Raw genomic sequence first — 140,285 nt, 5'->3', positions numbered from 1 at the left:
TTAGTAGTTGTGGTGTTCGTTCTGCCACACCATCCCTACCCACTAACATTTGGTCCCCATAATCTATACTATTACATCACCCCTCAATGACAATTATTCAATAACAAAAATCATAAAAATACAACTTGGACTAAATATGTGCTTAATTGACTTAGTTAGCTAGAAACTCAATTTGTTTTCCGCTGCAATGCACGAGCTCTTCCATAGTATTTCTAATTATTCTTTAAGTGCTAGGCAACATATCTATCAATAACAAGATATCTGCCGTGACTTGTCAATCTCAATATACGTCGAGCATGTTTGTACTGTGTCTCTAAAAAAGAAGATCAACATTTATAACTTTAGTTTAACCATTAAACTAACAACATACATTAGAATTCCTAGTAATGGTGGATAAAAAGTAATTAGTCAAATATGTGGTTTTATCAGTTTAACATATGAGTATTTATAGTAATGGTGGATAAAAAAAAGGTAATTTGGAACCATGCCATTATAATTTTTTAAAGTTTGAGATATGCCATCGGTATCACAATGACATGTAGGACCTACATGAGTCAATGACATGTGGGTCAGGATGGCATATATCAAATTTTGCAAAATTATAATGGCATAGTTACAATTTTCCCTAAAAAAATAATTAGCCAAATATGTGGTTTTATTGCAAGGGAAGGCTTCATCAATCTCAATATGTATCAGCTGCGTTCGTACTATGTTTTAAAGAAAGAAAATCAACATTTATAACTTTAGTTTAACAATTAAACTAACAACATACTCCCTCTATTCCCAATTGATAATCACATATATTTTTAGGTTATTGTCAAATGATCACCATATTAGTATTCGTTCTCTAAGTCTATTCGCATAGGAGTAATTAATGGATATTGGTGCATATATCCATGCACACAACCATTTATAACCAACATGCAATGTTTTGGTTTGTTATTGGCATAAGGTAAACAATATATGGCTGAGTAAGGGGACCCATCCCACATGACATTGTAAAAGAATGCAACATTTAATAGAAATGCAGGATATTTGTAAATTGGGTACAATATGATCAATTGTAATGCATGACTTTCCTTGCTCTTGCACTGATGAGACCACAGCAACGTCTTCAAGAAACCGCGGATCGACGAAACGGCCGAAATCTACGCGACAAACAGAGCACACAAGCAAAACACACTATAAGACTACTGAAACAGGAAACAAAACCATTTTTAATGGATTCTAGGGATTTTTATGAATTTACTGAGACTTGAATGGACTTAAACGGAGCTCGGATGAATTACTTATGAATTTTAGAAGATAAACTATGTTTTTACTAATAAAGAAAAGCCTTAATAACTTTTATTGCGTAATATTACCCAGGGCTGATGTCAGCCGGGGGGGCTCGGCAGGTGGGCCCCGCATGTCAGCGGCACAAGGGGAGAGGGAGGGGGTGCCGGCACGTGGGCCCCACGGGCAATGGCTAAAAGGGGGGGTGGTCCATCGGCTGGTGGGCCCCACCGGGGCAGCGGCACAAGGCGGGGGAGGGGGTGCCGGCTGCTGGCTCGGCACGGCTCAAGCTGGCCGGCCATGGCGTGGCGGCGACGGCGCACGACCGCCGGCAACGACAAGCGGCGGCGCGGGAGGCGGCGCGGACGGCGCGAAAGGTGGCGGCGTCGGCTGAATGCGACGGCGCACACGCGGAGGGTGGCGGCGCTCATGGGAGGGAGGAAAGGAAGAAGGAGAGGGGATCCCTCACCGAGGCGATGACGGCGATCGGCGCGGGAAGAGACGAGCGGCGGCGGCGGTTCGGAGAACGGTGGACAAGGTCAGGCACAACCTGGGAAAGGCGATGACCGGGTTAGGAGAAGGGAAGGATGACCACGGCGACTAGAACGGCCGGCCAGAGTTGGGCGGAAATGGAGAGCTCACCGGCGTGCGAGGGAGGCGGCGCTTTGGCGACGTTTGGCGGCAAGCGAGCGGCGGCCGAGGTGTGCCGTGGGGAGAGCGGCGGAGTGCACGGCGGAGGCCCTAGCGGCGACGGCGTGTGGCCGGAGATGGGCGGCGGCGGCGGAGCTCGGGTGTGCCGTGGGGAGAGCGGCGGAGTGCACGGGCAAGCGCGGCAAGAGCGAAAAAAGGTCGAGGGGGGCTCGAGGGAGTGATTTATAGGTACAGGAGGGGGCGGACGTGGCCTGGGAGGTGGCCGATTTGGCCGGCGACGTGGGGTGGAGAGAGAGAGTGCGGGGTGGGATTCAAAATGAATCTCGCCCATTTTTGGGCGCGTGCGAGGGCGGGAGGAGCGGGGGAGGGGCGGCGACGTGGGCGCAGGGCGCGGAGTGGGCACGGGGAGGCGGGAAAGGCGGCGGTGTGGGCGGTTGCCGCCGGGGTGCGGTCGGCTGGAGGAAGGGGACGACCCCGACAGGTGGGGTCCACCTGTCGGCGTCCCGGAGGGAGGGGGAAGGGGAAACGGGCCGGTCCAACAAGGAGAGGCCGAGCGCGGGGTAAGGCGAGGTGGACTGGGCCGATGGCCCAAGAAGAGGGAAGATGAGGAAAATAAAAGGGAAAAAAATGAATTCCCTGGGATTTAAAATTGCACTTTGGTGATTTTTAATTGGTAAAAATTATTTCCAAGGCTCTGAAAATTCCACTAAAAATCCTGTTAATATATTGCAACATGGGGAACTCAAGAAAAATTCCACCACGCCATTTCCGATTATTAATTGCATTGATTAATTAGGGATTCAACTCTAGGTTAATTAAACAATTTCTTCGAGCAATTTATTTAACTAATTTTTTTTAGCAAGAAAAGGGGGAAACTTCAGGGCGTGACAATGTCGCTCCCGCCATCGCTGTTTGGCGCTACCGCGCGAGCAGCCGCGCGAACTTCGCCGCCGCTCGGCCATGCGTCGCCGACAGCTCCTCTCGACGTTTTCCCCACTGTCGCTCTCCCAGAGACCCCTTCAACCCCCCTCCTTTGGCCGCCCCGCCTCTTTCCTCTAGCCGCCGGCCTCCCATCCCCTTCTATCGCCGCCGCTCTGCTTCCGCCGCTGCCGCGCACAACCGCGCGCCGTCGTCGGCCATTCCCCGTCGATTCCTCTCGCCTCCGCCCTCTTGGAGCTCCCGTGGCCCTCCCCGAACCGCCGCCTTGACCGCCGGCCTTCCTTCTCGTGCCCGCGCCGTGCCACCCATCCCGCCGCCGCACGGCTGTCGTCGCCGGCCGCCGTCGCGCCGCCTCCCCATCATCCGAGCCGGTGGATGGAACCGCCTCGACCCCCTCTCGCCTCCAGTGCCCGCATCCCCCTCCGATTTGCCGCCGCTCGCCGGAACCCGTCGGCTGCCGTGCACCGTCCGATCTCCGGGCGCGCTCCCCTCCCCTCTCGTCATGCCAGCGTGGACGCCACCTCAGCCCCCGGGCCCGCTTGACCGAGTCAAGCCGGCGCCCAGTCAGCCTCCCCCTTCATCCCTTTCCCCCGTGCGCGCGGTCCATGGCGAGCCCAATGGCTACGCGTGGGTCCGCCGCTATCCCGTCCAACCGGTGCACACCATGTGAGCCGCATCCACCGATTCAAGGCAACGCGTCCCGCGTGCGCCCATTCTTCCGTGGACCGTCTCACCGACAAGCGGGCCCCACTCGGGACCCCGCGAAGTGAACTTGGTCCACCGGACCGCCTCTCTCTCCCCACCCGGGCTCTAATGGGCCAATCTCCTTTGGGCCACACCAATGCCACCCGAAACAAGTCTAATATATATCCCTCCTTGATTTCCTTTCCACCCTTGTTCCATAAATCATTTTCCTATATTCCAAAATTCCATGAATCATTTTCCTTGGTCCCGCATGTCAATGACTGTCAATAATATTCTTGAGAATATTATTTCTATAAATTTCAAAAATCAATTTCCCCTTGTTCCACAAAATATCTTCCCTTGTCCAGAAATTCCAATTAATCTTCCAAAATTCATATCTCGCGTAATTCCGATTGACTCCGTTCCACTTCCAGTTTTTCTCTAAAATTGAGATCTATTTAATGGCACTATTAATTAGGCTAAATAGGATCTTTCTTTTGGGTCTTGTGTAGGTTTTTAATTGTTTGTGTATAGTTGCGGTTACCGGATTTTCGTCAATCGTGGGAATTCTCGAAGATACGTGAAGCTTCGTGAAGACCTTGAGCAAGGCAAGTCACCCTTTGACCAATTGCTCCTATAATTGGAAAATCATTATTATTTTGTTTCCAACTTGCATTATTAGAATCACACACTCAACTTGCTTGGCCTCAGTTTGCGTGCCAAACCGACGGACCTACCCAGTAGTCGCACTTATTCCTGTAGGCTGTACTACCCTGATTCCTTGTCGCCCCACCTTTGTGGTACCTCGGTATCTGTGCTCTCTGAGCGCGTATACCAAATATCCCACATACACCGTTGTTTGTAAAAACTTGGGAAATGGGTTTGAGAAGCCTTTAAAACCCGTCATGTGGTGTCGGCGTGTTTGAAAATAAAATAAAATGTGAAAACTTGCGATGCGGGGGTTGTGCCTATGTGGCACTGTCCCATATTTGCATATAAGGACCGATTACTGTGGGAAATTCATCCGAGCATATAACAAGTGCGACCACACGGGTGCAATGGGACACCCCTGGCTGAGTAATTAGCTAATTAGGGGAGCCTTGATGCCAAGAGAAGTGGATTCTCCAGGGTGGTGTCGGGTAGGACCCCTGGGCTTCCTGGCACAGTATGGTCTGGGACCAAACCTGTTGTTGGTCTGGGACCCCTCTCGTCGGCATATGGTAAACCTGTGTCGGCTCTCGAAATGCCTTGTCATGAAAGCCTTAAGGTCTCCCGACGTGGCTGATCTCACGGACTGGGTGATCCGGGTTAGTAATGTCGTGTGGGTAAAGTGTACCCCCTCTGCAGAGGTTAACTAACTGTTCGAACAGTCGTGCCCACGGTCATGGGTGGATGTGAGGTGTTTCCTGTAGCATAGATTTGTTTGCCTATGCTTTGTGAAAAGTTGTTGTGCTGTGGGAATCGTTACCAGAATCAGCCTATGTGGCAGATGGATGACCTGAGTGGTCAAGAAACGAATCTGTGTGATTCGGGATGTCTACGGGCATCATAGACTAGGCTTCCCGAGTGGAAGCGGATTGTTGTGCTGCTGGGCAGTTGGACTCTGGGAATCCGAGAAAATGAAAAGGCTCTGGGAGCCGACTAATCAAGTGAAATGGCTCTGGGAGCCGAGAAGTAATGATCTGACCCGGGAGGTCGGTACATTACCAATTGAGTTGTTGAAAAACATCTCTTAAAAGTCGAATCGAGACGCAAGTCTCTTTTCGGCCCAAACTTAGAAAGAAGTAAACCACTTAGTGATTTCAAAAATGATTTCAAAACAAAAGATTTACAAAACAACCTTGCCTCTCTTCCAAGCTTGCATTAAACACCTAAAATTCCCGTGACTTGCTGAGTACGAAAGTACTCACCCTTGCTCTATATAAATATATATAGTTCCTCCGCCTTAAAGAGAAGATGAAGTGGAGTGAAGAATATGGTTTCGTCCTGGTTCCCAGCCGTCGCCTGTGGTGTTGGGTGTTAGTCCGTTGGTTCCGCTACTGCTGCTGTTGTTGGTGTTTCCTCGTCCGTGTCGTCGGTTGCATTCTCGGGCTGTTCTGAGCTGCAACCTAAGTTAAGGTAAATAAGTCCTCTATTTATTTTAAGGATTGCAATGATTCATATTTGTCACCGTGGGTACCAACACTATGTCCTGGGACTGGTACTGTGATCGCGGTTTCGTAGGAAGCGGTTCGCGCCGTTTTTCCTACGACACGCTCCTGTCAGGTGCCGTTGTACGGCGGTGCCGGATTGGGAGTGACAAGAACCCAATACGAGATTAATCAAAATTCAAAATAAAAATAAAATAAAATCCAAAATAGAAAAAAAAAAGGAGAGTCCAAGTATAAATACAATTTAAAAATATTTAAAATTCGGAATTAAAAATAAGCAATATTGAAAGAAGTATACATTAATAACCCAATACGAGATTAATCAAAATTCGAAATAAAATAAAATAAAATCCAAAAAAATACAATTTAAAAATAGCTGAAATTTGGAGTTAAAAATAAGGAATATTAAAAGAGGAGTCCATATAAGAACCCAATACGAGATTAATTAAAATTTAGAATAAAAATAAAAATAAAATTCGAAATTAGCAAAACAAATAAAAGAAGAGTTCAAGTAGGAATACAATTTAAAATTAGCTGAAATTCGAAATTAAAAATAAGCAATATTGAAATAAGTATCCATATAAGAACCCAATACGAGATTAATTAAAATTTAGAAAAAAAAATAAAATAATATCCAAAATTAGAAAAATTAAAAGAGAGTTCAAGTAGGAATATAATTCTTAAACAACTAAAATTGAAAATAAAAAATAAAAATATTAAAAGAACACAATACGATATTAATTAAATTTGAAATAAAAATTCTGAAATTAGAAAAAAAATAAGATTTCAATTAGGAATACAATTTATAAATAACTAAAATTGGGATAAAAATAAAGACTATTGAAAGAAAATACCATCTAAAACACATGACGAGATAAATTAAGTAATAGACCTATAAAAGGAGTAAAGTGGTGGAGGTTGATACGACGTATAAAAACTGTTAATAAAACACCAAATAGAATCCTAATGACGATTAAAATGAGGGATGACAGGCAGACCATGAAGCAAACGAGCAAGGCAGTGCCGGGACTTCTAGAAAGTAAAAAAAACCATTGATAATTATATTCGATTTTTAAAATCTAAATAACAATAAAAAGGAGAAGCAGCGGACGGGGTGTATAGGAGTATAGTTATAGAGCCGCCAACGGTTGACGGGACTTCTAGACAAAAAAAAAATTCCAACGATAGTTATGTTCGATTTTTAGAATCACAATGACAATAAAGAGTAGACGGCGGACGGGCCATGAAGGAGCATAGTGGCATCGTTGGACGAGACTTCTAAAAATCATAAAAAATAAAACCCAAACAAGACAATAAACTTTAAAAACTATAGGGTCTAATTTTTAAAGGTTCGGAACTTCTAAAAGTAAAAAAAACAATGATAATCATGTTCAATTTTAAAATCTCAATGACAATAAAGAAGGGAGGCAGCAGGCGAGCCGTAGAGAAGTGCAATGGTAAAGCCGCTGACGGTTTGGCGGGACTTCTAGAATGTAAAAAATGAACCCAAACGATAATTATATTAGATTTTTAAAATCGCAATGTCAATAAAGAGAAGAGACAGTGGACGGGTCATAGAGGAATATAATGACAATGTTTGACGGGACATCTAGAAATTATAAAAACGAAACCCAACATAACGATAAACTATAAAACTTTAAGATCCAATTTTTAAAGGTTACAAGAAGAATGAAGAGAAATAGTGGTAGATCGACCAAGTAAATAAAGAAGGAGATGACATAAGGGGTAGCAACTGGTGTGACTTTAAAAAACTATATAATTAGAAACACGGGGATGATAAGATTTGGTCTTTCGAAGTCTTAAAGACAATGAGATAGCTATTTAATAAATTTTAAGTAAAAAAATCCTAAAAATATATATGATTTTGTTTGGATGCTAGCCGCACAATTGCGCGGGCCACCCAGCTAGATAACATCTATATGAATGTGGGTAATGCTAGAAAGTCTTATAACCTGAAACAAAGGTAGTATATGATAAAATAGTAAATTTAAAATTATGAGGGTGGTCCCCGAAAAAAAATATATGAAGGTGGAATAAATTTATATTAACGAGCCAGCTCGTAAGCTGAGTTAAGCTAGGCTTTAACTAATTAAGATTAATGAAACGAGTGTTAAAAAAACGATCTGAAACGTGTTGAGCCTTAACGAGCCGACTGGCTCGTTATCCACCCCTAGGTGAAATCAGCAACCACCGACGGAGTATGGTTTACACGGTTAAAGATATAAGGAAGCGTTAAGCTTCCTAGCTTCTAGTTGATGGCACCACGAGTCCGGTTCCTGTAGCTTCTTCTGAGGCAGTAGGAGTAGGCAGTTAGTCAGTTAGGCACCAGGCCGTGGCCTCCTCTCGATGCAGAGTCAGTACAGCTATCAATTAGCTATGTACTACTCGTACTCCGTATGCTCCAAACCTAGGAGTACAACCTTAAGGCACTGCTGGACAGCAGAATAGCACATGCTAGTAAATCTGAAATAACAACCAAACCGCAATAACTGCCCCCTCCATCCCAATAATATTAGACTAGGGTGTGTTTTTCACATCAAAATTAAAATTTTAATTGAAATTTGAATGATGTGATGGAAAAGTTAAAAGTTTGTGTGTGTAGGAATGTTTTGATATGATGGAAAAGTTAAAAATTTGAAGAAAAATTTTGAAACTAAACTCAGCCTAACAAAGAATGTGACATAACTAGTATAACAAATCTAAAGGGAGAATTATCTAGATTTATATTGTACTAGGTTGTGTCACATTCCCTCATAGATTATTTTTTTATAGGATAGAGGGAGTATATTGAACTTGAGAGTTACATCTTACGGAGTACATTCTTTTCACTACTATGAAGGTCATTCGTAACGAGTTGTAACACTCATTTGTAATAAATAGACGTCTGATCAAGGATGGGTGCCTCGTCATGAATGAGTCGTCAGTGATGTGAAAATCTCATATGGGTCAGGTCCCATTCCGTCACCAATTGTAGATAATGGGTGAAAAAAAGTTTATACAGTGACGGCGATGTAGATTACTCATCAAAGATGAGGGATCATCAGTGATGGGTTTGACCGTGAGACCCAATCTTCAATGGGGATTTTTTTTTCATGTCATATCTTAGTGCCTATGTACCAGGTCGTTAGCCGTTGTCACTGTTGAGCCATTCACGATTCCCGGTTCTATATCAGTGTGTATAGCAACCCAAAACCCATCGATCAATCCAAAGCTCCCCTATCTACCTTATGCAAATTAATATTTGTTAAAATTTAGGTCTGAAAGGACGTAAAGTGGTGGTTAATTGGTGATCACATAAAACAACTGTTGGGATCTCTAGATGAAATTAGGTTGCCATGTACAATACGGGTACTCGGCCGATTGTTGTTCCATCATCATGGACGACCACCACCATCTGGCCCGTCTACCATGCCGCCTCGAACGCGGAGACACTCGGTAGCTGGCAAGCAGAACGAGTTTGGGCAGCAGAGAGGCGGAAGGGGCTAGGTGGAGACTGGAGTAAGGGGCAGTGGCGCTGCTCATCAGAGGAAGGGGGTGGCGCTGCGAGCGAATTGTCGGTCTGCTGCCTTGAATCGTAAGGGTTCAAGTTTTTATGGTTGAAAATGCCCCTGGCTAATGGGGAATTGGATATTACTCTGTTGGAGAATGGCCAACGTATATATCCCTAAATGAAACCCAATTTTAAAATTAGGGTTTCTTTTGTGAAAAACTTGCTCCAACAGTTTCTCTAAAATTGTATCTAAAAATTAGAATTCCCTTATCCTCCTTTCTTGCTCTTCACAAGTTGGGAGACGCTTTCTCGCTCCCAATTTCTAGAAGGCGATACGTGAGGAGAGCTCACGCATGGGGAGGGATGGGGTAAAACAATTTATGTTCATGTATCAGTTGGTAGTTACGGCCAGTGGGTCCACCTTTTATTATTGGAAGTTGATTTAAAGTATCTCTTGAAGACAAAAATTTATTTACACCTTAAATTTTAATTAGGAATTTCAAAAACATAATTTTAGAATAGATTTTTGGGTATTTGTTGGCATGCTCTTAGTCCACTTTTATCCCACCATTGATGCGCTTTAATTTCTGTGCAGGTTTCTATTCGATGAGCATTGAAGCACTTCCCTTTATAGAACTATTTCAACATGATACTACATAGGGTTATGTATCACGTGCTAAAAGCCCTGTAATTTTATATAATTAACTTGGACCATAGTACATGTGGTTTTATAAAATTTACTCTTAAAAATACTTTCATATGAGTAGTTGCTAATAATATAGTACAAAAGAAATTAATACTTAAAGTATACGTTAAAGAGAGTGTTAAAATAAAATGCAGCTTAAATTTTGGGATAGAGAGAATACTGATTAGAATGAGTGTCTAGAACGGTAAAACATTCTTTAAAAAACATAAAAACTTATATTTGTTAATTTAAAAAATTAGAACTATTAGAACACGCATAAGGTGTTGTATACAGTCAATAACGCCTCAGTATGATGGGGTGGGGGTGGAAGGATTTTTACACCGTGTGTTGTGTTGTGTACTCGTGGGAAAAAGATTACTTTTTGCATGAATTAACGCACGTACTGTTCTAAAATTTAAAATTATAAAATTAATAATGCTGTAAATCTAAAAATATAAAACTAAAAATAAAAAAAATACTTATTACCCTAATACAACTTTTTGTTAATTACGAATGCATGTGTTACCAACAAGTAATGCGTAGTACGGTAACGAATTCGTAGTGTATATATATGATTCTATCCACCAAAGATTTACAGTAAATTTTAGTGCACATAAGCATATACATGGTGCACTGTCAATATATGATTTTAGTGCATCCCTTCTCTATAGGTGTACATATTCAGGGGTGCATGTAGTGGCTTGTGCATATATGCGTACGCCCTCCTCCGTGTGTGATCGCAAAAGAGAAAAGAAAAAGGAACTATTATATATAAACAGCATATATATAAACTATATATTTCGATTATATATAGCTCCTCCCTCTGGAAGAACGGCGGGTTGCAGAAGAGTGAACTTGGATAGTTGGCAGCTAGAGCAGCCAGCTAGCTAGCTGGAGTCCTTCTTGCATTGGTGGGCAGACTGGAAAGAGTAAGCTAGCGTTAATTTTCCCTTTGTTTTTCTCCGTCTATATGCATGGGTTATCTTAAATTGCAGGTTATTTCTTTAATTTGTCCATTCCAGTACCTTCAGCAGCTTGTTCTTGTTCTTCGTGATCAACAAGAGATCGAACAGCAAGCTAGCATAGCAGTCTACCAGCTAACTTACAGGCTATCTCGCGGTCTCGCCATGTTTTGTAGATCAGCTTTAGTGCAAAACTACAGATTATAAGGTACTTGATTAATTAATTACATGTAGAGCTTACCGCTAGCCTAAGCTAGCTAGCTAGCTATACGAAACAATTAGGGATAACCATATACTACGCTTGATATATATGACTGTAACTTGTGAATTAATTCGTAACCTCCTTCATTCTACGCTTCTTTTGCTTGTACGTACTGACAGTGGCAGAGCCAAAATTTACTGAAGGTTAGAGCTAAACTATATCTCAATTGATGGGTTGTTAGATTTTATCTAAAATTTACATTATGATTTAAAGAGATATAAACTTAATTTTAGAGATAAGACTACTTTAGACCTGCATAAGCCCCTGCGTACATGACAGTATCATCACCATATGTTTGTCATCTTCTTTCCTTATTTTGCACATACATACGCCCATCTCACAAACGAAAAATAATTTGTGAATAAATTTTTATATACGTATTCTTAGCCTAAAAGCAAAGGCTGAAAAATAAACTTCGATATGAAAAATCCTGAAATTAACTCTAAATTTAAGGTTGAAAATTCAAATTTTAATTGATAAGTATATGTATAAACACTTATTTTGGGACAGATGCATTATATACAGGACATTAAACAGCTACTATAAGTTTCTACTTCTAGTGTGGTGATGGCTGTGCCCTAGGCCTGCATTCGCCCCTCCGTACTGATGACAGTGTCATTACCATATGCTTGTCAGCTTTATCTGCTTGTCTGATTCTTTCCTTGATTTTGCGCACACCTATGCAGGAAATTAAACAGCTAGATAGGTTTCTAGACTTGTGTGGTGATGGCATCTGCTCCTCCAGTTCAGGAAGAACCCCTACAGCCAGGGACGAACCACTTCAGGAGCCTGCTTGCTGCTGCTGTGAGGAGCATCAGTTGGAGTTATGCGATCTTTTGGTCCATTTCAACCAGTTGCCCAGGGTAATAATTAGTTCAATACGAATGCAGTTGCTTGGTGATATTGTTCACAAATATAAAAGATTATGGTATTTTAATTTATCCATAAATATAAAAGATTTGTTATCCTGAGACATAATTTTGTACTATTTTATTTCATACCTATCAACTTTTGTACTAATTTGTTCCTCACCTACCATAGTTTATATGTACTCCCTCAATCCCAATTTAATCATTCCCTAAGCAAAAAGCACCAAAACTAAGGACATCAAAATATGCATCATTCTCAAATTAATCATTACAGTTAATTACAGTTAAGGTGTTTCATCGCTTCATGTCCCGTGGATTCCCATGTTTTAAATATTACATGTCATTGCACCAATATAAATTAATCTTGGTTGGTTGCATACAACACATTTAATGATGTGCATTTACTGTTTGCATAAGTTCATTTCATAAAAAACTATTTGCATAAATAAACGAAAAGACACTTGTTAGATGATGATCATTTTGGGAAGACCTCAAAAATTTTAAGCTGGGATGGAAGGAGTACTACTTTATTCTCCCGTATACCACTATGACGTGACATTTTGTTATTTCCTTAATTCTTTACTTAAAAATATTATAATCCCTTATATTTATGAAGGAAGGTAGTAACTAGTTGTAGACCAGTGGCGCAGGTAAGGAGAAAAAAAGTACGGACCATAGACAAGTGCTAGAGTGATTACTCAAGAAGAACAAAGAGAAAAACAACATATTCTCAATTGCATGATATTATTGGAACACAAGAAGGTCAAAATTCGACAGGGCAACAACCACGATTCATTGGCAAAAGCACATAAAAGTACGAATGAAAAAATAATTCAACAAAACAGGAAGCAATGACGAATGTTGATCAATTATTCAATTTGATGCTAAATCGACAAAATTCCCAATGTCCTTGAGCCTTTCCCTTTCCTCTTCTATCAGCTTCTCAGTTATCAAATCTCGAAATAAAAAACGGCAAAGGATCACAAATTCACAATTACAAATGAGAGAAGTGTAGGATCGAATCACAACAACTAAGCCAACCAGAGGGGGGTGAATGATTGGTATACCCAAAAACCGAAAACCGATCGGTCTGACCGGAGTAGACTAGCCAGTCTGACCGAAGCGTAGCCGCCGGTCTGACCAGTGTTGATATTCCGGTCTAACCGCCAAAACTTGTCGCTGCCTCCTGTTGCCGACGCTGGTTTGACCGTCGTGTGCCCACCGGTATGACCGCCGCGATGCCGCCGATCTGACCGCCGTGTTTTTGATTTTACAAGAAGCACCCAACCTTCAACTGAAGTCCGCCTGCCTCCGATGGTCCAATCTACAACCTGCATGCCTTGTCAGCACTTTGCCTCCCTGGCTGGCACTGCCCAACAGGGGACCCTAATCGGTGACTAGGCATGCGCCCCTCCCCTTGCGTGACGCTCCCCCCTCTAGTCCATTACTGTTCCTTCATTTGTTTACTGCTAGCTAAATGGCCAAATGTTCCTTGTAATAAATGGGTGGTGCTAGAGCCTTAACACCCAGAGCCTTGCATGCTAATGTATGGAAGTGGATGCTCATTCTAAAGCAACATAACAACAATACCTTATCATAGGCATCTGTCTTCACAATGGACTCATGAAAGAAATCTGGCAATCCTAGAATTGGTGCTTGTACCAAAGCCAACTTAACGTAATTAAAAGTTTGTTGCAATGATTCAATCCATTTATACTTAACATCTTTTTTGACCAACTCTGTCAAGGGTTTGATGACCACTCCGTAGTTTTTCATGAACTTTATGTAGTAAGCAACCAACCCTTAGAATCCACTTAGTTGTTTGAGGTTGTTGGCACTGACGAATTTTGCACAACCTTGATTTTCTATGGATCTATAGCCACTGCATTGACACCAATTATATGCCTTGTTAAACAGTTTGTACTGCTATAAGATAGCAAAAACTTCCTTTAGGTGTTGCACGTGCTCCTCAAGGTTTTCGCTGTAATTGAATATGTCATCCACAAATAGATAGAAGCACACATTTTCCTATTAGGGTAGTAAAGATAGTATTCATGAGGCCCTGCAAAGTGGTTGAAGCATTAGTCAGGCCAAATGGCTTCACCCTAAATTCATAAAGGCCTTGGCGTCTTTTAAAAGTTGTTTTGTGCTCATCTTGGTTTAACAACCTGATCTGGTGATAACCATACCTGGGATCAAGCTTAGTAAACCATTGTGCACTAGCCAGCTCATCAAGGACTTAATCTATTACCTATATGGGGAAATATCCAATGAAAACCATCAAATAAATAAAAACCGATAAAAACTGGACCTATGAGCTTTCTAAATTCATCTAAAAAAATAGAGACGGATGTAGGCATGAACTATATTAATTGCCACTGAATTTTTAAGTAATTTGTTTTATGAATTTAGAAAACTTTTAATCCGATTTTTACCCTTTTTTCACTTATTTGATTTTATTTACCTGATATTCCCTTACTTACATAATATACGTTCCGTTAGATATTATCTCCCAGTATTTATATACTAAATTATATAATACCTAAAAAATATTACCTGTAGAGTTTTGACTTGGAATGATGGGTTCTACAACGGCGTGGTAAAGACGAGGAAGATATCCAACTCAGCAGACCTCACGGCTGGTCAGCTCGTCGTGCAGAGAAGCGAGCAACTGAGGGAGCTTTACTACTCTCTCCTGTCCGGCGAGTGCGACCACCGGGCGAGGAGGCCCATTGCCGCGCTATCGCCGGAAGATCTCGCAGACACAGAATGGTACTACGTCGTCTGCATGACCTACTCCTTCCAACCCGGCCAAGGGTGAGTATTTCATCTGCTAGCTTGATGCCAATACACACATACGAGATGATCTGTTGATCGATCTGTGCCTATACACATGACTGATCAAACTTGTCGGTTGATCTGCTAGCTTGATAGCAACTCCAATAATAGGAGAAAACAAAAGCTGGGTAAACCAGCCTGGAAATGTCTCTCATGACATCTTAATAACAAGATATACATTGCTGTACTGTAGTGTTGTTATTGATCTGCTGGGGTACATTCTGTCTGCAGGCTGCCAGGCAAAAGCTATGCAAGCAATGCATCTGTTTGGCTGCGCAATGCTCAGTCTGCAGATAGCAAAACATTTCTACGCTCGCTATTAGCTAAGGTACCTATATATTTCCATGCTGTGCTGCTCGATCATGGCATGTCAACCATGATGCCTTCAAACAAAGATAATGTTCATGCATTATATATCCTCCATATAATCATCATATTTAATTATTTACTCCATATATAATGTCATGATCTGACTCGATCGCACGCTCTCCATGCATGCACCAATATAATGTCGTCGAATGCTGCAGAGCGCGTCTATTCAGGTATATATGTAGGTAGAGTTGTACATAGTACTCCCTCCTTCCAAAAGTCTAAGTCATATTTCATTCTTTGGTTTTTTTTAAAAGTCTAAGTTCTATTTGTAGTCACTATGTGCTATATTAATTTTTTTATCGAAACCCAAAAAATCATTTTAGTACTTATTGGTTGCATATTTATTAGTTTTATCACATAGTGAAAGAGTTAACTATACATTAGTCTTAATGAAAAAGAAATAGGATTTAAACTTTTAGAAGGAGGAAGTATTTTAGCTTTCAAATTGATATGTACGTGTACGTCGATCGATATCTCTGACTCCATCTAAATATCTATACATCTTACAGACAATCATCTGCATCCCCTTCACGAGTGGCGTGCTTGAGCTGGGGACCACTGATCCGGTAAGCTCATCGATTGTTCAGCACGAACAACTATGCATGGAGCTATAGCTAGCTCAATCGTCCAGTGATATAGAACAACATAATTCCTCCATCTAAAAAACACTTTTGAGAATGAATCTTAACACATTTTAAAAATATATATAATATATATATCTTAACAAACACTTATCCATATTCATCCTTAGAATTCATCCTTAGAAGGGCATTTTTTCTGGAATGCGTTTACGATATTTTTTCTAGGATAGAGGAAGTATGTATTACTCCATTTGATTATTCATCTTATAAAAAAATTATATAACGATTATTTATTTTTGCTATAACATGTTTAATCATTAAAGAATTTTTAAGTATGATATATACTTTAAGCATATTTACATTAATCTTTTAAATAAGATAAATGATCAAATATTATTTTAAAAATCAACAATATCCTATATATTAATAAACTAAGGTGTATATATGAGAGAATATCACGTGCTCAATATGTTATAGCATGTCCGGGGTTCGTTTTGCTCAACTGGCAAGGAGCGACAAAGCCATTGGGCGGCAGGGTGTGATTCTTCGTACTCACCAAGTCACCATTTCCTAAAATTATAAATATGATATAGTTGCGTCTTTCCTAAATATTATTGATGCTAAGCTTCTTTTTATATCCCACATTCTTTTTATGTTATTACCATCTCACATTTTGAGTCTAGCACAGTAAAGCACTATTCCGTAACACCCGAGATTCCATGGAAAATGCTTCAAATCAGCCGTCCGGGCGGAAGGCAAAAATCGGACGTTCACATCACTTGGGATAGGTGCATACAGTCAGATTTAGGAAAACTATTCATAATGATTGAGAATTCAAACGTTTTTTTTCCTCCAACTATTTATCCAAACTATGAATAAATTATATAATTTGATTCATTATAATTAAATCTTCGGAACAAGATCTCACATCATTGTATTCCGATGACTTTTTTTCTGACTCTTTTTAGTGTTGCACAGTGTTAATGGAATGTTTCAATAAATATTGGTTGATGTTTCACATAGTTATTTGTAATGTTGCACTTGGTGTTTTTCCATGTTCTAGCAAGATCACTGTAATAAGATCTCATATGATTATATTTCTAATGAAAAAATATATATGTGTGTTTTTCATTAGGTGTAAATGGATTTTTCATGTGTGAGAAATAGTGTTTCAACTGGAATTTCACTTTGTAATAAATTTTAAGTTTACTGTTGCAACAAAATGTTGCTCATAGTATTATTTAGATGTTTTAATAGATATTTTCTTATGTTTACTATTTCTTTATGACAGTTGCACATAATAATATACTTGATGAAACATTCAAATAATATGATGTGCAACATTCACAAATAAGTAATGAAACATCATAATATATTTATTGATCCCGTGTACAACGGTAAAACATCATTCGGATAAAAAGCTTAAAATGTGCAACATAATCAAATTATATATGAAACATTTATTTCTAACACGTGAAACATTAAATCTTAATGATTGAAACATATATAATTTTTCAATCAAAATATAACCGTATGAGATCTTGTTGTAAAGGTTTAATTATAAGGAATACAACCATATGATCAAAATGACAATAAGATAAATGGTTTGGAAAATAAATCATCTCAAAGGTTACTAATATATGTTAATCAATACATGCATATAGTATCATCAGGTAGCAGTTATGTGGTCAGCTTGCTGATATAGTACTCTGATAGCGTCCGATATTTTGCGTTGCATCGGACGTCCGAGCGGTAGTCTCTCGGTATGTTACATCATGTTTTAGACTTTCATTATAGCATATGCCTGCCACAACATGGAACAGGTAGGAAAGACAATTTATAATGCAAGTGCATATACAGATATACCCTTATTATCATATTTGTTTTTCACAATTTGTTTATAACTATTTCAATAACATGTAAGAAAGCGCAGCTATTAGGGCTGAAGGGGTCCTGGCCTTTCTCAATGAATGATTTTACAATTTTTAAAAAGGTACTGGAGGTCCATATTTTGTAGTGTAAAATTTGGTACTCTCAGTATTAGGAGGTATGAAAATTTGCACTAGAATTTTTTAGCCTTTTAAGGACTGTAAAATTTCTCTTTTCCAATAGCCCAATAACAACAAACCACCCCCCCCCCTCCCCCGCGTTCTCTCCCTGAAATGTTACAATTAGGTAGGTAGCTAACATAATTTACCTCTCCATTTTAATTTATATTCCTAAAATATTAGCTAATTAATACTTGCAGAAGATAATAGTTTGTTGCTTATTTTGCTAAGATATAGGTTTTTTTCCCGTATTGTTTGCCTGGTAATTTACAGTTTTAGCTCTATGATATTACCACCGCTTATGATGCCTTTCTTTTTCTACTATATGTGATTTTTTAAGTTCATACGATAAATTACCTGTGGGAAATGTTGAAATTTGTGTATATTTGTTACACTGTATTTTTTATGATTGACATCACTTGTCAGGTTGGTCTCCATAATAATTAGATACTTGCTTTACCACTACATGTAAGACAAGAGAACATACCTTTAATGAACAGAATAACATTTTGCAAACTATTGAGCTACAGGAGGGGATTCTAAATTCTCGAGGGGACATCCTCTTGTTATTTGCATGTCATCAAAATGGTTATGAGATTTTTTTAAAAAAAACAACAAGATATATTAATATGTCATAGATCACTCCATAAACATGTAAACTAATTCAATTTCTGTGAGTTGCAAAAAGAACAAATTAAACTATGGCTAGTTAACGTATATTCACTGTTAAATTTGTTTTTCTCATTGCAACATGTAGAAGTTGTATTTAACATTACATGTTTATGAAGTGATTTATCACATATTAATCTATTTTTAAAATTTTTAATTTTTTCTATAACCATTTTAATAATATGAAAATAATGAGAGGATGTCCCCTCGATAGTTTAGAATAGTTTCTCATTTGAGCTACAAGCAAAGGTAGACATATTCCACTAAATGTTATGTTTATGAAAACTAGAGGGTGCAACATTCGAAGATGTAGTTTTTGCTGTTCCACTCAGTATAAGTCAGCTCTTCACAACTAATTATATGTGGAGTGCTATTGAATTCCCAGGTTTTGGAGGACCCAAAGTTGGTAAACCGAATCGTTGCATATTTCCAGGAGCTTCAGTTTCCGATATGCTTAGAGGTACTAATGAGCACTAGCCCTTCTCCGAACGAAACGGAAGATGCCGACATCGTGTCCGAAGGCCTCATCACTCACAACGCCATCGAAGAGGGGCAGATGGTTGTCTCTGATGAGTGCGTGTCCAACGCCAACCGCGATCCAATCACCATGGAGATCGACGAGCTCTACAGCATCTACGAGGACCTGGACCTGGACATGGACCTGGACCTGGACACCGTGCGCTTTCTCGAGGATAATGGCTGGCCTGTGAACCCCAGCTCTTTTCAACTGGTCCCGGCGTCGTCAACGGAGGCGGTGGCGGCGGCGGCGGCGGCTAATGATGTCGACGGTGTTGCGAATTCTCAAGTGTCGTGCTTCATGGCTTGGAAGAGCGCGAAGTCAAACGAGATGGCTGTGCCGGTCGTCACCGGTATAGAGTCACAGAAGTTGCTGAAGAAAGTTGTGGACTGTGGTGCACGGATGAGCACTGGTCGTGGTAGTAGAGCAGCGCTAACTCAAGAGAGTGGCATCAAGAACCATGTCATATCAGAGAGAAGGCGCCGAGAGAAGCTCAATGAGATGTTCCTGATTCTGAAGTCAATAGTCCCCTCCATCCACAAGGTTAATTAATTAATCTAGTGTTCCAACGGTTCTATATTATACTGAAAGTTATATGAATTATTCATCGAGATGATTTGTCACTACAGGTGGACAAAGCATCCATCCTTGAAGAAACGATTGCCTACCTCAAAGTGTTGGAGAAAAGGGTGAAAGAGTTGGAGTCCAGCAGCGAGCCATCACATCAGCGCGCAACCGAAACAGGACAGCAAAGGCGCTGTGAGATCACCGGGAAGGAGCTGGTCTCTGAGATCGGTGTCAGCGGCGGCGGCGATGCAGGGAGAGAACACCACCACGTGAATGTCACCGTCACGGACAAGGTGGTTCTCCTGGAGGTGCAGTGCCGATGGAAGGAGTTGGTGATGACACGAGTGTTCGACGCGATCAAGAGCCTCTGTCTTGACGTTCTCTCCGTGCAGGCGTCGGCACCGGATGGTCTTCTTGGACTGAAGATACAAGCTAAGGTAAGGTCTATCGCGCCGTAGAATTGCAGTACTGAACGATGCTTATATGTTTTTTTGCCGTATGGAGTTATGGTGATCTGTTCGTATGTTGTTGCAGTTTGCTTGTTCTGGTTCAGTGGCACCTGGGATGATCAGCGAAGCTCTCCAGAAAGCTATCGGTGGCTAGCGTCGAGAGCGGCACACGTACGTTAGATGAATTTGAAATGCAAGAAGCAGAAGCAGAAGTGCAGAACTACAATACGATCCTCGTGAAATTTTATTTATTATATGCTCGCTGGTCCAGAAAAATATTTGTTTCGGAAGATAGCTTCAATCACATCCTCATGTTCATGCATACTACTCCCTCCGTATTTTAATGTATGACGCCGTTGACTTTTCGACCAACGTTTGACCATTCGTTTTATTCAAATTTTTTATACAAATATAAAAATATTTATGTCATGCTTAAAGAACATTTGACGATAAATCAAGTTACAGTAAAATAAATAATAATTACATAAATTTTTTGAATAAGACGAAGGGTCAAATGTTGGAAAAAAGTCAACGGTGTTATACATTAAAATATGAAGGTGTTAGTTCTTAGTATACTGTACGGTGTTGATGAGGTACCGTACGTATGATATCTGTATCGCTTTCATTTGGATCAGGATATTGTGCAGTGGTTGTTATATATTAGAACTGCAACTTAAGCAGTTATATATGTGCATCTTGATCTAGAATAAAATAAAGGCTAGGGTACATAGCGGTATTATAACAAAAATACTGTAACAGAGATTTACTATTATATTGGTACTGTAGCACTCACTCTAACTGTTGGATAAAAAACAGATAGCCTAAACTTATGTGCAGTTGCTATTAGACAGTTACAATAGCAAACTGCATTTGATTTTAATCCTTTTCATTACCACTATGTGGTCTAACTGTATTGAAGACGTATATAATGGCATGGTTAAAATTTTACATAATCTATATATAAACCGTCCACACGCACCTGTACACCCGGGGCAGCGCACTGCAGTGCACACGTCCCTCGGCCATCGCGTTTGTGGCCGCGCGCTCACGCAGCCGTGCTTGACGACGGCTTGACGCGCTCGCAGTCGTTGGCACACGTACGTCTCTACTACTTATATAATAAAAAATAAAAATAAGAGATGATGGTCCATCGTCCGTAAAAAAACCGTGGGAAAAAAACCGTGCAAAAAAAACTATGTCCGATAAAAAAACGGACGGAAAAAAAAATCCGCGGACGAAAAAAACCGTGTAAAAAAAAACAAAGTCCGATCAAACGGGCGAAAAAAGGGGAAAAAAACAGGAAAAAAAGAAAAAAATAAGTCCGATCCAAAAAAGTAGGGGCGAAATAAAGAAAAAAAAGAAACTAATCTGACTCGGTCTACACGGTAAAAAAGGGCGAAAAAAGGAAAAAAAATTAAACGAATCCGACTCTGTCGACGCGGTAAAGAAAAGGGCAAAAAGAAAAAAAGTATATGTCCGATTCCAAAGAAAATCGAATCCTATTATATGTGACACGGCGTGGTAAAAAAAAACAAATCGAATCCGATTCCATCGACGCGGTAAAAAACAAGCGTAAAATTTTTTTCTGTCCGATTCCAAAAAAAAAAAGTTGCGAAAAAAGTTTTCCGTTTCTCTTTCTCTATCTCTATCTCTATGTCTACTACTTAAAAATTAAAAAGTGTTTCCGTCGTCCATCCGCAAAAAAAAGCGTAAAAAAGAAATCGGCGAAAAAAATCGAATCTGATTATATGTGACGTGGTAAAAAAAATTAAAGATGTTTCTGACATCCGTAGTAATGAAAAAATGGCGAAAAAAAGAAAAAAAAGGAAAGTCCGATTCAATATCTATATATACCTAATTAAGAAAATTTGTATGGCTTATGGGTTATAGAAATGCCATCGCACGTGCGATCGATCCCGCTTTAATACCCCTCCGATGGCAAAAGATAAAAAAAGAAAGGAAAGAAAAAAAATGAGAGACCGCATCAAATTTGGACCTAAATTCTAAAGAAAACACTACTACAAGAATACTAGATAAGATTCAAGAACACTAAGAAAACGCCGACGCCGGAAGGGGAGGGTGTCGCCGTCGCTTCTGAACCGCCACCGCCGTCGCAGGGATGTCGGTATGTCGGGCCGCTGCCACATTGTTTTGAGAGAGAGGGGAGGAGGGGAAATGATTTTAGGGTTAGGGTTTGGGCTGTTGAACTTTTATATAAGTCGGAATGACCGTCTATCAGATCGGACGGCTCTGGCTTCTCCCGCGTCAGGCCGAACGCCATTTCCAGGCCGCCCACACGGAATAAGTTCACTTTAGGTCGCTTAAGTTGTTCCTCCCCGATTCTATTCCTAGGCCGCCCACGCTATTGGGCCGCCTTATTGACCATGTGTACCCTCCGTACGGAACAAGTTCACTTTATGTCACTTCAGCTGAACTTTTTTATTTCATTATAAATATATTTTCTTAAAGAGCTCATAACATGTAAAACTAAACCTTAATCATATAATATTTTTATATTTGTTATAATTTTAATTACCCGTCGCAACGCACGGGTATTTTTTCTATGTCAAAAAAAGACCACGACATATAAGTGAGAGATATATACCCCACACACACCCACAGGCTCATGTTTAACTGAACTGACAACAGATTTTCAATTACAGGTCTAATTGTTTTATTTAGGTGATTAAATTTGTTTTCATTTATATAATTAGTTTGCTCTATTTAAGCTTTTTGAAAATTGCTAAAATTTGAGAATAACTTTCCTACTTCGTATTATATTATTTTTAGCTAATGGAATTAATGGAAAATTAATTATATATTTTTATCTTTTTGATTGACCAAAGGTCACTGCAATTTTATTTCATTATTATTATTATTATTATTATTATTATTATTATTATTATTATTATTATTATTATTATTATTATTATTATTATTATTATTATTATTATTATTATTATTATTATTATTATTCCTTTATATTTTTTTCCCACCAGTATACATGATTAAAACTACCTTTACTCGTTGCAACGCATGGACATCATTGCTAGTAGAGAAAAAAATTGAAAATATACAATTTTTTTACCGAAATTGCAAGAATATACTAAATAGGGGAAGATTTGCGAAAATATACCGTCGTCGCACTTTGATTAAGCGAGAGCGCGATATCGCATCATGGATTAGCGAAGGCGCCAACGCTATTGCTAATTGAAACCGCGGGAGCGCTAATGCATCAGTCTCGCATTCCAAAAGCTCGAGAACGACTCGGTCTCGCACGATCGTAGAGCAATTTCGCGGCCGTCTGACGCGAACCCAGACCGGCAGGGCCCCAAGCAGTCTCTTTGACAGCGCGAGAGCGCGTCCCACCTGCTAATGGAATGCATGAGCCATACACGTACTGGCATATGTCCATCTATATGTGTGTTCAGCCATATATACATGCATGCTTGGCTAATGTATATGCGTATACATGCATGAGCCAACAAGAAGATGATCTTTGAGGGCTATATATATGTGTATGCATATTCGTATATACGGCATGTTCACTTGTGGCCTGCATGGACACGATTCAGCGGCCGTATTCACTAACGATATGCACGTATTCGCCGGTATAGCCGGTATCGATTTTTGATTGAGCGATAACAAAGCGCTCTCTCGCTTTGCTAGAGCGATACCGCGTGTCGGTCTCGTGCATTGGGACAGCGAGACCGATATCTTTGCGTGTGCGAGACCGGCGGTCCACTCGTGCCCGGTCGTTTCGCCAATGTGGGTCCCACGACGTGCTCGGTCTCGCGCGTTGGGATTACGAGACCGATTTCGCTCTCGCGCTTGCACACCACGATACCGACGCAACAACGGGTCGGTTCCTTCATGTGGCGGTCTCGTTGTTTCTACAAGTGACACCGCCAGCTCAAATGCACCCTCACGAGTTGATAGTGGCGGTATCGCATTTGTTGTCGCGAAACTCGGTATCGCTCTTTCAAGCCACGATACTGATAGTATATTTGTGCAAATCATTCTTCATCCGGTATATTTTTACAAAACAAATCCACAAACAGTATATTTTTGTAAATCCGGCTAGTTGTGTGTGGTTTTGCCTGGTTGGCTCCGTCGCCGCCGGTTGTCCCGCTTGCGGCGCGGAGAGGAGACACGGGGTGGTTCATCCGTTTATTTGTTGGTTTCCTCCAGCGCAGAAGCTGGAGGGTGTGACCGTGACCGATCCCCGATCACCGATTCCCCGACCCTTCGTTGGTTGACTACCGCAGTGGATTGCTATCAGTTTTTTTTTTTAGCCACATCCGTGTCAGCGATAAATTGAAGCCTCTCTGATCAGTGGCGATAAATGGCGACGACATTGACATGCTTCTGTGTAACTCTGTCAGATCACGGCAGTGTCTAGTTCCCTTCCAACTTTCAAAAATTCCGTCATATCTACATACATACGTAGAGTATTAAATGTGGACAAAAAAAAACCAATTATACAGTTTGTATGTGAATTACGAGACAAATCTTTTAAACCTAATTACATCATGATTTGACAATATGGTGCTACAGCAAACATTTGTTAATGATGAATTAATTAGACTTAATAGATTCGTCTTGTAGTTTACAGGCAAAATCTATAATTTGTTTTGTTAGCAAAATTGGTTATATAGCATCGAAAGTTCACGTTTTTGGTTTTATAGCACCGAATACTACCGGTTCACTTTAGTAGCACTCAAAGTTCACCATGTTTCCATTTTTAACACTTCCGTCAATTCTCGATTGTTTTCCGTCCGTCTTGATCCAGCCACACACACGATATGACGTTTCTACCCCTCACAAGTACAAGTATAATGCATGTCAATGAGGGGTAGAAATATCATATCATGTGTGTGGCTGGATCAATAACGATCAAGACATACGGAAAAATTGACGGAAGTGCTAAAAATAGGAACAGGGTGAACTTTGGATGCTATTAAAGTGAACCGGTAACTTTCGGTGCTATAAAACCAAAAACGTGAACTTTCGATGCTATATAACCAATTTTGCTTTTGTTTTGTTATTAGTCTACGTTTAATACTTTAAATATGTATCCGTATATGTCAAAAAAAATTAGGTAAACAACTAAACACTTCGTTGGCCTGCAGTAGAGTAGAGTCGTAGACCATACTATATGTGTCGACCATTGGGCCTTGGCACGGGGTGGCACTGTCGCTAGTGTCTTCGCCAAGCTAGTTTCGCAGGAGGACCGCAACGCTAGCTATACTAATGGTCCAACGAAATACTTTATGTGCTATGTATGTACTACCATGTTGATGTTAATATAAACCTTTCGCTCCAACGATCCACCGTGCTATAGTATTTATTTTTTTTTAATTCGGTTAAAAACAGTCAGAAGGTCGTTGATGATAATATTTATTTAAACAACTGGTTAATTATTACCCGTGCACTATTATGGAACAACAAAATAGATCAAGTAAACATATAATTTATTTTCCTATCTTTTTTATTTTTTTTTGAAAATTATATTAGCTATACATAAGATTGGTTGAGTGGTTCTGGCCTTTTTTTCAGCTTGTCATTAGGGGTGGGCGTTCGCTTTATTCGGGGTTCCCAGTTCGGTTTGTACGGTTTTGTGGATGTTCGTTTTTTGAAAAATACCAACCGATTTCATCAGAAAATTTTTTTAAAAAATGAGCCCAGATAAATCGAATAACTTCGGTACTGTCAGGGTTACGGATAAGGCATACCCTCTATCATATGACTTATGGAATATACCGATAAGGTATACATTCACGTATACGGGTTGTTTCCGTATACGCTTTAGGAATTTATCTCAAGTTATGGAAAATATATCTATAAGTTTAGGAATTTCCGAAGTCCTACTCGGAAAGGGTAAAATCTCTAGTATATCGTGTCGGTTTACATATCTCCAAGTTTTACTTGGGGGTTAAGGTATTCCACGGTATAAAAGGGACCCCTAGGGAGAGGCAAAGGGCATCGCATCTCATCACCAACACACTCACCAAAGTTTACGAAGCCAGAGTCCACGGGAACCAACTCGCCGGGAGATCTCGTCGAATCCCTCGACTACGATCTCATCGGTATCACTTGTTTCAGTTACTCTCTTTGTAATCTGTTCTCATCATCATCAATCACATATAAACTGGACTAGGGTTATTACTTGATAAGGGGCCTGAACCAGTATAATTCTTGTCTTTTGTCTGTTTTGATGTCGTACTACGTAGACCCCTGCTCCAACGTACCTTAATACTCTATTCATCCAGTCCGCGAGTATCACTCGTTGACAAGTACGGTGTCGGTTTCTACCGATCAAGCCAACCAAGCGCTCTGTCTCTACCCATGGAGGTGCAGTCGTACTAGTGGTCTGGTTGGGCCATTGTTTGCTCAGACCCCACAAGAACATTATGTACACAATGGGCCTATGAGGGCTTATGCATCCTTCAAATGGAGCAACATTTCCCAGAACTCACGACGGGACGGGATATAGTGCGCGCTCCAGCCGCTGAGGACGACTACTTCGGTTTTATTGGGAGTTCGGTTCATGCGTGATAAAACTGATCTCTAAACCGAGGACCGAAGCAGCGCAAAGTAAAAATTGAGCCTTCTCCCGAAAACTGGAGAAACCACTAGTTCGGCTCGATTCGATTCGGTGTTCGGTCCACGGTTTATTTCTGCCCACCCCTACTTGTTATTCAGTTTTGTTACAGGAGAGGAGAAGTATATGCCATGCAAGCTATGGAGGTAGGAAAGGCGAACGGATGAAACTCCTCTTTTATAGTAGCTGATAAGTAATAAGTGTTGGAGTAGAGATCCCCATCAATTACCCCATCCGCTAAAGAAAGCCACCAAGGATACAAGGGACCATATTGGTGGTTTATTGAAGACCATTGGATTTCTGCATATCAAATACGATGGCCTAAAGTCGAGTCCTCAAAGGATCGAAAACTCTTCAATAATACACTTGAGGGATAAAGCGCGCGAAGCTCTCAAGTAATTCGAAGAGCATACAATTGCCAAAGGAAATTCAAGCTAAAACTTAGACAACGCTCTTCACGAAGGAAAGAATAATCCCAATATTCCTAGAAGATGCTCAGGGACCACTAGCCATGGAACCGGGAATCCTAGTGCTTAGCTTGGCCCATGGGCCTAAACCCTAGTCGAAATACATTTCTAACGCTCATTGACTTGTGTATTGCACACAAGTTCAATTATCTCTCGAACGAGATTGAGTGAATAGTAACATAGAGAGAACATTGCTGCATCACAAAGTGGTCTGCTGTGGCTGCAACTAGGTATTTGTTGCCCATATCTATATTGTTTTGGGAGGTTATGAGTAAAGATGAATCATCCATTTAAGTTTTGGGTATAGAGATAATAATACCCACTTTACCCATATTCATAAGGTACTAGAAAAGAAACGCAACAAAGCAGCGTAATAGGCCAACCATTAGGAAATATCAATGGTCCAGCCTGTATAATGTTTTAATGGGCAAGTTTTATAAATGTTTTTTAAACAAGTTATATAAACGGAGAAGATGTGTTTTCATTAGCATCCAGGATCAATTCCTTCTCGGCTCTTCTCTTGCTTGACCCGATCATCACTGTTGGCATCACTATCCACTTCTATTTCCCCACCCCTATCCTCTCCCTTGACATCATCCGCTGCCTCTCCCAGTCCCAGGTCCTTCTTCTCCATAGGAAAAGAAGCTTGAGTCATCATTATCGCTAGTTTAAATAGGATGGTTGTTTTGGCTCTGCACCATAGCTATTCTTCTAGCCCAACCGGCAAAAACTCAAGAAAATAATTAGCCCTTTTCCACGATTAAATCAACGATTGTCGACTTAAATAGAAAAGATTTATACTTGACGCTCACCCAGATATCACTCCTCCACTGGAACATTGGATTTCCAGAAGGGCTGTAATATGATCTTGGGATGTCAATTTCTATTCCTATTAGTTGATTTCTAATGAAGGAGGGCGGCGGCAGCAGGGGGACCGGTGAGATGACGCAGACGAAGGAGGAGGCAAAAGGTGGAGGAGGAAGCAAGAAACCGGGTCAGATCAAGGTAGGAGATGTGGTTGTCTCGGTAAATTCAGAAGTCAAGAAAGGAAAGAATTATGTTTCTGAGTTTGATGATGATGAAGATGATTTGTTGGAATTCGATAAGGAGCCGCGGGTGATTAGCGACAAGAAAGGGGATGATCAAAAGGGTGGTGCACGGGTGAAAGTTTGCTCTAGGTGCACTCAAAAGGGACATGGTGTTGCTGATTGTAAGGTGGATGTTTATTGCGATATCTGCGACTGTAGCGAGCATGTCAACCACAAATGTCCAGTCCTAAAGCTTCCAAAGCCGGTGGTGCAGGCGGTTGGGTATGCGGTTGAAGGCCTAGGGTTTCAGCACATCCCACATCAACCGCTTCAAAGGAACAAGAAAAACACGAAGAAGGCTCTTGTGCGTGTGGTTGGTGGTGCTCTTTCGGTGGAAAGGTTGGTCACTCTTCTCCACAAGTTGTGTCCAACTAAATGGAAGTGGGAGCCGGTGCCGCACGGGAAGGACGCTTTTGTTGTTCTTTTCCCTTCAAAGGGCGAATTGCAATGGGCCATCAACTTTGGGGGTGCAGATGTGAAGGAAGGAGGGGTAGCCATGGGAGTGAGGGTGGAGTTTGAAGAGTGGTTTGTGGAAGAAGAGGGTTTTCTTCTACCTAAGGTATGGGTTAAGGTTTTTGGACTAAGGAAGAAACTAAGGGAATATTTAACTTTATGGGCAGTAGGCTCTCTTTTAGGGGCAACATAATTGGTTGATATGAAAACTACTAAAAAGAATGTTTTTGGGATATTGTTTGTGGCTATCCTTAACCCAAAATTGATTCCTAAGGTGCTTGATGTGGTAATTGGGGATCATTATTTTGAGTTAAAATTTGAGGTGGAGAAGAAAGGAGTCGATGAGAATGGGGAAGAAGTGGAGTTTAATTTGGAGGATTGGGATGGAGATGAGGAGGATGGTAATGTAGAGGGAGAGGAAAGTGGAGAAGACAATGAAGGAAGGGAGAAGGGACCAAAAATGTCAAAGGTTGATGATATGGTAACCGATGACAATCATGATAGGGGTGAAGGGAGTAAAGAGGCACAGGAAGGTGCTGATTTAGCGAAAGAAATGGATTTTTCTATGATGGCTGAAAATATCTTGGATGTGGCTGTCCAAGATGTGTTGGAAGAGGTGTATGAAAGGGTAGAGAGGGAGGAATTGGAGGAAAATGAGGCAGGGGTGCAGCAGGAAAAGATTGTTCAGCTGGCTAATGTTGGAGAGGTGTCGATGACACCAAAAAGGGCTAGCGAGAGGTTGATGGGCAGCAGCGGGAGACATTCACTTGAAAAGGCTAAGTCCAGGAAGGCGTGGATGAATCTCGACCCTCTCTCAGGTAATTTTCAAAGCAACTCAGTTGTCAAGGCTTCGGTCTTTGCTTCTTAAGGAAGACGAAGTCATTGAAGTAATCGCGAAGTCCAAGCTTTTAGAGAAGCGTATGATGGAGCTCTTCTCTACTTTTAGGTGGAACTTTAGAAGAAGGATTGAAGCTTAGCTTTTAATTCCTCTTACTTGTTATCCATCTTTAAAACTTATTTATGTTTTACCCATGTAACGGGAGAGTCTTATGTACTCGTGTTTGTGACTTTTAGGCTGTGTACACCCTCACAAGGTGTAGAGGCCGGGTTTTTTATAATCCATTATCTAAAAAAAATTAGTTGATTTCTATTCCTATGTATTAGTTACTGTGTATGGTGTATACACGTGAAAACTTGCGTGTACAAGATACATTTCCCAAATTATGCAGTTCAACATCCAAATAGGCATATCAACTGAAGACAAAGGTATCAGATCCAAGGCAAAATATCATAGACACGCTTAGCATGTTAATAACAAAGTGCAAACCAGGGGCTATCGACAAGTTTCAACACTTGGTTTTTCTGAAACCCGTCCTTCTACTGGGGAGACTCTGATGTCTGATGTGTTTCCAGTTAGCAATGAAGTTTGACGTTTTTCTTTTAAAAAAAAGGAAAGAAAAAAAAAGAAACAAGTCCAAACATTTTACACAGTTGACTATTGTGAGTTTAATTATTATGACAGTACATATGTGAAACAAAATCAGCACGGCTGTCAAATCTGTAGTAGATTGTTTGCATCTTATTTCATCGTTTGTGCAGATACAAAAGAACAAGAAACGCTTACTGTCTCACATGAGAATTCAATGTTCCAAAAAAGTATCAAATCGGTAATCAGTTTTGTGCGGTCACCCACCTATAATGTTTATGCGATATAATCGGTCACTTAAAGTGTAAGCAGTTTTATGCGGTCATCACCCCACCTTATAGCGATTATGCGATATGATCAGTCACTTAAAGTGTACAGGAATGTGGCACCTATTCATTGTATGCGGCCTTGTCGACATTTTTTTTAAGCACTGCATGACGGCATGAGATCTGCTGAAATGTGATTCTGAGAAAAGCTCTACACGTGAACTTGGGCACTGCATTGCCTCCACCATATGCTTTCTCTGAATTTATTCGTACAAAGGTACTCTCTACAAACTAATTGGTTTGTATGCATACAAGCAATCCCACATACTTACTTCTTCTTCGGAAGTTCTTCCGTTTGTCATGAGTGGCAGTTGGCGTAAATGTGAGTAAAGTTGATCATGGATGATGTGTGTTAAAAATAAACATTATATTAGTAAGCTCAGCATGTTCTGAAGTTTGTTGAGTTTTGCTCAACCTGATTGCTAAGGAAAAATAAACGTTATAGAAACTCAGAATTATAGATGCTGGTGGGAAGGAAGAAAATAGAGGAATACCACATGTAACTTTGCTTAAGATAATCCTGCACAACAATGAATGGTGACCTAATGTTTTGTGATCCTGCAAAGACTAGTTTTACAGAATTAGAAATTATTGTTTTTATTCTAAGGAAACATTGAAGTCGCAAATACAACAGCTGAACTCTTTTCAGTTATCTAGAGTTTTTTTAGATAGAAAATTATTTAGAGCTTACCAGTATTGCTCTTAGATCTTCTCCATTCATTTCTGCACAAAAGTTGGAGTGGAACAAAATACAAGGCATAATAATCTATATAAATTATATATTACATTGGTAAAAGAGATACAGATTGGGAGTTTTTCTTAGCTTCCAATTCTTCTAGAGATCGAAAGCATCTAGGCTACAAAAGTTCCATTTCTGCATTACAAGAAACCAAGCAGTTAACAAGCTAACGGCCAATGTTAATCAGCTTGATCTGTTAACAAAATGTAATGCATTACCTAGGTTGCAATTGGAGCTATATACATAGGGCAATATTAGCACACCATACATATAGAAAAATCACTCCTCGATCACAATCTCCATGTCCATGTCCATGTCAGATCTTCTGCCCCTGAGCCCAAGAATCTCGCCATTGGCAATCCTTTGCAGGTCAGCGACAGATAGCTGATCAAGCCATCTTACAACATGGTTTGCTGCTTGGAGCTCATAGGCAGGGTATCGGCTTGCAACCGCAACACACCTCATCCCAGCAGTATGCGCAGATTCTATTGTCGAATTTGAGTTACCCAGCACAAGACAAACATCAGGCTCAAGACCAAGTTGCCCTGCTGTGACCTCAAACATCTCCCCCTCGGGTTTCCCTCGGCAGAAATCCTCTGCTGCCACTATAGCATCAAAGTAGCCTTGAAGACCAACAGCTTTTATCCCTTCTTCTAGGCTCAACCGTGGGCGAGGAGTTGTGATTGCTATTGGAATGTCAAAATCCACAAGGGTGTTCAGGAAATCAAGAACACCTGGTCGCAGTTGGTAGAATCTACCACGTAATGTTTTATATATTACCTCCTTGCGTGCTGCCAGCCTTTGTACTTCTTGTGGATCTTCTGACCAATGTAAGACTTCTAAAATAGCCTGATCAGTCCTCATCCCCTCAATTTCCTTCAGCACTGCATCTGGAGGAAAAGACTTTGCCTCTTCAAGTGATAACACGTACCAAACTCGAGGCTCCAAATCTGGATCATCATCTTCCACAACAACTCCTTCCCACTCCAAGATCACACCAAATTGATTACTACTTACCATTTCTTCCTTCTTTAGTTTCTTCTTTGAGGGTGGTCTTCTAGCCATTTCTGGTGACGCCAACAGCCAGCTGAGGTTTTCAGGGAGCCTATAAACCAATTTGTAGAACACATTATCCTCATGGGCCTGGGGGCGATTCTTCAGGTCAGTGGCATGAGGCTTGACACGTATCCTCTTCATTCTCATACTTTGACCCACAGTTTTTGCAAGTGAAAGCACATTCAGTGTAGAATGTGAGTTACTTGACCAGCATTTCCTGTAAAGTTTGTGAATGGACTGGTGGGAACTACCAAATAAGCTGACTGAAAATATCATCTCGTCCCGAACCCCTAGATTATCAAATCCTTCGTGGCAAGTCTGGTTCTGCTCCTATAAAGAACAAAGAGAACAAGAGAAGAATCAAACTTGACCTGTCTTAAAAACAAAGAAATCAGTACAAGTACAAAAATGCGCAACTATATTAGAGGGAACAGAAGGCCCTATAAATCATCAATCTTAAGTTAAGTCACTCAAAGTTTTTGTGGGAGGTTGGGGGTTCTCCTGGACAATGCAAGTTCCGCAAAACGTGCAACTTATATTTGGGGAGCTTAAGTTCTCCCAAAAAACTTGCATAGCGGCAAAAGTTGTCAATATACTAGATTGCCATATGCATTTGATTTGCAACTTACTTCACACTATTGCGGTATACGATTGCTACTTGTAGGACGCACTCTTCCAAACTGCTAATTTGAGTTCGAGAAAGAAAAGAATGCCGAGCCCCAATAATGTTTGCCAGCATCTGACAGCAATAATACTACATGAAGCAAAGTGCCTTTTACTAAAGAGATCCTTTTGCATCTGAGACAAGGTTATTGTAGGTACCAGGAGAGGAAAAAATAAAAGTTCAGCTTAGTACAAAAGGTTGCACGAACTGAAGCACAATTGCTGAGCTTAAGCAGGTAGTGACATTGCAAAGTTCTAGCCAATGACACATATATACAGCTCCAACAAAATGCCAAACAATGGGGCATGCTCACACACACACACGAACTACCCCCTTTTCAGTATTTTCTCCCACGCAGACGAACTAGGAGCATGCGCAAAACAAGAATAGCCAAATGCTTCAACTACCAAATCCCAGACAATCCAAGTGAAACCGGATGAATCTTGCTGACCTGAGGAGGAGGAGGAGGATGAGCAGCCGAAGAGTGAGTGCTTCGGCAGGAGGAGCGAGCGGGGGGCCGAAGCAGACCAGACGAGGAGGCGCTCTTGTCCTCTGCGCTTGCGCTCCCCTTGGGTGGTGGTGGCCAATGGCCATGGCTTCCCCACCCGGATAAGCCGACAGACGTGTGGCCGTGTGGGCGGCTGCCTCTCCAGTTCGTCCCGGACACGGTCTCCGCACGACAATGGCAGGTGGGGCCTGCTGCGGTGTGGGCCACTTTGTCAGTGAGAGCAGAACGGAAACGAAACGGCGGGGAGGCCCAGGGGAAGTTGAGGCGCTCGCGGTTCTCGATGGGCCATGGGAAGTTGTATCGGCATGTGTGAGCGGTGCGCCCAGAGGCCCATGAAAAGTTGTGTCGAACCAGTTCCGGTTATTTTGCCATAGTCAGCTGTCCAACGATTATTTTGCGCCATACAGTTAAAGAGCTGTGAGATTTTTTTTTTCTTGATGCATTTATTAATTCAACATCTTTCCTTTGTCTCAAACAAGTCTATACGGAAAATTTCTAGAGGAATGCAAACCTCTTAAATTCTTTCAATAATATGTTGTTCCAAAAAAAGCCTCAAAGCAGATTTTAAATATAAGCTTCTGCGGTAAGAAATATGAATAAGTGATTGCTTGTTTATATGCATAACTAAAAAGTGTTATATTTTAGGATTTTATATTATTCAAAAATAATTTAGAATTATTATTTATTTTATTTGTGACTGGCTTTATTATCCAAAGTACTTTAAACGCAACTTTTCATTTTTTATATTTGCATAATTTTTTTTAATAAGACGAGTGGTCAAACAGTACAAGTAAAAGGTCATAATCCTTTATATTATGGAACGGAGGGAGTATAGCAGTATCTACAATGTGGGAATAAGAGTAATCACAGCATCAGCAATGTATATAGCAAAAAGTGATTAATATATATGGGACTCACATACATGGACTTTAAATATAGTAATATACACGAGATAACATTAGGAGAGATAGATAATAGGAGTATTGTTTATTTTATATGGGTAGTCCATATGCATATAGGGTTTGTTTGGCTACTAGATTTATGGTTGCGCTGTAGCTGCACCAACAATGCCGCACACACGCAGCGGTAGCATAGCCACAGCCGATGTTGTCCGCTTGCCGAATAGCCCAATGGATATCTTTCATTATTTTCTTCGTATTGATTTATTGTACAATGTTACTGTATGACTGATGTAATATTATATTATCTATGAACCATGTTATTGGGATATCCTAAGGGAATCTTATCAGTATATTGTAAATGTAGATCTTAAGCACCAAATGGAGCAAATGGGCTCTTTGCTTAGACCTGATATCTCAAATAAAAAATTGATATTTTTTACAAACATCCACCTTAACACTTATTGGACTTGGGCTCTATAGAGTTACATGCATCCTATATATTGTATAAAAATCATCAGACGAATCTCTATGTTTTCTTATCCATATTATTTAAATTTTATTTAATATTAATGGTGTTCTATATATCTATATACCGCTAATGCTCTGACACTCCTCTTGAGATAGAGGGGATAAAAATTCCTTTGTTCCAAAGTAGGCAGGGAAGGTTGCAGAAAAACCCCACGCTCCGCCGCTACCGCGATGGTCGCTCCGACGACCACCACCCCGCCTCCTCCTCCGCCGCCGCCGTCAGAGTCCACGCCTACCAGCGACCCAAAGCCCCCGCCTCCGCCGCCGACGTCTTCGACCGCGGCACCGAAGAAGCGGAAGCTGGAGGAGGTGGGGTTTCATCACTCACCCTACTACAACATCAGAGCAGCCGTCGCCAACCTCCGCGGCCGCTTCATTCAGGTCTCCCCCACCTCGAACCCTAAGATATTTGTTGAGTGGCATTTCTCTGCTCTGCCATGGCAGCAGCAGCAGCAGCAGCACAATCAACTGAACAGGTCATGTTCCCGTGTTCTAGCGCAACGTGTATGGGATGATTTTGCTTGACGTGGATAAGTGTGATCAATGGTTCGAGTTCGAGAGCTCGAAGCTATTTGCTCCGTGCTGTGCTTGCTGGTGAAACTCTGGGAGAATTTAAATTAAAGTTGAAGTTGAATTTTGGGCCAAGTCTCAATACAATTAGGCGCGTAATCTCTTTCTAGCTGAAATTTATGGTGTGATGATTCTGAACTGAGTTGTTAATGCCACCATTGTCCTACTATGCAAATGAACATTTTCATGGCTGATGTGTGGCTTTGGGAGGTATTGAGAGTTTTACCCCATATTGTTAATCAAGAGGTATACCTCGCTCTCAGTAGAGACTATACTTCCCGATTAACACTAAAAATACCTCTCTACCTCCCAAGGACCAGAGAAAAATCATATTATTGTATCATAACTTACACCAAATTGATATCCCTGCTTGCTGTTGGTTTGACAATTGTAAATGCAGTTTGTTCTGGGAAGAACATGAATCCGCTCTAAAATGTTTACTTTTTCCTTGTTGTTTTGAAGTTATGCAAAGGCACTGATACCCAAAAGAAAGATGCCGCTCTTGAGATCCTGAAAGGTAAATCCTAATTTATATTGTTTTTGAACAGACATGCGGAACGTCCTGATTACATTTTGAGTTTTTGACTATTTTTTATCATCATGCTCGCAAGTACAGAAATCAGTATGGTATAGGAGATTATGTTGATCACTCGAACAATTTTACTTTCACCTTCTTTCATAAAAGCACACTTCTCTCTTGATATTTTGCACACTAAGATTACCTCAGGTGATTTGACAGTCATTGCCTCTCTGTAGATGTAGTCCATAGTCACTTCGTGCTGTTAAGATATCTAAAACCCTTGTGATTGGACACTTGCAATTTTTCATCAGTTGTTACATTTCTATAACTTGTAAACATGTTGTTTATAGTCATTATACACTTTTACAAATTCCTACTTATATTGTCACATGATGTATTGTATTAGGCTTCTTAATGCAAGCATAACTATCGGTTACATACTCCAATAATAAGATGCCTAGTACCCTACATTAGTAAGTAAGTGAAATATAGTGCATTAGTCGGTCATTCTGTTAGTGTAAAAAAGGCTACTGATGTACTTATTCATAATATCCTGCATTAGCCCAATCATAATTAGCAATTTGAAAATGTACATGTTATCTGTAAAGTTAAAAGGTCAACCAAAGTGGATCCCTGTTGTTTGGCCTACAAAATCTGTTGAGCACCTGGAGCTTAATGTTATATCTGGATGTGTTTATTGATGATAAGTTTAAGCAATCTTCCCTTGGTTCACACTATGCAGAGATAAAAGTTCTCATGGAATTATCCAAGGAAATGCGACTTGATCTCCCAACTGCAGCTGGGCCTGTAAAACTGATGGATGAGCCTACATCAAGAGATGCCAGAAATATGCCTGCAGGGAAAATCCCACCCGGAGAGAAGAATCAAGTTCGTCCAGCAGACCAGGCTGCATCCTTTATGCATAGTTCTGGTGAGAAGGTACCACTCAATCCTGTGGACATTAAGCATGATGCCAAACCGAGTGTAACAGATTCTACAAAGAAATCAGGACAATGTTTGCAAGGATCTTATATTGTCGGTGGATCTCCCATTGGCTGGAATTTCCTTATGTGGCCTGGAAGTAGCACAAGGTACTGTGGTTTAACCAGATCAGAGTGGTTGGCACGTCAATCTGCAAAATGAAATGCCATGATCCTACCCCCCAGCAATCTAACAAGTAAAGGCAGTCAAACTAATACCGTACTTTCAGATATTCCTGGGACAATAGCACAATTATTTGCTGGTAGCCGATCCGATATTATTGAGCAGCGGATGACACCTCAGAATGATATATATGACATGGTAAGGCATGGTAGTATCAATAGAAAGCAACTTTTGAATGCTTTTGATCGCTCCCTACAGGATCAATCACCACTAGATATCATGTTTTTCTTGTAGTAAACTGTATGAGCCAAGCGCTCTTGCTATGTTTTTCTGTTCAGAAATGGAAAAATCAAGTAATGTAAGCGCATGGCAACGCTGATATAGTGATGTATGCTCTTGCTTAACAAGTTAGAAGTGTCCGACTACTTTTCCTTCCTTTGTTTTTTGTTTTTTTTTTGGCAACTTACAAGGAAGTATCTGATTTCATATTGTCGCTTATATTTGTCAATCTTGCTCAAACCCTGGCAGTGGACGGCGTCCGAAGTGCTCTTCAGTGTGTGCTGCTGAAAACTCCAATGTATGGTCCTTCCAGACGATTATCAGTTGCAGGAAAACAGAAATCACCCTAAATAAGGGATTGCTTACAAGCTTTCAAGATTCAACTCAAGTTTTGGAAAAAATAATTTCAAACTAGGCCCAAGGTACCACAATATTGTACATGAAATTCTCCTCATGCAGGTGCAGCTGATTTGTTTTGTTAGTCAGGTCCTAAAGATGCCAGAGTCAACTGTCGCTTCTCCCTGTTTAAATTCATTTTTTCATACACCGGTGTAGTAATCAACAATGTTTTAGACAATTAATGAAATGGCTGATTGAATTGGCTGGTGGAATGTGGAAGCGATCTGTGGCCGGAATTTATGATATTTATCCCTACCGTTTTCACCCCTGCATATATAATGATACAGTACTCCCTATGCCATGTCTCAAATTATAACGCGTGGTTTGACTTGGCATAGTATTCAGAATCAAACTTTAATTATTATCCATAGTAAATCCAATGCCATAAAAGTACATATATGCTGAGGTTCTTAAAACTATTATATAAACTAGAAAAAATGCCCACTATTATATAACTAGAAAAATATCCGTGCGTTGCAACGGGTAGAAATATTTTTGGATCGCTATACATTTTACTCTTTGATTTTGTACCAAAAGTTCATTTCATTCCTTCCTTGTCAACTGGAGTTGTAGGTCCAGCTCGCAGAGCCGACTGTTGTCTTCAACCTCCGTAAGACAATGTCGTGTTCGTACATGCCAAAACCGATCCTCCCCATCAAATCCGATCAAATCCTCCCCATCAAATCCGGTTGAATCTTTCTCGATCTTCCAAAATTGATTGAGGGTTTTTGATACACTCAATCCCCTCGTTTTTATTAAAATCGGAGCTACAAAACTCGGGAGATATCCTCTTTCCGTTTTTATTAAAATCGAAGCGACAAAACTCGGGATAAAAAGGGTGAATTTTAAATGGAGATTAAATTCAGTGAATTAAAGCGGAGTTAAAAGGGGAAATCATAGTAAAATGGTTAGGGAGTAGCGGGGAATTGATTTTTGGCAATCAATTGGAGGAGGGAACGCATGGGAAGGCAGATCGACGAGGTGGTGGCGCTAGTGTTTAGCCGGGTGTTGACGAAAAAATTGAACACACCGGCCTGGGAGATCTGCTTAGCTCCTGTGCAGGTCCAAATCTTGATGAGATGCAGCCATGCCAGTCAGTTTGATCCTGCAACTGACAAGATATGCAAACAGTAGATCAAACAGCCAATCGGCTGACAAGCCGATGGAGTAGTTCCAGCCGATAGCCGATAATAGCCGATGCCGATACCAGCCGATAGCGATAGGGTTTAAGCGATCGGCTATATGTCCAATGTAGATAATGATATAAAGGCAATCGGCTGATGATGATGAAATAAAATAACAATATAATCCAGTATAAACCAATCGGCAAATAATGATATGATAAATAAGCATCGATCCGAAGGTTAGAGCACACATCGGCTGGAGGTCTGATGTCATGAAATCCACAAGATTAGATTAAACAGTGAAACCTTTGTTGTCATCGGCTAAATCCAGCTTATATGTATATACAATCCTTATGAGCTGATGCAACATCCAGATAACTCATTGGCTGAAACCTCGATGAAACCCTTATTGGCAATCAAGAAGCAGCCTAGAGATTATGGTTCTAAACACGACTTAGTAGATCAAACTTAATTGATGCAGCACTAAGTATGAAAAGAAACATAATATCTAGGCAATCAAGCCGTTGACTGAGTTTTCAGGGTGGAGGGTGGTAGATGTCTAAGCTAATCTAATCTAACAACGCGATTTAGCCGATACCGGCAGAAACCCTAAAAAGAGAAGCAGTCGATAGAGCTAAATTGATATGCTAAGACTAGATTAACATAGACATATGATAAATAGGTAGGCAAATATATCATCCAAACCAGAGCAATCAAAGAGGTCGAATGTACTGATGCAGCCTTGAACGACGCCGACGTAAATGATACAATTGCCCGGGCCAGCGAAACATTGGACTTACCCCTTAGCCGGAGATCGAACACCGATGCAGCCCCGCGTCAGGTGCCAAGTTCCGCCGGACGATAAAATAAAGTAGAAAAGGTAAAAGGTGGCGATGCGCCGAATTGTATTGATCGTGAAGATAGATTACATAGACCCCGGGTGTACATATTTATACCCATGTGTTGATACAAGTTCTTGCCGGACAAGAAAGAAACTTTCCTAAAGATAAAAGGAAACTAACAAATTATTTCTAATTAATAGATAACTTGCCATGCCGCATTCTCTTTGAACTCGGTCTTTTCTGGATAAGCTTCATTTAGTAGATCAATCTCCTTAACCGAATATAGCAAGAATCCGACAACTGACGACTTGACAACTCTCATCGGCTAATCTCAGAACTTCAAAGCCGATGACTACTCCGGACTTACCAAATTTCACTGTTAACACCGGGCGACAAAAAAAATATGGCACGTAAAAAAATCCTTACCGCATGCGAAAAAATGCAACTAAAAAAACATAAACAAAGAAAAAAAGTATGAAAAAAAACCCAGTAAAAAGGCCTAGAAAAAAGTAAAAAAACTGTGGATGAAAAAAAGAGAAAAAAGGTGAAGAAAAAAAGGCGGACGAAAAAAACAATGGATGGAAAAAAACAGAAAAAAAATAAAAAAAATAAAAAGGTTCAGAAGGACGGAAATAAAGAAAAAAAGGACGGATAAAAAAGAAAAAAAAAGAAGCGGACAGAAAGAAAAAAAAGGACGGAGAAAAAAAGGAAATGATAAAAGAAAAAGAAAAAAGGTGAAAAATAAAAAAAATTACGGAAACCTTGCGTATTTTTTTAATTATAGGTATAAATATAGATATGCTCATGTTCTTACCGTTTCCTTACCGATTTGAATTGGAATTGAATTGGAATCAAACCCGTCTTGTTCCGGACTCCAGCTGCTCCTGCCATCCATAGAGTTTGAGTTCATCTCAAATTGCAAACTTAACGTCGGGTGATTATAAAAATTTATTTGAGCCATTATCCAGGCAACCTCGATTGGGCAGGTTGAATAGCCGATATGGCAGAAGGAGAGGAGAAGAGGGGCACCGGTGGCAGAGGAGACAAGAAGGAGAAGGTCCCCCTCGGGTTCCGGTTCGAGCCGAAGGAGGAGCTCGTCGAGCACCCCTCGCCGCAGCCCGGGCCCCAAGCAATCGCCAGCATCGCCTCTTCCGATGGAGAATTCTCCTCGCCGCAGCCCGGGCCGGCAATGGGAACCAGCGAAGAGGCGTCGGGCAATAAGAGGCCTGCGGAGGAGCACGCCGCCGTGGCGCAGAGGCCGCATCAGCAGCGGAAGCTGACCATGGGAGGAGCGCCGCCGCCACCGCCCGCGTCGTACATCGGCGGCGCCGGCGGCATGCAAATGCCGCTGAGAACGGCCGTGCACGACAATCGAGCCGGGCACCCGATGGCACGTCCGGCCGGCCACGCAACGGCGCCTCCTCCTCGGCAGCACGCGACGGTCAATGGCCCGATGCGAATGCCGAACGGGCAGGTGGTATACGGCGACCAGATGATGATGCGACGGCAAATGGCGACGGCCGCAAACAACAGACGGCAAATGATGTTTCTGCAACAGCTGGCGGCACGCAATGGCCAGCAGGGGATGGTGGTGGCAGACAACGGGCAGGCCTCGTCCTCGCAACGGCCGCCGCCGGCGTGCAACGGCCAGCAGGCGCTTGTTGTTCAGGGATCGCAGGTGGCAAGCAACGGACAGATGTCGCCGGTACAACGACAGCGGGCGGCAATGGCAGCGGCGTACAACAACTACCAGTATCACCAGATGCTTCTGCAACAGCAGCAGCAGCAGCAGGCGGCAATGGCGTACAACCTCCAGGCGCAGCATCTACAGGGGAGAGAGGTGGTGGCACACACGACGTCGGCACAACAGCCGCAAGCGATGATGCCAGCGCAGGGGGCGGAGGTGGAACAAAACGGAGAGACGAAGTCGTCGGCGCAACGGGCGCCGGCGGCATGCAACTGCCCGGCGCATGTGCAGCGGCCGCAGGCGCGGCCATTCAACAACGTCCCTCCGACGCCATTGCGTCCTCGCCCGGCAACGGCAGCGCCTACTAACTCCGGCAACTCCTTTGATCGGACACTGGTGATGCGACGACCGCCGTCGCCGTCCGTCGTCCAGCCACGGCCCGCGCAGGAGACGCCCGAGATGCACGCGAGGCGTGTGCTTTGGCAGCTCGTGAAGGAGCTCTTCCGCCAACGACGTATCGATCAGGCTCAAGCCGCTGCTGCAGCTGAGCAAGAACGGCTGATGATGACGCCGCCGGCGCAGGCGCCGCAGCAGCCGTGCTCCGACGCAGTACGGTGCAACGATGATGGCGAGAAGCGTTCCGCGGAGGTGGCAACTACGGAGGTGGCGCCGGATGGGAGCGCGTCCGCAGAAGGCAACGATCGTCAACGTGAGTCACGTGACTCACCGGTCGCTCCACGGACCGAGTGATTTAGGGCCCCGTTCACATAGATGCCAATTTAAAGCATACCATTATTGATAAAATTAATAAATATATGGATGTTTCTAAACCATATCATTATTCATTTTGGCAGTGATTTGAACATGCCTTTAGTTGTTGCTAAAATTGAAGTTGGGATGGTATATCTTTCTTGGAATTTGTGATAATGCTTTTTTTTTTGCAAGAATATGATATACTAGCTTATATATTCCATCTCTTTGGCAAAGGAGGTGGAGGCTGCGGCGGCGGTGATGGTGAAGGGGACGGATCCAGTGGCGGCGGTGCTCGATGGTGACTTCAAGGATAACAATGGTTGCCACCACCACGACGGCGGCGGCGGCTGCGGCGGCCACGATGGCCGGGCTTAACTTTTCTATGTTACTCATGTCTGAACTGGTTGTGATGTTTTTTCTAGCCAGATCCTACATCTGTCACTTTGTTGCAGCGATATGTTTCTTTTAGGGCATGAGCAACGTATCTTGCCAGACTCAGTAGTAACGTGGGCCCAAGATACAGGTGATAGTAGTATATGAAGTTACCCACAATGCTTATTTGTGTGAGTGAGAAGTAAGGTAGGATCAGGGGCGAAGCCAGGATTTGAGATTAGGGGGTGTGGGATAAAGATAAACCGTGAGACCAAATAACTAATATTGATAGTAAAGGAGATCAAATAGTCACCGTCAATAACAAGCAATATGTAAACTAGTTCTTTAAGAAAAACTTGAATTTTAGCTCTTTAATAATATCATTGGAAGTTTAAAACTAGTCTTTATTGCTAAATTCTTTTAATGTAAACTATAAAATAATCTCACAAATAAGTATCATCTATTTTACTTTGAAAAATATGAGAAATCACAAACTAGTTTTGTAAATCATGTTTCTTGCTAATATTTTTAGACTTGCTAACTAACTAAACTGATAATACTTTCAAGCTACACAAAATAAACTAGATAGATACTTATCTTAGCTAACTTAATATAGAGTAAAAACATAGGGGTATAGTGGTGGTAGTGTTTGGATAGGGGGGTGTTGGCACCCTTTGGCACTCCCCTTACCTGCGCTACTGGTAGGATCCACTTAAAAGTTGATTCCTGTGAACGGTGCGAAACAATGACTCCATGGTTTCTTCTACTAATATTTTACTTGCATGTGCCAGATTTACTTCTACTACTCATTTACTGTACAAATGATGATATTTATTTCTTATGTACCGGTAGTAGCTCTATGATAAGGTATTAGTTGCTTATGACTTTTACAATGGTTGCCACCTGGTAGCAAGAGTGCATTCAATGCTTAATACCTAGTTTTTCATCACATTATGGACCCTTAAGGGTAGATCTGTTTTGAAGGAATTATGACACATAGAAAAAAGAAAAATGAAGGAATATGAATGCATACACATTTCTATCCATATGAACTTTTCCATGAGTTCTGAGTGGATGAAAAATTCACTATACCTTCTCTTTACAACTTGTAGGAAAGGAAAATTTCTTTGTTTTTTCTATAGCTACATTCCTATGAACTAAATAGCGTTCAGAGGAATTAATCCTCAAGAATCTGAATCATTTGAAATTCTTCAAAAACGAATAGGCCTTAAGCTTTGTTTGCACGGCGCCACCACGGCACTATGCTCAGGGTGGGGTTCCTATTACCTGCCGTGCTACTGTGCACAACATTCCTCAGAACTGTTTTGGAGGTTACTATCAAAAAAAAAAAGTGTCCAAGAAAGAGTTATGATCCTTAATCCTACTCATAGCCTGAGAAATCTAGAAAGAAAGGAATCAAAAGATCTTCGAGCAAAAGAAAACGGCAGTCTCCAACCTTATGGCAAAAATAAAGGAAGAGGCAAGAACCTGGATAATGGTAAGCGCAAGGCGACTTGAAGAATTCATCCCAACTTAACTACGGCGCTTATGTAATTTTGTACAGCTCTTTTTTACTTCTAGGGGAAGTTTTTTTTTACGTCTATATCTAATGAAATAATGAAATAGTACAATCTCATGTTGATTCCTTAAAAAAAAAAGATGTACGAAACCATGCACAAGCAATTTTAGTGATCTCCTACAGGCCAAAAGCACCACGTGCGGAAAAATTGCAGCGATCTTCTCAGAAGAAGAAGAAGAAAATAATAATAATTTTCAATGATCACTTTCACTTATATTATTCAAACGTTTGTGGCTCCATCAGGAAAGAAAATTATTCAACGTCCGTAGCTCCACGAGGGAAATAAGGTGTATAAAAGATAACTTTTCTAGTGGACTATTATTTAGTCTTTTGTGGCTCCTTCTGGAATGGGAAACAAATTTAGCCACAATGAAAATAAAGTTTAGAAAATATAGTTTCTCTAGTGGGCTATTATTCAATTGTTTGTAGCATCATCGGGACAAAAATGTAGGAAAAAATGTTTGCCGCTTCATCAGAACATCAGCAAAGAGATTGTTGGTAAAATTCCATGGAGCTCTCCTTTTGCAGCTCAAATAGGCCAGGGCAGCAACAAAATCACCTCCCTAACTGGGCTTATGTGGAAAAAAAAAAGCTTCACCGTCAAATGTAAATCGTTTGCGGCTTCATCAGAACATCAACAAAGAGATTGTAGGGAAAATTCCATGGATATCTCCTTTTGGAGCTCAAATAGGCCAGGGCAGCAACAAAATCACTGTGGAAAAAAAACTCCATGGATCTCTCCTTTTGGAGCTCAAATAGGCCAGGGCAGCAACAAAATCACTGTGGAAAAAAAAAACTTCACCGTCAAACATAGGCCAGGGCAGCAACAAAATCACTGTGGAAAAAAAAAAACTTCACCGTCAAAAGTAAAAATGTGAAATTGTTAAATAGGGCCCAACCGGGTTCGAACCGGTGACCTCTTGATCTGCAGTCAAATGCTCTACCACTGAGCTATGGACCCAATGATGCTGATGTGCAGGACATAATTGATACATTTATTTAAATCTCTCCATCAGAAACGTAACTCCAGCCAATAAATAGCAGTTGTGGATCGATTGAGATGGGGTGAATGCCACACTCTTCCAATCAATCAAACGGTGCAGCCTGCAGCAAGCTACTTCCGTTTATCCACAACTGCAAGGTCTACAAAATAAATGTCGAAATCTCCCGGCAGTGTCATATATCCGGCCGGTATCACCTCCCTGTCCGGCTATCTCCATCTCATCCAGCCGCTACCGTCCTAAACTCCCAAATTAAACCAGCGAGCAACAGTCAGCCAATACTACAAGATCCAGCCACTCAGCCTCTCTTTCGTGGCACCCGATTTGGAGAACGACGCAGAGCCAAGGGTCCGGCGACCATGCAGAAAGTTAAACGCGGCGTGGTGACTCTTCGCCTTTCGCGGTTCATGCACGCAGGGAGGAAGAAACCACGGTGAGAATGAGAAAGTTAAACGCGGCGTGGTGACTCTTCGCCTTTGCACCATTCATGCGCGCAGGGAGAAAGAAACCACGGTGAGAACTGAGAACGGCTACTGTTGTACTCCCTCAGTAGCATAAAAAACCAAACTATAATGTTAGATATGACACATTCTAACACTACGAATATATACATACATATATTCATATTTGTGATACAAGAATATGTCACATCTGGTATAAGAATATGCTACTTAAAAATTAAGTTTGAAAATTTAAATTTTGACTTTTGCTTATTGATTTTTAGTTCTACCGATGGGGCTCTTATACTCCAACTCTTGCCCTGTTTAGATTCTAATATTTTTTATTGGGTGAATAGGCAAAGTGGTCCTCCAAATTTCATCTGAGGCTCAGTTTAGTCCTTGATATTTCAATCTATCCATATTAGTCCTTCAAGTTTTCATTTTAGTTCAAACTTATCCTTAACCAACAACTCTCTTCATAAATGATACTTATACCCCTCATCATTCACATATATAAGAGAGAAATTGCATGCTTGAATTTTTTTTATAGATAATACATAGTATATTATGTAAAACGAAAAAAAAATATGTATTAGCAAGTGTATACGATAGCAATTGCTTAAGTTTCATGTGCACATGTTGAAATAATGGGAAGTAGATCTGTAATGTTGTTTATTTATGTTGGCTTTCTCTTTTCTAGTATATAGATGTATATAAATTGGGGGCAAAAAGGACATTTTCTAATAGAAATATTGACTAGAAATAGCCATATGGCATATTAAGTGGATCCAAGGATGATTTCAAGCCAAAACAAATATTTGAAGTATCTATGTGGACAAAATAATAGGTGAAGGATCAAATTGAGCCTTCGCTGAAACTTGAGGGGCTAAATTAACTATTCACCTATTTTTCTTCAAATTTCTAACTTTTTCGTCACATCGAACTTTCCTACACACACAAACTTTTAACTTTTCCGTCACATCGTTTTAATTTCTTTAAACTTTTAATTTTAGCGTGGAACTAAACACAGCCTCATTATTGTGTGCCTATATAAAGCCTGCAAGTCTAGAGGCTACTGGGCACTAGAATTCTGGAAGGTAGACAAGCATAAACAACCATATATCAGTGACGACATAAGCGCTCAATGGCGATTGGCTCGGTGGAATCCGTGGCCGTTGTCGCGGTGCCCTTCCCGGCGCAGGGCCACCTGAACCAGCTCATGCACCTGTCCCTGCTGCTCGCGTCGCGTGGGCTGGACGTGCACTACGCGGCGCCGCCGGCGCACCTCCGGCAGGCGCGGTCGCGCCTGCACGGCTGGGACCCCGACGCGCTCCGCTCCATCCGCTTCCACGACCTCGACGTCCCCGCCTACGAGTCCCCGCCGCCCGACCCGACCGCCCCGCCGTTCCCGTCCCACATGATGCCCATGATCCAGAGCTTCGCCGTCGCGGCGCGCGCCCCGTTCGCCGCGCTGCTCGAGAGGATCTCGGCCAGCTATAGCCGCGTGGTTGTCGTGTACGACCGGTTGAACTCCTTCGCCGCCGCCCAGGCGGCGCGTCTGCCGAACGGCGAGGCGTTCGGGCTGCAGTGCGTGGCCATGTCGTACAACATCGGGTGGTTGGACCCCGAGAACCGGCTCGTACGCGAGCACGGCCTCAAGTTCCACCCCGTGGAGGCCTGCATGCCAAAGGAATTCGTGGAGTTCATCAGCCGGGAAGAGCAGGACGAAGAGAACGCGACCAGCTCCGGCATGCTCATGAACACGTCCCGGGCGATCGAGGCCGAGTTCATCGACGAGATCGCCGCGCACCCGATGTTCAAAGAGATGAAGCTTTTCGCGGTCGGTCCACTGAACCCACTGCTCGACGCGACCGCCCGGACGCCAGGCCAGACGCGGCACGAGTGCATGGACTGGCTCGACAAGCAGCCGGCGGCGTCCGTCCTCTACGTGTCATTCGGCACAACGTCGTCCCTCCGTGGCGATCAAGTCGCGGAGCTCGCCGCGGCGCTGAAGGGCAGCAAGCAGAGGTTCATCTGGGTGCTTCGCGACGCCGACCGCGCCGACATATTCGCCGACTCCGGCGAGAGCCGGCACGCGGAGCTGCTGTCCCGGTTCACCGCAGAAACCGAGGGAGTGGGGCTGGTGATCACCGGGTGGGCGCCGCAGCTGGAGATCCTCGCGCACGGCGCCACTGCGGCGTTCATGAGCCACTGTGGCTGGAACTCGACGATGGAGAGCCTGAGCCATGGGAAGCCGATTCTTGCGTGGCCCATGCACTCCGACCAGCCATGGGACGCAGAGCTGGTGTGCAAATACCTCAAGGCTGGTCTGCTCGTGAGACCATTGGAGAAGCACAGCGAGGTGGTCCCGGCGGAGGCCATCCAAGAGGTCATCGAAGAGGCGATGCTGCCTGAGAAAGGGATGGCAATACGGCGGCGGGCAATGGAGCTCGGCGAAGTCGTCCGCGCGTCCGTGGCAGACGGCGGGTCCTCGCGGAAAGACCTGGATGACTTCGTTGGCTACATCACAAGATGAAGCAGGAATATCCTGTGATTCTTCGAGTGGTCGGATATGCTATAAATATTAATCTTACGTCGAAACATATCAAATTTTAAAAAATGGCCTAAGTAGGAAAATATGTGTACCACTCCCTCCATTCTCAAATAAGCATTTCCCGGATTCAAATTCTGTATGCAGTAGCCATTTCTGAAATACTGATTCCATTGTATGGAAATTCAAATCATCTTCAGACAATCAAGTGCTATGAGGGGATTTTAACAATTTAAAATTTGATATAAGGTGATTGAAACGAAATATTTGGTCTTATCTTTTTCTTTTTCTAAACAAAAACCTACAGGTGCTTAGATGTATGCCGGACGGGCCAACAGGCCCAGCATATTCTAATGGGCTCACATTGCTCTACCATGGTGAAAAGAAAAAGTTCACTCGAGGTCTCTCGCTTTGTCGTTGAGTTTCAAAATCGTCCATGAATCATGCAAACGAGGCCCCCAACTTTCAAAATCATTCAAACAAGGTCCCTCGATGCATGGTAAGTCCGCAGTGGCTGATGTGGCATTAGGAGCAAAACTAGAAACTAAAAAATTAAAACAAAATATGCGGGCCCACATGTCATCCTCACCTGCCACCCTGTCCAGCGTCTACCATGCCAAGATTTTCGTCAATCTCTACATCTACCCCGTTCCCTCCTCCCTTCGCATGGAGCTCAAGGCGGTGGCAGAGCTCGGACGGGCTCACCGGACACCTCCCCCTCTCTCCCAGAACCGTTGAACCACCTCTCCCCCCTTTGCCACCGACGGCCTCCCAGGCTCGCTGAAGAAGATAAGAGAGAGTAGAAAAGAAAAGAGAAAAGAGAAAAAATAAGAGATGTGGACCCTACATTTTCTTCTTCTCTCTTACATATGGGTCCTATAATTTTTTTTTTTGTTACTAGGATGCCACGTAAGTGAAACTAGAGATCAGTACTGCTATAAGATATAAATTGCACGGTTTTATATAGTTTAGGAGTGAAAATTTCTAGTATTAAGGATTAGGGATGTTATACAAACTCGACATAAAGCTTAAGGGACGGCTGGTGAACTTATTCCTTTCCTCCCCTCCACACGTGGCCCGTGTACAGGCCGACAGACAAGTTTTCCGGGGGGGGGCTAATGCGCGACTGGTCGCGCAGGGTGTGGGCACATGAACAGTTCGCTCCTACTACTACTACTAGTCTACTAGTACTACTACTAGAGTACCAGTCTACTACTTCCTCTGTAAGACTTTCTAGCATTACCCATATTCATATAGATGTTAATAAATCTAGACACATAACTTCTAAATGAATATAAACAATGCTTGAAAGTCTTACAACATGAAGAGATTACTACTGTTATTACTAGCGCCTACTAGCGCTTCTGCTGCTACTAGTGGGCCCCACGCGCAGCTAGAACTACTAGCATTGCTGTTGCTGCTGCTAGGTGGTGGTGGTAGTAGTACTACTACTATACTACAAATAGCACTACTAATACACACACATACATACATACATGTATATAAACTTACATTTCATATTTTTAAAACTTTCAACTCAAATTTTTAAAACTTTCAACTCAAAATTTGAACTTTCAAGTCAAATTTTGAAAATTTTTGACTCAAAATTTAAACTTTCGAGTTAAGATTTAAAAACTTTCAACTCAAGATTTATTTAAGTTTTGAATTTTAAGTTGAAAGTTTTAAATAGAATGTTTTGAAAGTTGAGATAAAATATCTAAATTGTAAAATACATTAAAAATAAAAAAACACTCGCTAAAGATTAAAAGATCGAGAAAAGGAAAACGCGCCAGCAAATGGGGAGAGCGCAAAAAAAAAATCGAAAAAACATATAGCAACCCCCATAAAATAGTACAGCATTTGTTACATTTTGTAAGGTTGAGTTCGTTTCAACATCTCTGTTTTGACTTTTCCTTATTTTCAATTAACATTCTTAATGAACGGTTAAACAATAGGTATATTTATATATTTTTTTATAATTTATAATAGTTTATATTTAATTAATCATCCATTAATAACTTATCTCATTTTACGTACCAGTAATAATCTTCAGTTAGAAAATGAATTGAACCCTAATCATCCGTTAATAACTTATCTCGTTTTTCGTTTTATATAATCGTTTTACCCCTACTGCTATAACGACATACATTTTGTAGGATAGGAGTAAGTACAATAAATGCAAGTTGGCAAGTGCAGCAGTCGAGCAACTTGCCTGCCGGCGCTCGACCTACAATTGGCAAGTGGTGATCAGCCAGTTGGGCCTTTTTTTCGTGGCACCCAATTTGGACAACGACGCAGAGGCAAGGGTCCGCAGCAAGGACGGCGACGACCATGCAGAAAATTAAACGCGGTGCGGACCGTGCGGTAGATTCTTCGCGTTTGCTGCATGCGCGCGAGGGAGGAAGAAACAAACCACACGGTGAGAACGGCTATGTAGTAATCTCTGGGACTCTGCCGACTGCCGGACGATGGCATCTTCGCGTAACGTACGTAACGAAGAAGGAGGCCGGTCTGGTCCAAGAGCCTCATCGCACGGGAGTAGTACTGTAGTATCCAATCAGCCTGATGTGCGATGTGCGACGCCCTGGTCGTCGATCCACAGTTCCACACATGAATTTGCTGCAAGTTTAACTAATGCACCAAAAGTGCATATACTATTAGTGAACTAAAACATCACATGACAACAGTGCATTAGTCGTAGTACAATTTAAACAGTAAGATTCCCTGGAACCAACCAACAACTTCTCTGCCTCGAGAATCGAGATACAGAGCACATGCCAAAATGGTATACAAAACGATATCATCGCAGAGCCGCAACAGGGCGGTACGTACCGTTTTGGAGAGGCCGCGATACAAGCGATCGGCCCGCCGACGCCGTCGTTAGTCGTCACTGATGACGAGCGCGCCACGCTCCTGCAGTCTCTGACAATGATTGAGCCAGCGGCTGGAAGCGCCGTTGTTGCTGACGAGCATTCTAGGAAGGGCGGATGAGCGCGAGGGGGCGGGAACAGATGTGCGTCCGTGTCAGCCCTCGAATCTCTGATGCTCTGGATCTGCGCGATATCAGCAATGGGAATTGGAAGCTACTGATGTAACTTTTTCCCCACATATTTGTCTTCGACTGTTCGTGCGTGTGTGCCTATAACTCTATATATAACCTGTAAAAGTGTATAGGCTACGGGGCATTAAAAATCCTAGAAATAGACAAGCATAAACAAGCAACCAGTGACAAGAGCACTCGATGGCGATTGGCACGGTGGAATCGGTGGCCGTCGTCGCGGTGCCCTTCCCGGCGCAGGGCCACCTGAACCAGCTCATGCACCTGTCTCTGCTGCTCGCGTCGCGGGGGCTGGACGTGCACTACGCGGCGCCGCCGGCGCACCTCCGGCAGGCGCGGTTGCGCCTGCACGGCTGGGACCCCGACGCGCTCCGCTCCATCCGCTTCCACGACCTCGACGTCCCCGCCTACGAGTCCCCGCCCCCCGACCCGACCGCCCCGCCCTTCCCGTCCCACCTGATGCCCATGCTGGAGAGCTTCGCCGTCGCGGCGCGCGTCCCTCTCGCCGCGCTGCTCGAGAGGCTGTCGGCCAGCTACCGACGCGTGGTCGTCGTGTACGACCGGTTGAACTCCTTCGCCGCCGCCCAGGCGGCGCGTCTGCCGAACGGCGAGGCGTTCGGGCTGCAGTGCGTGGCCATGTCGTACAACATCGGGTGGTTGGACCCCGAGCACCGGCTCGTGCGCGAGCACGGCCTCCAGTTCCACCCCGTGGAGGCCTGCATGACAAAGGAATTCGTGGAGCTCATCAGCCGGGCAGAGCAGGACGAAGAGAACGCGGCCAGCTCCGGCATACTCATGAACACGTCCCGGGCGCTCGAGGCCGAGTTCATCGACGAGATCGCGACGCACCCGATGTTCAAAGAGCTGAAGCTTTTCGCGGCCGGTCCACTGAACCCACTGCTCGACGCGACCGCCCGGACGCCAGGCCAGACGCGGCACGAGTGCATGGACTGGCTCGACAAGCAGCCGCTGGCGTCCGTCCTCTACGTGTCATTCGGCACAACGTCGTCCCTCCGTGGCGATCAAGTCGCGGAGCTCGCCGCGGCGCTGAAGGGCAGCAAGCAGAGGTTCATCTGGGTGCTTCGCGATGCCGACCGCGCCAACATATTCGCCGACTCCGGCGAGAGCCGGCACGCGGAGCTGCTGTCCCGGTTCACCGCAGAAACCGAGGGAGTGGGGTTGGTGATCACCGGGTGGGCGCCGCAGCTGGAGATCCTCGCGCACGGCGCCACGGCGGCGTTCATGAGCCACTGCGGCTGGAACTCGACCATGGAGAGCCTGAGTTACGGGAAGCCGATTCTTGCGTGGCCCATGCACTCCGACCAGCCATGGGACGCAGAGCTGGTGTGCAAATACCTCAAGGCTGGCCTCCTCGTGAGGCCATGGGAGAAGCACAGCGAGGTGGTCCCGGCGGAGGCCATCCAGGAGGTCATTGAGGAGGCGATGCTGCCTGAGAAAGGGATGACAATACGGCGGCGGGCAAAGGAGCTCGGCGAGGCCGTCCGCGCGTCTGTGGCAGACGGCGGGTCCTCGCGGAAAGGCTTGGATGACTTCGTTGGCTACATCACAAGATGAAGCAGGAATGTCTCTAATTCTTCGAGCGGTCGGATATACTATACTCCGTCCTATTAAAAACAAATCTAGAACATGATGTAACATATTATAGCACTATAAATCTAGACATGTATATCCGGATTCGTAGTACTAGGATGTATCACATCTGGACGGAGGGAGTAGATTTGAATCATTCGTCAAAATATATTAAATTTGAAAAATGCTCACAGTAGGAAAATATATGTACTACTCTCTCTGTTATCAAATATAAGTATTTGTAGAATTCAAATTATGTCAGCAATATAAGCATTTCTGAAATACTGATCTCAATTTACGGGGATTCAAATTATTTTCAGACTATGAGGATCCTACCAGGGGGATACTAACAATTCCAAATTTAAAATTTGATCAATCACTGAAAACTAATATTTTCTCTTATCTTCAAATTTCGCTAAACAACCTAAAGTGATTATATTTATGAACGGTGGTATGATATATATTTTTTCAAGGGAACTGCCTGACTACCTGTGTCTCGCTCCAGCCCCATCAGATGGCGACCAAGCGCCCGCGTCGCCCGCCACCTCCCTCCTCTTCTCCGCATCGCCGCTGCTTGAGCAGGCCACCGACAAGCCAGCTGACCGCAAGGATCACAACGGCGGAGCTCCCTTCCTTCCCCCGAGGACACTACAGCGGGCAGGTGCACCGAGGCAGCGGAGAAGGTGCCGTCCAGATCCGGGGTGACAGACCAGCGGCAAGGTCGGCGGGCAGCGGGGAAGAGGGTGGTGAGTCAGAGTCTTTGTTTTTTTCTGAACAATCTTACTCAGATATAGAAACACGTTATTATTTATTTACGAACATATACCCCCGGCACTCGAAAAAATTGGAAATAACAATTAGGAAATGTGAAGGTCCAAATGGCGGATCTTAATAGAGTTTAGTGGAGCTCAAAAATTCACCGTTAGCCTCCACATCTTCAAAATCAAAATATATTAATTAGAAAGAAATACTCACGAATGTGTATAGAATAATAGAAAGATGTACTAGAAGATAGGCGCGCTTGTTGGCGTGATCGCTAATTAAGCATGTGTCTTATCTTATTTGTTGGAGATTATATATATGCTATTTAAATCTTTTTTGGAATTTACATTTTTATAGCAGTTAGTTACATACTCATAAAATTTCTTATAAACACCATACTTTTAAAGGTATGTTTTAGTGTGTTCTTAGTTTCATGTTTGTAGAATTATGAAGAGAAAAAAATGAAAGTATGATAGTAATATATGCTTAAAAAGCATTCAAGGTGGTAGTTAGTTTAATGTAGAAAACTGTATTTTTGGAATCTTTTGCCACTTTTGTGAATTGAAAGTATTTACATATAATCTGTTTGAATTTGGGGAATTATAAGAAAATACATATACTAGTACTGATTGTTTTGCATTCTCTGGTTCTTTTTTTTTTCATTCTCTACGAATATAGATATAGGATAACATCATTGTTAACTTGCTTGTTAGGAATTTCAGTTTCACCCATTGTATTTCTTGGAGTTGTTTATATCCACACTTCCCTAAACAGTAAAACTCGTAGAGTTAGCATTAAATGTTTTTACAATTTACAATTTATATTTTATTTGTTATTTGAAGGAAGGATAAAAGCTTTGCTACTTTATGGTTTGTATGTTAATATTACTTTGATAATACAGGATGCTAAGGGCAACAACAATGTATATGGCAAAAGTAGTCTATAGAGATGAGACCCATATATATGAACTTTAACTATTGTAACCTTCACAAACTATATGGATAGCAAATAGTATTAGTAGGAGAGAAGAGATAGAGACAAATAATATATTTTATTCTCTATGGGCAACCCATATGCTTATGGGTAGCTTTTGTTATTTTTTTTTATGGACTAATTCCACAATGTTGCTAGGTAGCTGAATAAATATTATATTGCTTATGGACTACTTAATTTTGAAGTACATTGTGGATGCCCTAACAGCTTGGTTTGGCACCTACATCTTTAATCTTCAATTTTCAAAATACCACACTTCTTTATTATTATTTTAGGATTTGATACTGCAACATGTTTATACTGTCCACAAGGCTTGGCGTTCAGCCCGTAGCAATGTTTGTGCACCAACATGGCTAAGCCACATCCCACGTGCGTGGGAGGCTGGGCAGCTCAGCACGACTGCACGAGGTTGGCTCAGCCCGCACTGTCCACGCATAGTGATGGGCCAACATGGCTCCTGGCTACGCTCATGGGCTGATCAAGCCCATCCACGAGAGAGATTGACAAGGACGTGACTCTCCGCGCGAGACCAAACACCCGAAATTACCGCTGTGGAGTTTTTTACCATTCGTAATTTCTCGTATTTATCTCAACTTTTAACGGTGCCACGTGGTCCAATCTGCAGCCGGCAAAACCGCATGCTTGAGAGGATGGATGGATGGATGTGTATGGTGGTGTCTGCACGTAAGCATATACGTAGTACTACGTACAACATTGTCTTTGGGAAAAAATAACCTCATATATAGGCCGCCGAACGAGGCGCAGAAAAATGGGAAACTGTTTAACAGCTCGAGTGGACGTTCACCCGTTTATTGTATGTTATCTAAATAGTTATAAAAAAATAAAAAAAATATGAATAAGATAGATCAATATGTAATATATCAATACATAAACATAGAAGTTAAAATTTAACTTCTACAAGTTGTAACAAACAAAACTCAAATTACTATATGTATATTTACAATTAAATTTGTTATTTTTGTTACAACCTGTAGAAGTTGAATTTGAACTTGCATGTTTGTGGAGTGATATATTACATATTGATATATCTTGTCAATTTTTTTAAAAATTTTTCATAACCATCTAGTTCATATGCAATAAACGGGTGGACATCCACTCGAGTTATTAGAATCCTCTCCCGCAGAAAAATGGTGGTATGACACACAATGGAGCCGGGTGGACTGTGGAATATTATTTGCTAGTCGGCTGTGCATCGGAGCAATTCTAGCCGTTAGCGGTGCAGCGGAAGCTTCCGGTGCAACCCATTTCCACACGGATGCCAAGTTGCCTTTTGATTCACCACTGGCTGAGCTCACTCTGACCCGCAAACGCCAGTGCCCGCAGCCTACATATAGCCGCATCTGCCCATCAAGGTTGAGCACAGTCATCGAGCCTACAATGGAGCCGGTGGCCGTCGTGGCGGTGCCGTTCCCGGCGCAGGGCCACCTCAACCAGCTCCTGCACCTGTCGCTGCAGCTCGCCTCGCGCGGCGGGGTGGACGTGCACTACGCGGCGCCCGCGGCTCACGTCCGCCAGGCCCGCGAGCGGGTGCAGGGCGGGGACGACGCGGCGCTCCGCTCCGTCCGGTTCCACGACCTCGGCATCTCCACGTACGCCTCACCGCCTCCCGACCCCGCCGCCGCCTCGCCCTTCCCCTCCCACCTCATGCCCCTCTGGGAAGCCTACACCGCCGGCGCGCCCGCCCCGCTCGCGGCTCTCCTCGACAAGCTCTCCGCCTCCTACCGCCGCGTCGTCGTCGTGTACGACCGCATCAACGACTTCGCCGCACAGGAGGCGGCGCGGCTGCGCAACGGCGAGGCGTTCGTCATGTACTGCTTGGCCGTGTCGATGCTCGCTAGGAGGATTGCTCCCCAGGAGCACCAACGGATCCTGCGCGAGAACGGCCTCACCAACATCACCGTGGAAGACTGTGCAACGGAGGAGTTCGTGGATTACATCAGACGGACGAGGGCGACCAAGGAGATGTCGCCTCCCAGAGGTATCCTGACCAACACGTGTCGCGCGCTCGAGGGCGAGTTCATCGACGTCGTCGCGGGGAACCTGGCCGCCGACGGCAAGAAGGTTTTCGCCGTCGGACCGTTGAACCCACTGCTGCACGGGAACGCGTCGAAGCAGGGCGACCAGCGGCAGCGCCACGAGTGCCTGGACTGGCTCGACAAGCAGCCCCCTGCGTCGGTGCTGTACGTCTCCTTCGGCACGACATCGTCGCTGCGAGCGGAGCAAATCGAAGAGCTCGCATCGGCGCTGCGCGGCAGCAATCAGCGGTTCATCTGGGTGTTGCGGGACGCCGACCGCGGAGACATATTCGCGGAGGACTCCGGCGAGATCATCAGCCGCCACGCGAAGCTGCTGCGCGAGTTCACGCAGCACAACGAAGGGAGTACGGGGCTGGTGATCACCGGGTGGGCGCCGCAGCTGGAGATCCTGGCGCACGACGCCACGGCGGCGTTCATGAGCCACTGCGGCTGGAACTCCACCATGGAGAGCCTGAGCCACGGGTAGCTGATTCTTGCCTGGCCCATGCACTGCGACCAGCCATGGGACGCCGAGCTCCTCTGCAAGTACCTCAAGGCCGGCGTCCTCGTGCGGCCATGGGAGAAGCACAACGAGGTCACGCCGGCGAAGGACATCCAGGAAGCCATCGAGGAGGCCATGCTTTCTAACGGAGGAGTAGCCATGCGACAACGTGCACGGGAGCTCGGAGATGCCATCCGCGCCTCCGTGGCCGCCGCCGGCTCGTCGGTCGTCGCGCAAAGACCTGGATGACTTCGTTGCTTACATCACGAGGTAATCACGTACCGAGATTGCCACGTTGGAATTGATGATTCTGTTCTGGTAATCCAATTGGCTTTGCCATTGGGCCAGGCCACCATCTTATATCTCAAGGCCCATCTGGCCACGTCGCCATTCCGGCCATAGGAGCAGCAGCAGGCTTCCATGTCAGCCACTGCTCGATCAATTTAGTGGCCCTGTTTAGTTGGGGGCAGATCATGAAGTAAACTTACTGAGGCCTTGTTTAGTTGGGGAAAATTTTTGGGTTTGTTTGTCACATCGGATATACGGTATATATTTAAAGTATTAAACGTAATCTAGTAACAAAACAAATTACATATTCCGTAAGGAAACTGCGAGACAAATTTATTAAGCCTAATTAATAGGGGTGAAAACGAAACGGATATTATCCGCTCCGAATCCGTCCGAAGTGAGGATATGGTAAGGGTTTTTAGATATCCGGCCGGATGCGGATGCGGATGCGGATATGGTATCGGTTATATCCGGCGGATATGGATTATCCGCTATTTTAAGCGGATTATCCGATAAACGTTTTGGCGGATAATCCGAATTTCACAGCCCATATAACCTCTCAATTTGGCCCATTTGACACGAGCATTTTCATCGTGTAAACATTCAGCCCATCCACGTCCACCTTATCCATCAATCTATCTAGGAGTTCAGTCCGTGACTCCGTCGGCGTCGTGTCAACCAATTTTTTCATCGAGACTTCTCTTCTTCCATTCCTCCCACGCCGCCGCCTGACTTCTCCACCCAGCGCCACCGCCGCCACCTGCCTTCTCCACCCCGGCGCCGCGGCCTACCTTCTCCACCCCAAAGTCACCTGGTTGTCTCCGTCTCGGCGCCGGCGACGCCTCCTGCCATCTCCAGCACCAACTCTGTCGTATGTGTTATTATCAGAATTGAAGTCTACTTCTCTAGATCATCTCCTTCTGACCTTAGCTGCATATGTGTTATTATGTCATATGCAATATGCAACTTATTAGTAGTACTGTATGAGAATTGGACATCATTTGTGGACCTCCAATGTTCTATCACCCATGTCATGTGATATTGTTTTTTCTAATATTTGTGGAATTTCTATGTCTTACGTGTTATGTGAATGCGATATATCATGATGTCAATACTATATGTGTCGATTACATGGACAGAAGACAAGTCAATCGTTAACAACTTGACATTATATTATGATGTGATCGGTGCTTTCATGAGTCATGTGAATTGTGAGTCATTGTTGCTCATTGTACAGATGATCAGATGTTGTATCGATTGTATATACATGCCACATCCGATTATTTTTATCCGTTTCCGAGCCGAGTCCGCACCGACTCCGCACCATTTCCGACATCCAAAATAATCCGCTCCGCATCCGCATCCGCACATTATCCGCACCGCCTCCGAATCCGATTAAAAAATATGGTATAGGATATGGTATGACTACTATCCACCCGAATCCGATCCGTTTTCACCCCTACTAATTAATCCATCATTAGCAAATGTTTATTGTAGCAGCACATTGTCAAATCATGGCGCAATTAGGCTTAAAAGATTCGTCTCGCAATTTACACGTAATCTATGTAATTGTTAATACTCCATGTATGTGTCCAAATATTCAATTTGTCAGTGTAAAAAATTTTCTTTTGGGAACTACACAGAGCCTGAGTTGAAAGGATCAAGCTATCCTGTTAATGCAGTGTCTGATGTGCCCTTTTCACTTCTGCCTCAAGTTCTGGCATTGAAGGTTTGGATGCGGCTTCCTGTTCCCAATTTGCTGTTCGCTTCCCTGTTCCTTTCAGGTGTCACAAGACGATTGTTAGAACTTCTGATGGACCTCAGCACAGTGTGTGCTCCTCATACAAACAACATGTCTTGTATTAGTAGTAAATTAATTGGAAATAACGTGATTTAAGCCACTTATTATAATAGTTAGGTACTAAAAAAAGATCCGATCGGGAAAAAAAAGATCCGATGGGGAAAAAATTAACTATGGTGTCATATATCTCTCTATATATTTGCATGCACCTCGAAGGAACAGGGAAGGGAACAGCAAATTGGGAACAGGGAAGCCGCATCCATAAAGCTTAGGCATTGCGGCATTGACATGCCAAAGTGAAAATACAATCTGATCATGGAAACGGAAAGAGCCACGCCATGTGGTGCATGATGACTGTGATTGAAAAGCAGATAAAAACAACACTAGAATGAATCGTAACCGTACGATGAAGGATATGTGGAAATTATATGGTCTCTCCTGAAGTCTCGGGAAGGACAGTGCACTCCGATGATCAGTGAAAATATTTGCAAAAGTACCCATTCATTCTCACATATTTACATTCAACACCTTGAAAAGTTTGATTTCTCAATCTATGGCATTATTCTCTCCCCAATCATCATTTATAATTGTACCATGTAACCAATAAATAGAGAAGAAAACTTGCGTGCTTATTTTTAGGGCAAAATTCTAAACTATATATTTAAATAAGATTAAATTTAATTTATAGCTTTATTTATCTCATTAAATTTTAGCATACATGGCTATTATAATTGATATACATTACAACGTTTCCCGTAAAAAGCCAGATAATAGTCACAATTATTTATGTTACTTCTTTTAAACTGTCCACAAGATAAACATGTTTCTTAAAACAACATAACTTCTTTTAAAACTTATTATTGATAGCACATTATAGGATGGTTAGAATCGCACATGAGACATAAGCTAGTTGACCTGACCAAAGGTTAGCGCACTACTCCTTCCGTTCATAAAAAAAAAACCAAACTAGGAAACGTCACATCTCATTCTAGGTTAGTATTTTATGGGACGGAGGGAGTACATATGGAGATAGCTTTACACTGATAAATTTTGTAGAGGGAATGGTACCTGCGGAGTGGGCATTGTTTTACACATGAAAAGTAATACTACCTCCGTTTTTTAATAGATGACGCCGTTGACTTTCTCGCATGTTTGACTATTCGTCTTATTCAAAAATTTACGTAATTATAATTTATTTTTTTATGAGTTGTTTTATCACTCATAGTACTTTAAGTGTGATTTATATCTTATACATTTGCATAAAATTTTTGAATAAGACGAGTTGTCAAACATGTGAGAAAAAGTCAACGGCGTCATCTATTAAAAAACGAAGGGAGTACTAAACTAATAATGTCAGAAAAAAATGGATCACTTACACATAGTAAGCTTATTCAGAAGCATGTCCAGGAAATTTGTATGGAGTCATATTTAAGACAAACACAGGATTATGAAATGCATCTAACAAATCAAATTTTTTCTGAGCATCCTTGTGGCATTGATGACATTGATCAAGGTAATACCATTTGACAGGAGGAAAAAGTTAGGGAAAGATTGTGTTCATCAATGCCATTAGTATGCTCTGATTCATCTTAAACTGTTGGAACGCATGACCAAGGCATCCCCCCATGCAACTTCTTGTGCTTGCCATGGTTGGGACAGCTCAAATGCATACTTGCATGTTTATTTGGCCGAATCTATCTTAATAAACGAACAATACAGTGCACGCCGACAAAGGATCCAATGAGATGCATACACACAGATACAGCAAGGAAATTTATTGACATGAAAACTATACAGGTACAGAGTACAATAAAGATTCAGGATGCAAGGAGTATAGTGCAAATGCAACCTGTGAAGTACATGTCACCAATTTATTAATACAACTCTCAGTGCTGAATACAGTGCATAAGTGCAGGTTGCTCTACAGATCCCGACCTTTAGGTTTAAGAGCTCCCAAGCAGCTTCTTGATATCCTTCTGCAGAGATAGTATGGAAATGTTATAATGAGAGCCTAACAATTCAGCCTGTAGAAAGAGATTGCAAGTGGTAGTGCAGGACATTACCTCAATACTAAGAGGGGAGGTGGTGGGCGCATAGCGATCCACCACGCGACCCTCCTTGTCAACCAAGAATTTGGAGAAGTTCCACTTGATGCTATCACCGAAAAGCCCACCTTTGTTAGACTTCAGATACTTGTACAGGGGTGCAGCATTGTTACCGTTGACATCAACCTGACAGATAAAAAAAAAAGAGACTCAATGCTACTCCACAGAAACACCTCTTCGATAGATAAAACATGTGACTTATATCATTTTGCTTCACACTGATAATTACTCTGATTGAGTTAAAAGTATTGCGTTAACTTACCTTGTCAAAAATGGGATACTCAGCCTTGAAGCGAGTGCAAGCAAACTGGACAATCTCCTCATTGGAGCCGGGTTCCTGCCCTCCAAACTGATTGCACGGGAAAGCCAATATCTCAAAGCCTACAAATCACACATTGGTAATATTCCTTAGCGGTTTGAACCACAACAACCGGAATTGTTTAAAGTGAAGAACTACTAGCACATATAATAACTAAAGCTTAATGATCCATGTGACCATGAACTAGATAATTATTCCAACTTCCATGGTGAAGGAGTACAATATGCAAAGGCAATTACAATATACAAAGATATACAAAGGCAACGGGTCAAAGACACACCTTGGACCTTGTACTTCTCATACAGCTGGCTCAGCTCAGTGTAGTTGGAGTTAGTTAAGCCACTGAAATAATTGGTCGAAGAAAATGCTTAGCGGTGTAAGGTGAAATGGTTCCATATAGATAAAAAAATATATATAGAGCTGCCTACGTCAGATAAGGACAATTATGCAGAAAACGGTTCCATAAAATAAGCAGCAGTGGACCTATTGATTTGGACCATCTTTGCAGTAGACCAAACAAAGACAGTATCGCAGTTCACAATACGAGTTAATGAGTTAATGAGCTGTGCTTGTATCATGATATTTGCATGATTCATATGGGACCGGTTCAGTTCAACTGCTCAACAGGGCTGGGGATGCTCTGAATCTGCTAGTGATATTCTGTTTTGCAGCAGTTTATTATTCTCTTTGGCAAAAGACAACAAATCTGAAAGTTTTGGGGGAAAAAAAAACTTGCGGAAGTTTTCTAGCTAGCCATTCCGCTAAAACAATCCTACATCAACCTGTTGATGTGTAGACGGTGTAGTAGTAAAATTCCATCATAAAATGGGGGGCGTAATGAAGTGAATTAAGTACCATTGGGATGCGACGTTAACGATGAGGAGAACCTTCCCCTTGTAGGTGCTCAGGTTCACGTCTTTTCCGCTTGCATCCTGCACGCCCTCGCACCAAGCAAAACAAGCTAAGAAATTCGGTGAAACACCCAATTACTACTGCTCAACAAATTCACGTCAAGCACCACCCCGGATTACAGGCACCCCCCCCCCCACCCACCCCCCAAAGTACGCACGGCTCGACTGCTCGAGCGGGTTCGGGTTTTGGAAAGCCCATCCCAATCACTGCAGGACAGATCCCTTCGAGAAGGGAGCGCCGCCGACCGAGAGGAGGAACTGACCTTGACGGTGAAGTCGTGGACGGAGGTGGCGGACGGCGCGGCGGCCATGCTGGAGCGAGCGGCGGCCGAGCGGTCTCCGGAGGAGGAAGCGGGTGGTTGCGAAACGGTAGCGTGGAGACGAGGACGAACGATGGAAGCGGTGGGCCGAGAGACAGAGACGAGACGTGATCACCTTGGGGAAGGGGGGGAGTATAAAAAAGGCCAGGCCGAAGGTGTGAACGCTTGTAAACGCAGCGTGTGGCCCACGCGGAGGAGGATGCTCGTTGCCGCCGCGTTCTAGGGAACGGCGGCTCGTGGAGACGGGTCCCGCCGCGTGTTGGGAGGAGGAACCAACCGTACGTGGCGCGGCCGGTCAACTCGCTGTGCCTGCGTCACTGCGTCGCGCATCGGTTGGGTTGGGTTGTTCACTCGTGCACGGACACGGATATGAGGGGAGCGGGGCGCACACATTATCGCCACGCGGCCCACGCCCATCGCGTTTGGGGGGCCTGCTCAACTGTCGATGGTTGCAAAGGCTTGCAGCACGATGGGTCGGGCTGGGGTAACTGATGGTCTATGGCCTCATGGGCCGCAACACGAATATCGTATGTGGAGGGAAAAAGTACACCCAAGGTCCCTCAACTTGTTATCGAATTACAAAATCGTCCCCCAACTGCAAAACTGGATACAACGCATCCCCAACTTACAAAACCATTGCAAAATCCCTCGGTGGTTTTGACCACGGTTTTGTCCGATGTGGTGGCTGAGTCAATGTGGGACCCATGTGGACCCCACATGTCAGGATGCCACGTCAACACCCTTTCTCTTCTCCCTCCCCTCCGTTACTCCTCTCTCTCTCTCTCTCCCATTTCTCCCCTTGAGCATCGGCAGAGGCACGGCGGAGGCCAGCGAACGAGCGAGAGTGGAGGCACGGCGGAGGCGCGGAGAGGCCGGTGAGCTCCTCCCAAGTCCAAATCGTTCATCGCCGGCGAGCTCCACCGCGTGGAAAGAGAGGAGGCGGGGTGGCCGCGGTCGTCGGCGATGAGTTCGAAGGCGAGGGCCCAGAGGAGGCGCGGGGAGGCCGGCGAGCTCCTCCCAAGTCCAAATCAGTCGTCGGCGAGCTCCACCGCGTGGAATGGAGGAGGTGGGGTGGCCACGGTCGTTGGCGATGAACTCGAAGGCGGGGGTCCAGAGGAGGCGAGGGGAGAGCTCCTTAGGGATGGAGCGGACGGCGACGAGGAGCAGGGCGGCGGAGTGGAGGAAGCGGCAAACGGCGCATGAGGAGTCCTCCAGCGCCGCGCGCCATCTTGTCGTCCTCCTCCAGCTCGGTCAACGCCTCCCCGCGCTCGCCGCCGGCGTCGGTGTCGGCTTGGCGGTGGCGGCAGCACAAGAACGGCCGGCATATGGTGGTGCCGATGACCGTGCATTGCGCCGCCTGTGGAAGGGCCGCTGGGTCTCCATCGCCACCAGGGGGAGGGACGCCGCCGCCCTCCACCGCTTCATCGCCGCCACCCTCCTCCGCTCGCTTCTCCCCCACCCGGATGTTGCGCCGCCTTCGTCCGCCATGCCGAATGCCGTTTCGCCGCAGACCGGGGGGACAAGCGCCCGTCTTGGAGAACCTCGTCGTCAGAGCCTGGTGCTTGCGCCCGTTGCCGACCAGCATGCCGGCCACTGGCCTCGATGACCAGGAGGACGAGCACCCGCCGCCCGGCCGCTCCCCGCGCCGTCGCCTGCCCGCTCCGCCGGCCGGACGGCCGCTCCCCACGCCGTTGCCGATCTGCTTGGAAGGGAGGGGATAGAAAGAAGTGTGGGAAAATAGACTAATGTTTCAATGACATGTGGGTCCCACATGGGTCTCACGCTGACTCAGCCACCACTTCGGACAAAACCAGGGTTAAAACCGCCGAGTGATCTAGTCTACAATGGTTTTGTAAGTTGATGGATGCCTTGTGTGCGGTTTTGCGGTTGGGGGACGATTTTGTAATTAGATGACAAGTTGAGGGACCTTGGGTGTACTTTCTCCTATGTGGAGCTAGGCTGTGCTGGGCCGAAAATCCTTTGTTTGGGCTTTATTAGGCTTCGGACACGATGAACGATCAACGTAGGTGGTCTGGTCTGGTCTAGCCGTGTGCCTTTTAACAGGGGATAACGTCCAATTGTAGGTCCTTTGTCTAGGAGTCGAGTTTTGAATCGTATCCCTCAATTGTAAAACCAGCTATAATGCGTAGCCCAACTAGCAAAACCTATACAAATCAAGTCTCTTGATCTTTTTAGATGGTTGTTTTGTCCTACATAACACGTTGACTTAGTCTTTGTTTGACGTGGAGTTTATGTGTGACACCATCTGAAAAAAATAATAAAAATAAATATATAATGGGACCTATATGTTAGTAATAATGGTACATTAAAACTTTTAAAAATATAAGATCCACATGTCATTCACATTATAAAAAAAAAGCCTAAACTCCCTCGCCCTCTCTCTTCCCAACAGCGTATAGCACACCTACCCTGAGCTGCAGCGACTTTGAAGAGAGGGGATATCCTAGCTCGGTGTCACCGCCGTTAGGAATTCCTGCTCGATCTCTCACTGAGGGATTAAATTTGTATTGGCTTTAATAGTTAGGGTTATTTTATATCTAGATTTGTGGTTGAGAGACCTTTATTTAAGGATCTAAAGTAACCTTTTGCTTTAACAGGCTATGGAGCCCATAAAAACTCACTACAGGTCCCAATGTTTATGATGGGTTACTGTTGTTCATGGGGCGGATCAAGCAACAAATTCAATAATGCAACCGATAGCCATCGAGCATGTTTTCCAGAGTCGTATGATCGTATACTATCATCAAGTGCAATGAGGTCAGTGGATCAGGTAGAAGCCTTAATTCGGTGGCTGGGTTATGGCCCTTGACAATGATCGGCCACAAGAGCGAAGGTGTATAGGTAGCTAAGCTGAAGACTGAACCAGTTGTGTTTGCCTGCTCTCGGCAAGATAGCTCCACTGCCCTAGTCGGAGCACTATCTTTCAGCTCAGAATGCAAGTGGCCAAATTATCCCAAATTCCCATGCAAAGTTTCAGCTCAGATACCAAATGTTCCCACTGCGAGCCACGTAGGTAGTAGTAGTAAAGTTCAGGGCATCTTTTGGTTCGAAGTGTGCTCAATTGCGCGTTGCGTGCTAAACTGCTTAGTTAGGTTACTATGATGCCACCCAGAAAAAGAGTTAGGTAACTACCAACGTCGATTAGCCAAGTTGCACGGGAAACCCGGGCATCATCACGAAGCATTAGCATTTCTGCTTTTGAGATTGACGACCTGTCCCCTCCATTGTTAGGAAGTGCCAAGATTAGATGGATTGCACTACAACGTATCACCTGCTAGTGTTGGCAAAGTGCTCCATATTTAACACTTGTAAACACACGGTGCATATATACGTAGGTAATGTACACATTTCAGGTGCCACACAACACACACTAGCACATTTCTTTTAGAACCACATTAGCACATTGTCAACAGATATCTACACCTCTTATTCTAAGCAAATGCTATGCGTGTGTACTGCATGATCAACGGCCCAGTTTTGGGCTCTTGTAGTACCTCAACAGCAGGGACCAGCAGACGACGCTAACGGAGGAAGCAGCCATCGCAGCGCCGGCGACCCATGGCGGCAAGCGGAACCGGGTCGACGGGAAGAGCACCCCGGCAGCGATCGGTATGCCGATGATGTTGTAGCCGAGCGCCCAGACGTAGTTCATCCGTATGCGGAAGAAGGTTTTTCTGGACAGATCGATGGCGGTGATCACGTCTTCCAGGTTGCTCTTCATGAGGACGATGTCGGCCGCTTCAATGGCGACGTCAGTGCCTGCGCCAATCGCCAGGCCAACGTCGGCTGATACAAGCGCTGGAGAATCGTTGATTCCATCACCAACCATTGCCACGGTCCTTCCGGCCGACTGCAAGAGTAAAAAAAAATCGGAGGGTGTGAATAACCAAATAACGGTACGGCAAAAAAAACCAGGAGACATGCAAAAGATTTTATGATAGCTCACCTGAAGTTCTTTCACCTTCTCAGCTTTCTGCTCTGGTTTCGCTTCTGCAACTGTGTTCTCAATGCCAACCTCTTTGCTAATGGCATTGGCAGTCCCCCAGTTGTCCCCAGTCACCATTATACTCTCCACCTTCATAGATTTGAGATACGAAATCACTTCGCGGGCATTTGGTTTTATTGGATCAGATACAGAGATAATGCCCACGACTTCTTGATCCATAGCCACAATGATCGCTGTTTGGGCCTTCTCCTCTTCTTCCGTTAGGATTTCCAAAGCTTCCACCGGGATATCAATGCCTGAAGTCAACATAAAGCTCTTGTTTCCCACCATAACAGCCCTGCCACTTATTTTTGCCTTGACACCGTGCCCTGTCACTGAAATGAAATCCCTTGCTTCAGTCCAGACATGGCTCTCTTCCGAATGGAACTTCTTGGCATGCTCCACGACTGCCTTACCCAGTGGGTGCTCACTGTTGACCTGAAGACCAGAACCGATAAAATTTGAGCAATGTTTCTTTTTACAAATCACAACAAAAGAACCTTAACCAACCTAGGAGGAACTAGGTGACATTTTTAATTAATTAAGAAGAAATAGGCATCCGAATTCGCCTCGATGAGGACTTGAACTTGGGTGGGTCTAGGCATACATCTATGCCCTCAACCAACCTTTTCATATATCACAAAGGAATGATATTTTGCTACAAGTAATAAAGGCATTGAATCAAAAAGATCTAGCAAGCTTGAAAGCATACCTCTGCTGCTGCAACGTAAGCATAGAATTCACGCAAGACCATGTTTTTTAACAGTCTTGTGTTGACCACAACAGGCTTCCCAATGGTTAGTGTCCCTGTCTTGTCGAAAACGATGCAGTCGACCTATAAATGCCATAAAAAATTTGTCAATAATTTGATGTTTGCAAACATGTGCATCTAAAAGTACAATGTTTTTTTATGGACCTTCTGTGCACTCTCCAGAGCTTGCCCACCCTTGATAAGAACTCCTTGTGAGGCACCAACTCCAGTAGCAACCATCACAGCTGTTGGAGTTGCAAGCCCTAAGGCGCAAGGGCATGCAATAACCATAACTGATATCCCGAATTGGAGAGCTAGTTGAAAGCTATCCATGGAAGATGGTATCCATGAGTTAGGGTAACCATGAAGCCTCCCAGCTAAGAACCAAGCAAGCCAAGTAAGCAAAGAAAGAATGATGACCTGAAAGGATGAAGAAGACTATTTAGAATTGATAAGAAATGATATCCGTTGAATTACCACGATGAAACTGAACTTACCAGGGGAACAAAGACTCTAGATATCTGATCAGCAAACTTTTGTACAGGAGCTTTTGCCATTTGCGCTGACTCTACTAGCCGTACAATCTGTGCAAGGGCACTCTCTGATCCAACAAATGTTGCACGGACATGAAGCACACCATTCTCATTCACCGTCCCTCCTATGACAGTGTCACCCTTCCTCTTTGCCACAGGTCGTGATTCTCCGGTGATCATGCTTTCATTCACATGGCTCTGTCCCCATATAACAAAGCCATCAGAAGCAACTTTCCCACCTGGGACTACTTTGATCACATCATTTTTCTGAATCAACCTACTGTCAATTTCCTTCTCGCCCACAACATTCCCTTCATGATCATATATCAACATAGTTGCAGTTTCTGGTGCAAGATCCATAAGCTTGGCAATAGCCTCAGAGGTCTTCCCTTTTGCCAAGATCTCAAGGTACTTTCCAAGAAGGATAAACGATATGAGCATTGAACTAGTTTCAAAAAAATCAGTTGCCATGTAATTATGTGAGGAGGCAGCTCGGAGGATGGAGTAAACTGAGTAGAAGTAAGCTGTGTTGGTCCCAAGAGCAATGAGTACATCCATGTTTGATGAGCCGTGGGATAACGCTTTATAAGCACCAGTATAAAATCTGCGGCCAATTACAAATTGAACTGGCGTTGACAAAATCCACCGCAAGAGCTCACCAATGCTCATCATGTTAATAACCTTCTTTTCGAGCCCATCCTTCAGCCCTGGGATGTACATGAACACCATGGAGGTGAGGAATACCGGGATGGTGAATACTAAACTCCACAAGAAAGACTGCCTGTATCGCTTGATCTCCCCATGTCTATGCTGCTGCCTTCCATCTGCTTCTGGGTATATCGATACAGTAAGATCACCAGAGGCAGCTGACTCAATGACTTCAATGAGGTCTCGAGGACCTGTCTGGTCAGGTTTGTATGAGATGGTGATCTTGTGGAGCTCAGGATCAACTTTTATGTCTTCCACACCAGGAAGAGCTTGGACAGAGCTTTTCACTATCATGATTGATCTCTCGTTGAGTGTGCCATCCACTTTGAGGTCTATCCTGCTCTGATCATCTCCAGTGGTGATCAGTATTGCTTCAAAACCCGTCTCTTCAACTGCATGGGTTAGTTGACTGGCAGTAACGATTCTACGGTCATAACGGATTTCTGCCTCTTCAGTAGCCAATGCGACAGAAGCTCTCTGAACACCAGGAACAACTTGCAAGATGGATTCCACTGTGCTCGCACAAGATGTGCAGGTCATTCCTTTTATGTGCAGCCTGCATACTAGAATGTTTTTTTCCTTGACTTCCTCATCAATCAGCTTAGCTTCAAAGCCCACATCCTGGATGGTTTCCCTAATTTTTTCCTCCTGTCAAATGGCATTGATGAGCACAATTTCCAAACATATAAGAAAGGAAGAAAAATTGGATTGAAACATGTGGACATGTGTAATGTAAAAACATGAAGTAAAACTATTGAAAAAATGGAAAAAGGGTACCACTATGAAAATGTTCTGTTAGATGTTGATCAAATACAGAAAACAACAAAGTTATCCAAAATGCAATGGAACTAATATATGTTTTCTAGAAATTCAACAGATCCAAAACACAAATAGTCTTTCTTTTTAATTCCCAATCAATATAAAGCGCTACGAAGAAAGAGGCACTATCCAATGGGACGGTGACAAAGACAGGCTTCAGCTCATAGTGGGATCCTGACAGAGATAACTGAAATACTGTTTGTGTTATACAGGCCACCCAACTCAAAAGATTGTAAACAAAACTTCAATCCTTACATCAAAGATTATTTCTCGAATTGTAATATCAGTCCTTTGCAATGTACTTTATCCATAAGTGTGCCAGCATCTTCTAACTATTACTGACCAAAAGTTACTAGATGCAGAGAGAGTTGACACAAATAAGGAAATGCATGACCAAGCAACCACTATGTTGAAATATCTTTGGTTTGTTTCATGTCCTACAATGGGGATCAAATGAAATTATCTTTAACAGTGAACTTACAGCCTTGCACAGTGGGAAAATGACATCCAATAATAGAAAAGGCACCCCCTTTCGTTCTAATAAATTTCAAGATACTGATTAAAAGCGACACATCTTGATCAAATAAAATATTAGTTTTTCCGAAAATATATTCAGGATAATAATGATGGGGAATAAGATTACAATTTTGCATCCCCAAATGCGCCACTGATCAGAGAGCGTAATTATGAGATGATAAACGTGAGTAACAAATTGTTCCTGAATAAGAAAATATATTCCAACTTGTAGTATTAGTAGTAACTAATCAGGCATATGCCTGCATCTAGTGGAAGGAACACCAAATGAACAATTTGGAACTTTGCAACAGAATGAAGAGTGCAACAGTGTAAAAGTCGCCAAGCAAAACAGGTAAGTACAAAGTTTACGTGGTACAGAAAATTAGTTAGTTAAATCTGAAATTCTGATTTCAGTAAAAAGAACTTGAAACAGTCGTTTTGGGAATATCAGGTAAATTAGAATTACATGGCACATGCACATTAGATTGTTCTTCCTTTCTACTTTCTGTCCAGAAGCAGAGGTTGTCTGCTACAAACAATAAGCAGGACGTCCATTTTTTTATCAAATACGTCTTCATATTGAAACTACAGGTCTGTGCAAATCTTAATACTTGCAGCTGAAGGAGTTGGTGGGATCCAACAGGCCAATCCATGTTTCAAGGGATCCCCAAAAGCAGCTAGCAGTTCAACGTCACAAGCAAAGATGTCTACTTGTAACCTTCTAAACCGCAAAGAGAACTTTTCACGAACCCACCTCACATTTCAAGTATTTCTGAACTTGTGGAGCATCAATTAAAGCTCACTCAAATCCTTTTTCGTGATACTATGCGTATGGACATTTCTAATAACATGTTCATAAAAACATGCTTTAATCAGTGTGTCTGATATGCTACCTGTCTATCTACTGCTAATGTTACACAGCTATGTATTTGTCTCTACGCGCTAAATAGCTGGGAGCCCGGAGCCTGGGAGCCTGGAATTTAATAAAGTTCCCGTGTACCTACTTCCAAGATCAAACCACTTTGCGTATAAGCACCCGCAACTAACGGTATGGAGTATGAACCGAAAAATGTCGCACACAAAGCATCATTCATTTTTTTCCCCTTATTAAATTTACCTAGCTATCCACAGGCTGATCAATCTGGTCGTGCGGGAAGCAAGCAGCCCGTAAGAAACGCGGCATGCTTTAAAAAAAATATATGGAAAAATCGGAGCGACGGAGCCTTCGATACTCACCGAGACGAACGCCGGGTAGAAGACGACCTGCGCGCGGCCCCCGAGGACGTCGACGGCGGCGTCGTGGATGCCCTGGAGCCGCTTGACGGCCTTCTCCACCGAGCCCGCGCACGCGGCGCACGTCATCCCGGACACCTCGAACACCGCCACCTTCTCCTCCTCCTCCGCCCCCACGGCCGCCGCCTCCAGATCGCCGTCGCCTCCTCCTCCTCCTCCTTCCCCTCCCTCTCCGGCGACCGCGGCCGACCTCGGTCGCCGCGGCATGGACGGGTACCGCGGCCGCAGCACGAGGCGGCGGCTCACCTCGGAAGTGCCGCCGCCGCCGCCGCTTCCGTGGAAGCAGGAGAGGAAGAGGGCTCGAGTGCTCGCCGCCATTGGCAGCGTGTTCGCGTGACCCCCTCGAGTTTGGGGAAGAGGGCTTCTGTTTTTATTTTCCTTTCTTACAATTTGATCGTTTGATTTGCTGCTGGTTTGTGGTGAAATGGTTTAAACATGGCCGAATTTATAGGGTCGGGGAGGGCGGCGTGAGGGGCGCCGGGGTGGTGGGGTGGATCGTCGTGCTCGCTCAAAAACTAAAAAGAGGGTAAAAAATGAAAAAAGAAAGAAAAAAGAGAGCGCGACCGCTCTAGCGCATGGTTACGTATTGGAAAACCGCAACACGAAAGTGCTCGCGAACGCAGCATTGGAGTAGGAAAAATTATGGGTGCACCTCATAAATGCTAGCGCAACGGCGCAAACGCTGCAACATGTAGCGTGAGGTGAAAAGAAAGTTGGGACGTCGACCGATGACCGCTCTCTCAGCCTGGTTGGGGTACACGTCAGGCGCCATTGCATTTCGAGCATATGCTTGTGACATGGTTAAGTGCACCACTTGAAACTGGTGTTTTTTTTTTTCAGATTGCAATGCATTATTATTTAGACTGTACTCCTATTTAAGATCTTTATAATGGGAAGTTATTTAACAGGTATGGTATGTTACAAATAGATGTGATGTGGTTACATTGTCATCAGGTAATCAATTCTAGTTCCCATACGAAAACGTGGTTTCAACAAATAAATGGGTCAATGGGAGAGGAGGTTTTCAAGCTTTAAACACAAACCAAAGTGTGAGAAGATTTATCACACCCCCCCAACCCCCACAAAAAATACAACTCGATGGTTACTTAATATTCAAAACGTGAATGGTATAAGTTTAGGGCTTGTTAAGTTTCTAGGATATTCAAAATGTAATAATAGAAAAAAATGTAGAAATAGTATGGGAATACTTGTGCAAACTTTTAAGAATTGAAAAACATAGGAAAATTTCTTATGGTTGTGTAGCAAACGATCCAAAGGATTGAAGTGGAGGCATAGGAATTTTTCTTTGGTGCAATCTTTTAAAATAAATGATAATGTAGTGTCCATTTCAAAGGAGAAGTGAATAAGCCTTTAACATACAGATAAAATGAGGTGCTTCGAGTAATACCAAATCTTGTTTGACACTTTAGCGTTATTATTTTTCATATAGCTGGAATATGAACGCCTATTAAATTTTATGCATCCTAGGCATTTTTCACTGATTAAACACTAGCAGTGATGCGCTGATGCGCGTTCCGGTGTTATGGACGTGTGTGCGTATAGTAGATTCTTTTCCACAATCAAACTTGGGCTTGGGCCTCAAGAATACGTGGGCTGGATCACTACCGTTTGCTGACATTTTCAGGGCCTTTCTTTTTGTTTTGAGCGGGCTGGAAGGCTCTGGAAGACGGTAACATGCAGCCTTTTAATAACTCTATTCGTTTCAAAAATAGATTAACCTAGTATAATACAACGAATTTTGACATAACGAATCTGGACATTTAGGTATGTCCAGATTCATAAACGGAGGGTATAGGTCATTTTGAAAATGCATCTGTCCACGTCTTTCGGGCTAAGACATTCATACACAAAAGACAAAGATGCCGTTTACAATTTGAAATCACGCCTCCCGTTTAAACGTTCCACACGTCAAGTACTCCCCGAATAAATATTTAAACGCCTGGATGACCGGAGCGCTTTGGATAGAAAAAGTTTTAAATTCAAATTTGACCTGGATTTGCTTCGTTCGCTTGTGGTGCCAGCATACTTGCGTCTGCAATCGTTCGCATCAAATTTTGAATTATAGAATATGTGGGAACAGCCGAACAAGGTTGGGCATGCTGCCAGGAAATCCTCTTGAAACAACGAATCAAATTCAACTCAGATTAATTTGTTTTCAAGCACAGACGTGTAAGCGAACCGGCCGGCGTTTCAAAAACAATCGAAGTCAAATCAGGTTTGGGTTATTTTTAACTGGAGTAGTAACAAAAACAGGTGACGGTTCTCCCTGGATAACAGCTAATCTCTCGAACCACGCAGAGATTTCTTGCTCTGATGGTATCTTTAAGCGTTGTTTAGAGAAGAGCCATCTGGCATCTTCGTTTAAAATCGCGCGAAAAATTCAAACTCGGACGATTTAACGCAAAGTTGGCATCCAAAAGTCAAACACATGGGAGCTAATCCGATCGAGTTGCGTGATAGTTAATCAAGGCGCTGTTTTTTGTTTTACTGCATCGTGGCGTCATCCGATAGGCGATAGCTTAACCTGACAGTCAATCAGTTGAGCTGGCTGCTTAATTTCTAGTTAAACAACTGGTTTGTTTAAGACTAGCTGTTCAGCTCGTTTAGGGGAAGGTTGTTCCTGAGTGGGTTCTTAGTACATGAATCCTGAAGAACTGCAGGTAGAGGCAGGTGTCACTACTGACATCGATTGTAGCAGTAGCCTACGGAATCACTGAAGAAAAGCCAAGCAGTATCCGACATTCCAAGTGGCAAGTCATCGTCCAGCTAAGCTGTATCTATCCGTAGTTAATTTAGTGCCCAGGCAAAATGTGAATGTCAACTCTGGAATCAGCCCGCATAGAGCGATCTCCACCCTTAGCAGGAGCCAATCATCAATATGGTCTCTTATTCTCTTTTAGCAGATGATAACTGTCAAATTTTTTCATGCAACAGCATTAGCAGATGACATTTTTGTCAAAATTAATATGACAGTGATTTCCTTAATGTGTGCATTTTTTAGTCAAGCGCGACAAATGCTTGTAAAAAATAGAGGCAATACACTATGCCGTGCCCCATTGAGCAGATTTCATGACCTCCCTGGGGAACACTGACAGTGATGAGCGTTTCCCTGTGATCCTTTCCTTACGTATGGTGATCTGCGAATGACTCACACTCAGTGATCGATTACTCCCTAAAGGCAAAACTAGAATACTTTCTGTATCTACCGCCATTACGTGATCACAGATTGATCAAGAAATGCTTGACGAGTATAATTATTATCGGCTTAATAGCTATTACTTGTCGCAGCTCGATGCTCTGGGAATCTAGTATTCCAGGGAGCAAACGTAAAAGCAGAAATGCGAAAGATTCAGGTGAAGACTTTCTTGCTCAGAATCGGTAGGGTTAATACCCGATATGGGCTGAGCAGATGCAAATTGCTTTAAATGGGCTCGGAAACACGATCTCGTAGATATCAACAATGGAGGCCCATTAGATAAGTTTAGCCCAAACAAGACAGTGGCCTGCAGGCTGCACGGCTGCCCCTCAAGTCGTCAATCACCACAACGCCATCTTCTTCTCGTTAGGTTCTTGGATTTCATCGCTCAAATAGGAAAAAAAAAAAACTTCCAAATCTCCGCCCGGACTGTCACTCAAGGTTAGGCGATTTCTCCTTGCTTCGGATTCCTCTCCGCGCAAGATTTCTGCACCTGCTCCTCCAAATCCTCGGTTAGTTTCTTGAGTCACCTTGCCTGCTCGAATCATATAGTTCTTGATATTTTTCTCTGTTGATTGCCTTCCTGGTGATGCAGTTACTACTCCACTGATGTAGTCCCCATTTGCGTTTGCCCTCCCCTCAATGTAATGGGATAGATTTTATTTTTTGTGCAGTTCTTTTGATGGAATACTAGTTACTATCTTGCGCGCAGTATTTCAGTCACTGAATTTGAAGCCCATATCACTGAGCTAAGGACAATATTGAGAATTGATGTGGTGCTAGCTAACACGAGTACTTACTAGGGCCTGATGGGGAGCAGAGGTGGAAGTGGCGGCGATGGCGCAGAAAGCCATGGCTATGCCGCGGACATCCACTCCATCAGGGAGGCGCAGGCTCGCATCGCACCATACGTGCACAAGACGCCCGTTCTGTCATCAACATCGATCGATGCCATAGTGGGGAAGCAGCTGTTCTTCAAGTGCGAGTGCTTCCAGAAGGCGTGAGAGTCACTGCCCCCCCCCCCCCCCCCGCGTGTTGTTTGGCATATCTGCCATGCTAATTTCTACCTGCTGCTAATTGCTTGTGTGGGGATATGAATATATGATGTAGAGGGGCGTTCAAGATCCGAGGCGCTTCCAATTCGATATTTGCGCTTGATGATGATGAGGCATCCAAGGGCGTTGTGACGCATAGCAGGTTAGTGCTAGCTTCATAGTTATTGCAATGTTACCTGGCATCCTAATCCTAAGAAGCATCACAGTGAACTGAACTGATTGAAATGGTTTCTTCTCAGTGGGAACCATGCTGCTGCAGTGGCTCTTGCTGCAAAGCTACGCGGAATACCTGCTTACATTGTCATTCCAAGAAATGCACCGGCATGTAAGGTTGACAATGTTAAGCGGTACGGTGGCCATATTATCTGGAGTGATGTCTCCATTGAATCAAGAGAATCTGTTGCTAAAAGAGTTCAGGAGGAAACTGGTGCTATTCTTGTTCACCCATTCAATAATAAAAACACTATCAGGTATGATTTCTCTGTTCTAAGTTCTTTTTTATTGAGTTGCTCTGTTGCTATGCGGAAAGTTTGTTCATATCTCAAATCATGAACACATTGTACAGAGACTAAAAGCTGTTTGCTTTAACATATCATACCCCTAGATACTGGTGCTGCTAAAGTCTAAGTGGATTGAACATGTCACTAGTACTCTATTGTTTATCTGGTAGTCCCAATTCCTGAGCTTACTACTTTGATGCAAAAGAAGTCCATTTGGGATTTGAAATGGACAGAGCGGGGTGAACTTTGATAGGCTCTTCTTCTTACGAGTATATGAAATTACTTGATAGTAGCCTTGGTTCACTATCAATTCATGAAATCAGCACTTAATTCAAACTGTATATGATATCATTACTCTTAAATCATATTTCATCCAGGTTTCATGATTTTTTTTATATACCAGCCTAGACTAAAAAGGGCAATATCTACTTGACATATTTCATACAGCTTGTGTTTAACAACCTTAGTTTCTTTCCATGTCTTGCCACTTTAAAATGTGTACTCTTAGCTTATTGAATAGCAAACATGAACTTTTCAGTGAATCATGCAAATTCTGATATGATGTTTTCTTTCAGTGGTCAAGGTACAGTGTCTCTCGAACTTTTGGAGGAAGTCCCTGAAATTGACACAATAATTGTTCCAATCAGTGGTCTGTACTCTACTGTATTAACTTCTTCTGTAACACAAGTCTTTCTTTTCTATTTTGACGCATGCATATACTTTTGGCTACACTACAGGTGGTGGTTTAATTTCTGGTGTGGCACTGGCTGCCAAGGCCATAAACCCTTCAATACGTATTCTGGCAGCAGAACCAAAGGGTGCTGATGATTCTGCCCAGTCCAAGGCTGCTGGAAAGATCATAACATTGCCTTCAACCAACACCATTGCTGATGGACTTCGAGCTTTTCTTGGTGACCTGACATGGTAAAGCATTATACATTGAACCGATTCTCAGCATCAATCTTCTCCAAATGCATTCCCCACACTAATTACAACCATAGTAAAATGTTAACCTGTTGTCAGCATCAATCTTTTCCAAATGCATTTGCAAATATTTATGCGGTTTTATTTGAAATATCTATTGACCCAGCAGGCAGTCATGCTTCAAGAAAACTTCTTAGATTTGATCTCTGCATTTTAGGCCGGTGGTGCGCGACTTGGTGGATGATATCATTGTTGTGGATGACAATGCCATTGTGGACGCCATGAAAATGTGCTACGAGATGCTGAAGGTGGCTGTTGAGCCGAGTGGAGCAATAGGCCTCGCAGCCGCCCTCTCTGACGAGTTTAAGCAAAGCTCTGCTTGGCATGAGAGCAGTAAGATAGGGATCATTGTTTCTGGAGGCAATGTTGACCTCGGTGTCCTCTGGGAGTCTCTCTATAAACGTTGATTGGACAGTCCAGTTTGTACCACTGATGAAATCTGTACCTGAATTTGAATAGACGGGGCTAGTAGCTGTAAAACCTGTAAATCCATTGGTTCCTTACAGGAAATTGCCTTGGCTGCTGAATTACTCGATGCAGGAAATTGCATTGCCATTGACTTCAATACTTCAGTCTAGAGTGCTGATTGCTGAACTGCTGGACATCTGGACCATTTTTGCGTTAGATTTCTCCCCTTACATTTTTTATCTTTACCTTTTTCTTATTAAACTTATGGTTGTACTTCCTCTGTTTCACAATATAAGTCATTTTAGCATTTCCCACATTCATATTGATGCATGTCTTAGATTCATTAGCATCAATATGAATGTGAAAAATGTATATATGTCTTAGATTCATTAGCATCAATATGAATGTGGGGAATGCTAGAATGATTTACATTGTGTAATGAATCTAAGACATATATATGTCTTGGATTCATTAGCATCGATACGAATGTGGGAAATGCTAGAATGATTTACATTGTGAAACGGAGGAAGTATGTCTTATGGCAGAATCGATGTAATCCATTTTTTTTTTTTTTTTTGAATTATCTAAAAAGATCGCTTGACGCGAATTTTACAAAAAGATCCCTGATTTGCCTTTTTCAGAAATACCCCTCGTTTAGCCGTTATTTCGCGGAGTGGCTCCCACTGCTTCTAGATGCGTGGACGGTGGATCAAGGCGTGAGCCCGAATCTCAAAGCGTCAGCGCCTCCCAAAACGAAGCCCTCCTTGCTCGGCTGTTCCCTTGCTCCCCTCCCGACTCCCGTCCCCCGCCGCCGCGCGCCGCCGCCCAGAGAGAGAGAGAGAGAGAGTGAGATACCAAGCTCGAGGACAGCACCACGCGCGACGGCGAGAGAGCGTCCGTAGCCCAAGGCGATGGCGAACAAGCGGCAGCGGGAAGCGCGGAAGCGCTTCCGCGAGGCGAACCCGGGCCTCTTCCCCGCCAACCCGACCCCTCCCGCCGACGGCACCAAGAAGAAGAAGAACAACAAGAAGAGCATGTTCAAGAAGACGAGTAAGGCGGGTGGGGGAGGCGCGGGGAGGTCGAAGCACCCGCTCCGGGTCCCCGGGATGCGGCCCGGGGAGCGGTGCTTCATCTGCAAGGCCGCGGACCACGTCGCCAAGGTCTGCCCCGAGAAGTCCCTCTGGGAGAAGAACAAGGTATCTGCCTACCACCATTCGTCTCAAAATCCCTGCCTTTTGCAAGCTCTTGGGGATAATTTTTGCTCGGCCCAATGTCTTTTGCTATAGAAGCCATGGACCTAAGAACGTCAATTAAGGTGACCTTAGGTTTAGATCAGCATTTGTACTTTCTGACTTTCTGTTATTATTGGGGGTTAAAACCAACGAAATCAGTATGGGTTTTCTGTTTATTGTTCTGTTTATGCCTTGTTCTGTTTAATGTTGCGGGGTGTTATTTACGTTATGCAATACCTAGCAGTGGGCACTGGGCAGTGCGTGTATTGGTTGTTCTGTATTTTTTTGTTTTATCACACGTTGTATCTATCTCTAGGTGAATGGCAAAACGGTGACTTCTGGAGGCCATCCTGATAAGTGTTTTACTGCTTCCATTCCAACCTTTAATCAGTGGATTCTGGCTGTCACAGTTATATATTTTCAGTCAGTAGTATTTTTTTTTTCAGTACTTAGTTGCCTCAAAGTCTGACCAGTTCATTTGTGGTTTTCAAGCTAAAATTTAATATTTATATTTTCTTCTTTCAGATTTGCTTGCTCTGCAGGCAACGAGGTCATAGCCTGAAGAATTGCCCTGACAAAAATGATGAAAATTTGAAGAAATTCTGTTATAATTGTGGTGAATCTGGGCACTCACTTTCCAAGTGCCCCAAACCCATTGAAAATGGTAAATAATACATCCTTTCATCTCATACAGTTGCCAGTTTCCATACTCGATACCTGCAAATAGTTACCCTCAGCCATATGATTTCCTCGCACATTTAGCATGATTTTTGCATACAGGGGGTACAAAGTTCGCAAGCTGTTTTGTCTGCAAACAGCAGGGACATTTGAGCAAGAATTGTCCTGAAAACAAACACGGCATTTATCCAAAGGTATTATCAGATACTCTGTTGTCCCTTATCACCACAAGATCTTGGACTGAGATAACATTCTGCATTTAGGGGCTCAAAATGTCCACTTTGAAGGATGTTCTGCTTGCATTATCTTTCCTTTATTTAGTTGCATGTCTCCATTACGTGTGGATTCTAACTCTATACATTTGTTAGGGAGGTTGCTGTAAGATATGTGGTGAAGTTACACACCTGGCCAAGCATTGTCCAAACAGAGGGAGGCAAGACTTGATATCTTCTGGGGATGATGGTAAACACAAACCTCAACTGTAACATTTTGTGGGAACTGTCTTAACATTCCTCCACGGTATCATGTGTATTGTACTTTTGCTGATTCATTTTAAAAAATTTGGAACTTTCACTAACTTCTTGTAGCTGATCTTTGTATCCACTTGTTATTAATACTGTTTACATTTAGTAAATAACCATTGAAGTGTTTTCATGGATGTATAGACCATACGCTTGTTTTGACAATACATTGGAGAAAGAAGAACAGATTATGTTTACCTTTTCTATCCATGTGAGAATTAAGGATTAATACTTAGATGTAAGCATTTGGCTAACCTTATGAGGAGAAAATGACTAGCCTGCCAGGCGTGCCTCTTTTGTTTTGTTAAAGAAACATAACATGATGCTATACTGTAACATAGAATCTGTGCCGATGGGTAATTGGGTGAATACGCCTTTAGTAGTAGCAGTCTGGCTAAGGCGCCAAGCAGATGCCATCATGCTAATGTGTGAGATAAGTTATGATTTCTTATATGTTTGAGATGGTCTATAATTTTGTCCGATGGTGCTATCAAACATCTGGTAACTTTTTTCCGTACAGTTATTAGTAGCCGCTCATTTATTTGGTCTTCTGCTTATTTCTAGCTTTCAATACGGAGGAGCATCACCTGGAAGACAATGCTGTTCTCCGGGGTGGAGATGACCTTGATGACGATTTTATTGAAGAAGAAGAAACAAGACACACCAAGGCAAAGAAGGCTAAACAATCTAGTTCAAAATCTACCACAGAGACAGGCGATGGTGACAAGAATACCAACACTAAGGCAAAAGTAAAACAAGCTCCGAAAGTTGTAAAATTCTTTGGTTAAACTATGTAACCTTTGTAGCTTACCAGTAATGATACAGAAGAAGATCCTTCCGAACAATTTTGTCTATTGGGGGATCACGGTTTTGTAACGTACAACGGGAATTTAATATGATCTACTGTTCAATGTTTTGAGAAGTGATGTTCTTGGGTGTCAACATTGCGTTTGTGTTGATTCAAGGAGCTCTGCCAGTCTGTTAACGCCTCTTCTCTGCCAGTCTCTAGTTGTTTTGTTACCATCATAGTCATCAATAATTCGTTTAAATACCAGTTGAAGAATCTAGTGCGCTTGACGACTCAAATAAACCGCGTTATAGATTTCTGGAGCAGTATTTGCTGCCCCAAAGATGAACTTCTGAAGCAATTGCGCATTCTCTGAACTTCTGAAGCATTCAGCCGCTGCAGACAAGAAGATGAGTTTGTGACTCGCCGTGCCATGCCTGTCCGTTGTCTCGCAATCACGGCGATGGGTGGATGGGTGGTGGAGCGCATGTTGGTCTGGGTCTCGCGCACGTATAGTAGTGAAGGCCCTGAAGGGGGATCGTTGGTCAAACGCGCGGCCCGGCTCCTCCTCCTAACGTGGCGGCATGGCGCCATGCAAAGCTGCTTATCTATATTTTGCCTGCTTCCCCCCTCTTTCAGGCCTTGGAGATCGATCTCTTTGCCATTCGCCATCGCCATTGCCCACCACCTCCTCCTCCACGCCGATCCGTCTCTCCTCGTCACCGCCGTGCAGAGATCGAAACCTATCAACCATGGTGAGTATACGATCGACCAATTACATATGCCAATACGATCGACGTCTAACTGCTGCTGTTGCTGTTGCTGCTTGATCTGGGCATGCAGGCGAACTCAGCGTCGGGGATGGCCGTGGGCGACGAGTGCAAGCTCAAGTTCCAGGAGCTCAAGTCGAAGAGGAGCTTCCGCTTCATCACGTTCAAGATCGACGAGCGGACGCAGCAGGTGGTCGTGGACAGGCTGGGCCAGCCGGGCGACACCTACGACGACTTCACCGCCTCCATGCCCGCCAGCGAGTGCCGCTACGCCGTCTTCGACTTCGACTTCGTCACCGACGAGAACTGCCAGAAGAGCAAGATCTTCTTCATCTCCTGGTAAAATATATGAATTTAACCAGCGCCTTTTAATTAATTTTTGCCTTCACATTGAATTGCATGCCTCGACTAATCTTGGATCTCTGAATCTGCGGTGTGATCACTTGGTTTCCAGGTCGCCGGACACGTCGAAGGTGAGGAGCAAGATGCTGTACGCGAGCTCCAAGGACCGGTTCAAGAGGGAGCTGGACGGGATCCAGGTGGAGCTGCAGGCGACCGATCCCAGCGAGATGAGCATGGACATCGTCAAAGCGAGAGCCCTCTGAATTAACCAAGATGTTCCCAAGCCTCCCTTAATCAATCGTTCGCGCGTGCTAGCTGATCAAGCGATCAGGCATATATATATGCATGCATGCTCTCATGCTCCAGCAGGAACAGAACAATGCTTGTTTTTGCATCGGGTTCCTGCATATATGCAGGCTTTCAGTGTTTGATCCTACCTGTCGATCAGAGTACTGTCAATTCATTAATTAGTACTCCTGTAAACTAGATGATCTTTTATCTTCTCCGATCTGGCCCATTCTAGACCCGTTATTCCAATATCGATTTTTCCTGTTATTGCTGAGGTACATATATGTATTGATGTGCCATATGAATTCCTGCGTGGCTGTGTATGTGAGCGACTGGAATCCAGAATCAGGCCAACAGGCCGTGCGTGCCGCATGGTATTTGAATCGAAGAGGAAAATACGGCAAGGATGTGATGTTCGCCTCTGCGGCTCTGCCTGAGCGCTTCATTCTGGTTCATTTCGAGCAAACGGGTGGCTGAAACCTGGTGGGTTTCGATCAGTTTCAAGGTTCCTCTGCGGCTCTGCTAGCTTTCAGCCTCATCTTTTCGCTTATGCTTATACTTATCAGCTAAAATTTGAATTTTCAATTTTTAGAGTTGATTTTATGTTTTTTTTCATCTAAGTTTATTTTTGACCTTTGATTTTAAATTGTTAAGAACACGTACATAAAAAAAATTATTTATAAATTACTTTTTATCTGTAAATACTTCATTTCACTTATTTCTCGAATAAGTGAAGCAATAGGATTTACATCGTTTCACTTATTTCTCGAATAAGTGAAGCAATAGGGTTGTTTTTTTTTACTGGAAATGCTACAGGACAATGGGGCCGTTTGTTGTCGGTCGACGCTTGGGATTGGGGCCTTGGCCCTTGGGTTGGGGGAAGCTGAGGTAAACAAATGCTAATGCACAGAGTAATCAATTAAGCGCCGTTACCTATGTCTATTGTCCATCTGTGATTTGAATGATCTTTGGGGTGCTAGCTGCTTCCACTATTCCAGCGAGTGTTGTTTTTTGAAATATCAACAGGGGGAGAGCTAATTAGAGGAAAGAGATACATAGCAAATTGTTCAAATTACAGATTACAAATTAACGGAGAGAAAGGAGGAAAGCAACTCCTTCCAAGCTTAAATAGTCGGTCTATCATCCAAGTGGAGAGGCTCAAATAATCGGTCTATCATCCAAGCGGAGAGGCTCCGCCTGAAGTGAGGCATCTTCAGGGCGTTCACAGTGCATCGCCGATTTTTGCTGTTCCTCGTATGCCACGTAGACGAAGAACCTTATAAGCTTCATACTCCACAGTGCAAGTACTAGTAGGGGGTCCCACCAGTGACAAACTTTTTACTTTTCATCTCTCTCCTTTTTCTTCCCATCCAAATGAGTACTAGTACTCTTAGCTTTTATCCACCCAAACGAGTAGTTTCTCTCCAAGAACCCGGTGGTAAACTTTGGACACAAGAACTTTATTTTGGTGGGTCTGGAAGAAAACGTGGCATGTGACTTTCTCCTTTGCAGACATGGGAGGACGATGCTGAACGCTACACAAGTCCACTGTGAACTCCCTCAGTACATTTTGGTCATAAGTCATGGTAGCGATTTAGGTAGTCTACGGAAATCCGAAAAAGATTTCCCTTGGGGTACTTGTACTTGTACTCGTACTACGCCCTCCGAATCACTTTGCATACGACCCATGTACGACTATGACTAAGCTGTGAAAGACTTGAGCATGAAAAGAATCCGAGCAAACTGATTAGTCTCATAAGGTGAGTCGCACGCTAGTCATATGCATGAGTTGTATGCATAGCAGTGCTCCTACACCCTGCAAAACTAACACACACATCCCGTTTAAGATAATTGAAATTGATTAAATTATGCATAATCTGGTTTTTATGTAGTTGTCTGAGGATATAAATGAATGAGTTAAACTAATATGAAGTTGGAAAGTTTCTTTAAAAATGTTTCAGGAATTTTGTATAATATTTGTTTTCTTTGCACGAAATGCACGGAGAGCTTGGAAAGCATGCAAATGGAAATTCAAAATCCAGAATAAGAAAAGACAATAACCACAGTTCCAGCAAGATTGCAAAAGTCAGCCTGCACAATTCAGGCAAGCATTTAGCTGTGTATGGCATTGCCTCAAGCCAGAAGGGATACAAGTTCATCGCGTCCGGCTTCTGCAGCACTGCGTGACTGAAAGTCTAAAACACTAACTAGATGCTTGGCTGTGTAGCGTGTCTTCAAAGTTGCACCGACTCAACGAGTATAATGCTGCACTGCTGCTTTCAACTTTGCACATGACCTCGCGAAGATCTGGACTAATCAATCTTTCTGAGTCGTGTCAGACTGTCAGGCGAGCTCACCTACTAATCACTTTTTGAACGTCACAGTAGTTCGCGGAGAGAATTAACTGAGATTTTTTAATCAGTCCATGTGGTACTCGTCAAAGTTCTTTGTAATTAAATTGTAATCACTTGCACATATAGGTCACTAATCGAGCATTGCGAGATTGGAATAACTAGCAGTAATAGTACATGGACGAGAAAATGCCCCTTTCTGCTATTCAGTTCATGCATGTATACTGTCTTAAACGTGTTTACGTCCATGGGAGTAGGCCGCATCCTACTTCGATCGTAAGTACTCCGTAACATTCAGTTTGCAAATCGCAATCGTGTGAACGACCATCGGTTGTGCCATACCTTTCCTTTGTCTGCAAGCATTGAAGCAATAGGAGTAGTACGTTGCTCCTTTTTATTGTTGGTCCTGCATCGATGCAGCTCAGCAGCTCCTCCATCATGCCTGGCCCTGCATGTGCTGTTGATCTTGAATGAGTTGAACTTCTCTTGAAATGAAATCATGTTGGATTCAACTTCCATCTAGGGGTTGTGCTTAGATCAAAACTCCAAAACTGTATTTGCCAGATTCATAAAAAAATTTCATCACGTACAACAAGTGTATATTCCTGCTCGTTGAATTGGTGTTCGTTGTCTGTCTCTGTCACATGGGCCACCAGGCCCAACTTGTTAGTCAGCTTCCTTAACGGGCGCAATGCGCCGCGAAGGCCCAAACCGCGGCACCAAAGTCCAAACGCCTGCGACTGGGTGCGAGGCTGCGACACTGGAAAGCGGCCGCGACCCGTGACCGTGAACCCGCCGGCCGCGCCACGTCGTCTACTACCTCTCCCCCTTCCTGCTCTTCTTCTCGTCCAGTTCGTCCATCTGATATCCCCACCCATCCTCTCCGCCTCGCGGATCTCGCCATGCACCGCCGCTGATCCCCAACCTCTCCGCCGCTGCGCCGCAAGGCCAATCCCACCCCCGAACGCCACCAGATCTGCGCGCCTCCGCATTGCGCGCTGCTCACCTGCCCCCTTCCACTCCACCCCCGCTCTCTCTCTCGAATCGCTCGCGGTTTTCACTGTCGTTGACCGATTCCGCCCGCATTTTTATTCCCGAGACCTTGTTCGGTGTTTGGTGTTGATGTCGTAAAGCCCTAGCAATGGCGGAGGAACCCCGCGAGTCGTTGGATTCCTCGCCGGAGCCGCCGCCCCCGGGGCAGGACTCCGACGAGCAGTTCTCGGCGGTCCCGCTCGCCGACGAGGTGCGTGCAGAGGGGAGCGAGCTGGATCCGGATACGAGCGCGGGCACGTCGGTGGCGGTCACGCCGGCGCGGTCGGAGCCGTCGCCGCCGCCGCCGAGGAGGAGAAGGCCTCGGCCGCTGGGCGTGCCGCCGGACGCCCCGCAGGAGGTTGTGCGGGCGGTCGACGACGCGATCATGGTCGGAGGCGGGGCCGCGGCGGCGGCCGGGGTGAACCGCCTCCACGAGATGGTCTCCGAGGAACAGGGCGAGTTGCCGCACACCGTCGTGGACGTGCTGCTTGGCACCATGGGCGGCGCCGATGGCCTCGACGAGGTAGAAGACAAGACCGGCACCGGCGCTCCCCCAAGCATCATGTTCAACTCGAGAGCCGCCGTTGTTGCCGCGGAGCTCCTGCCTTACCTCCCCTGCGGCGATGAGCCATCTCCGCGCACTCGTATGGCCGTGGGCATTCACGCCACGCTCCGCGCCTGCACACGCAATCGTGCCATGTGCTCTTCATCGGGCCTTCTACCCGTCCTCCTCGATTCTGCTGAGAAGCTACTCATTGGAATGGGTCGGGCAAGTAGCTGGGACGGAACACCACTGCTCCATTGCATCCAGCTATTGGGTGGGCACTCGCTTAGCGTGAAGGACTTGCATTCGTGGCTTGGTTTGGTTAAGAAGGCGCTTGGTACAAGCTGGGCAACACCACTGATGCTGGCACTTGAGAAAGCCATGGGGAGTGAGGAAGCAAGAGGTCCTGCTGCGACATTTGAGTTTGACGGGGAGAGCTCTGGCTTGCTTGGCCCTGGTGACAGCAGGTGGCCCTTCTCTAATGGCTACGGGTTTGCTACTTGGATTTACATAGAATCATTCTCAGATACACTTAGTACAGCAACAGCTGCAGCTGCCATTGCTGCTGCAGCCGCAGCAACATCTGGAAAATCATCAGCAATGTCAGCAGCTGCTGCAGCCAGCGCTCTTGCAGGAGAAGGAACAACACACATGCCTAGACTTTTTAGCTTTCTCTCTTCAGATAATCAGGGTGTGGAGGCTTACTTCCATGGACAGTTCTTGGTGGTGGAAAGTGGGGGTGGGAGGGGTAAGAAGGCTTCTCTGCACTTCACTTATGCGTTTAAACCTCAGCGATGGTACTTCGTTGGGTTGGAGCACACAAACAAGCATGGTTTGCTTGGAAAGGGCGACAGTGAATTGCGGTTGTACGTTGATGGAAGCTTGCATGAGAGTCGTCCTTTTGAGTTCCCACGCATCTCAAAACCACTAGCATTTTGCTGCATTGGAACGAATCCTCCACCAACTATTGCAGGCCTGCAGAGGCGGAGGCGACAATGTCCATTGTTTGCAGAAATGGGACCTATATACATTTTTAGGGAGCCAATTGGGCCAGAAAGGATGGGTCGTCTGGCATCCCGTGGAGGAGATGTACTCCCTAGTTTTGGAAATGGTGCAGGTTTGCCTTGGAGAGCAACCAATGACCATGTTAAGAACATGGCCGAAGAGAGTTTTACATTGAACCAACAGATAGGAGGATGCTTACATCTTCTTTATCATCCTAGTCTTCTGAATGGACGATTATGTCCAGATGCTTCCCCTTCTGGCTCAGCAGGTTTGTCCCCCCCCCCTTTTGTTGACGGAGTAGTTTACCCCTTTTCCCACATTAACATCAACTTATATGTTTTAGGTCCAATTTACACATCCTTGTTGGTTCCAGTTTTAGTGAAATAGGTATAGATACAGAAATGTTATGTTACTCAAACTCCTGAACACATTATTTAAATTCTTGCTCTGGACAAAACAAATTGTTATGCTCAAAGTCATATAACTAATGTGCCTTTGACCAATAAAAAAAGGGCTCTGATTTCTCTTAGGACCTTTAACTTTTCAATGGCCCGCTTTGGTTCAGAAACTTTCATTTAATGGTCTGTAAATAGTATCTTTAAAAAGTTTTGGTTGTCCAGCAATTTTCTCAATTTGTTTCCATAATAGCATCCTTGAAAAAAAATTCAGTCTGAACACAAACTGTATCCTAAAGTCGAATGACCAAAATAGGGCTTTTCCCATAGCAAAACATAAGAGTTCTCAAAAATGAGGTGGGAGCTCTTGAGAGCAAGCTGCTAACTGTAGTTTCTACCAAGAAATTGTATTTACTCACAGGTGAATCATATCTTCAATGCCAGTAGTTTCTGTCAATTGTTGATAAATCTTTGTGATGACACTCTCTTGAGTCATCTATACCCTTTTCAGTGTGCAAAGTAATTGATATATCATGTTCCTTGTTGCTGAAATGATGTCAGATTATTGATTTTTGATATGTACTGGGCTAACCGAATGTCAAAAAATTCCCAAGCTTCCTCATAGTGGCACTTTGACACGTTCGGTCATGTACATGATTTTATTGATAGTATCTTCTTTTGAACTGTAGGCACTCACCGAAGGCCTGCAGAAGTTCTTGGGTTGGTTCATGTTTCATCTCGTGTGCGGCCTGCGGAGTCTTTATGGGCCTTAGCCTATGGGGGTCCAATGGCTTTACTTCCGTTGACTATAAGCAATGTGCAGATGGATAGTCTTGAACCTATGCTTGGTGAATTGTCGATTGCCACTGCTTCTCTTTCTGCCCCAATTTTCAGGATTATTTCCCTGGCTATTCAGCATCCTGGAAATAATGAAGAATTATGTCGGACATGTTCACCGGAGATTTTGTCACGTGTTTTACATTACCAATTACAAGCATTTCCAAAGATGGAAGGTGGAGAGGGGGAGGCAGTGACTGATGAGGAGCTAGTTGATGCAATTGTATCCTTGTGCCAATCTCAAAGAAACAACCATGAGCTTAAAGTGCAGCTTTTCAGTACTTTGCTGTTGGACCTGAAGATGTGGAGTTCATGTACTTATGGTTTACAGAAGAAGCTTCTGTCCTCGCTTGCAGACATGATATTTACAGAGGCTGCTTGCATGAGGGATGCAAATGCATTGCAAATGCTTCTTGATAGCTGCAGAAGGTGCTACTGGGCAATCCGGGAACCAAATTCGATCGATAACTTTGCCCTTACTGGAACAAAGAGATCCTTGGGTGAAATTAATGCTCTGATTGATGAACTCTTGGTTGTTGTTGAACTTCTGTTAGGATCAGCATCTTCCACAGCAGCTTCTGATGATGTTCGCTGCTTGATTGGATTTGTTGTTGATTGCCCACAGCCTAATCAGGTAATTTGGCCATTGATTGCTAGACAAACTCATGCTGATGCCTCTACTGTTTCCTCCTGAGCCATTGTTTGAATGGAAATACCCAACCTTCTACATATTTTATACGCAGATGTTCTTGAACTAAAGATCATAATGGTACTACTACTACCTAATATCTAGTGAGCATATACACTGAAAACTGTAAAGTTACAATTTGATGTATTTATTTCCATACATCATATCATAAGGATAAGTGGGTATTATTTTAACCGTGAGTCACAACAAATTTGATGGTGCATCAGCTCTTTGCTCTTAAAGCTTGTCTGTGGTTACTCCTTCCAGTTCCATAATTCTTGACGTTTTGGATGAGGTTGAGGTCAAACAATTAGAACCTTGACTATCACTAACTTTTAAAATATTTAATTTGAAGACACTAGAACATGATGCATATATTAGTTTAAAAATATTTTTTAAAAGCTAAATATTTACTTATTTTTTGTATATATTATAATAGAAAATCATAGCCAAAGATTTTGGAGATCATGTTGTTGTCCAAAACGACAAGAATTATGGAACTGGAGGGAGTACGTGCTATTTTTCTGTTGGGATATATTTATACTTGCCTTGATCATTTGAAAGACAATACAAATGTGTAGCAGTCTAGGGCCATCTTATCTATATAGCTCATCTGACAATATAGTCTAAGCTGTTTCTTGTGATCTTAACAATGTCCTTGTTAACAGGTTGCAAGGGTGTTGCACCTCATCTATAGGTTGATTGTGCAGCCTAACATTTCTAGAGCCAACATGTTTGCTCAGTCATTCATATCTTGTGGTGGTGTGGATGCACTTCTCGTTCTTTTACAGAGGGAAGCTAAAGCTGGTAACAACAGTATTTTGGACAATTCTGATGCACTTTTAAGTGAAAATGATTTTTTAAGGAATGATGATTCAGACACAAAAGCTGCTAGTGGTGAAGCAAAGAGCCAGGATGATCAAATTCAATCAGTTGAACTTGAACAGCACGAATCCATCCTTCATGAAGAACATACTGAGCTGGGATCTACAAGCACAAATGATGTGCCTTGTGAGATTTTGGGATCAAGTATAGGAAGGAAGTTGTCCAGTTCTGAAAATCAGCTGCTAAAGAATTTGGGTGGCATCAACTTCTCAATTACTGCTGACAATGTCCGGAATAATGTTTACAATGTTGACAAAGGTGATGGCATTGTTGTTGGAATCATTCACATTTTGGGTGCTCTAGTTGCATCAGGTCACCTAAAGTTTGCCTCAAGGGCTGCAAATCCAAATTTACCTGGTGGCCTTCTGACGACAGTTCATGAAGAAGGAAATACCATGTCAGAAGATAGAGTGTCACTGTTACTGTTTGCTCTGCAGAAAGCATTTCAAGCAGCCCCAAGGAGGCTTATGACTGTAAATGTCTATATGGCTTTAATTTCTGCTGCGGTATGTTGTTTATGTGCTGTCTAGATAATTGTATATGTTTTTGACTTCCACGAAATCGATTTCCTATGATTAATTAACTTAAGAGTAAATTACTTAGTTGCCTGTTGGTTACCTTATCACCTGACCTTTTTCTCAACTCAGGCCACATGAAAAACTGATATCTAAGTTTCTATCAACAAAATCTCTTGGATTGTGCTTTATGGTATTTCAAGTAAAAATAAGCATGAACGCTAGATTTTCTCTGCCCAGTCGAGTGTCCGAGTCCATGTCAGTTTTGGCGGACTTTGCAGTTATATCCTTTACTTAGTTTTTTTTTGTCCATTCCATTTGGAATGGCATAAGCACCACAGTGTTTCAAGTTTGATTAGTATTATAGGCTCTAGACTCTAATATTATCTTGAATGCAGATTAGTGTTTCTTCCATTTAATTATTACCCAACTGTTTACAATTCGAAGTTTCTACTTTTGATGTTGTTATGATCTTGAATGCAGATCAATGTTTCTTCAGTTGATGAAAATCTAAACCTATATGATTGTGGCCACCGTTTTGAACATATTCAACTGTTGCTAGTCTTGCTCCGTTCGCTTCCATATGCATCAAGGTCATTCCAATCTCGTGCTATACAGGTTGGTTTTCATCTTCTTGCCATAAACTTTCCAGGATTTGTGCTGTCATGTCGATGGTAGTTTCTTATGGTATATGCTATGCGTGGTTTGGCTTTTTTTACCTTGTGATAATTGTGGAGTAGTATTTGTTACAGAAAAAACACCAATCTTTGCCTTGTTGTTTTGTGGTTTTGTGAAGATTATGAAGAATTGAAGATAAATCCACACAATATTTCTTTTGGTCAATAGGGTATGAATATGGCATGCATTTATTTTCAGTGAAAAATCCTTATAAAGTGATTTGTTATTTGTTAAGTACTAGTACTTCATCCATAAATATTGGGCACATTTTGTTTTGCACATAGACCAATGAGAGATTGACAAATGATCTAGTATTCCATCCATAAATATTGGGCACAATTTGTTTTGCACATAGGCCATGGAGAGATTGACAAGTGATCCAAACATGCTCTTAGGATTTTGAGCTGTTTTGAACTTAGGCTTTATGGTATTAGTCAGTTTCTTTTTGCTTTATTCTAATTATTCTCATTGAAATCACATGCAGCTGTGGTTTAATACATTTACATGGGACAACCAGCTGCCATGTTCTCAGTAGAAGTCAGCCAAGAACTAAGAGAATTAAGGAAATATGTGTCACTTTGCACTGTTCAAGCACATTTCTTTTCTTTTGGAAACTCAAGAAAAGAAAAAGAATGTATGCTTGAACTATGCAACTGACACATATTTAGTGGGAATATTCCATGCCGTGTTTAACTATATTCTTATGCTTTTAACCAAACACCTGCATGGCTGCACAATCATATTCACTTCCATTGCATTATATGCCCACATATAACCTCTATGTTAGTACTGTTTGGTGTTTTTTTTTTATTATTTTTGCTCATCAGTACTGTTTGCTGTTATCTATTCTTTGTTTTTTCCTGAAACCTTGTTTGCGACCTTACCTGTTTAAATTTCTTATGGTGTCAAAATTTCCCTCTATATTATTTCAGGATCTTCTGTTTTTGGCTTGCAGTCATCCAGAGAATAGAACCACGATGACCTCAATTTCAGAATGGCCAGAATGGATTTTGGAGGTTTTGATTTATAATCATGAGGTAAGTATCGTAGGCCTTTTTTTTATGTCAGAATATATTGCAAGAAGAATCATGCTACATTTTGTGCTGTCCACTACCCATTGATCTAATTCACAAATTTCTAATTATAGATGGGTGCTAAGAAATATGCTGATGGCATAAGCATTGGTGATATTGAAGACCTCATACACAATTTCCTGATTATCATGTTGGAGCATTCAATGCGGCAAAAAGATGGGTGGAAGGCAAGCTATTTTTCTTTTGTAGAGCATCCTATGCAGAAAATCTTTTCCGCTGTTGCCATCCCAACCTTCCTCTCTTATTTGTGTTTGTGATGCTTGTATCATTGCTGATTTTGGCCTATTTCCTCATAATTTTGTTGTTGCTGTGACAATTTAGGATGTGGAAGCAACAATTCATTGTGCAGAGTGGCTTTCAATGGTTGGAGGATCTAGCACAGGAGACCAAAGAATCAGGTGCTCTCTCTCTCTCTCTCTCTCTCTCTCTCTCTCTCTCTCTCGTGCTCCCTTCTGTGTGCAGGCTAGCAGAGGGAATGCGTGAGGAGTTTTGACCTGAAATTGGCAATTGGCTTAGATAGAGAAAGAGTCATTTTCTCTACAATTTTTCTGGCCTTTTTACTTGTGGCATTATTATCTTGCTCCTTTTATAACAATATGGCACTTATGTTCTTTTAGACGGGAAGAATCATTGCCAATTTTAAAAAGGAGATTGCTAGGCGGTCTGCTTGATTTTTCTGCCAGAGAACTTCAAGTCCAGGTGGTTGGACTTTCCTCTAAAAGTTACAGTTTACTTTCTGTGCAGAGATGTTTTGTGTATATGTGTGAGCCTTTTTTTTTTTTGTATTTTTTTGCTCTTTCTACTTTCTGCACTAGTTTTTTTTACCTTTGCCTTGTGCTGTATAGTTTGGTCCTGGCCTAGTTTAAATGGTGGTAATAATCCAGAAAAGTTCAGCATGAACTTACAAATTTTGGTACTGTAATGGTCAAAATGGTGGAACACTAAAACTGGTAGCTTTGACTACATCACTGCTTACTCTGCACAAAAGAAAAGGGTTGACACCTAGACAATACCATGTCAGTGGCATTGGTTTCTGTTATCAATGTTACTGGGTGTACTTTACCATTTGCATTGTATTGTTTATGTTAATTTGAAGATAGCTGTCTTTGTTATGTTTTGATACAATTTCGTGAAGTTTGATAATTCTATCATTTTCATGGATACTGTTTCATCTTATGTTAGTCAAATCTATAATGTCTTTGTTTTGCTTGTCATACAACAGACTGAAGTAATTGCTGCAGCTGCAGCTGGTGTTGCAGCTGAGGGTTTATCTCCTGAAGAAGCAAAAACCCAAGCGGAAAATGCTGCTCATCTTTCAGTAGCACTAGCGGAAAATGCAATAGTTATTCTGATGCTTGTAGAAGATCATCTGAGGTCACAAGGTCAACATTTTTGCACATCCAGATCACTTGATAGTGCTGTCCCTTCTGCCTCAATGGTTTCGTCTGCTGCCAGTCGATCAAATTCATTGTGTAGAAGTGGTAATGAGCCTATGGATGCTGGGACCTCAAGACGATCATCTTTGTCCACTGATGCTGGTGGCCTTCCATTAGATGTATGTAACGCATGGCTATATATATTTTATGTTACTTCAGCTATTAGCATCATTTTGATCAAATGATATTTATTTCTAACAGGACTCAAAACTGGAATACTTGTATTTTTAGGTCTATATGCACTAGCATGTTTCGTCAACATGTTTGTTCTGAGATTCCATTTACTATTTTCTTCAAGATGGTGCATAGTTGCAAAAGGTGGCACTATGTGTCACAATTAGTCACCTAAGTTTTTAGAATTTTTTTAATCTATATTCTGGCTTACTACTGCTGGTTTTTCGTCATAGTTACCTATATCTTTGAGGCTCTTTATGCCAGTCACTTAGGCTACCCTGTCCTGCATTGGTTTTTAACCACATGTTACAGGAGAATATTATTGCCATGGTGAATACTGCTCTTCTTTTTTTTAAAAAAAAATCTACATAGACAATAATACTGAATGGACGGAGGTATATGTCTAATGGTTCATACAGAAAGATGCATACCACTTTACTGGATAGGAATTCTGAAAGAAAGTTCTAAATATGTGATACGTAGGAAAATTCATATGCCTTTCAGTCTGTAGAATGCACAATTATGGGAAGTTGACAGCATGATAATGCATGTAAAACAGACAAGTGCTATTGAAAGAAATATCATTAGTTTTAATAGATTTCTGGTCACGTATTGACTATATATAGAGTCCACTGTTCCTTCATATGAATGTAGTTTCATTCTTGTTTACTGTGTGATCAAGCAGGTGCTTACTTCAATGGCTGATTCAAACGGACAAATCTCTGCTGCTGTGATGGAGCGTCTTACATCAGCAGCAGCAGCTGAACCTTATGAATCTGTCAAACATGCATTTGTTTCTTATGGGAGCTGCATTGCAGATCTTGCTGAAAGTTGGAAGTACAGGAGCCGCTTGTGGTATGGCGTTGGAATCCCATCCAAATCTGATACATTTGGTGGCGGTGGAAGTGGTTGGGAATTTTGGAAATCTGTTCTGGAGAAGGACTCAAATGGGACTTGGGTTGACCTTCCACTTGTGAAGAAATCAGTTGCAGTGCTGCAGGCATTGCTGTTAGATGATTCTGGACTTGGTGGTGGTCTAGGTATTGGAGGGGGCTCCGGCCCTGGTATGGGAGTTATGACTGCACTTTATCAGTTGCTGGATAGCGACCAGCCATTCCTTTGCATGCTCAGAATGACTCTTGTTTCAATGAGGGAGGATGACAATGGTGAAGGTGATGCCTTCACAGGCAACATCAGCATAAAAGATGTCATATCGGAAGGGTTGGGCCATCAAGCTGGAAGCATGATGCCACTTGACAGCAACAATCGCTCATCTACAAGGAAACCCCGATCTGCACTTCTGTGGAGGTATGCACTATGCACCATCAAGTATCAACAGTTAAAATCAAAGTTAGTGGTATGTGTTTAACTGCAGGAGAAAAAATGGAAGCTGAAAATTATTTATTCAATGTTGGGTAATGTTGAGAGGGGAAACACTAGCAAAATCCACCAAGCTAAGAAAAGCACTGGTGACTGGTGAAGTGCTAACAATCTCTGGCAGGGTCCTAACATTTCTTGATTTGTATACTATATGCTTTGATATAATATCTGGCATTGGTTATTTCTTGAAAAATATAACTGCTCTAAGGCATGATATGTCACAATCAGTTGGTAGCCGCAACTTTGATGGAAACACAGTTGGCTTCCTATATACATGATAATATATCTAGGTGACTATGGCGTTTACTCTGGTTTTATCAATTCTTATTTTGTTGGTACTCTTGTGATTTTTCAGTGTGCTTGGTCCCATTCTCAATATGCCAATTAATGAATCTAAGAGACAAAGGGTGTTGGTTGCTTCCTCTATTCTCTATTCAGAGGTTAGTTTTAATATTCTTAACCTAAGCATATAGTTTGTCTAAGTGATTGTGGACCCATGCTACGGAGTGGAACATCTAATAAAAAATAGTGCAATATTTTAGTTTTTTTTCTATCGTTTATCTTCAAGAAAGTTCTACAGATTATATCACCTGAAAGTAGATTTCTTTCTCTGCAAATTTTTAAGTGACTAGATGTATGCTCACATCTTAAATCTATTTTCTTTTTCTTTTTCTGTTAATTTTCTCTTTTCTTTTCTAATAATTTACTTTTAAAAAAGAGAAGAAATAGTGATGCCCATCTGCAGTTGTGTACATGTTGAATTGTTGATACTTCCACATTCCTTCGTTTTCTCCTATTTAGCTGTTTGATTTGTTTTACTCTCAGTGTTTGCAATTATGTTTGATACCTGTTAGATAAAGTGTGTTCGGTATTTACTCTTGAGTACCAAATTTTGTAGTTGTTTCGAATTCCATGTTATACCTTTTGCCTGTGATTCTGATTTTTGAACAGTAACCTGCCTTTGCTCATCCAAACACTATAATCAAAGGTAAATTTGTAGATGTACAGATGTTGCATGTTAATCTTTTATGCTTATAATGTTTAGGCACTATATTCCTGCAATGTTTATTTTGTAGGGGATAACAAAGAAGTTATTCCTCGTTTGTCATAAAGCTTATGCGATATTATTCATTCTGTAGGTATGGCATGCTATTGGTAGGGACAGGAGCCCCCTAAGGAAACAGTACATTGAGCTGATTTTACCACCATTTATAGCCATCTTGAGAAGGTGGCGTCCACTATTGGCTGGTATTCATGAGCTAACTTCTTCAGATGGGCAAAATCCACTGATTGCTGATGATCGCGCTTTGGCAGCAGATGCATTACCCATTGAGGTATGGACTGGTTCTTTGTAAAATCCAACTATAGCTTAAGTTATGTGGTATTAATGCTAAATTATACATCAGTGAGACAGTGACATATAGATACCACTATGATATCTATGAAATTTCCAACTAGTGATTTCAGTTGTGTTTGTTTTACATATTTTATCCTTAAGCTGGGAAAAACGCAGTCCACAAAAATTCCTCTCTAGTTTACTAATACTGCGGAAGAAAAGAAGTTGGGGTTGCTTTCAATGATCATGAACTTAACATAAGCTGGCAAGTGGCAACCTTAACCTAATCTGGTACTATTGAGTGCACTTGATATTTGAGAAACCTAGAAGCTGAAACCTGAAAAGTACTACCTCTGTCCCAAAATATAAGAAGTTTTTGGGTTGGACATGGGTATTGAGAAAGTAGGTGAAATTAAATGGGGGAAGGTTGTGATTGTTTGAGAAGAGGAAGTAGGTGTAGAAATTAGAAGGTGGAAGGTTGTGATTGGTTGAGAAGAGAATGTAGGTGAAGAAGTTGTTATATTTTGTGACAATTTTAAATACTAGAAGCTGTTATGTTTTGGGAGGGAGGGGGTAACTAGTATCTCAGCAACCATGGGTTGTTTTTTTTCCCGCTTATGTAACTATATTAGCATATTAATGATAAGGTAAACATTTTGATATCCATCCTGAGATCATATGTCTAGTCTAGTTGTGGTTACATTTAGCATAGATTAGAAAATTGTACTTGTCTAGTTGTCTGTCTTAAAGTTTTATCGCCAGATGTTTTCTCAAAGAAAAAAATATATTCAAGGGGTTTTTCCTACTTTTTTGAACTCAGGCTGCTCTTTCAATGATATCACCTGGTTGGGCTGCTGCTTTTGCCTCACCACCTGTTGCATTGGCATTAGCCATGATGGCTGCTGGTGCCTCTGGAACAGAAGCAATAGCACCTCCAAGGACCTTGAACAGGCGTGACACGTCAGTGCCTGAGCGTAAAGCAGCACCAAAACTACAGTCTTTTACAAGTTTCCAGAAGCCTATTGAAACAGCACCCAACAAGCATGGATCCACACCAAAGGATAAAGCAGCTGTCAAAGCAGCAGCATTAGCTGCTACTCGGGACCTTGAGCGGACTGCTAAGATTGGTTCAGGAAGGGGTCTTAGTGCTGTAGCAATGGCAACATCAGGACAAAGGAGGAGTGCAGGTGATATTGAGCGTGCAAAGAGGTGGAACACATCTGAAGCTATGAGTGCTGCTTGGATGGAGTGCCTGCAATCAGTTGATTCCAAGTCAGTTTCAGGAAGGGATTTTTCAGCCCTTTCATACAAATATGTCGCTATTCTTGTCTCTGGTTTTGCGTTGGCGCGGAACTTACAGCGAGTTGAGGTGAATCCACTTGGAATATGTCCATTTCTGATATATAAATTTACCATAAATCATATGAACTCTGGAACATGCAGATGGAGAGGCAAACACAAGCTGATGTGCTGAATCGACATCGGGTGTCAACTGGAGTTCGAGCATGGCGCCATCTTCTTCATTGCCTAACAGAGATGGACAGACTATATGGACCTTTCGGTGAACCCTTGTGTGCTCCTGATCGTGTATGTACAACTTTTTCTAATCTTTCTTCTTTTTTTTTTGCATATGTGTGTGTGTGTGTGTTTTTCTGCCCTGTTCCCCAGCAAATTTTGTTTCCAGACCAGCGCATTCTGGTATACTAGCACCCTTACAAAAGAAACAAAAATAGAAGGAAAAGACAACCTGCAGGACATCTTTTGATGTTTCTTTTCTTTCCTGTATTTCAGATTTTCTGGAAATTAGATTTTACTGAAAGTTCTTCAAGGATGAGAAGATTTATGAAAAGGAACCACAAGGGGTCTGATCATTTGGGTGCAGCTGCTGATTATGAAGAGCGAAAGCTAAGTAATGTTGCACAATCAAATGAATGCAACCCAGAGGGTACAGAACCTTTAGTAACAGACACACTTCCATCAACTGCACCTATAATAACGGCTGAGGCCATGTCAGTGGATGACAGAAATGAGGACAATGAGCAGTTAGAATCAGACACAACTCAAAGCAGTGTTGACGATCGACTCCAACAAGCAGATCAACAGTCTGTGAAAGGATCAATAGATTCACGAGGTTCTGGCATTTCTGCTGATCGCAATTTGGTTCGGTCGACGGTTATTGCACCTGGATATGTGCCTAGTGATGCTGATGAGAGAATTATTGTTGAGCTTCCATCGTCGATGGTGCGACCATTGAAAGTTGTACGAGGAACATTCCAAGTAAGTAATTGATATTTACTAAATTTTGATGGTGCCATGACCAGTTCTTAAAAAAAAATAATCAGAAAGTGAACTTTAATTTTATTACAACTTGGCTCATCCACGATCTGTCATACTGATGTGTTCTGATAGACTCCAGAATGTCAATTTTAGGTTGTCAATTGTCTTAAGATTACTCATCACATAATTCAGCTACTGTGTATCGAATAACATTGTCTTTGTTACCAGTAAGCGTTGCAATGCTCCAACATAACATTGTAAGGCAACTTGCTACAAATAAATAATGCCAAGAGGCTAAGATGCAATTGTTCAAGCTTATACTTTTCCTTTTACAAACATACATATTTTAGGGATCGTATTAAAGAATGTCAAGGGCAAGTTGCAATTGTGGACCGATGTGTGGTGTATTAGTTATAACACTTCTCAGTTACTATGGTGGAATTGGATTTTAGCCACTACAACTTGCGTTATATTTCAGTGTGCACATGTTAATTATTATTAATGGGGTGCTGCAGTAGATCGAACAGAATGTTCTGATGGTTCCAAATTAACTAAAAACATTTCTTTTAGCTGAAAATGCAAAATAAGTCAAGTACGTACTCGGATATATGCAGTGTTAGTTTTTTTTTTGTCATAATATGCTATCTGTACTGCAGCATTGTATTTTATTTGCTTATATACTGAAAGGTTTGATCTAAACTATTGCAATGAAGTACCTTATGTTCATCAAATTCTAGGGGATGCTAAGATTAGCACTATAATTTGTTTTCTGGCTAAACCCCTAAGTAAAACATAGGGCGTCCAATTTGCTGCAAATACATAGACAGTTATTTTTCCTTGTGGCTAAACCATTGACACCTTGTTTGAGATGGATAATACTAAAAAAACCGTGTTACCTAATTTAGTTAGTAATGACTATGCATCCTATTTCTTTGATCCAATATATTTTCTTTAAAGAATCATCTATCCTTCTATCGTGTTTATATTATGTTATAGTCCTGGATCTGTTCAAAATCTGTATTATTTCAATTCTATATGCACTTTACTATATTTTTCTGCTATATAAAGCTACACAGTTGGAATTACAAAGATTTAGTTGCTACTCATGATCCTATTCTGCTTCTTCAACTCCCACTTTAGCTGTTAATTGATATCATTTCGCCCTGTTTTTTTTTTTTTGTAGGTAACATCTAAGAGGATTAACTTTATAATTGATGAGAGTGCAAGCGAGAGTAACATGGATGATCATGCGTCCACTAGCGGCCAATGTGATCAACAGGATAAAGATAGGAGTTGGTTGATCTCCTCTCTGCATCAGATATATAGCAGACGGTAAAGATTATTTTCTGATCAGATGCCATGTTTAGAATTTGTTTTCTGATGTACTCTTATCAAGTCGCAATGCGGATATTCTTGTCTGCTGAGATTAAAAATAGGCATTCAATACTTGTGAAGCAAATGCATGCAGCATCAATGACATTAACCACATAATTTTTATTTCTATTCACTTACTTGGTTATTTTCAATGACTTCTTGCAGATATTTGTTGCGGCGAAGTGCTTTGGAATTGTTTATGGTAGATAGGTCAAATTTCTTTTTTGATTTTGGGGTACACTCTTTATGAAACTCTACTCTCTGTAGTCTGAGATACAGATGATGCAACCGGATAATTTTATTATACTTGTGTCTTGCACTTGATCTAGGATATGGAAGCACGCAAAAATGCTTATCGGGCAATTGTTCACAGCAAGCCTCCCAATTTGAATGACATTTTTCTAGCTACCCAGGTTCGTGTGAAACCCATTTTTCCTAATCTCTAGTATGATCAATCTGCAATGACGTTTGTCAGTAATATATTATACTTGATTCAGAGAGCTGAGCAAATTCTCAAAAGAACTCAGTTGACGGAGCGCTGGGCTAACTGGGAGGTACATGAACACAACATATAATTTTTCTATGCTGTTGTTGGTAGCTTTGAATCTCAGTATATTCAATTTCTTCAGATTAGCAATTTTGAGTACTTGATGGAACTGAACACACTGGCTGGACGAAGTTACAATGACATAACTCAGGTCAGTTTACTGCACTTGTATTTCTTCTCTAAAACAAGGTAACTTATCATTCTAACAATTTACATGCATGTGCAGTATCCTGTTTTTCCTTGGATAATTGCTGATTACCGATCCGAAATTCTTAATCTGGATGACCCATGTACATATCGGGATCTTTCAAAGGTTGGTCTGACAGTTGTTTCTATATTTTTGCCTATCTAGGATGCTAACCGTTGTGAGTATTATTTGATGCAGCCGATTGGTGCACTAAACCCTGAGCGACTAGAAAAATTCCAAGAGCGCTACTCTACGTTTGAGGATCCAATCATCCCAAAGTTCCATTATGGTTCACATTACTCCAGTGCTGGCACGGTACATCTTAAAGCTGAATCAAATGTTTATTTATTACTCCCTCCATCCTAAAATATAACAACTTCAATATGTTGTTTGATTTTTTTTATTCAATGTATATCTTGGTTGATAACAATACATATCCGTTGCAGGTCTTGTATTACCTTTTCAGGGTGGAACCTTATACTACGCTCTCAATACAGCTGCAAGGCGGCAAATTTGATCATGCTGATCGTATGTTTTCTGATCTATCTGGTACATGGGACAGTGTTCTTGAAGACATGAGTGATGTAAAAGAGCTAGTAAGTCTTACCAGCAATTTGTTTTCCTGAGTAGGCAGCGCCGAAATCCAGTCAAGATCTTTTGCTGCAATATAACTATCTGATGATATTTATCAGGTCCCTGAGATGTTTTACCTCCCTGAAGTATTTACCAATATAAATTCTATCGACTTCGGGACAACTCAGCTTGGAGGAAAGCTAGGTACTTGTATTTCAGCTTGTGTAAAATTTACAGTACAATTCGTAAAAGCAGAGTTATGTAACCCCGAACATAAATGCAGATTCTGTAAATTTGCCTCCTTGGGCTGAGGACCCTGTTGATTTTGTCCATAAACACCGGAAGGCTCTTGAGAGTGAGCATGTTTCTGCTCATTTGCATGAGTGGATTGATTTAATATTTGGGTACCCTCACTTTCCTTTTTTTTTTTTAATTTGAATGCTTATATTATGCAATCACTCTATAATTTGGTGTAGGTATAAATAAGTTTGTAATTCACCTTCCCTTTGCCCTTTCTTATAATCACTTGCTATTCAAGATACTTGTAATAGGTACTTATATTATAAGCCATTACTGCAAGTTATCATTCCGAAAGTGTGCTCCTCTAGGTATAATGGTAGATCCTTCTAAAGAACTGTAGCCATCTGATGGAGCATCCTGTTACAAGTTCTGCATCTGAATAGAAAGATGTGTTTTGTAGGAAGACGAAGCAAGACTTTCAACAATGACAAAGTTCAATAAGTTAGGCCCCACATGAACAGAAAAGATTCTTGAGTTTGTAAATGTTTCTCTGCTTGTATTTTAGGTAGAATGGTCCTGTTGGATCATCATATCAATGAATTATTGAAATTTAGCATTTATGAATGATGTAGGGTGATATAGGACTTCTGTTTAGTATTTTTAAGAAGCCAATTCTATTTTTTTTCTCCTCGCATATCACCATTTACCTAGGAATATTTCTTTTGCAGATTTAAACAGAGGGGTAAAGAAGCAGTAATGGCCAACAATGTGTTCTTCTACATTACATATGAAGGAACTGTGGACATTGACAAAATCACAGATCCAGTAAGTACTAGTATGCGCTCAAGCTAGTGCTTGGTTTCCCGTGTTGTCATCTATCTGCTCATATTTTTTTAAAACTGAAAATGCTGAAGGTGCAACGGCAAGCCATGCAAGATCAAATTGCTTACTTTGGACAAACACCATCTCAATTGCTAACTATTCCCCACATGAGGAGAAAGCCATTGGCAGAAGTTTTACATCTACAGGTAATCTATATTAAACCCTGGCTATTGAGAACAACCCCCAAAGCAAACGATTCAAAGCATTTCTTTGAACAGAACCAAATTATTCCACCTTGGATGAGGAGTATTGTCAAATAGAAGTCAAGTAAACAGATTCAAGTTACCTGGTGTGGAACACTGGAAAGTAGTTCAAATTGAACCCAAAAGCATTAGCTGGCAATTTAATTAAGTTTGGGTTGTGTAGCTAACTAGTTTTCACATGGTGGAGCTGGTATTCCATGTTCAAGAGTAGACATTACTTGCGGCCTGCCTCACTGTTTTTTACATGGACTGACCCTTTTATTTGCTGTGCAGACTATATTCCGGAATCCAAGTGAACTTAAATCATATTTACTTCCAAATCCAGATCGCTGCAATGTTCCGGCCAGTACCATGTTTGTATCCAATGACTCTATTGTAGTTGTAGATGTAAATGTGCCTGCTGCTCATGTGGCACTTCACCATTGGCAACCAAATACTCCAGATGGCCAAGGGACACCCTTTCTATTTCATCATGGTAGAAATGCTGCAAATTCAACCGGTGGTGCACTGATGCGCATTTTTAAAGGATCTGCTAGTTCTGGAGAAGATTATGACTTCCCAAGAGCTATAGCATTTGCTGCTTCTGGCATCCGTAGTTCAGCAGTTGTTGCTGTCACATGTGACAAAGAGATTATCACTGGTAATTGTTTCTTTTGACTGTTTATGCTTTAGCTTCTATATGTATTTTTTTTGTTCATTTAGATGATCTTTCCTCTTCATCCATCATTTTCTTTCCATTTTCTGGGGAATTCTCTGCTTACTAGTGGAGGATGAGACATCCTACCTGCTAGATTTGGGGGGAGTTTATAGATTCATAATCATTTTCTTACCAGACAGATTCGTTATCATGAGCCAATGAAGTTCATATGTGCTAGACATTCACTAACGTACAAGAAAGGCATTAAATGGAACACAGCATGGAGTTGTGGATTCATATTGTAATGTAAAAAGTCACGCGCATGTAAGCAATGTAGTTTAAGATTGCCTTGTGAGTTGTGACAACACTTCGAATCCAAAGATGCAAATTTGCCCTTTATATCTTGCATATATTGGATTTAAATTAAAATACTGAACACCTGTTGCGCTAGATAAAGTCAAGCAAACAGCTTGATCTGAAACTTCTGGATTTTTTTCTCGAATAAAAACTTCTGGATTTTTTTTCTCAAATAGAAACTTCTGGATTTTAATGAAGTGTTATGGTAGGCAGCTTCCATTATTTAATGATTTTTTTTATGAAGTTTCGTCTGCTTTCTAATACCATTTTACTCAATAATAGGTGGGCATGCTGATGGTTCTGTGAAGTTGATCTCCCCAGATGGAGCGAAGACTATTGAAACTGCTACTGGACATCTTGCTCCTGTTACCTGCCTTGCACTTTCTCATGATAGCAACTACCTTGTAACAGGGTCTCGAGATACCACAGTTATACTCTGGAGGATTCATCAGGCAGGCTCCTTACATAAGAAAAATGCCCCTGAGCCTCCACCAACAACTCCGACAACACCACGCAGTCCTAGTGTGAGCAACCTTACAGAAATCAGGAGGCGTCGAATTGAAGGTCCTATGCATGTATTGAGAGGACATCTTGAGGAAGTGACTAGCTGTTCAGTCAGTCCTGACTTGGGACTTGTTGTATCCTCATCAAACATGTCAGGTGTTCTTCTACATTCTTTGAGGACTGGTCGTCTGATAAGGAAGCTTAATGTAGCGGAGGCACATGCTGTATGCTTATCTTCTCAAGGGGTCATTCTGGTTTGGAATGAATCAAAGAAAAGACTATCTACATTCACTGTCAATGGACTCCCTATTGCTACCACAGTTCTATCACCTTTTTGTGGACGGGTTAGTTGCATTGAGATTTCTACTGATGGCCATTTCGCCTTAATGGGAACATGTTCTTCAAGCAATTATAAGTGTGAGGACAGTACTGAGACTGGGGATCATGAACCTAATGAACCAAATGGCAAGGATGGCATATCTAAACAAGCTGAAACTAGGCAATCTGTTCATGTGCCTTCTGTATGCTTTGTTGATCTGCATAAACTTAAGGTTAGTGTCACAAGCAAAAAAAAAAGGGGGGGGCTTATTTTTCATTTGTGGTAACCTTACCAGAAATATTTTACTGGCAGGTATTTCATACAATGGAGCTGGGGAAAGGCCAGGACGTCACAGCAATCGCTCTAAACAAAGAGAACACAAATCTTCTACTGTCTACTGCTGATAAGCAGCTAATAGTGTTCACTGATCCTGCTGTGAGTACCATAAATTCCTGATGTATCAAAATCCATTTAGCACTTGCTTTTCCATAAAGTACTTACGTTGCCACTTAACCTTCGTTCTAATAGAGCTGGTAATGTTGCAGTTGAGCTTGAAGGTAGTGGATCAGATGTTACGTCTTGGTTGGGAAGGTGACGGGCTTCTTCAGTCATGAGCAAAAAGCATTTATTTTGGTAAATCATTACTAGCTTAAAGATCATTTTCTGTTCGTGTTAGCATAATGAATCGATGGCTCGAGATGTACTATCTGTACAAAGTGGATAAGTAATAGGACCTGCGAGTTAGGCTGAGCAAAGGCTAGGTCGTACACCATATCCAGCAGATCATATTATTCAGCGAACTGCTGAGTAAACGAACTTTATCGAGTAGCCCTGTAAAAATCCCGATGGTTTTTCTTTTTGTAGAATGGGTGAATAGTCATTTTACATTGTTTGCAGCGTTGTATCCATTTTTGGTTGCTCGGTTCAGACAGTTTTCTGTCTTACAATTCTCTGTAGGGTGAACCAGTGTGAGCAACCCCATTTTTGTACATGTAAATTTTGGCATTTGGCTATGTTTTGAGTATACGGATGCAACCATCACATAGAGGTTATGCTGAGACTATTCGCCGTTAATTGGTCAAAGATTTTATGTAAAATCCACTTGCGTGTACGCTGCCTTGATAGCGGACTGATGGGAACATTGGGAAGTTGGGAACACCAACTGATGCTTATCTTTGTTTCAGAAATTCTAGACGCAAAACTAGCACCTTGTAAGAAACAAGAGGGATTACACTTTAAAGATGAGATGACAGATAAGATAATCACCTACCAAAAACAGTAAATTGTGTTGAACGCAAAGACGGCATCAGATCAAACGCAGCATGTCGAATTAACTTGAACCGTATGGAAGTTAGCGAACTTCTAGAGATTGCAAACAGCACCACGAAAGTCTGCTGAATTCGGGTATAAGGTGGAGTACATTACAAAATGGATTCATCGGTGCATCCTGAGGATTATGACGGGTCTGTGGGCTGATGGGAAGAAGAAACTTTTGCTTATCAGCTCAGGTCCTTTTGATCTTCGAGAACGTCCCGGTCTCTGAAAAATAGGTGCTCTGAGTTCCACTTCCAAGCAGGTTGCCGTGGGCCTGTGGATTTGACAACTCTATCCCCTGGACGATAAAACAAATAATAGAGCATTAGAAAAACAAAATGACGAGAGGACTCCTACGCAGTTAACTATGAAAAGAAAAGTTACATTAAAAATACTAATCGATGTAATTGCAAATATGTTACAATGCAGGCGCATATCAACTCTGATATTAGCCTACAAAACATACAGCGTCAGATTTCAAGACAAAACCAACCATGCAATGGTGTGCAGTACCCAACTTACCGTACAAGAATAGCAACATAAAATCCACGAAGCTGTGCAATAACCAGCAGCATAGCAGAATACACCTAATTTAGAAGAGTTCTACTGGTGAAGCTATTGATAAACAAAAATTACATGTACTACCTTTTCCATGACCCAAGTCAAAACAACTAAAGATTAAGCATACCGTTTATTTATCTTTGAAGCAAACGAGACAGCTAAAAAATCTTTAATTTACCTGAACTGGTGTAAACGCCAAACTAGAAGTCAGCCCCGATGTTGCACCACTGCTACCATAGCTCTTCTCCTTGAATCTGATATCAGACAGCAATACAGAATCAAGGGGATAATATTCAAAATATTGGTATTTTGGCAGATTACGTAAAGAGAATTAGAGGCATTATGGTAGCAGGCGTAACACTAACAGTGCCTATGGGTTACTGCAACTTCTATCATGCAATCACACTGAATGTATTTCATGTTCTTGAAGTGTTTGTTTTATATTCTAAAACAAGATGACAGGTAACAAAGAGAAGCAAAATTGCGTACTTCTTGGTAATTTTTGCAGAAAGTTTGCTTGGTGCAGTTGACACGCGTAGCTTTCCACTTCCTGCCTGTCCAAGCATGCCATAACCTTCCCCTAAACCATCACCTGATGACACCAATATTTGATTATGTTAAGAAAATAAATCTAAGTCTCCATGATAATTTATTGTGAAACAAAACAATAAAACATCATTCAAATGGGGATGCCAATACTGACCCAATGAGCTCTCTTCTGGTACACCAAACTGCATTCGGTTAGCAAGCTTCATCATATCAGTTTGTGCATATCTGCAGAATCAAGTTCCAACTTTACGACAAGATACAAAACTGTGCATTTGATGAACCAAGTTTGCACCAATAGGCCAATAGAAATATGAATGATTAGTAGAACACACAATTAAATAAGAGAATGTTTATTGTTTGTTTTTCGCTTGAGAAAAAAAAAGAGGAGGTTAAAGATGGCCTGCCTTTCTTTCATTTTTCGAAGCCGCCGACCCCCTCTCTTCTTTTTAGGCTCAAAGTCTGGAACAGGAAGTGGTTTTGGAAGCTTTGCAGGAGGCGGTTCTTGCCACTTCTCAATCTTCTTACGGATTTCTTCTAACAAGTTACGCCCAGCTTTTCCTGTTGGATCACCTCTGATCGAATCAATCCTTGCTGCTAGAGTTGACTTTGCAGCTATAAGTCTGCAAGCACGAGTCCTCAGAGCTGGTGGGGTACTCTGGAATACATCGGTTTGTTCAAGATAGCCAACACGAAACTGAGATGTGGCAGTAGAAAACCCAGCAAGATTTTTCCTCTTAGCACCAAGTAACTGAACGTTACAAGCAGGCATTTTTGCAAGTGCTCCCAAACCACCAGCAGTTCCCATCAACTTCGAGGCAACAGCGCTGCCAACAATGGCAGACAGGTTTGGTGCAATGTAACCCATTCTGCTCTCTACAAATTCAAGTACCTTCTTCTTTGCAGCATCAAGAGTAAGGGCTCTCTCACATGCTTCAATAGTTTTTACCAAGTTCTCCTCGGAAAGCGGCTTCCCACTTGTCGTTGATGCTGTCACTGAAATTACCATTATAATTGCAGAAGGTAAAAGCCCTTCCAGATCTACAAGCGTTAAATCCATCTCATTTCCAATCTTCTGGACAACACGAGCATAATCGATCGGATGATGAACAAGGGATTCTAGTTCAGGAAACTTCAGCCTATACTTGTCACGTATGAAATTATGGATTATAATGATCTCATTCTCAATATCTACTGATAGAGCATTGCAATCAACAATCAGCTGGTATTCTGGATCTTCCTCCAGGATCGACCTTTGATTGGAAAAATCTGTACCTTTCTGAAGTGCATTTTCAACTTTCTGCAAACAAAGAGTGATTCTGTAAGTTGCCATGTATGGAAACAAAAGGCTTTGTTACCTAAAAATACAAATGACAGTCCCCTTTAGAATCAAATTTAGAAGGATTGTACTTTTTGCGCAAAGCATTTGTAACATTGAGTATATAGTTAAACATGTCTTGGACTCTAAAACACACCCATTAATGTTTGACTGCAAATAGCCTTCTTGTGACAATAGGACAGTACAGGGCTTCAAAATCAGAAAACTAGAAGAAAGAAGTCAAACAACAATCCAATTAAAACAAGAGGACAAAACCATCTTCAAGAAAAAGGAGATTTTGAGCTTGATCACATACTTGCATAATGTCATTGTAACGTTGTGTTTTCTGAAGCTTTGAAACACTATCAAGGTCATCATAATTAAGAGACTCGAGGTCAGGCATATCATCATCACCAATCTCTTCCGTGCCCACTGCCTCAGCATTTTCTTCCTCCTGAAATTTGATGATTAGTTAACAAATTCTCAATAAATAAATCATTGTAAAATCTGTATTATCATAGTAACTGAAACCAACTCACAGGATAGGCTTCATTGTCTGAAAGTTCATCAAGATCCGCTAAGAAAGAATCAGCAAGGCTTGCCTGTAAAATGGCACTGTTTATAAAAATGGAACACATCACACATGACCACAGAACAGAAGAAACATACCTGAACAGAACCGAATGTCAAAGTAAACAAACTTGCACATGGTTACTTAACAGGACCTGAAGTGAATTTATGAACTCACCATGATCTTAGGTTCTTGTCCGAAGTCTTCCAAGCAGCAGCAAGAGCTCCAACTGTAGACCTAGCAAGAGAAGTTACAAAATTACTTCTGATTTTCTACGCTTCACATGCCATGTTTGGCTTTTCTGCACTAAGCAGGATATCAGATTGCAACTGAAGTGCCGTCCTATCAGGCTAGCGCAAATAGGGAGCATCCCTATTCCCCAAGCAGACGCTGCATCTACACATTCTGAGACTACCAATTGGCAGCGGAGCGCAAGGGGACGGCTAACGCTTCCACTGTCGGAATCTACCTACAGCCTACAGGATACAGTATCCGGGATGCTTTAGAAGCTTCGAATCGCCGGAAATTTAGAGACCCCTCGGAAGAACAGTAACAGCCATACCTTTGCAGCGCAGGCGCAGCAGCTTCTCTCTCGCGCTGCCCTAGTACGGGTCGCGGTTCCGCACGCTCTCCGCGAGGCTGGATACGCGCCCGTGAGGCCGCGGCGGCGAGGCGGACTCTCCGGCGAGCCGGTGGGATACAGGGGGCGGCGGCGGAGGAGGCGGAGGAGGGAGGACCCAAATCTGCTCGAGTTTGGGCCGGAACCTTTTTGAGAGGGGGACGCACCGGCATTGGCAGGGAAGGTCGGTGGAGTCAGCTTCTGAGTTCTGATCCTGTCCTTTCGTTTCGCATCTGACGTCCCGGAAAATTTCGGCCAGTTCAGCCTGGAGCTGTATCAGGCTCGGCCCAACTGAAAGGTACCTGTAAAAAAGGCCCAGCTGAGAAGTGAACGGGGCTATATAGGAAGGGTTATATATAATTGGAATTGGATTTTTCATACAACTTTTGACTTCTATAATTATGCAAATATATTTGTAATTTATATACAACAGATTTTTAAAAGGTTCCTCGTCGTGGACCAAAGTAACACTGGACTACGACTAAGGTTCCCCTAAAATAGCACCTAAGATAAGAACACAGGTATGTTCATATGTTGTCATGATCCGATCAACAAAGACTAAACCATAGGTTTTCACTGTAGAGAGCAATTCTTAAAAGTCTAGACAACACCCCCAACAAGGAAGAGGAAACTGCTATTTGCCCGGTATAACTAGCTAAGGCTAAATCCAGATATTCATTTTTTTGAAAGGAGGGTAAAAGCTTTGCCTCGTATATTAATAGAGGAGCAGAAATACAAGAGAAATATGTACAGGGTCAGCCAAAAAGCCAACCTGCAAAGGGAAAAACACTAGGTGATATCTGGATATTCATAACCTAGGAGTTGAGGAAACGGTACTCGACGAGCACCACCTAAGCGAAGTCTCATAGTATTGTTATTCTCTTGTTCCGAGCTAGTGCCATAATGCCTCCCAGTATTAGCACAATCCAATCGACCATAAACACCATAACCTATAACCTTGTTTAGACGTGATACCCTACAATAATCGCGCTGCGAGCAAACCAATATATAGGCACACACTCACAAATCCATAGTGTCCATCTAGAGAACGAGTAAGATGTGGACATAAGCGATATTGTCAATCAAAACCAAGATAGCACCAATCTATAGGTTGGTGTGGAAGACCTTGAATATCGATGAAAACATTATTTAGAAGTACACGTTAGGTGGCAGCAGTCAAGGTCGGATGTAGGCGTGATGCCCCAAGCCAGGCCCCGTTGCCGATGTCGTCAACTAGCACGCTGCCAGTGGCACAACAGCGGTTGGTGATGTCATGCTGCTTGTATCTAGCTAGATTTGGACGCTCCTATATCAACTTCTTGGCACACAAGACGCCCGATGATATCTCTGTACCCTATCGCTGTTGCACCTCGGATGACGACACAACATAAGACGGGGAGAAGATCATCTACCATGTGTGTGCCAAAGTGCCAGATCAATGCTGGAGACGTCCGATCCATGGTTGGCTCCCTAGGCAGTCGAGGGGGAGGGGAAGTAGGATGAAACATATAATAGAGTCCTACTGCCATCGGCCATCGCCATTGTGTTTGTCAGAAACCAATGAGGATGAAGAGCATGGTGTAGCGGTTTGGATATCTTTCGTGGGGTGACGGCGCTAGAGTTTCATCCTAGGAGATGAATTAAATGTCGAGCTTGGTGAAAATTTTTAGTCTCCAGAGTGAATATGGTGCCTTATTTTCAAATTATTTTTATAGTATAATAATATAATAGACAATTATTTAACACCTCACTCTTTTTAATAATAGAAATGATTTATATCCATGGCTTCTCCATAAAGCACACAACGGTTGGTTGTTCAACAAATAAAAAATAGATATAGGTGATAGGGTAAACCTCTAATTCTTTTTCATTGTTGACTAACATTAAACCACATAGATTCTAGTTACCTATTTTTATTAATAGAACTGCACTACCCAAGGTGAATTAAGAGCCACCTCATACTGTTTAGTCTTTACTCCACTTGTTCAGAAGATTTCCAATTATAAACTCTATTCTAATTTCTACTACGTGAAGAATACATAGAGAGAAGGCCAATTCTTAAATGTTGGAGTACATGCCCGAACATGGGTGAGGATGATGGTGAGATGCTGATATAAAACAAGTCAAGACACTTATCCGGTTGCTCCTTGTCAAGTGCTGGAGTTTTCTTTTCCGACCTACGGGACGACGGGAAGCATGCTGAGCTGCTGCTGATCAGCGATCAATTCAGCATCGTCACTATGGTCGATCGAATTATTTGTTTCCGCGACTCCGAGGACAGGTCGGAACCGAACCTCCCGATGAGACGAGAAGAAAACGGCTCCACGACTGCACCACACATGCCAGTAGCCACGCGTCCACGCCAGTGCACAGTCCCGGAGTACTTGCCTGCTCCGCTCCGTTTCGTCGGACGAACGTCGGTCTGTCACGCTCGAACCGGCGCGCGAGTGCATCCCCTCGCGGGCGCGGTGAAAACTGAGCGCGACCGGCCCTAGAGATTCGTCACTCCGCCAAGCGATCCAGATACGCGCGCTGCCACGCCGTAAGCGTAACGTCGCTGTACGGCGTTCTCATCCAAGAGTTGCCCGTCCGCGCGCGCGCGTGGTATCTCTATCCCCTCGGAAACTCGTGGCCAGGCGCTGCGCGTACGTGCGAGACTCGCCGTCTCGCCGTGTCGCACTCACACCCGGCCGCCTCCCGCCCCGCGGAGGCAGAGAGGTGTCCTCCTGCTCCAAGGGCACGCGTGCACGCGAGACCCGCCCGGATCAGCGCTGGGTTTCCGCGGGAGCGCGTAGCGCGTCAACGTGCCGGGGCTGCGCGGGTTTGGTGCGTGATTTCCCCTGCTGATCGATCTGCTCGGTTACGTGTGCCTTCCCGTGTCGCGGTGGCCGGAACATCGCGCGAGGTCCGGTCAATGTTCGGTAACAACAGATCGACAAATCGTGGACCGGTCGATCATTGCAGTGCGAAGCTGGCGTATAAGAGCAAGTTTAATAGTGTAGCCAATTACTAACTCCAAGCTATAAGCTAACTATAAACATATTTTAAAAAGATAAATAAAGAAAGAGAAGAGCAGCGGACTACATATCTGTAGCCGGCTGCAGCATGGACTCCAAAACGTAATGTGTTTATGACAGGTGAGACCAGTTATTAATAGTATAGTAAGCAACTATTGTATAAATTGACTATTATATTAGCTATTTAGAGACTATACTATTAAACTTGCTCTAAGGGGCCGGACCGCCGATCGAATGTTCATGAGATATGGGGCCTGTTCACTTTGATGCAAAAAAAACCTTACCAAATTTTGGCATCAAAGTGAACAGGACCCATATCTCATGAACATTCGATCGGCCAAAATTTTGGCATAGTTAACAAAATTTTGGTAATTTATATAGTTACTAAAATTTGACAGCAAACTAAATATAGAAATTTTTGGCAACTTTACTAAAATTTGGTAAGATTGAAAATGACATCAAAGTGAACAAGTCCATAAAATATGAAGCCCTGACGTGGCAGTTCCTCGTATTTCTCGATTTTCGGGGATAGAAATAGAGTTAGTTTTGGATAATAGTAACACACAACGTAAATATTTAGACATCCTAATTCAACTAAGCGGAATTGCTAGGGCTATGGCTATGGCGAACCTGCACGTCCTGGACTCCCTCGACGGATCGAGGTGCATCATATACACCGACACCCTTTTGGAAGCTTGCAATCATAATGCTCTGTGTCTTTCACCAAGATAGATTATGTTCGTCTCATGTGCCGTACGTGCAGCCACGCCTCGCCGGATCACCTGACTTTCACGCATCACTTATTCAACCACCATCGCAGACCGGGGAGAATCGATCGGAGGTTGAAGGTCCGTTCTCTCTCTTCTTTGCTCATTGATCCAGTGATTCCTAGGTGTGTCTGCTTGACTGCTTCTAGGTCCTTGCTTGTTAGTGATCGCCTGACGTTAATTGGCTTACCTACACCATAAAAAACAGTATACAACTTAGGCTAATTGGGTCATATGTTTAGCTTTATCACTTGTCGCACTCAACAGCGAATTTGCATATTAAGAAAATAATGGGCAGAACATGAGCCACAAGATTGTAGTCTTTGCCATGGCCCTACAGTTGTGGGGCTCAAAAGAAGATCCGGTAGAGAGCATAATATTAGAGCACAGGGAATATCCTTGTTCAGAAGAATATCCTATATCTATATCTCCCCATTCTCTGTCCCTGGCATTTGAACTGGCCATTAGCAAAATCCACCTAACCGGCAAAGGTAGGTGTATGCCTTCACCTCCCGGTATGAACAAGCAGCATTCTAATTTGATCATCAACCAGCGAAATTCTTCTGTTACTTTTAACTGAGTACGTTTGAATGAGCATTTATCATACTTATACACTACACGTGTATAGGTTTCCAAACACTTGATAATATTGGAGAAATAAACGGTCTAGAAGTGCAGAAACATGCACATTTACCGTATGTATATGCGTGTGTACTTCTAATTAATAGATCGGTATTACATGATTTGAAGTTTTGAACTCTTTAGTCCAAGTATGCCATCATATCATATAGAAATCTGTTTATAGGCTAACTTGTAAATTTCAGGTTCAAAACGAGAGGAAAGTTCAGAGATGAGAAAAGGAATAGAAGCAGCGAATATCGAAGTTGTTAAACAGCAGCTACTATGACCCTGTAATATTCTGTAAGGCTGTAATCGTTGCGACTTGAACGCCACAGGAAAACCACGGGGTAGTGTAACCTCACCGGAGAAAGACCTGACCCAACAGCGCCCGTGGCCCGTGGAACGGTCACCACGACAAAAGCCAAAAAGACTCGCGTAAACATCTATAAGACCAGTAATTCCTCGGAAGCCACGGTCGAGGCGACTCCAGAAAGCTTCCCCTCCGCGGTCCGCTCGCCTCCTCACGGCGCCAAAGCAGCCAGGAAGAAGAAGAACCACGCTGTTTCTAGGACGATTCCTGGAACAGCCAACTTCTGAACCTCTATCTGCAAGACTGCAGGTAATTTGCATGCTCCATCTGATCAAATCTCTTCGCCTCCTCTCCTGGCTTAAATTTCCCATTTTCTAGGATAAATCTCCTCTCTTTTTATTGATCTTCCATCCGTCTAGAAAAAAACTAGATTCTGGTCGGCCAAACGGGATCGCCTCGTCTGCCTTATTTATTTGCCTTGCAAATTTGAGGGGCCTGATTTAACTCTCTTTCTATGGACCCCTGTTCTTCTGCTTGCTTCCAGAGAGTGCGATCCTCTGGTTGCGTCTGTTTTATTCGCTTGCTTGCAAGAGCAGGACCCGTCTTGCTTTCTCCTTGCATTCTTGCTGTTGAGTTAACAAGGGATCCATAGGGCACAGGTATTAGTGTGGAGTATTTGTTTTCTCTCCAGTTGCCTTCTGTTCTTCCCGTTTCTGAATCGATTCTTCTTTCGGTTTCTGAATCGGAAGTAAGATGATGCTATGGTTGAAGGAGATTTTTGTTTCTTGTCCCTCCAATTGTTGAGTTGATTGAATTATAGTTCTCTTCTTCCGTTTTCCTCTTGGTCCTTGAACTTGATTATTTGTAATTTTAGACAATGGGTAGTAAAAAAGATTTAGACAATGGAATGATGCCTTCAGAACTTCTTGCCAAGATAGGAACCTGACCAAACGGCGGTTCTTGATTTTGTAGCATTAAAACATAGGGCCTTCACAGTTAAACTTCAGGTCGCTGTGTATTGTCAATTCATAGGGCCTTTTGCTCGTTCAACGCATATCAACTAATCGGAACTGGTCGTCAACTCCTGTATTTTCCTTTTGCTCGTGATGAAACGGGAAATCCCACTTGGGCAAGAAAAGAAAGTGTCGGTTCTGAATATCGTAACATCCTACCTAATCGCACGAATAGCGAAGTGCAAGGTAGTTTATGCAATTCGTCTTTATACAATTTTTAAATTATGACCAACTTAACTTATCGTCCACATTAAACTACGTGCAGTCGTCGCCCCAATAATTTGGCAAAATATTGTTCATTTCGTCAGATGCTTGCGTGTTCCTTGCAGAATAAGCTCTATAGCTTTCACCGTGTCCATTTGCTGCCGAACAATTGTGAACCAGAAGTTCCCTATTCCATTTGTGTCAAGCTGTTAAATTTTGTGGTCCTGTGGACAACTCCTGATGATTTCTCTTTTGGCCTTTTGCAGACAGTATAATACTTCTTCCTGGTTGCAGCCGCCTCAGCGGAAAAACCAAATTCAGCTTCATTCATGGGTTCCCCAAGCAAAACACGTCGGATGAAGCCATTGGGGATTCAGCTATATGAGTGTGCCCGGGGGAGTCCTATCTCCTTCAGATCATGCCAGGCTCTTGTATTGATACTGACGTTCTTATCCTATGCTAGCTATCATGCCACTAGGAAGACTACAAGCATTGTCAAGAGTGTTCTTGATCCTAAGACAGAAAACCTAGGTATGTTGCATTGGCCGAGCCATCTGTATCTTCAGGATTTAAGAGATGCACAGGGCAACATGACGGCTCTCTATAGCGGCTGGGCTCCGTTTAATGCCGACGATGGTACTGCATTGCTCGGGGAGATCGACTTGGCATTTCTCGGAGTATATGCAATCGGCATGTTCTTCGCTGGCCATTTGGGTGATCGGGTGGATCTCAGGATACTTCTGACCATCGGAATGATAGGCACTGGATTTTTCACTGCTGCCTTTGGTGCCGGCAACTGGCTCAACATACACAACTTCTACTACTTTCTGGGTGTTCAGATGATGGCTGGCCTGTTTCAGTCATCCGGCTGGCCATCTGTGGTTGCAGTTGTTGGTAATTGGTTTGGAAAGAGCAAAAGAGGGCTGATAATGGGAATCTGGAATGCTCATACATCTGTGGGAAACATATCTGGTTCCTTAATTGCAGCTGCAATGTTGAAGTTTGGATGGTCATGGTCGTTTGCAGTCCCTGGAGTGATGATCGCAGTCGTTGGGCTTGCAGTGTTTCTGTTCTTGCCTGTCGGTCCGGAGATGATTGGAATCGAGGAGGATATCCATGAGAAGGATGCTGAGAAGGATGACATGAGTGCACCTCTGTTGGAAGAACGATCGGCATCAAAAGAAAAGGCAGTCGGGTTCATTCAGGCTTGGAGAATTCCTGGTGTAGCGCCATTTGCTCTCTGCCTTTTCTTCTGCAAGCTTGTGGCTTACACATTCCTGTATTGGCTTCCGTTTTATATCAGCCACACAGGTTCGTCCCTCCTTTTTCCGAGAAAAGGTTCCCCTAGTCTTGTGTGCAATTTCAATATCATACTGATTTTTTTTCCTCATACCAAATTAATCTTTTACCTCATGATTTTGAACCAAACCATTCTGTCATGTACTAGTATGAACTGCACTTTGTTTTTGGTGTAATCTGATGTGTATTAGCACTAAGAATGATAATGTACCTGACAATGCCAATATGTTTCCATTTTTCAGCAATCGGTGGAGTGTACTTGTCAGACACCGCAGCCGGTGTACTGTCAACTCTGTTCGACGTGGGTGGCGTTGTCGGCGGCATCCTTGCCGGCCACATCTCCGACCGCCTCGACGCACGGGCGCTGACGGCGGCGAGCTTCACGTTCTCGGCGATCCCGGCGCTCTTCTTCTACCGCATATACGGCAGCTTCTCGCTGTACTCGAACATCGCCCTCATGTTCGTCACCGGGATGCTCGTCAACGGGCCGTACGCCCTCATCACCACCGCCGTCTCCGCCGACCTCGGCACGCACAGCTCCCTGAACGGCAACTCCAGGGCGCTCGCCACCGTCACGGCGATCATCGACGGGACGGGGTCGATCGGCGCCGCGGTCGGCCCGCTGCTGACGGGGTACATCTCTGCCAAGAGCTGGAGCGGCGTGTTCACGATGCTCATGGCGTCCGCTTTCGTCGCGGGGCTGCTCCTGTCGAGGCTGGTCATGGCGGAGATCTCCGCGAAGATGGAGTCCCGGAGGCCTGACGCTGCTGCTAGTGATCTGCCAGTGTCCTCCATGGAACAATCTTAGGCTCCATTAGACACTTTGGAAATTGTGTCCCTGGTGAAATGCTGAGAAATTTTACAAGCGAAAAAGCCTGAAAATGGAGACTTGAGAGGTGTGGCAGGAAGAGCAAACCCCTCACAAATTCCCTTTTTTTTTTACACCTGAGGAGCAAGGTGCTCTCTCCAGCCCCAGGATTGCATCTTGGCTATGAGCGATTTCTGTTGCTTGTGATGTGTATATGGAACTCCTACCGTATGAAGTGATGATTGTCAACTCTAGCTGTTGACAAAGGCGCGCGTGTGGAATGCGGGAGGTTTTCCGGATTTCTGTATAGCGAGTTATAATCGGGCTCTTAAAGCTTGTGCGAGAATGCAGCAGAAGTGTTGGTTCCTATCAGATGCTAATGTAATCTTGCTGATTCACCGGTGAAACAGCTGGAGAGGAGACTGGAGGTGTAATTCGAAGAGGGGACAATCTCCTTTTGACCTGCAATTTGAAGCACACGTGGTACTAGACGGTCCACTAGAATCAGGTTTCGATGGGAAAACATCAAATTTCCGTAGGATAGATCTAAAATCACCTGATAAACCAACGTGGAAATGGGAACCTTCTGAGAGATGCACCGTGATCACGTCGGCTGAGGCCCATAGGTGCTCTGGGCTTTGGAGTTTTAAGTGGGCCGTTCTGCCGCATTCAAGCATATAGTGGGCCTAATACTTTGGTCACAAGTAAGCCCATATTGTTTATCTAGCCCAAACAAGGAATCGACCTTGGCGTCTTGTTGGACTCGGAGATTTTTTTTTTTTTGGAAGCCAAGACAAACCAGCAGCCTTGTTAATGAAGGATGCAAGAATCCGATCCCTTCCCCTCCTGATTTGCCATCGGCAAAGCACGTTATAATCTAGCTGGATACGCATTAGCGTATCATCTTTTCTGCGTGTTGGCGTGCTATTTGATCTCCTCTTCCCTTGACCACCGGTTGCGGTTCGCGTGAATCTTATCTTAATGCCAGCGAAAGCTACCGATCGAGATTAGCTGTCGCGCGTGTTGGTAATACTACGTTAATTGTTCAGTGTTCAGAAATAGGCTGCGTTTTCCGGTGCCAGTGCTCGAAACGGCCTCCCGTTTTCTGTACATGATGACCAGTGTGTAGTTTCTCTGTCGCCTGTCGGTTTGCCTAATCTCTGACGACGTTTCTGAAGCTACCCTGAAACTATTTTGTCTATGGCTAATCATTCTGAATGCAATTCACTATTGCAATGCACGAGGTCCTGAATTTTGTTTTTCCAAACAAAAACTTCAGTATTTTTCTCCCTTTAAACAGATCAGGGCTCGCCGGCCGGCAGAGGGAAAGACTGAGATGGGCCGAAAACGGTGCCGGCCATGCAGATGCAGGTCGGCCGTCGGCCTCGCCCTGCCATTGCCAGGCTGCCACACAGGGACACACATCAGCTAGTCGTCGCTGCAGGGGCGTGCCTACCGACCTGCCGCTGCTACTTGTCCAAACAACTCGGATTATAGCTTTCGCAGTTGCAGCCTTGCAGAGCAAAAGCATTGGGAGCGCGTGCCCTGCTAGGATTCGGTTCCAGTGCAGTGGCCACTGTGACTGTAAGTTAAGCAGTCACAAGAGCTATCATTGGATTTAAAACGGATGGCCCAGATGCCTCAGTACTGTAGCAAAGTACGGTAGCGTTTTTTACTTGGAAAAAGTACAGCTCTAGTTTTATTGTAGCTCACAATTTGAACCATTGGATCAATAAATAGAGGGCTGAGATTGTTAGAAATTGCACTGGATCTCAATTCGCCCTGCTAGTCCTAGAAATGAATTGGGATCCTATGCAGTTTGAATAGGGACTGCAAATTTAGCAGTCTTATGTCTTCACTGCCACCACGGATGCAAACAAAACTGCCAACATGCATCTGCATTGTTGATAAGAAGCAGGTTCAACTTCTATCCAGCAAACCTTCGTTTTGTTGCCACGCAGATTATTGCTGATTGCTACTCCCGTATAAGAACATGAACGCCCGTACTAAGGTAGTATAGTAGGATTGTAGTAACAGATAACTACCGTCTACAGCCTCAGTGGCCCCTGCATGCACATATGTATATTTGTAACTTAGTACTCTACATCGTCTTCGTTTGCACTGGATGATCGATGAGACGATGACTAAACATGGGAAGAAATCAAGCCACTCTTAAAGATTAATCTAGTACTACATCGTATAGTGCTATACATCCAAATTAATTAAGGGGCCCTGAGCTCCCTGTCTCTCGCCATCACGCTCCTTCATCATCAGCTCCTCGATCCTCATCTCATCTCCAAGTCGTGGCTAACTGAAGACTTACGTGGCTCCACAGATCTCAAGACGCGGCAGGTATAGCTAGCAAGCCGCGCCACTTGCAGACGCCCTTATCCCATACGTAATCCAAACCGCCCATGGCAAAAGCTGAGATCGATCGATCCATCGATGGCGAGAGCAAAATCGATCGATGGATGCAAGGCACCGAAAAGGATGAGCGGCTAAGCACGGATCACAAGGGCAATGAGCCCTAGCAACAGATTATTAACTGAAGACGACGCAGCAAGTCCACGCACGTGGGAGTCGCTGTAGATGTCCATGGTTTCTCGACGATTTATGACTGATTTTGAGCTGGCCGAATTGAGGGCTGAGCGGTGTGCATTGCATGCATTGTTTCATTGTTTTGACCTGAAGAAAGGTAAGACATGTACATGCATGACTCGGACCGGTTGATTGTGGCACAAGCAGAACAACAGTAGTAGCCATCGCAAGCAAAAGCGCCATGCATGAAAGCTGCTTCTGTGAAGTAGAGATAGTGCTTAATTGAATAATTTGCCATTACATTATAAACGTTAGGCCAAGGTTGACTCGTTTATTATTTATGCAGTATATACTAAACGCTTATTTTCAGTACGTTAGTTTCTTGGAGCCTCGCTCTACTATAACAGTATATTTTACTTGTGTCTGTGTGTGTATGTGTGTGTATATATATAGCAGATATCTTCTTTATGCGTGTACGCGGTGAAATCGACACTAAGATGTGTTATCCATTCTTTCTATAAAGTTAAGGCCAAAAGCTCAAACCTCGTGCTTCCACATCATCATCAAATTGTTAACCGTTGGATGAATGCATTAGATCGCTTTTCAGACGTTGGATGGAATACAGCATAGAGCCCAACCCATTAGTCACCGAGTCAGTCTCTTCGCCTTCTCAGTGTCAAATGTAGCCCACATGAATATATTGACCCATCTGCACCATAGTATAAAAACTCGGACCGGACGTCGAATTGGTGAGGCCTCGGTTCACCGGTTCAACCGCGGTGTTAAAATTTATTGTTTATTGCACACCACAATGGTCAGTGTGGTGTAGTGGTGGGGAACTTAACGCTCCATCTAGCAAACCTGGGTTCGATTCCCATGCTTCACCCGATTTTTGAACAATAAAATAAAACTGGGCCTTAGGACTTGGGCTTCCCATTAAGGAAGATGCTGTACGGTGGCCCAGCTCGTATGAGCCGGTCGGTTTTAGGAGTCCCCGCTTTAGTGGTTTTTCCTGAAAACTGGGCCAGCCGGTTTTAGGAGTCCCCGCTTCAGTGGTTTTTCCTGAAAACCGTCCGGTTCAGTCGGTTCACACTGGGTCAACTGCATGAACAGTCCTTGAAACACACCGAACCGGCGAGGTCCCTAGTTTAGGTTTTTTCCGGTTGAACCGCCGGTCCGGTCTGGTTTTTTCTACTGTGATCTCCACACACATCTACATGTATCCAACGCTTTATGGCTGAACGCCCCTTTAGTTGAGTTGAACCGCCGGTCCGGTCCCTGTGATCTCCACACACATCTACATGTATCCAGCGCTTTATGGCTGAACGCCCCTTCAGTTGAGTTGAACCGCCGGTCCGGTCCGATTTTTTCTACTGTGATCTCCACACACATCTACATGTATCCAGTGCTTTATGGCTGAACGCCCCTTCAGTTGATATGTGCTATATAAATTATCTACAAATTTTGGATAGGACCTTCAGTTGATATGTGCTACCTAAATTATCTACAAATTCTGGATAGGGCTGCTAAAAAGAATTTGCTACCTAAATTATCTACAAATTTTGGATAGGGCAGCTAAAAAGAATTTCTCCAAGAAACATATTTGTTTCTTCTTGAGGTTGTAGCTCCTATCTAACAAATTGATGATTGTACCTACTATCTAACAAATTGATGTTAATCAAGTCCCGTCATCATCAAATTGTTAACCATTGGATGAATGCATTAGATCGCTTTTCAGACGTTGGATGGAATACAACATAGAGCCCAACCCATTAGTCACCGAGTGAGTCTCTTCGCCTTCTCAGTGTCAAATGTAGCCCACATGAATATATTGACCCATCTGCACCATAGTATAAAAACTCGGACCGGACGTCGAACTGGTGAGGCCTCGGTTCACCGGTCCAACCGCGGTGTTAAAATTTATTGTTTATTGCACACCACAATGGTCAGTGTGGTGTAGTGGTGGGGAACTTAACGCTCCATCCAACAATCCTGGGTTCGATCCCCATGCTTCACCCGATTTTTGAACAATAAAATAAAACTGGGCCTTAGGACTTGGGCTTCCCATTAGGGAAGATGCTGTCCGGTGGCCCAGCTCGTTTGAGCCGGCCGGTTTTAGGAGTCCCCGCTTCAGAGGTTTTTCCTGAAAACCGTCGGTTCACACCGGGTCAACTGCACGAACAGTCCTTGAAACACACCGAACCGGCGAGGTCCCTAGTTTAGGTTTTTTCCGGTTGAACCGCCGGTCCGGTCCGGTTTTTTCTACTGTAATCTCCACACACATCTACATGTATCCAGCGCTTTATGGATGAACGCCCCTTCGGTTGAGTTGAACCGCCGGTCCGGTCCCTGTGATCTCCACACACATCTACATGTATCCAGCGCTTTATGGCTGAACGCCCCTTCAGTTGAGTTGAACCGCCGGTCCGGTCCGATTTTTTCTACTGTGATCTCCACACACATCTACATGTATCCAGCGCTTTATGGCTGAACGCCCATTCAGTTGATATGTGCTATATAAATTATCTACAAATTTTGGATAGGACCTTCAGTTGATATGTGCTACCTAAATTATCTACAAATTCTGGATAGGGCTGCTAAAAAGAATTTGCTACCTAAATTATCTACAAATTTTAGATAGGGCTGCTAAAAAGAATTTCTCCAAGAAACATATTTGTTTCTTCTTGAGGTTGTACCTCCTATCTAACAAATTAATGATTGTACCTACTATCTAACAAATTAATGTTAATCAAGTCCCGCAGCAACGTACGGGGCATCCTTTAGTTTATACATCTCACTGATACAAAATTCTCCTACTAGCTTTTCTACCTGCGCTAATTTCTAGTCAATACTGCTGCACTTGGCTACAAATAAACAACTGATTGCAAGAGGACCACATGAGGCGAGTGTGACAGGAGTTGATCGAGAGAGGCGCCCGGCGCGCTATGTTTCATACAAGTGCAGAGTGACAGATAGGGAGGTTGCACTGCCCCCCCCCCCCCCCCCCTCCTCGCTCTCCTGCACGTTATTATATATATCTTTCCGATGAGCATCAGTGCATTCTTTTTGGATTGTGCTACGTGAAAGATTTTCTGAAAAAAAAAGAAGAGGAAGCGTCGGTTGTACGCGCACAATCACGCGAAGAAATTATTTTAGCTGAGCTAGATAGATTGTGCTTGCATCCGATCGATTGCATCGTGGCTGTCTAATCATAAAATAATTCCTTAGATTCAATTCATGGATTTGTACTTAGTACATTATGTGCGGCCGTTGATCACGTACAATGATGTACTGATTGTGTGATCTGTTTTGTTTCTACTTCCTCCGTCTCATCAAACTTGTCGTTCCAGGTTATTTAGCATGTATATTAAGCATGTATATTAAGGTCAGGAGAAAAATACTATAATACCCCTTAAAAATAATGTATGGTTGGATATAAGATGGTGGTTAGGGGTAGAATGGGAAGAAATTTGAATTGAAAGTGGTTGATGTGATAAATAGTACTCTAAAGTGACAACTATTTTAAGATAACTTTTGAATCCTAGAAAGACAAATATTATGGGACGGAGGAAGTACCTTGTATGGTTTCTGAAGTTTGAAAAGCTGGGGAAAAAACAACGCAGAACAGGGTGTAGTTCGTTTTCAGAGAAGCATCTCAAAAGTACTATGTGTGATTACAACCCATGCAAAGTTTTCCCCTTTCTTTAATTTCCTTTTGGCACCAGGTAGGCTTTTCCCCTGCTTATCTAATCCAAGGTCGACCATTCCAAGTTCATTCTACTTTTATTTTTCGATCCTTTTCTTCCCATTCTTTTGTCAACATCACTTAGCCTCTTTTGCTTGTGAACTTCCACATACAACGAAACACATGTATGACATTGGGGTTTTAGCACTTGCCTCTGAAAGCAAGTCCAAAACGCTTTTAGAACGGAGATGCAAGCTGGTTAGCAAATCTTTGTTGCCCACAGAGACATGCACTAGTCTTTAGCCCTCATATTCTAAGGCCCATTTATTTGTGGCCTATGTGATGCATATAGATTACGTTCAGCGTAACATGCTAATTTTCTCTGCTGTTTTATTTGTGGCACTCGTCATTGATGCAGCAATCCTCAAGCTGCAAGCATGCATATATGAGTGATGAAATTCACACACATTATTGTAAGAAATTTCACGGTCATTGTTGGGGAATAGACCCCACACCTGGAATGCTACTCCTGTGTTAAAAGGAAAGATAGTATTGTAATTTCCCATTCCATATAAATTAAAAGGATTCTTAAAGGGCAAAGATGGCGATCTCGTTCAATTCCATTCATTTATCTCCATCTTCACTGCTATCTCACTCTCATCCACTCCTCAACTTATCTCATTTGGTTCTCCATATGTTCAAGCTAGTTCCCTCCCATAGAGGGAGAGTTATTGCCATGCTTGTTGGATTTTATTCCAACAGCCATTAAGAGATACCAAGAGGAGTAAATGAGAGGAGAGGATCCTTCGCCATGCTTCTCATACGCCATGGTACTTAAGATATTGAAAGTTAACAAATTTTACATTAAAAAATATTGCATCTTACCTTATCTCTTCAAATACTGTAAAATTGCTTTTACTAAAATATACTTATACAGTGGCCTAATAATATTAGCTAATGGGCTAGTTCGACAAGCCTGATGCGACGGAGGCGGCTGCGCTGCGTGCGCGTGGTACTGCTGGTGCCAGTTGTGCCACCGTCGCGGACCAGAAAACAGGCCCAGGCCCAATATCTTCAGGACCGGGAGTGTGTGTAGTTGTGTATATATACTAGGGCTGTCAAAAAAGCTCGGAGCTCGCAAGCTGCTCCAGCTTGATTCGTTACAGGTTTGATTCAAGCTCGGCTCGAATACTAGACAAGCCAAGCTCAAGCCTAGGCTGAGGCTCGCAAGTCGCAAGCTCGAGCTCGAATAGCTCGGCATGGCTTGATTAGCATAAGATGTATTACATGTAGAAAGATATTTTTGATGGGTCAATGTATACTTGTCACCGTGCTTGACTTGTTCAAGTCTCAAGACCTCATCAATGCTTCTCAATAAAGCAATTATTCGGCTGCTAGTAATAGTACTACTATTTCTATTAGATATAGTGGCTAGCTTTTGTTAATTGCAACGTTTCAAAGCCATGAATTCATGAGAAAAGCTGCAGAGGTTTCATTCAAGACAAGTAGCACCCATTAATTTTGACTACTGATAATTTACATTAATATCTCTTATACAAGAGTGTAAGTTCTTTAGAGTTTCAACAAATCAAGCTGTCAAGCTCGAGTAGGTTCGAAGCTCGATCGAGCTCGAACTCGAGCTCACTCCCAAGCTCGATCAGTATCCAGGCTCGGCTCGAGCTTAGCTCAAGTTCATATCAAGCTCAAACCTACGTAACCAAACTCGCTCGAGCTCGGCTTGTTGACTGCCGCACGCTAGCGCTTGCCACCTCCAAAAGCATATTCATGTGTGCATCACTACACACTAAACACAGTACTACAACACTGCTATATGCAAATATCTGAGACCTGCAGTACAATATTGTAGCCCATGATCACGTTTCCTTTATTCTTTTTCTTCCTCCTTTTCCTCCTTTTCTCACCGATTGATCAGGAAAAAGGATGTACTGGCCGGTGAATGTCTGCTCATCATGATGATCGTGTCCAGTGGATCGATCGATCAGCATTGTTCAGTGTAACTTTAGTCTTATTCGGAATCCTGTTCTCCTAGCTAGGAGATACGTAGCTTAGGCTCGAAGAGAGATACATATACATGTGTAGTAGCTTCATGCCTGATCTCTATAATCCCGTATGCATGCATATATGGACCATATTACGGGAAATTTTATTGTTATAGGGATGCACCAGTACTGAGAATTATAAAATTACACCAGAAAATTTCTGATACCTCGTATTACCTCCTAAAAACAGTAAATCACTCATAATATATACCACTTCAACTATATAGTACATACATGCATCTTGCCCTTTTTTTTTTAGCTCTATCCCTTTAACTGTACTTTTTGTTTTTCCATTGAGAGAGCTTGTGTTATTATTGTATCACTTAAGAAATGAAAGTCCAAGATAATATTTTTTAGATAATGAAAAATAATTCACATCTTTATCTTCTGCTATAAGATACACAACCATAAGTTTGTTTAACAAATAAAAAATAAATATAAAGTGATGTGACAAACCCTAACTCTGTCTTATTATTAATTAGTGTTAAACCGCATAGATTCAGTCAGCATTTATACGCTACCCATAGTAAAATAGAAGAGATATTTGGTTATGGATTTCAAAAGTATAGCACCGTTCACAAGATATATAAAATTTTGTGAAAAAAAAGATACTCCCTCCGTCCCTAAATATTTTACGTCATTGACTTTTTTAAACATGTTTGACTGTTCGTCTTATTCAAAAACTTTTGTGAAATATGTAAAACTATATGTATACATAAAAATATATTTAATAATGAATCAAATGATAGGAAAAGAATTAATAATTACCTAAATTTTTTAATAAGACGAACAGTCAAACATGTTTAAAAAAAGTCAATGGCGTCAAATATTTAGGGACTGTCGGAGATATGGGCCTGGGGGTATGCAAAGTGAGGGGAATTTACCTTCCCATCCAGCCACGTGGCCCTACATCCTGGCCCTACCCCCGCACCTTGCAAATCGCAGAAGCGGCGGGGGGGGGGGGGGGGGGCTCGGGGTGCCATGTCATGCCCCTCGGGCCCTCGTGCTGCCTTGCCCCGAGGCCTCGCCCAACTGCATGTGGCAGGGGGAGCGAGCGGAGAGGGGACCCAGGCTAAACCGCTATCAATGCGAGGCGCCCCAACTGCCCCTCACCGCATTTAATGCGGTAGGGGCAGACGTGCGGTGCCGCCCGACTGACGCACGTTAGTCAGGACTGACCAAGTCTGTGACCGGCCCATCGCCGGTCAAGACCGATTGGACAAGCGGCCGTGCCCCCACGTCGCCTCTGTATCCGGCGGAGTGGAGATAGGTATGACCCGTCCCATCGGAGCGTCATTCGGAGCTCCCTCCACGAGAGGAGGACCACCACAAGTCTTCACCCATTTATAAGGGGATGACAGGGTTGTCCCCCGTGTCAGGCGGGGGGCGGCGCTGGGTCGCGCTCAAGGACGGGCTGCTGCTTAGCTTCCGGGCGAAGGCACGGATCGTGGCCCGGACAAGGTGAAGTGGGTCCCCCTCCCATGAAAAGTTAGGTAGAGGCGGTGCATGTGGTATCCCCTTGAGCTATAAAAGGAGGACCTTGCCCACCGAGAAAAGGGACGACTCTCAGCAAGCCTGGACTCTAGGAAAAGAAGAGCGAGAGCCCTCTCCAGAGTTTAGGAGCCCTTGTAACACTCAACCTTAGTCCCACACACAGGAGTAGGGTATTACGCTCCATAGCATCCCGAACCTGTATAATCTCGTCACCCATATGTGACTTAGTAGCATTCAGGGCGGATACACGATCTCTGGAGGCGAGCTCTTTCCCCCAGCCGAACTCACAAAAAGGGGATCTCACGATTTCCCGCTAGAGAGGATCACTCCTCGACAGGGACGGAGGGAGTATATGGAATTATATCAACAGTAGATATATATGAACCAGTAATATCAACCGGTGTTAGAAGAAGAATGTTGTATTGCATAGTGCATACATGATCCCGCTGACCATCTTAGATACTTCCTCCATTTCACAATGTAAGTCATTCTAACATTTTCCACATTCATATTGATGTTAATAAATCTAGATAGATATATATGTTTAGATTCATTAACATTAATATAACAGAAAACCTACACCACGGCATCCCGTGGAGACGGGATCCCCTCCTCCTACCTCACTCCTCTTCCCCCAAATCATCCGGATCCCCTCCTCCTACCTCACTCTCCTCCCCCAAATCACACGACACTGCAGCCCTCCCCGTCACCTCCTCCTACCTCACTCTCCTCCCCCAAATCAGGCGGCACTGCAGCCCTCCCCGTCGCCGTCACCCACCGCTCGCCGGAGCCGGCGGCCGCCGCCGCGGGGAAGGTGGCGATGGCGAGGAGCTCGGCGGCGGGAGCGGGGCGCGGTGGAGCCGGAACGGGGTGCGGTTGCGGCGGCATCCTCCATGGCCGGCAACAAGTGGATCTGCTACAGCATCGGTGATGAAGACCTTCATGGCCGGCGGCAGGGGTGCGCCGAGCACGTCGTCGTCCACAGCCGGTTGAGGAGGCTGTGGAGGCATGGTACAAGGTAGGCACCAGATCTGTCGCCTTCTCATCCTCCGCCGCCGCCCCCAGGCGACGAGCTCGTCCCGCTGCTCGACCTCCCCGACTCCGCAACTGCTCCTCCTCCTCTCTCTTGGGGTATCACGCTGGTATCATGTACCAAGGTTTGATATCTAGATACCAGCTCGATACCTAGGGTACCAGGTGTCAAGTATTAGCCGGTACCAGGGTACCAGGTACTGGTACCTACCGATACCAGGGTACAGGTACCAGGTACTAGCCCAGTGTACCAGGTACCATGTATTAGCCGGTACTAGGGTACCAGGTACTGGTACCTGCCAGTACCAGGGTACTAGGTACTAGGTACCAGTCGCTACCCAAGGTACCAGGTACCAGGTACTAGCCCAGTAACCAAGGTACCAGGTACCGGGTATTAGCCGGTACTAGGGTACTAGGTACTTGTACTTGTCGGTACTAGGGTATCAGGTATCAAGTACTAGTCACTACCCAAGGTACCAGGTACCAGCCCGGTAACCAAGGTACAAGTATTAGGAAAGAGTCATTGAAATTATCCCGTTGCAACGGGATCCCATTGTATAGCAGACCTCTTAATATAAATGTGGGAAATGCTAGAATGACTTACATTGTGAAACGGAGGGAGTATCTTTCAGTTTATTATCACATTTTTCCTCTATGTAGATCGAATATATGACCAAAATGCCAAAAGCACGCACGTAGTATTTCAGTTGAGAACGACAAAAAAAACTCTTTTCTCCATTGCTATAAAAGTTTTTTCTTAAAAAATACCGTTTACCAATTCGGAAAATGTGTGTATAAAAAAGAAGAGAGTAGAAGCTAGGAACCTATAGTTCTCAGCTTCAACCATTCCAGCGTCAATCTAGCCCGTATGCATTGTCTTCCTCTCAGCGATCCATCACTCAACATCATGCACATCATGTACTCAGGGTGTGCTTAGTTCCTGAAAAAAGTTAAAAGTTTAAAGAAAGTTAAGAGCTTAAAAAAAGTTAAAAATTTATATGTGTAGGAAAGTTTTTAATGTGATATGATATGATGGAAAGTTGGGAATAGAGGGAAACTAAACATGGCCTCAAGGAGGTGGATCTAGCGTGGATGCTGGGGGAACTCAAGTCCCCTTATCCTACTGAGGGGGTGGATCTAGCGTAGGTGTTGAGGGAACTCAAGTCCCCCTATCCCACTGATCACTTTTGATAGAAGGAGAGAAGGAAAGAGAAAGGAGAGGGGAAGATGGAACAATATGGAGGTTGAATGTGGGAGAAGAAAATGAGTCTTCTCTTTAATCCCATTCTGGGATCTGTCCCTGTATGTACTGGACACGCACACCATAAATCGGCACGACGGATACAGAGAAAATCTAGTATCGCACAATGCCTGCTAGTAATAGATCATTTCTCCACCGAGTCACTCATCTCCTAAAACGTGTGCATTGCCGACAGCCCAGGAAAGGGGCACTGGGCACAATGTACACGCCAGCAAGTACCAGCAAGGCAGAAAGCTACCCTGTGCTGCAAGCAAAAACAACATATGAGATGGAGTAAAGTTCTGTTCGAGCATCAGCATATTGTATCCAATCATCCATGGTTGAGCTCACGACTACTCCCTCCGTCTCAAAAAAAAAGACAAACACTGTATCCAACTTTAACTATCCGTTTTATATGAATTTTTTTTATAATTTATATTTTCATTGTTGTTAGATGATAAAATATGATTAATATTTTATAAGTGACTTGTCTTTTTAATTTTTTTTATAATTTTTTCAAATAAGACGGACGGTTAAACGTTGGACACGGAAATCAAGATTTGTTTTTTTATACGGACGGAGTACATGACTGCATGAGGATCGAGGAACAAGATTCTACAGTGACCAGCAGGTCCCTGCCATAGCCGGAGCGATCATAATATGTTCGAGAGTTTAGACTAACCGTCCCGTGCGCCCGCAGAGCTCGCGTCCCTACTGCTGCCATGCACGCACGCACGCAGAGCGGCTCTCCAACCGGGCTACCTGTCCTGACCTGCATCTACGCTACTCTGTGTCACGCTGCATGCAGCCATCGAGTGCAAAAGGCCACTTGGAATTGAACTTGAGTATGATTGAGCCGAGAGAACAGGCGCAAGACCGGATGACCAACCCATCCCAATCCAACCGCCGGAACAAGATGACAAGCGCGCAAATCATGTTCGGAATTGGGTCGTTTACTCGTTTCGTGCGGTCCTTGGCCCCGTCCATCCGAACTGCCGCGCAGCGCCGGCCTCCCTCCTTTCCCCCCGAAAAGCCACGGTCCCCTGCACCTCCCCCTGCACCTCCCCCCGCACAGCTGCACCGCGCCCGGCAATTTCACTGTTTCACCGGGCGAGAGGACGGCACACGGCACATTTGCCGGGGTTGACGGGTGGATTGATCGGCGATGACCGACGATGAGTCGAGACGAGTTGCATTGAAGCGGTGGGAGGTGACAGGTGAGGCGAGGTGAAGCCGCGCTGTGCCTGTGCCTGTGCGTGCGCAACAGTGGCGCGCAGATGTGGTGGTCCCTGTCACGCTTTGGGTTTGGAGTTTGGACCCCCACACATTGCGGGGGCCGGGGAGGGGAGGCGCCCGAGACCCCGAGTGTGGTGTGGTGCACGACTCGGCGTCGCATGCTGCGCCGTGTGGCCGATCCCCGGGTGTAGCGGAAGCGCGTTGGTTGATGAATCTGACGGTCATTACAACACTGCATCTGTTACTCTGATCGTGCAATCCCGTTTTTGGTGCCTGGTGCCGCTCCGGAAGCGAGAATTTTTCGTGCCTCTCGCGGAAATTGAATAGTTTGTTGTGAAAGAAAAGACATTACGATGTTTAGGGAGGTTAATAGGCACTACATTGACCTGATATGTTTAGGGAGGTTAATAGGCACTACATTGACCTGATAGCTTACTCCTACGTTTTGTTCAGAGAGGTAAACAAGCGATTTCAAAAGCACTTGTCGAACTGTTACCATCAACCTCTTGTGCTGCTGCTGTTGTTTGCTGCTCCTGCTGCTGACTCGCGTTCAGAGGAGGACGGACAGCTTGTCCGGTTACTTACCTCCGGTGCACCCCCTCATATCAGCATCAGGCCAGTTGTGCAGAGCGAGAGCTTTAAAAGAATAAGCACAAGTGTTGGTCAGTACATAACCCCCTGGCTTAAGAAAAGTCAGCAGCAATAGGAAGGCAACTTTAACCCCTACGGACCCCAGCTTTGGTGTCCTGCAGGCTGCAGCAGCCAGCAGGGCAGCGAGGAGAGGTTGATCCGTTGATGCAAATGCAGTACTAGTAGTACACATGCAAACAAGGTGCAAAAGCATTGGCAGGGAAAGGTACATGGCAGCATAAACAAATACAGTACGGGCTACACGAGAGACTTGCCATCGCTTGCGTCGATCGCTTAAGAAAAGGGAGCTGTCAGTCTCATGATCGGATAGCACGTTCTCATGCAGTTTGTTTAGTGTCGTAGCTTAAAGAAATTCGTAAGCAGACATGGAACTAACTCATCCATCAGGCCATCACACCTGTAACACTTTTTCAAATCCAAGATTTGTTTGCAAGCTTCAAGAGAAACAACCGGCTTCTGAGTTGTTTAAGCTGGCGCTCAAAGCGTTCCCTTTTTTTTTTCTAAGCAGAAAGGGGCCAATCAAGGGACAGGAGATCATGAAGGCAAAGAATGCCCAAATAGGGCTTTGCAGCACGCTGGAGGGGGACACAGGCCAAGTGAGAGGTCAAGGGATTAAATAAGCCCTGGAAATAAAGGACCGTTGTACTGTGTCTGTCCACCATTGATCAATTTTACTAATCAACAACTGGCCTCTGTACTTACGTTGCAAATGAAAAGCATGGATATGGATGAACACTGAGGGACCACACGCAATGGGTGGTGGGGGTGGTCGACGGGCGACCGGTGGCCGTGCATCAGCCACTCGATCTCCGATGTTCGGTTGCGGTGCCACTGTCCCAAATGGTCCACAAGTCAGGTCTGTAGATTTGCAAATAGTATAGCAGACACTACAGCTGAACGAGCACGATTAATAAGGAAACAGCACGAGTGGGGCATGCATAGCACATGAGATGGGTCAGAAGTACATTTGGTGCATATGAAACGGATGAGAGCAAACAACATCAAGTCTCTATTGCGCGGGTGACGAGCAATTTTAAAGGTGATTACCAGCTGTGCCTACACGCAGCGATGATGAAATTTGGGTAATCGATGACAAGGCAAAAACACTTTACTACTATGTACTATTCCCTCCGTCCCATAATATAAGGAATTTTGAGTTTTTACTTGCAACGTTTGACCACTCGTCTTATTTAAAAAAAATTAGAATTATTATTTATTTTATTTGTGACTTACTTTATTATCTACCGTATTTTAAGTACAACTTTTCGCTTTTTATATTTGCAAAAAAAATTTAAATAAGACGAGTAGTCAAACGTGGCAAACAAAAACAAATTACTTATATCGTGGGACGGAGAGATTAGTACTCTAGTAGGACAGGAAGAGTACTAAATACTGTAGTAGTACTAATAGATTTGTGTTCTGAGCAAAAGCAGAATACAGTAACCATATGCAACCAAGGAAATTCGCACGTTGCTTTCGACATTAGTCTGAGCTGTGTAGTAATGGTAGCTGAATGAAAAGTCTGAGCTGCTGTGCAATTCTGCTGCTCTCTAGTGTGACTGTGAGGACATGTTTAGAGCTATATTTTTTCAAAAGCAAACTATAGAGATAATCCAGATGGCCGTTTTTATCTCCAAGGTTTCGGATGAACAAAAAGAAACAGCCAGGAATTTCAAACTACACTGGCAAAAGCACAGATGAATCACAAAAATCGCCAATTTTGAGCTATTCAAGACCAAAATACAAATCCCTATATACAATTAGCAGAACACAAATATGTGCATCGTCTGCATTTGCAAACTCTGAGGAATATGAAGTCTATGAAGTATTAGTGAGTATAGGCCTTAAAAACATAAAAGTATAACATAATCTTTTTTTTTTGCGAGGAAAAGTATAACATAATCTCCGCCGTAGAATCAGTGTATACATCGATTCCTTGTCCTCCAATTGCAGGCAACTATTCTTGAATCTTCAACAAAAGCTAGCAAGTATAAAAGGACCAAAATAAAATCTGATTCTATCCGATTCACCTCTTCTTGTCACAACTACTTATCATCCATGCCCTCCTTTTATTTTCAGTAGTATAAACCATTCAAACATACACTTCACTGATTAGAACTTAAAACAAATTAATTCATCATGCTATATATTACTAATGTTGCATACCTCAGATGTACACAGGAATTTTCCAATTTGGTCTATTGTACACAGGAATTGCTAATGCTGCAAACCTCAGATGTTTAGCAGAACAAACTAACCATTGCACCCATCCCTGGACACCCTAACCATTCTTTGTTTCCACTAAACAGAAAACCTTTACACCGGCGTGCATTTTGTTTCAAAATCATGGCATATACCTTTTTTTCAGCAAAATCGTCTAGTGTGACAATAATCAATAATATCCCAAGCTATATTATTTGTGTAAAACAATAAAATTTGCTATTGTAATATTCAGTTATGGTTATTCCAGCATGTAAGTGTAATGCATATTTGAGTTTAGACAGATCCATACATCAAATTAGCAATCATTGGATCAAGCAATTTGATAATGCACTCCGTTTGGATATTATGACAGCCTAGCCCCTCCTACTATTAAAATGACAGGCTAAGCTATGCAATGCCTCGTGCGTGTAGATATCAGAGGCTGAGTGAATCAACAACTAATCTACCAAACATCACCAAAAGAACTAAAAACAGCACCGTATACACACTAATGCTTGTCATAAGGACATTCAACATGCCAAATTATCTTATCTATTCACAACGAAATGTTTCCAAGAACATGAAGTGGCCAATTGAGCGGAGAGCAACAACATAGTGGTAAGACCCTAGAGGCCATAGCCACTGGTCACACACTACAGAGACACTCATACCAAGATTGCCAAATCCATTAGGCCTACCTAATAAACAACAGAGTGTGCAACAACCATGATAATAATTTCTTTGCAATGTTTAAATTGCAAGACAAAATTCATATTACTGGAGTTAAACATGCCTGCAAATGGTGTAGGAATCATGATGGTCGAGGCAGGTGTGATCAGCATCGCCATGCTGAGACGGATACAAGCTCGCCACGCTGCCAATAGAGTGCAAGGCCTGCTCCACGCTTCTCCACATGGAAGCCTCGGACCTGCACCCGCTTCAAGAGGCAGTCAGCCTGTGCCTCCGCAAGGTTGCTGAGTGGTTGAGGTGCAAACCCTGCTGATGTTAGCACTGTCCGCCAAGCGATCGCTTTGTCAGCTCTACGCCGCCCAAGAACTGCATCCTCCACTCTGGGCTGAATCAGAAACCTCTCGATCTTACTGACAGCATCCGCATCAGTGCCAGCAGCATCAAGTGATTCAAGAAGACATAGACAAGACTGTAAGCAATTCAAGAAGTGTTGGGAAAATGGGAGGTCGCTCCGATCACTGCCATAGTCAATAGCAACCACAATCTTAGGAGCAAGCTGTTTCACCAACTGAAGCATAGCTGGGAGTGGAGTGCGTGCTGAGCAACCAACTGGGAGGCTTACTGCAACAACCTCATCAGCTGTAGGAGCAATGAGTTCCATAGGATCAAATGCGTCGAGATTAATAGCATTGAACTCAAATGGAATACCAAGATCAGCAGCAAACTGTGAGAGGTTATCCTGAGTAAGATGCAGCTCAAGCGGGTGGTGGGAGGCGGCTGAGACGAAGGCTGTGAGCTTCAACATCGGCAAGGACACACCGCCAGAGCCACAGCGGTGAGCAAGCTCCTGCAAGAACGAAGCCCACTGGCCGCCGACACCGAGGTCGAAATCAATGACGCGGATACAAGACGCGGTTGTGCTGGCGATCTCATCCAGAAGCGCCTGAGTTACCGTGAAGTTGGCAAACTGGAGCACGGGGGAGAGGTCGGAGAAGGATTTGTAAGCGGTGAGCTTCAGGGCGACGTCGAGCGGAGACGTGAGACGGGTGGCGGCGTGGTGGCCGTCGGCGAGCGCGAGGAGGAGGGCGTCCTTTAGGTAGGAGGCGGAGCGGAGGAAAGGCTTCCCAATTGGGGGAAGCTGCTGATTGAGCCGCGCCAATATCTCTCGCGCGCCTATGGAGTTGCCGACTTCGGTTGCCTTCGCCGCCGCTGCAAGCTCGTCCAGGAGGTGTTGCTGCTGCGCCGCCGCCGCCGCCGCGGTTGACTTCATCGCGTTGCGCGGATGCTGCATCGAAGGCTGGAGCTGGAAGGGTACCGCGCTATGTAGCGTTGGAAACGGGAGGCATTGCGCGGGCGCCGGCGGCGGTGGCTGGGGCTGGTTGTGGAGGAGGAAGAGATTGTCGGGCACGGAGTGGTGGCGCTTCGGCGGTGGCTGGAGCAGTGGCTGTTGTTGATGGTCGGAGAAGGAGGGGAACGGCATGAACAAGGTGGAGGCCGGCGTCGGCTGATGCTGGTTGAGGAGTAGTGTGGGTGATGGCAAGCCAAGGAGAGGGGGCTTCATGTCAGCGCCGTTGTGGAAAGGCGCAGTAGTCGCCGGCGGCGGCTGGAGCGCCGCTTCGGGCGACAGGAGGCCGAAAGCGGAGGTGGCCTTGCTATTGCTGCCGCTGCTGCTTGTGAGCGACCTCCCGCCGGAGGACGACAGGTCGGAGGCGAGGGCGGCTGGCGAGGAGACGCCACCGGGGTGATGCTGCAGCGGGAACCCGAACCCGGCGGCATTGGCGAGGAGCTGCTGCTGCGAGAGCCCCGGCGCCTGGGGTTCCATGTCGCCGGGGGCAGCCATGATCCAGTTCAAAAATGTCTGCTCCTGGCCTGCCGCCGCCGCGGCGTCGCCGAGCATGGCGTCCCAGCTCTCCTCCGCGACGAAGCCCACATCCAGGGCCCCCGGTATGGGCGGCAGCTCACCGCCACCGCCGCCGCCGTGTTCGCCGGGGGCCGCCCATCTGGTGGCTTCGGCGGCGGCTGCGCTGCTCTCCGAAACCGCCGCCACGCCGGTAGATATAGAATCCGCCGCGCCGCTACCATGGGACGAAGACAGCGTCGATGTGGAGTTGGGCGGGCTCGGGCTCCCCCTGCAGTCCAGCACCGACCTCGGCTCCACCAGCAACGACCCCCCGCCGCCCCCGCCGCCGCCGCCCTTGTCCTCCGGCCAAAGCAGCGCCGCTATGCTCCCCGCGAGCTCCGCCGCCCCGTTCCCGTCGGCACTGAAGGGTGCCGCCCTCATCTACCAACCTACTCGCGCATGCTCCCGCCGCGCGCCGCCGCCCGCCGCCCGCCCCCCTCTCGATCGGCGCGAGAGAGATATGGAGGGAAGGGGATCAAGAAAAACAATAAAACAGATGAGGCCGCTTGCTTGTGTGCGTGGGTGTGGACTGTGGAACAGCGAAGATGGAGAGAAGAAAGCCTTGTGCGCTCTCGGTCTCGTCCTCTTGCCCGTGCGGCCGTGCTACTACCAGTATAGTTATGGGTTGCCGTGGTGGGTGCCTGCCTTGGATTTCTCTCTCTCTCTAACGGTGCCATGGTCCATAGGAGTAGGAGTAGATGCGTGCAACATAAAAAAGGTTGGAAAGTGTACTCCCCTCTCCCTATCTCTCTTTCCCCATCTCTGCCTATAGCTTTTGTTTTTCTTCTCTTTGGTTTCTCATCGTTATTATTACTCCCTGATACCTTATCTGGGTTTTATTTTTTTGCCCCCGCGAGCTTGAATTGTGGACCTCGAACGTGTCGATTGGCCCAGCTAGCTTTGACGGTTACTAGTTCGTTTCCTCTCAGTTGCAAGTGGAGCAGTACGAGTACCTCTGTTTAGATTTTACTCCTACATAAGGTGTAGATGGATCATAACAGGAGCTGAAACGAACTTTCGGTTTCGGATTGGAGGCAAACTTTCTCGTTGGTAATCTCCCCTATACACTGTAGTTGTTCTCGCGTCCGACGCCATGAATCGCCGTCAATGCATACTCCGTAAGTCCGTATGGTGTAGAGAGGTATGTCCACTACACACTACCGGGCTGTATTTGGACACGGCCCGCGTCTTCCAGTCCCAACCGCCGAGCCTACGTAATTGCCGGCCCAACTGACATGCTGCGCTCAACTTCCACATTTTCCCGGCCCTTCTTTGGGCCAACTCGCAAACCGCCCCTGCGCGGCATGGAACGCAGCGAATGCTCACGCAGTCACGCCGTCATGCGTCGGCGTTGGAGTAACAGCGACGCCAAGCGGGCACGCACCGCCGGCTAGCCGCTAAACCAGGTTTTGAAAATAAATTATTGATGAGTTTATTTTAAAAGTTAAAAATGCTTAAAAATTATTTTAAAAATCCACATTCTGCTCCTGCCTTTGCTCGACGATGGTTTTGAGCAAACAGTTTTTTGTTAGATTTCTCTCTGTCTCAAAAAGAATCAAACTCTAAAGATAAATTTAGATTTGTTTTTTTTTGAAATAGAGAGAACTAAAGAACGGTATTACTATATCTTTGAAATGGTATAGCCATGATATCTACTCCATATAATATCATTCTCTAGATTCTCTATTAATAGTATTTCTAGACGATATGATTAGTCTCTTCCTTTATCTTTGGTTTTTCTCTCTTCCCTAAGTCTCTTCCTTTATCCTTTGTTTTTCTCTCTTTTCTGCTATAAATCGGTCTGACTGATTTGCATTGTGTAAATAAATACTCTTTTCTTCTAATACACTATTCACGTATTATTATTTTACGTGTTCGTTAAAAAAATAGTAGGTGCAAGTGTAACCTGATGATAATGTAGCTGTAGCCCTGCGTCTGCATGCGAGCCTGCTAAGGATTGTGGTGATAGTGTGGTGACACGGCCACAAGGACGTTTCTTCATTGCTTGCACATGAATCTGGCCTATCTTCTGTCTCAATAGCCACTTTGCTAGGGAAAATCAGTCAAGGTCGCAAAGGACGCTGGTAAACTTTTTTTCCTTTCAATGCCCTGTCGTGTTGACACTTGACACAATGAAAACCCTCCAGGACGAGTTGCCACGGGGGTAGGCGAGAGCTGCAGCACAAGGACCGTGCGCAAATGTATGCATATGAGATGTGATATGATATGACCTGACCAAACTCCTGGTCCTGCTTTACTGGGACAACATCTACAGCACCGTAATAAGTTCTCATTGCTCCAACGCAGACAGTACTGGGATATCAGATTGGACCAAAGAACAGTAGGCACAAGGTCTTCCACAAATTCAACCGCTGTCACGGTGTCACCTACCACAACTTGCAATATTCAGACCAAATCACCAAAGTTTTTTTTTCCTACTTTACACAGGGACGAGGATGATTTTTTTTTTTCAAATTGTTTGATGATCTGACGTTGCTTGGCTGTTTTTTCAGGTTTTATCTCTCCGGGGAATCTCCTTATCATCCTTGTCATCAAATAATGTGGGAGGTTGAAATTAGTTCGAATGTTACATTTCATTCCAATGCCAATCTGCCTAACAGCCCCAAAGCTGATGCATCTGCCCACTTACTTCGGAGCAGTGGAGCACGCAATTACACAAAGCTGCGTTCTGGATTCCAAATGATTACTTCCTCTTTATCCATGATCATGTTTTTCAAACTATTACGTCCCATGTAAAACCTGTTTGTATGAAAGTTTTCGTAAAAAAATATATTTTTTTCAAATTCATAATAATTAATCCTATATTATTTTTACTTATAGCTTATCTTGTTTCACGCGCAACAGAAAAGACGAGGAAGAGCAGCATAATCTAAGGTGACTAGTTTTCACTTTTCAGAAAACCGTAGAATCTCTCACACAACGGTTGGTACCAATTAGGGAAGGACGTAATATCAAATAAATATAAGGGGTGAGACTTCGAACTTAGACAGGCTAGCTCACCACCTTGTAGAGCTAACCAAAATACCTCTGGGCATTTTTCATTGCAGACTAGAAGAAACCATGGACATTGAAATGGTCAGATCTTAGGAGGATTACGTAGAAACTAAATTTCTGAATTAAAATAGGAACCATAAAACATTCTGCATTTATGCAGTCGTGCATAAATAAGCAGAGACGCGAAAGGGCACATAGTCAAGTAAGTAATTGTAGTGACTTGAGTAGCACTACAAGGTTCTTAATTCAAATATTCATAGAAGCAAATTTCAGATTGAATTATTTAGGGGACTAACTTCCTAATTTAAAAACGTTGCATATATCCGATTTGATGTAAAGACTGAATAAAAAATATCCTTCTCTAAAAATAAATGTAAAGAATAAATAAATGAGCAGAGACGAGAAAATTTCCCGATCACCTTCGCAACAGGCCGTGAAGAAGACAATCTTAATTGGCAAACCGAGACGAGACTACAGCCTGGTCTAGGAATAAGTTCATTTTGACTCTTTTAACTAGTGACCGAATTTGATGCGTATCCTGAACCACAGTACCGGATATCTCGACCCCCAACTATTTAAACCGGTGCAATTTAAATTTCTTGGTGGTTTTGGAGGGCGGTTTCGCTGACATGACGCATACGCGACGGTGTTGACCTGATCTTTATCCTACATGGCATTGACATGACGTTTATGTGGCACTAGAATTAACAAATATACGTGGGACTCATTGTCATTTACACAAAAAAAAATATTTGTGGACCCCACATGTCATCATCTCTCCGCTTTCCCTTCCCCTTCTTCCTCCTCCCTCTCTCTCTCCCTTATCTATTTCTCTTTCTCTCCCCTTTTTCCAACTTCGGCCGGCCGCGGGGAGTGGGGCTGGAGCAACGGTGACATCAGCGGGCGAGGTCGGCCGGGTGTGCAAGGTTGGGAGTGGCAGGGGCGGTGGGCGGGGGCGCAAGGTTGGGAGGAGCTCCCTACCCAGCGGGAGGCTACCGGCCTCCGGTTGAGGCGGAGGAT

The 140,285-nt window shown here is 43.5% G+C and overlaps 14 protein-coding genes, 1 non-coding gene and 1 pseudogene across 25 annotated transcripts; 10 read left to right on the top strand and 6 right to left on the bottom strand.

Annotated features, from left to right (window-relative positions):
* Positions 1-10,731: 10,731 nt before the first annotated feature.
* Positions 10,732-20,687, top strand: LOC4336634 (anthocyanin regulatory R-S protein). The gene is made up of 9 exons (XM_015779608.3): positions 10,732-10,824; positions 11,806-11,982; positions 14,551-14,805; positions 15,058-15,154; positions 15,354-15,368; positions 15,708-15,764; positions 18,882-19,556; positions 19,643-20,017; positions 20,115-20,687. The coding sequence occupies exons 2-9, from the start codon at positions 11,846-11,848 to the stop codon at positions 20,181-20,183; spliced, it is 1,680 nt and encodes a 559-aa protein (XP_015635094.1). The 5' UTR covers positions 10,732-10,824; positions 11,806-11,845; the 3' UTR covers positions 20,184-20,687.
* Positions 20,688-31,143: 10,456 nt separating this feature from the next.
* On the bottom strand, positions 31,144-33,433 carry LOC4336633 (5-amino-6-(5-phospho-D-ribitylamino)uracil phosphatase, chloroplastic). Of its 3 annotated transcripts, XR_001545067.3 has the most exons (3): positions 33,304-33,433; positions 31,351-32,518; positions 31,144-31,267 (listed from the first exon to the last, which is right to left on the bottom strand). XR_001545067.3 is itself a non-coding variant. In XM_015778677.3 (2 exons), the coding sequence occupies exon 2, from the start codon at positions 32,462-32,464 to the stop codon at positions 31,412-31,414; it is 1,053 nt and encodes a 350-aa protein (XP_015634163.1). In that variant the 5' UTR covers positions 32,465-32,518; positions 33,304-33,433; the 3' UTR covers positions 31,144-31,411. The 3 variants fall into 3 exon arrangements, 2 of the variants coding, with proteins under 2 accessions (XP_015634163.1, XP_015634164.1); XM_015778677.3 differs by having other exon boundaries at positions 31,144-32,518; XM_015778678.3 differs by having other exon boundaries at positions 31,144-32,512.
* A 1,486-nt stretch (positions 33,434-34,919) lies between these two features.
* LOC4336632 (uncharacterized) lies at positions 34,920-37,881 on the top strand. Of its 4 annotated transcripts, none has more exons than XR_001545137.3 (6): positions 34,920-35,171; positions 35,823-35,877; positions 36,623-36,811; positions 36,890-36,971; positions 37,091-37,182; positions 37,513-37,881. XR_001545137.3 is itself a non-coding variant. In XM_066309247.1 (6 exons), the coding sequence occupies exons 1-6, from the start codon at positions 34,962-34,964 to the stop codon at positions 37,549-37,551; spliced, it is 675 nt and encodes a 224-aa protein (XP_066165344.1). In that variant the 5' UTR covers positions 34,920-34,961; the 3' UTR covers positions 37,552-37,881. The 4 variants fall into 4 exon arrangements, 3 of the variants coding, with proteins under 3 accessions (XP_066165344.1, XP_066165343.1, XP_015634467.1); XM_066309247.1 differs by having other exon boundaries at positions 36,623-36,819; XM_066309246.1 differs by lacking the exon at positions 37,513-37,881 and having other exon boundaries at positions 36,623-36,819; positions 37,091-37,419.
* Positions 37,882-44,908: 7,027 nt separating this feature from the next.
* On the bottom strand, positions 44,909-44,980 carry TRNAC-GCA (transfer RNA cysteine (anticodon GCA)). Its single transcript has one exon. It is a non-coding gene; the product is annotated as a tRNA-Cys (tRNA).
* A 1,537-nt stretch (positions 44,981-46,517) lies between these two features.
* LOC4336630 (cis-zeatin O-glucosyltransferase 1) lies at positions 46,518-48,215 on the top strand. Its single transcript, XM_015778768.3, has one exon. The coding sequence runs from the start codon at positions 46,605-46,607 to the stop codon at positions 47,994-47,996; it is 1,392 nt and encodes a 463-aa protein (XP_015634254.1). The 5' UTR covers positions 46,518-46,604; the 3' UTR covers positions 47,997-48,215.
* Positions 48,216-51,227: 3,012 nt separating this feature from the next.
* Positions 51,228-52,941, top strand: LOC4336629 (cis-zeatin O-glucosyltransferase 1). Its single transcript, XM_015778463.3, has one exon. It carries the CDS (start codon positions 51,253-51,255, stop codon positions 52,642-52,644), a length of 1,392 nt encoding a protein of 463 aa, XP_015633949.1. The 5' UTR covers positions 51,228-51,252; the 3' UTR covers positions 52,645-52,941.
* A 2,849-nt stretch (positions 52,942-55,790) lies between these two features.
* Positions 55,791-57,454, top strand: LOC4336628 (putative cis-zeatin O-glucosyltransferase; annotated as a pseudogene).
* Positions 57,455-60,801: 3,347 nt separating this feature from the next.
* Positions 60,802-62,803, bottom strand: LOC4336627 (probable phospholipid hydroperoxide glutathione peroxidase). Its single transcript, XM_015780454.3, has 6 exons — positions 62,640-62,803; positions 62,321-62,397; positions 61,746-61,807; positions 61,409-61,527; positions 61,105-61,272; positions 60,802-61,017 (listed from the first exon to the last, which is right to left on the bottom strand). Exons 1-6 carry the CDS (start codon positions 62,685-62,687, stop codon positions 60,985-60,987), a joined length of 507 nt encoding a protein of 168 aa, XP_015635940.1. The 5' UTR covers positions 62,688-62,803; the 3' UTR covers positions 60,802-60,984.
* Positions 62,804-65,969: 3,166 nt separating this feature from the next.
* LOC4336625 (copper-transporting ATPase HMA5-like) lies at positions 65,970-71,730 on the bottom strand. Of its 2 annotated transcripts, none has more exons than NM_001402409.1 (6): positions 71,266-71,730; positions 67,951-69,342; positions 67,619-67,873; positions 67,415-67,537; positions 66,664-67,140; positions 65,970-66,567 (listed from the first exon to the last, which is right to left on the bottom strand). In NM_001402409.1, the coding sequence occupies exons 1-6, from the start codon at positions 71,638-71,640 to the stop codon at positions 66,181-66,183; spliced, it is 3,009 nt and encodes a 1,002-aa protein (NP_001389338.1). In that variant the 5' UTR covers positions 71,641-71,730; the 3' UTR covers positions 65,970-66,180. The 2 variants fall into 2 exon arrangements, with proteins under 2 accessions (NP_001389338.1, XP_066165277.1); XM_066309180.1 differs by having other exon boundaries at positions 66,016-66,567; positions 67,951-69,339; positions 71,262-71,465.
* Positions 71,731-74,907: 3,177 nt separating this feature from the next.
* On the top strand, positions 74,908-77,686 carry LOC4336624 (serine racemase-like). Of its 4 annotated transcripts, XM_015781742.3 has the most exons (8): positions 74,908-75,051; positions 75,135-75,183; positions 75,343-75,539; positions 75,650-75,736; positions 75,834-76,064; positions 76,670-76,743; positions 76,832-77,018; positions 77,236-77,643. In XM_015781742.3, exons 3-8 carry the CDS (start codon positions 75,349-75,351, stop codon positions 77,483-77,485), a joined length of 1,020 nt encoding a protein of 339 aa, XP_015637228.1. In that variant the 5' UTR covers positions 74,908-75,051; positions 75,135-75,183; positions 75,343-75,348; the 3' UTR covers positions 77,486-77,643. The 4 variants fall into 4 exon arrangements, with proteins under 4 accessions (XP_015637228.1, NP_001406681.1, XP_015637227.1 ...); NM_001419752.1 differs by lacking the exon at positions 75,135-75,183 and having other exon boundaries at positions 75,214-75,539; positions 77,236-77,686; XM_015781741.3 differs by lacking the exon at positions 75,135-75,183 and having other exon boundaries at positions 75,252-75,539.
* A 580-nt stretch (positions 77,687-78,266) lies between these two features.
* Positions 78,267-80,837, top strand: LOC129456122 (Arginine methyltransferase-interacting protein). The gene is given in 5 exon segments (NM_001419748.1): positions 78,267-78,682; positions 79,244-79,382; positions 79,499-79,590; positions 79,765-79,858; positions 80,482-80,837. Coding segments are annotated over 5 exon segments (834 nt in total). The 5' UTR covers positions 78,267-78,397; the 3' UTR covers positions 80,706-80,837.
* A 534-nt stretch (positions 80,838-81,371) lies between these two features.
* LOC4336623 (actin-depolymerizing factor 6-like) lies at positions 81,372-82,351 on the top strand. Its single transcript, NM_001419747.1, has 3 exons — positions 81,372-81,459; positions 81,548-81,813; positions 81,929-82,351. The coding sequence occupies exons 1-3, from the start codon at positions 81,457-81,459 to the stop codon at positions 82,077-82,079; spliced, it is 420 nt and encodes a 139-aa protein (NP_001406676.1). The 5' UTR covers positions 81,372-81,456; the 3' UTR covers positions 82,080-82,351.
* Positions 82,352-85,301: 2,950 nt separating this feature from the next.
* LOC4336621 (BEACH domain-containing protein C2) lies at positions 85,302-105,612 on the top strand. The gene is made up of 31 exons (XM_015779956.3): positions 85,302-87,304; positions 88,121-88,902; positions 89,625-90,347; positions 90,840-90,974; positions 91,967-92,071; positions 92,182-92,295; positions 92,450-92,526; positions 92,746-92,827; positions 93,351-93,683; positions 94,424-95,046; positions 95,474-95,558; positions 96,258-96,452; positions 97,275-97,823; positions 97,898-98,041; positions 98,246-98,731; positions 99,915-100,063; positions 100,271-100,340; positions 100,435-100,518; positions 100,603-100,659; positions 100,735-100,803; positions 100,879-100,965; positions 101,038-101,154; positions 101,286-101,435; positions 101,532-101,616; positions 101,696-101,816; positions 102,381-102,477; positions 102,567-102,680; positions 103,011-103,377; positions 104,014-104,786; positions 104,867-104,989; positions 105,100-105,612. Exons 1-31 carry the CDS (start codon positions 85,597-85,599, stop codon positions 105,166-105,168), a joined length of 8,673 nt encoding a protein of 2,890 aa, XP_015635442.1. The 5' UTR covers positions 85,302-85,596; the 3' UTR covers positions 105,169-105,612.
* A 248-nt stretch (positions 105,613-105,860) lies between these two features.
* LOC4336619 (U4/U6 small nuclear ribonucleoprotein Prp31 homolog) lies at positions 105,861-109,673 on the bottom strand. Of its 2 annotated transcripts, none has more exons than XM_066310117.1 (9): positions 109,427-109,673; positions 109,042-109,101; positions 108,833-108,908; positions 108,610-108,747; positions 107,383-108,275; positions 107,133-107,203; positions 106,919-107,021; positions 106,608-106,683; positions 105,861-106,166 (listed from the first exon to the last, which is right to left on the bottom strand). In XM_066310117.1, exons 1-9 carry the CDS (start codon positions 109,654-109,656, stop codon positions 106,059-106,061), a joined length of 1,755 nt encoding a protein of 584 aa, XP_066166214.1. In that variant the 5' UTR covers positions 109,657-109,673; the 3' UTR covers positions 105,861-106,058. The 2 variants fall into 2 exon arrangements, with proteins under 2 accessions (XP_066166214.1, XP_015635445.1); XM_015779959.3 differs by having other exon boundaries at positions 108,833-108,895; positions 109,427-109,603.
* A 4,692-nt stretch (positions 109,674-114,365) lies between these two features.
* On the top strand, positions 114,366-117,735 carry LOC4336618 (putative glycerol-3-phosphate transporter 1). Its single transcript, XM_015781038.3, has 3 exons — positions 114,366-114,507; positions 115,682-116,726; positions 116,957-117,735. Exons 2-3 carry the CDS (start codon positions 115,745-115,747, stop codon positions 117,520-117,522), a joined length of 1,548 nt encoding a protein of 515 aa, XP_015636524.1. The 5' UTR covers positions 114,366-114,507; positions 115,682-115,744; the 3' UTR covers positions 117,523-117,735.
* A 16,461-nt stretch (positions 117,736-134,196) lies between these two features.
* Positions 134,197-136,838, bottom strand: LOC4336617 (scarecrow-like protein 27). Its single transcript, XM_015781657.3, has one exon. The coding sequence runs from the start codon at positions 136,629-136,631 to the stop codon at positions 134,496-134,498; it is 2,136 nt and encodes a 711-aa protein (XP_015637143.1). The 5' UTR covers positions 136,632-136,838; the 3' UTR covers positions 134,197-134,495.
* Positions 136,839-140,285: the final 3,447 nt, after the last annotated feature.

The sequence above is a fragment of the Oryza sativa genome, chromosome 4 (genome assembly GCF_034140825.1).
Source record: "Oryza sativa Japonica Group chromosome 4, ASM3414082v1".
Taxonomy (NCBI): Eukaryota; Viridiplantae; Streptophyta; class Magnoliopsida; order Poales; family Poaceae; genus Oryza; species Oryza sativa.
The sequence above is the reverse complement of the archived record's forward strand: the minus strand, read 5'-3'. Positions and strand labels throughout refer to the sequence as shown.

Coding starts and splice junctions, on each gene's coding strand:
- LOC4336634 (XM_015779608.3), top strand. CDS start 11,846: ATGGCATCTGCTCCTCCAGTTCAGGAAGAACCCCTACAGCCAGGGACG. Junction 15,765..18,881: donor AGCTGGGGACCACTGATCCG/GTAAGCTCATCG, acceptor TTGAATTCCCAG/GTTTTGGAGGACCCAAAGTT. Junction 20,018..20,114: donor GACTGAAGATACAAGCTAAG/GTAAGGTCTATC, acceptor ATGTTGTTGCAG/TTTGCTTGTTCTGGTTCAGT.
- LOC4336633 (XM_015778677.3), bottom strand. CDS start 32,464: ATGATATTTTCAGTCAGCTTATTTGGTAGTTCCCACCAGTCCATTCAC.
- LOC4336632 (XM_066309246.1), top strand. CDS start 34,962: ATGGTCGCTCCGACGACCACCACCCCGCCTCCTCCTCCGCCGCCGCCG. Junction 35,172..35,822: donor TCCGCGGCCGCTTCATTCAG/GTCTCCCCCACC, acceptor GTTGTTTTGAAG/TTATGCAAAGGCACTGATAC. Junction 36,820..36,889: donor TGCATAGTTCTGGTGAGAAG/GTACCACTCAAT, acceptor CAAAGAAATCAG/GACAATGTTTGCAAGGATCT.
- LOC4336630 (XM_015778768.3), top strand. CDS start 46,605: ATGGCGATTGGCTCGGTGGAATCCGTGGCCGTTGTCGCGGTGCCCTTC.
- LOC4336629 (XM_015778463.3), top strand. CDS start 51,253: ATGGCGATTGGCACGGTGGAATCGGTGGCCGTCGTCGCGGTGCCCTTC.
- LOC4336627 (XM_015780454.3), bottom strand. CDS start 62,687: ATGGCCGCCGCGCCGTCCGCCACCTCCGTCCACGACTTCACCGTCAAG. Junction 61,808..62,320: donor GTTAACGTCGCATCCCAATG/GTACTTAATTCA, acceptor CAATTATTTCAG/TGGCTTAACTAACTCCAACT. Junction 61,018..61,104: donor CCTCCCCTCTTAGTATTGAG/GTAATGTCCTGC, acceptor CTATCTCTGCAG/AAGGATATCAAGAAGCTGCT.
- LOC4336625 (NM_001402409.1), bottom strand. CDS start 71,640: ATGGCGGCGAGCACTCGAGCCCTCTTCCTCTCCTGCTTCCACGGAAGC. Junction 67,874..67,950: donor CTAGAGTCTTTGTTCCCCTG/GTAAGTTCAGTT, acceptor TCATCCTTTCAG/GTCATCATTCTTTCTTTGCT. Junction 67,538..67,618: donor CTCTGGAGAGTGCACAGAAG/GTCCATAAAAAA, acceptor TGGCATTTATAG/GTCGACTGCATCGTTTTCGA.
- LOC4336624 (NM_001419752.1), top strand. CDS start 75,349: ATGGGGAGCAGAGGTGGAAGTGGCGGCGATGGCGCAGAAAGCCATGGC. Junction 75,737..75,833: donor GGCGTTGTGACGCATAGCAG/GTTAGTGCTAGC, acceptor GTTTCTTCTCAG/TGGGAACCATGCTGCTGCAG. Junction 76,744..76,831: donor AATAATTGTTCCAATCAGTG/GTCTGTACTCTA, acceptor GCTACACTACAG/GTGGTGGTTTAATTTCTGGT.
- LOC4336623 (NM_001419747.1), top strand. Junction 81,814..81,928: donor AAGATCTTCTTCATCTCCTG/GTAAAATATATG, acceptor CTTGGTTTCCAG/GTCGCCGGACACGTCGAAGG.
- LOC4336621 (XM_015779956.3), top strand. CDS start 85,597: ATGGCGGAGGAACCCCGCGAGTCGTTGGATTCCTCGCCGGAGCCGCCG. Junction 100,804..100,878: donor GTTACAATGACATAACTCAG/GTCAGTTTACTG, acceptor ATGCATGTGCAG/TATCCTGTTTTTCCTTGGAT. Junction 101,436..101,531: donor TGAGTGATGTAAAAGAGCTA/GTAAGTCTTACC, acceptor GATATTTATCAG/GTCCCTGAGATGTTTTACCT.
- LOC4336619 (XM_066310117.1), bottom strand. CDS start 109,656: ATGCCGGTGCGTCCCCCTCTCAAAAAGGTTCCGGCCCAAACTCGAGCA. Junction 108,276..108,609: donor GTTACAATGACATTATGCAA/GTATGTGATCAA, acceptor CTTTGTTTGCAG/AAAGTTGAAAATGCACTTCA. Junction 106,684..106,918: donor TCTGCAAAAATTACCAAGAA/GTACGCAATTTT, acceptor GTCTGATATCAG/ATTCAAGGAGAAGAGCTATG.
- LOC4336618 (XM_015781038.3), top strand. CDS start 115,745: ATGGGTTCCCCAAGCAAAACACGTCGGATGAAGCCATTGGGGATTCAG. Junction 116,727..116,956: donor GTTTTATATCAGCCACACAG/GTTCGTCCCTCC, acceptor TCCATTTTTCAG/CAATCGGTGGAGTGTACTTG.
- LOC4336617 (XM_015781657.3), bottom strand. CDS start 136,631: ATGAGGGCGGCACCCTTCAGTGCCGACGGGAACGGGGCGGCGGAGCTC.